General features: G+C 43.9%; 3 protein-coding genes, 2 long non-coding RNA genes and 1 pseudogene across 11 annotated transcripts; 4 read left to right on the plus strand and 2 right to left on the minus strand.

Moving 5' to 3' along the window:
• The first annotated feature begins 26908 nt into the window (after positions 1–26908).
• Positions 26909–34119, plus strand: seta (SET nuclear proto-oncogene a). Its single transcript, XM_035735755.2, has 8 exons — positions 26909–27231; positions 28355–28412; positions 30387–30529; positions 30620–30723; positions 30826–30939; positions 32218–32388; positions 33052–33180; positions 33277–34119. Exons 1-8 carry the CDS (start codon positions 27159–27161, stop codon positions 33298–33300), a joined length of 816 nt encoding a protein of 271 aa, XP_035591648.1. The 5' UTR covers positions 26909–27158; the 3' UTR covers positions 33301–34119.
• Positions 34120–40324: 6205 nt separating this feature from the next.
• Positions 40325–46787, plus strand: gle1 (GLE1 RNA export mediator). The gene is made up of 16 exons (XM_035735756.2): positions 40325–40679; positions 40949–41200; positions 41311–41469; positions 42630–42778; positions 42920–42980; positions 43074–43328; positions 43483–43708; positions 43835–43947; positions 44101–44170; positions 44307–44449; positions 44647–44837; positions 45020–45149; positions 45274–45378; positions 45478–45560; positions 45690–45753; positions 45895–46787. The coding sequence occupies exons 1-16, from the start codon at positions 40581–40583 to the stop codon at positions 45961–45963; spliced, it is 2169 nt and encodes a 722-aa protein (XP_035591649.1). The 5' UTR covers positions 40325–40580; the 3' UTR covers positions 45964–46787.
• On the minus strand, positions 46751–50770 carry LOC118357841 (prostaglandin E synthase 2-like; annotated as a pseudogene).
• Positions 50771–50824: 54 nt separating this feature from the next.
• LOC127911675 (uncharacterized) lies at positions 50825–51878 on the plus strand. The gene is made up of 2 exons (XR_008078861.1): positions 50825–50900; positions 51157–51878. It is a non-coding gene; the product is annotated as an uncharacterized LOC127911675 (long non-coding RNA).
• Positions 51879–73023: 21145 nt separating this feature from the next.
• On the plus strand, positions 73024–111344 carry LOC118358206 (ral guanine nucleotide dissociation stimulator-like). Of its 4 annotated transcripts, none has more exons than XM_035735761.2 (18): positions 73024–73488; positions 90132–90436; positions 90587–90661; positions 90799–90992; positions 91145–91269; positions 91386–91601; positions 91713–91816; positions 92066–92150; positions 93455–93532; positions 93691–93777; positions 93898–93930; positions 94158–94279; positions 94381–94476; positions 95470–95674; positions 95944–96018; positions 105737–105994; positions 106195–106309; positions 108953–111344. In XM_035735761.2, the coding sequence occupies exons 1-18, from the start codon at positions 73393–73395 to the stop codon at positions 109126–109128; spliced, it is 2445 nt and encodes an 814-aa protein (XP_035591654.1). In that variant the 5' UTR covers positions 73024–73392; the 3' UTR covers positions 109129–111344. The 4 variants fall into 4 exon arrangements, with proteins under 4 accessions (XP_035591654.1, XP_035591653.1, XP_035591652.1 ...); XM_035735760.2 differs by lacking the exon at positions 73024–73488 and adding an exon at positions 81504–81885; XM_035735758.2 differs by lacking the exon at positions 73024–73488 and adding an exon at positions 83032–83640.
• Positions 96760–101028, minus strand: LOC127911676 (uncharacterized). 4 transcript variants are annotated; one of them, XR_008078862.1, is made up of 3 exons: positions 100972–101028; positions 98952–99065; positions 96760–96818 (listed from the first exon to the last, which is right to left on the minus strand). It is a non-coding gene; the product is annotated as an uncharacterized LOC127911676 (long non-coding RNA). The 4 variants fall into 4 exon arrangements; XR_008078863.1 differs by lacking the exon at positions 96760–96818 and adding an exon at positions 96993–97051; XR_008078864.1 differs by lacking the exon at positions 96760–96818 and adding an exon at positions 97413–97471.
• Positions 111345–111559: the final 215 nt, after the last annotated feature.

The raw sequence follows: 111559 nt of genomic DNA on the forward strand, positions 1-111559 counted from the left end.
ACAAAGAACATTACATTTTAAATCTGAAGAAGACATAAAATGACGTCATCAGTTACACCCCCTCTCCCAGCCGTACAATGGCGCAGTATTCAGTCCTGGAGATAGTTTCACTCCCCTCATAAACTACATTCCAACCTGCCTAAAGGATATACTTCTCTCTGCTAATGGAATCCAACCAAAACATTCTTATCTGTTTGAAGTACTATCTTATCCCTGCTTCAAAACTTTCCCAGGAGACACAGACACAATTCATTTCTGCTTACATTTTCAGTAACAGTACAATTAAGAACCCATACTTTTCAGATCATAACAAATATAGTATTAGCATGAATGGTTCTAATCATTAAAGTATACATTTGATCATCTAAACTATATTTTCCTCTATCACCAAACAATCAACCAGTTGACTAAATTGGGGTCAGCCCTAGTTCATACTATTGGTTATCAACTGTACCGCAGGGATGGAACGTAAAGTTGCAGAAAATAGAAGTTGTGGTGGCAGCTGCAGAAAAGTATCTGGGTGTATGAGACTTGGCGTAAAGAGTTACAGGGTGTGTTGACGAGTGGAGTCCAGTAGGACCAGATAGGTTTAAATGGTGGAATAGGGTGGTGTTTTTGTTTAAATGGTGGAACAGGGTGGTGTTTTTGTTTATGGGTGTAGAGTTAGATGGCAGCGTATTTAAAACAACAAAAAATATGTATTTATTTTTTATTATTTTTACTTAACCCCTTTTTCCATGCAAAGTATTACGGGTTTATACCCCAGTCTAGTTGGTGTCAGTAAGGCAACATTTATTGGATGCCAACCGCCGTTAAACCTAATCGAAGACTAATAACTTTGCTAGCTAAAGTCAGTTAGCTAGTGTTCGACTTCATGATGTTTAAAAACGTGTTTCGATTTGGTTGGCTAATTAGGACCGTACATGTCATCCTAACATGGGTTATCACACTGATACTATTCTTACAGGACACTGGTAAATTACTCTTTGAGACGAAACAATTTCATTAGCCATTTAGCTAGCAAGCTAACTTTAGCTTGCCAGGCAAGACCGACTGGGAGACTCTGTCACATTATGGCAACAATACGAGCTAGTGATAGCTTGTAGGCTAGCCTTATAACGTTAGTTTAGTTAATCTGTTGGCGGCGCTGTGTGTTGTACTTGGTGGTGGTCCTGCCCCATCTATCTGATCTCCATCGCCTGAGAGTTCATGTCCCGCTACCAGATTCACTACAGAGGGAGCCACAATACAGTCTGACCGCTCTACAGACACCATGCCCATACCAGGCTATAGAATTAAGCCAGGGTCGTGGCGCCCCTTAGAACTTCCATTCTGCCGTCCTTCATCATTTAGATTTTTAGCCAAGTTGAAGTAGTGTAAAATAGAATTGTCTTATGTTTTGATATATTAAGTTCATGGTACTATGGACTTCTTTCATTTTTTTTGTTTAACAGTCATATTGAACAAATTATGTACTGTTTATGTTGAAATGCTTGATGAATTAGTACCTGCATTCTTTGATAAAACCTTTTACACTCAATTGGAAATAATTTATTTATATTTTTGCATTTGACATAAATGGCACCAAACACTAGTGATCACATGAATATGCATTCATTTTATCATTTACATTAATTGATGTGCTAATCCACAGACATTCATACGGTAATGCATAATTATTAGCAGCGACTATTGAACCGTTTTTGTCACGACTGTTTAAAGGAGAGGACCAAGGTGCAGCGTGGTGAGTGTACATTTTCTTTAATTAATCAAAATGACGCCGACAAACCAATAAACAATACCAAACAAACTGTGACGCTTAAGGCTATGTGCCTTCAAACAAAGTTAACTTCCCACAACCACAGGTGGGGAAAAAGGGTACCTAAGTATGGTTCCCAATCAGAGACAACGATAGACAGCTGTCTCTGAGAACCATACCCGGCCAAAACAAAGAAATAGAAAATCATAGAAACACAAAACAGAATGCCCACCCCAACTCACGCCCTGACCAAACCAAAATAGAGACATAAAAAGGATCTCTTAAGGTCAGGGCGTGACAGTTTTAGTAGCAAGATAAATATTGTACCATAATCAACTGTCAGCCTTTCACTTTTCAATCTTACTCATTGCATTATAAGTGCTCAAACCCACAGTGTTGGTTTATTCATTCATATGGCTATGTTATTTAATGGCTTCTCTCAAAATTCAAATGTTTACATAAAACTAAGTTCACAACAAGGGTGCCATGCACATTTTAGTCACACTAAAAATAAATTGGCTGGTACGTAGATATGTTAGTAGCACACCTTGCTGATAGAGAATGACTGGACCCAGGTACATTGGGAAGAAAAAGTATGTGAACCTTTAGAATTACCTGGATTTCTGCACAAATTGGTCATAACATTTGATCTGATCTTCATCGAAGTCACAACAATAGACAAGCACAGTCTGCTTAAACTAATAACTGTCACGCCCTGGCCTTAGTTATCTTTGTTTTCTATATTATTTTGGTTAGGTCAGGGTGTGACATGGGGGTTTTATGTGTTTTGTCTTGTCTAGGGGTTTGTATGTTTATGGGGCTGGATCCTGTCTAGGTAAATTGTATGTTTATGGTTGCCTAGATTGGTTCTCAATTAGAGGCAGCTGTCTATCGTTGTTTCTGATTGGAAACCATATTTAGGCAGCCATATTGTTTGGGTATTTTGTGGGTGATTGTTTCCTGTGTCAGTGTTTGTACCACACGGGACTGTTTTGTTGACAGTTCACTTTATTATTTTGTATCTGTGTTCATGTTGAGTTTTTCTTATTAAAAACCATGGACACCCACCACGCTGCGTATGAGGAAGTCTGCCGTGACAATAACACACAATTATCATTATATGTCTTTATTGAAGACTGTGTAAACATTCACAGTGCAGTTTGGGAAAAGTATGTGAACCCTTGGATTTAATAACAGGTTGACCCTCCTTTGGCAGCAGTAACCTCAACCAAATGCTTTCTGTTGTTGCGGATCAGACCTGCCCAGCGGGCAGGAGAAATTTTGGACCAGTCCGCTTGACAAAACTGTTTCAGTTCCACAATATTCTTGGGATGTCTGGTGTGAACCGCTCACTTGAGGTCATGCCACAGCATCTCAATTGGGTTGAGGTCAGGACTGACTGGGCCACTCCAGAAGGCGTATTTTCTTCTGTTTAACGCATTCTGTTGTTGATTTAGTTCTGTCTTTGTTGTCCTGCTGCATCACCTAACTTCTGTTGAGGTTCAATTGTCAGACAGATAGCCTTACATTCTCCTGCAAAATGTCTTGATAAACTTGGGAATTCATTTTCCCGTCTGATAGCAAGCTGTCCAGGCCCTGAGGCAGCAAAGCAGCCCCAAACCATGATGCTCCCTCCCTCCACCATAGTTTACAGTTGGCATGAGGTTTTGATGTTGGTGTGCTGTGCCTTTTCTCTCCACACATAGTGTTGTGTGTTCCTTCCAAACAACACAACTTTAGTTTCATCTGTCCACAGAATATTTAGCCAGTAATGCAGTGGAACATCGAGGTGCAGCAATGTTTTTCTGGACAGCAGAGGCTTCTTCAATGTTGTCTTCCCATGAACACCATTCTTGTTTAGTGTTTTACGTATTGTAGACTCATCAACAGAGATGTTAGCATCTTCCAGAGATTTCTGTAAGTATTTAGCTGACACTCTAGGATTCTTCTTAACCTCATTGAGCATTCTGCGCTGTGCTCTTGCAGTCATCTTTGCAGGACGGCCAGTCCTAGGGAGAGTAGCAACAGTGCTTAAATTTCTCCATTTATAGCCATTTGTCTTACAGTGGACTGACTTTTAGAGAATTTTCTAACCCTTTCCAGCTTTATGCAAGGCAACAATTCTTAATCTTAGGTCTTCTGAGCTCTCTTTTGGTCCAGGCATGGTTCACATCAGGCAATGCTTCTTGTGAATAGCAAACTCAAATTTTACGAGTGTTTTTTATGGGGCAGGGCAGCTCTAACCAAAATTTCCAATCTCGGTCTCATTGATTCGACTCCCGGTTAGTTGACTCCTGACTACAATTATCTTTTGGAGTCATTAGCCTAGGGGTTTACATACTTTTTCCAACCTACATTGTGAATGTTTAAATTATGTATTCAATATAGACATGAACAATGATAATTGTTTGTGTGTTATTAGTTTAAGCAGACTGTGTTTGTCTATCGTTGTGACTTAGATGAAGATCAGATCAAATTGTATGTAAAATGTATGCAGAAATCTGTCGGTTCCTCTCCTTGTTCGGGAGGCGCTCTGCGGTGGAGTCACCAGCCTTCTAGCCATCACCTTTCATTTTCCATTCGTTTTTTCTTGTTTTCCCACACACCTGGTTTACATTCTCTCATCAATCTACATGTATATTGTCCTCTGTTTTCCCCCATGTCTGTGTGTGTAATTGTACGTTACATTTATTGTGTGACGCGTCAGACTGTTTTTTTCCAGGTATTGTTTCAACCTGTGGTATTGTATTGTTGTTCATTATTTTTTGTGACCAGTGCGCTTTTCACTTTTGCCTTTGGCTGGAGTGTTGTGATGCTGTTGACCAGTTGCACACACAATCTGACAAAATCCAGCAAATTCCAAAGGGTTCACATACTTTTTCTTGCCACTGTATAAGAACAAGTTATTTTTCATCTAAAGATGCAATTTCTTTTTTGAAAAGGACGTATTGTAACAAGAATAAACAGCCTTTTTCATTTGCTCAGTCAAGGCAGTGGGCAAGGCCTCTCACAGTGCAGCATAGAAACAGCAGCGTGTATCTTTCTGATGGGGACAGAGTGGTCCCCATGACAATAGCAAAATAAGCATAGGCCACAAAGCATGCCAAATTCTGTCCCCATAGACCTCTCATTAAATTCCTTTATGTTTTGTAGATGGCAGCCATTTTCATTTGAGTGAAATCCATTCAAGTAGTGTTCATTTTTGGATGTCACTGGGTACTATAAACAATGAAACAGTCATAGAACCAGGATGTCAGACTCATTCATGGCACAACAATACCAGGGTTGCATTCATTTATCCTGCTTATTTGGGTTTGTTGATGTTGACTTTGATGACAATCTGCCTCATCTATGTACCATTGGGGTGTCATACATTCAGTCAAGGTTGTACTAGGGAACTGTTCATGCAACTGTTTCATGACCTAGATGCAACCCTCTGTCTCTGACTGCTTCATCCATGCAGAGCTGAGAAGTCAGTCTGTGAAAGCATCCTGCTGCTCAGGGGAGAGACTGCAGGACACGGGAGGAGGTGGCCAGGTCGGCTGGAGAGTCACTGTCAGAGTTACTGATGTCCACAGACTCCTTGATTTTTGGCAGAAACGGAGGTTTACATTTTTTTGCTAGCAGTGCATCCCAGTCTATAGTCTCTGAAGCAAGCTTCCAGAAAATTGGAACGGAAATGGCGCCACACCAAACTGGAAGTCTTCCGACTAGCTTGGAAGGACAGTACCGTGCAGTACCGAAGAGCCCTTACTGCTGCTCGATCATCCTATTTTTCTAACTTAATTAAGGAAAATAAGAACAATCTGAAATTCCTTTTTGATACTGTCGCAAAGCTAACTAAAAAGCAGCATTCCCCAAGAGAGGATGACTTTCACTTTAGAAGTGATAAATTCATGAACTTCTTTGAGGAAAAGATTATGATTATTAGAAAGCAAATTACGGACTCCTCTTTAAATCTGCGTATTCCTTCAAAGCTCAGTTGTCCTGAGTCTGCACAACTCTGCCAGGACCTAGGATCAAGAGAGACGCTCAAGTGTTTTAGTACTAAATCTCTTGACACAATGATGAAAATAATCATGGCCTCTAAACCTTCAAGCTGCATACTGGACCCTATTCCAACTAAACTACTGAAAGAGCTGCTTTCTGTGCTTGACCCTCATATGTTGAACATAATAGACGGCTCTCTATCCACCGGATGTGTACCAAACTCACTAAAAGTGGCAGTAATAAAGCCTCTCTTGAAAAAGCCAAACCTTGACCCAGAAAATATAAAAAACTATCGGCCTATATCGAATCTTCCATTCCTCTCAAAACTTTTAGAAAAGGCTGTTGCACAGCAACACACTGCCTTCCTGAAGACAAACAATGTATACGAAATGCTTCAGTCTGGTTTTTAGACCCCATCATAGCACTGAGACTGCACTTGTGAAGGTGGTAAATTACATTTTAATGGCATCGGACCGAGGCTCTGCATCTGTCCTCGTGCTCCTAGACCTTAGTGCTGCTTTGATACCATCGATCACCACATTCTTTTGGAGAGATTGGAAACCCAAATTGGTCTACACGGACAAGTTCTGGCCTGGTTTAGATCTTATCCGTCGGAAAGATATCAGTTTGTCTCTGTGAATGGTTTGTCCTCTGACAAATCAACTGTAAATTTCGGTGTTCCTCAAGGTTCCGTTTTAGGACCACTATTGTTTTCACTATATATTTTACCTCTTGGGGATGTTATTTGAAAAACATAATGTTAACTTTCACTGCTATGCGGATGACACACAGCTGTACATTTCAATGAAACATGGTGAAGCCCCAAAATTGCCCTTGCTAGAAGCATGTTTTTTCAGACATAAGGAAGTGGATGGCTGCAAACGTTCTACTTTTAAACTCGGACAAAACAGAGATGCTTGTTCTAGGTCCCAAGAAACAAAGAGATCTTCTGTTGAATCTGACAATTAATCTTAATGGTTGTACAGTCGTCTCAAATAAAACTGTGTAGGACCTCGGCGTTACTCTGGACCCTGATCTCTCTTTTGAAGAACATATCAAGACTTTCAATGACAGCTTTTTTCCATCTACGTAACATTGCAAAAATCAGAAACTTCCTGTCCAAAAAAAGATGCAGAAAAATTCATCCATGCTTTTGTCACTTCTAGGTTAGACTACTGCAATGCTCTACTTTCCGGCTACCCGGATAAAGCACTAAATAAACTTCAGTTAGTGCTAAATACGGCTGCTAGAATCCTGACTAGAACCAAACAAAAAATGTGATCGTATTACTCCAGTGCTAGCCTCTCTACACTGGCTTCCTGTCAAAGCAAGGGCTGATTTCAAGGTTTTACAAAGCATTACATGGGCTTGCTCCTACCTATCTCTCTGATTTGGTCCTGCCGTACATACCTATACGTACGCTACGGTCACAAGACGCAGGCCTCCTAATTGTCCCTATAATTTCTAAGCAAACAGCTGGAGGCAGGGCTTTCTCCTATAGAGCTCCATTTTTATGGAACGGCCTGCCTACCCATGTCAGAGACGCAAACTCGGTCTCAACCTTTAAGTCTTTACTGAAGACTCATCTCTTCAGTGGGTCATATGATTGAGTGCAGTCTGGCCCAGGAGTGGGAAGATGAACGGAAAGGCTCTGGAGCAACGAACCGCCCTTGCTATCTCTGCCTGGCCGGTTCCCCTCTTTCCACTGGGATTCTCTGCCTCTAACCCTATTACAGGGGCTGAGTCACTGGCTTGCTGGGGCTCTCATGCCATCCCTGGAAGGGGTGCGTCACCTGAGTGGGTTGAATCACTGATGTGGTCATCCTGTCTGGGTTGCCCCCCTTGGGTTGTGCCATGGCGGAGATCTTTGTGGGCTATACTCAGCCTTGTCTCAGGATGGTAAGTTGGTGGTTGAAGATATCCCTCTAGTGGTGTGGGGGCTGTGCTTTGGCAAAGTGGGTGGGGTTATATCCTTCCTGTTTGGTCCTGTCAGGGGGTGTCCTCGTATGAGGCCACAGTGTCTCCTGACCCCTCCTGTCTCAGCCTCCAGTATTTATGCAGCAGTAGTTTATGTGTCGGGGGGCTAGGGTCAGTTTGTTATATCTGGAGTACTTCTCCTGTCCTATTCGGTGTCCTGTGTGAATCTAAGTGTGCGTTCTCTCCTTCTCTCTTTCTTTCTCTCTCTCGGAGGACCTGAGCCCTAAGACCATGCCCCAGGACTACCTGACATGATGACTCCTTGCTGTCCCCAGTCCACCTGACCGTGCTGCTGCTCCAGTTTAAACTGTTCTGCCTTATTATTATTCGACCATGCTGGTCATTTATGAACAGTTGAACATCTTGGCCATGTTCTGTTATAATCTCCACCCGGCACAGCCAGAAGAGGACTGGCCACCCCACATAGCCTGGTTCCTCTCTAGGTTTCTAGGTTTACATTTTTTAGGTTTTGGCCTTTCTAGGGAGTTTTTCCTAGCCTGCATTGCTTGCTGTTTGGGGTTTTAGGCTGGGTTTCTGTACAGCACTTTGAGATATCAGCTGATGTACGAAGGGCTATATAAATGCATTTGATTTGATTTGATTTAGTCTGTTGGTCAAATAGATACAGTACATATGGGTTAAGTTACAAAATATAAGTTATTCTCCCACAAGCATCTCAAAGATACGCTTGATGCACCTGCACTACCGTTCAAAAGTTTGGGGTCAATTAGAAATGTTCTTGTTTTTGAAATAAAATATTTTTTTGTCCTTTAAAATAACATCAAATTGATCAGGAATACAATGTAGACATTATTAATGTTGTAAATGACTATTGTAGCTGGAAAGGGCAGATTATTAAATGGAATATCTACATAGGAGTACAGAGGCCCATTATCAGCAACCATCACTCCTGTGTTCCAATGGCACGTTGTGTTAGCTAATCTAAGTTTATAATTTTTAAAGGCAAATAGATCATTAGAAAACCCTTTTCCGATTATGTTAGCATAGCTGAAAACTGTTGGTCTGATTAAAGAAGCAATAAAAGTGGCTTTCTTTACACTAGTTGCGTATTTGGAGCATCAGCATTTGTGGGTTCTATTACAGGCTCAAAATGGCCAGAAACAAAGAACTTTCTTCTGAAACTCGTCAGTCTGTTCTTGTTCTGAGAAATGAAGGCTATTCCATGCGAGAAATTGCCAAGAAACTGAAGCTCTTGTACAACGCTGTGTACTACTCCCTTCACAGAACAGTGCAAACTGGCTCTAACCAGAATAGAAAGAGGAGTGGGAGGCCCCGGTGCACAACTGAGCAAGAGGACAAGTACATTAGCGTGTATAGTTTGAGAAACAGATGCCTCACAAGTCCTCAACTGGCAGCTTCATTAAATAGTACCCGTAAAACACCAGTCTCAACGTCAACAGTGAAGACGTAACTCCGGGATGCTCTGTCTGAGGTATGATAAACCATTTTGAACAGTAGTGTATATCTAAAAGCATTGATTGAAAATGACTTGAACTAAACTAGCTTGAAAAATTGCTCGCCCTTGACTTAATTTGCGTCCCCCTCTCCGGCTCCCAGTTTTTTGTCTGTATTCCTCTTAAGAGGCTGCATGTACAGACAGGGTGAGGGTTCAAATCAAACACTGGTATCTTCATAACAAAACTCTTTCTGAGCTGTTTCCAAATGTATACAAATATGAGAGAGAAAATGAATAGAAAAAGGGGGCTGGTTACCTTTTGAGTGATGGAGATGGAGTCTGGAGAGAGACATCCAGGACAATGAACATTAACTATGCTGTCAAGCACCTCCTCTTCATCTTCTCCTGGGAATGGAGACTGGCAAAAGATTGATAGAGGGAAGGCTTTATTCTGTTTTATGTCCAGTCATTGAAACTATATAACATTACATATTTGTGTATTTGTGATTATTTATCTGTGTATTTTGACGTTCACTATGGTGCATTAAGTTTGTTGGGACCTCTCCAGCGCATTGACAATAAACAATAAACCATCTTAAATCAATAAACAATTGGTTTAAGATTGACTGAGTGTCCCTATGTAAGAATTTCCACAAAACCTGTCATTCATTTGAATAACATTTCATCAAAGTCTTCTAAAGGACTCTATGCACAAGACTTTACCAAAATGACATTTGACTACCACAGTTTTCTGTTCAGTGGAGCTAGTAGAGGTGTTCACCACTTTTTCTGTCAGAGTAGGAATTTGTGGTGTTTTCTGTGCTGTTGAGATCCTGTTGGGGATTCATCTTCCCTGGTCAGTGCTAGACGTTTTAGATGACTGCTCTTCACTTACGTATATATATATATATAGTCAGGGAAATCATGCAGTGATAATGATACCACATATACTCCCATAACCAAATATTCTTAAAAACACATAACACACAATAACTGTTTTACAGTTGATGTTCTTAATGCACACGTTGTCTGTATTGTGTTTGCATGGGCAGCACTGTGCTTTCTCTCACCCTGGCAGTAAGGGGGTTAAGAGTGGCCTTATTGGTGGAAAGTGGCAGGTTGACTACAACATCAGAGGAAGTAGACAGACTCAAAGTGGTGAAGGAACTGCATTGAGGCAGGACACTCATCATCAGATGGCCCTATGTGGCAAAGTTCCTGTTCATCTGGGCAACACTTAGGAAGTTCTTCCCTGAGTGGAGGGAAAAGAACACTGAGTTCAATTCATCAATACAATATACTGTACCTATCATCAACAGTAACATGAGTAGGCCTATTCAATCTGTGACTAAAGAGTCAAGGCAGGTGACACAGAGTAACTTTCTCTTTTGAAAAAATGCACCTTTGATTGGGTTGGTGCTCAATCACAGGTTTGACTAAATTAATCTGCAAAGCCACCAGAAAATTAAGTAGTGTGTAACATATGGATATCTGATTGATAGGCCGCACTGTGGCTATGCCATCTCATATTCGGAACTATAAACAAATCACACCTCAGTGAACAGTGTACACTGGGGCTCCAGGCACAAACACAGAAAATGTTGTTGGTTGTCCAGGAACTCTTCCAGGCGCAGGTGCTTGACTGCACACGTCACCCTCCATTCTTACCAGAAGACCCCAATCCTCAGCTCCCAAGACTGTGGGGGTCCAAATATGAAATATATGTTTAATCTCCCAACTGAGAATTAATATGACCTTTTACCAATATAGACACATTCAGACTATGTACAACACATTCCATTGAGTTCCCATATGACCAGGTAGGGGAAGAACAATGGCTCCTCCTGGTGTTCTGTAAAAGAACTAGCTCAACTAGTCACCCTTTCCACTTCAATGAGAATATCAATTGCCCACTCTATTGACACTACTTGCCTGCTCCAGTTGGATGCTGAAGCTTTGTCTCCAGGCCTGCTTGTTCAGGGGTTTCCAGTGGGTGCAACCCACAACTCTGTTATCCAGTTTCAACACTGCACTCATCTCCACTGCCAGACACAAAGTCAGATATTACTGTCCTGTATTTTCTTGACTTCAATAACATGTAGAAGAGCTGGTTCTACAGGGACAGTACTTGGGATATTCAAACACGGCAACCACAGCTTCAACAAAGAAGTCACAAGCCCTCTGGGCACTTAATACCATACATACACAGTACACTCCCCGCAGGAGAGGAGGAGGTAGTGGATGTTCAATATAGCAATAAGGATGAGTAGGGCTAAGGTCCTTTATACAGGAACTTACAGAAGAGGTCTTCTGTGTGATCAGGTTGGCTGTCAACTTTGGAATCTGTTGGGCTATCCGGAGCAGATGATGCGCTGGTTATTTGGCCTCGTCCTGGCAAGGATTTCAGCAAGTCCTCACATCCCAGAAGCCTGACCTCAAATGTGCCTGTAAAATGTTACATTTATCAGGAGAACAGATCTTTAAAAAATATTATCATTCTGCTTTTACCTCAGATCCATAAACATACATAAAATATCTGTAAGGTTTGAAGACAGTGGTTACCTGTTAGGGAGGCCGGCTTAAGTAAGGATGAGGAGGTTGAGGAGGAAAGGGAGAAACAACTTTTCATTGTCCCGCGGGGGGAGGGGATCCTGTAGGGAGCTCCTCTTTGGTGACAGGCTCCTGGATGGCTTCCTGAGAGGACTCCCTCAGGCGGTACTCCAGAGAAAGACGCAAAAGAAGGAGTTTCTGAGGCAACTCTTACACACGGAATCGGGCCTCGTAGAGCTATACTGTATGCAATTCCTCAAACACACGTAGCATAGAAACAAAAACAAATGTTCCAATGTAAAGACCAAGAACCTGATCATGTTTTTCCAATTTTAAACACATTTTACGAAAGGGCCGTTAGTCCCTATGAATTGATATTAATTTTGTACTGTTTTCTAATAGAATAGTAAAACAAAAACAAAAAGTGTTTCTAGATATAACCAAGCTAGCCCACCTCAGCCACGGCCAGTGGGACGTGAGATGGCAGCTCCTCAAGCTCCTTCACCACATCCCTAGCCACCTTCACCACTTCTGTCTCTCTCTGGACATAGTGTTTTAACTCTGCCACATGAATGTCCAGGGGATTGACACCCACTAGGGCACATTTTCCTGGGTCAATGGTGCATGAAAAAACAAGCATAGATTTTTTAAGGTCATATCAGAAAACATACATTGTTAATCTCCAATCAACATTAAATAACCATATACTGAGGAACTGTCTCTCTCACCGTCTCTCTAATAAGAGTACAATCTCCATAACTTACTACTCAATCAGTGTAAAAATTCCAGAGCCATCATCCTCTAATTCATGGTCCTTCAAGCCGGATTGAGTTAACCACCAGAAGATATAGCTTGAACACATAAGAACGCACCTGACCCATCCATGCGGCCCCGTTCACAGAGAGAAAGACATCCCCCAGCTCACCTCGGAACATGAATAGAACTGAAGAACCGAGCATCTATGAGTGGGAGGTCTTGCGATTCAGCACAACTTGTAGTCCCTGTTGCGCCATCTATGCTCAGCAAGACGCATTCAGGACAACATAGGAGTCAACCAAGAGCTTGTGAAGTCCGCCGAGGAGTCATTCTACGTGGATAACTGCCTTTGAAGCATCCCCTCTGCCGATGAAGCAAGAAACATAGTGTTTTTTAATCCCATTTTCTCCCCACATTCGTGGTATCCAGTTGGTAGTAGTTACAGTCTTGTCTCATCGCTGCAACTCCTGTATGGACTCAGAAGAGGTGAAGGTCGAGAGCCATGCGTTCTCCGAAACACAACCCAACCTAGCCGCACTGCTTCTTGACACAATGCACATCCAACCCGGAAGCCAGCCGCACCAATGTGTCGGAGGAAACACCGTACACCTGGCGACATGGTCAGCGTGCACTGCATTCAGCCCGCAACAAGATCGCTAGTGCGCAATGAGACAAGGATATCCCTGCCGGCCAAACCCTCTGTAACCCGGACGACGCTGGGCCAATTGTGCGTCACCCCATGGGTCTCCCGGTCGCGGCCGGCTACGACAGAGCTTGTGGCACAGCTAGCACTGTGATGCAGTGCCTTAGACCACTGCGCCACCCGGGAGGCTTGCAAGAAACATTGTTAATGGACTGCGGCAGTGGCTCCATACTGGAGGCTTTGAGATACACCAGTGGGCTAGCAATGTACCAGCTGTCATCGAGCACCTACTGCCCGAGGCAAGATAGGAAAGAAGAGAACTGTGGCTTTCCCAAAGTTGCACGGATCTCCAGGAACCAACCCTGGGGCTAAGTTGGAACTGCCTCAGAGACTCCTTGGGATACAAGCACTGCACTGTGGAGAGCTCCAACCCTACAATGAGTCATATCTACAGCATGCTCACCTATCAATACGACCCACTAGGCCTTTCACAAGTTGAGCCAAGGTACTCATCCAGGACCTGTGGAAGGAAGGGATACGTTCGGACGACCCCATTCAACCTCAGAGCCTGCTGGACAGATGGCTTGTCTGGGAACAAGACATTCCTGACCTTGTCCAGGTGGAACTCTCCAGAACTTACGCACCACGATATGCTGACAATCCAAAGTCGACCAGAGACCTCCACATATTCTGTTATGCATCAGAGAGAGGATATGGCTCTGTGTTGCAGAGATTCAGAACGTTAAGGATGTAGCCAACTGGAGGTAGATGGATATCGCAAACAACCTGGCTGATGACGTCACTTGGGGCAAGATCTTGAAAGAGCTGGTCCAACCACATCAATGGTACCAAGGCCCTGAATTCCTCCAACAGATCAGTGGCCTTCAATGTCTGTTGCTTCCGACTGATGACAGAAAACTGAAAAAATCAGCCTTCTGCGGACATGTCTGTCAGTCCTAGTCCTCAGCTCCCAGATATCAGCAAGTGATACATGGAAAGACCTCATGAAGGCAACAACTAGATCCCTACACAGCACGACCAATCCACTCTCCAGTTCACCTAGCGAAGCAGCAGACTACATAGAGAATCTCCTCCTGAAGCAAGCTCAGATGGAATAGTTTCCTGAAGAGGTCAAGGCCAACATGTCAAACCCGTCTTCTAACAGTCATCTGGGTCCCTTGTCTCCTGAGTATGATAAGGATTCAGGACTCCTTAGAGTTGGCGGTAGACTATGAAGAGCAGAGCACCTGGAGATGGATGCTATGCACCCCATCATCTTGGATCTGCTGACCAAGCTACTCATTCAAGATTCCGACAAGACTCTCCTCCATCCCGGCCCAGAGAGGGTTCTGGCGGAACTGCATCATAGATACTGGATTATGTGGGGAAGGGAAGCCATCTGGGAGTTTCAGCACACCTGTTTGCAATGCCAAAGATAGCGTGTACCTGAAGTTCCACCTGAAGTTCCACTTAGTGTGTTGTGAATTTTGTTACGAATGTATTGTAATGTTTTTAAAATTGCATAACTGCCTTAATTTTGGCAAAACACAGGAAGAATAGCTGCTGTCCTGGCTAATTGGGATCCATAATAAATACAAATACAAATGGCAGACCTACCTTGCTGTCCCCAGTCCACCTGGCCGTGCTGCTGCTCCAGTTTCAACTGTTCTGCCTTATTATTATTCGACCATGCTGGTCATTGATGAACATTTTAACATCTTGGCCATGTTCTGTTATAATCTCCACCCGGCACAGCCAGAAGAGGACTGGCCACTCCACATATGCTCTCTCTAATTCTCTCTTTCTTTCACTCTCTCGGAGGACCTGAGCCCGAGGACCATGCCCCAGGACTACCTGACATGATGACTCCTTGCTGTCCCCAGTCCACCTGACCGTGCTGCTGCTCCAGTTTCAACTGTTCTGCATTATTATTATTATACGGCCATGCTGGTCATTTATGAACATTTTAACATCTTGGCCATGTTATGTTATAATCTCCACCCGGCACAGCCAGAAGAGGACTGGCCACCCAACATAGCCTGGTTCCTCTCTAGGTTTCTTCCTAGGTTTTGGCCTTTCTAGGGAGTTTTTCCTAGCCACCGTGCTTCTACACCTGCATTGCTTGCTGTTTGGGGTTTTAGGCTGGGTTTCTGTACAGCACTTTGAGATATCAGCTGATGTACGAAGGGCTATATAAATACATTTGATATGATTTTGATTTGATACCTCCTGCTTGTCTGCGACTGTACAAGCCACCCTTCTACTGTCCCTGAGTGGATTGTTTCGAAGCATTCAACATAAATATCGGATGACGCAATGAAAAGAGATGGGGCATCGTCTACAAAAGTGTTGAGCAGCCGCTGCACCCACCTGGACCTCCTGGAGAGCCTGGATGCCAAGGCCTACCTGATGTCTCTAAGATGCTTCATTGCACTTCGAGGCAAGCGTTTTGATTTTCTTTCGGACAATGGTATGAACTTCTTTGAAAGAGGCCGACAACTGCGTCAGGCCTTCAAAGTGATGGCCCCCCACCTGAAGGAACATCTCCGATGTCGCGGAACCAGATCCCGTCACACAGCCTCCTACAGCCTCCTACTCATGGGACACTATGATGCATCTCTTCCTCAGGTTTTGTATGACTCCAGTAACATCCTAGTGAAACGCCGCTGGAGATATAGCCAAGTCCTTGCCGATCACTTTTGGTCCCAGTTCATTCGCTATTACTTGCCAAGTCTACAGGAAAGACAGAAGTGGAGTAAGGACGGGAGGAAACTTACTGTGGATCAAGTGGTTCTCATCGTGAACACTCAGCTCCCTCGAGCTCTCTGGTCTGTCGGGAAGGTGACTCAAACTTACCCTGGAGCTGATGGACGTATTAGGACTGCTGCTATCCAGGCCAAGTGTTAGACTTACCTACGACCAGTGGCCCATCCAGGCCAAGTGTTAGACTTACCTACGACCAGTGGCCCGGCTGGTGCAGCTCCCAGCCATCCTCGATTACGATGCAGAAGAACCTGGTCACCTAAAACAGACTTTCTATCTGGTTACAATGTTGTAGCCTTTAAGAACTCAGTGATGATGTCAAAGCTATCATAAGCTGGCAGTGTTTAGTTCATTACCATGTGCAACTCGCCACCTACTGTTGTGAACACAAATCTCCGTTTTGGACATCATTTCCTTTCTGACCAATTTATTCATCACTGTGCGTGAATACAAAACTGTAAGTAAAGGTATATGTTTGAATGACAAAGTTGTCAATAACATTAGTTTAAGTATATTTGCGTCATTATTCCAGCATTATGTATCTCATTTTTATGCAAGCTATCTGGCATTGTTAGCTGGTTAGTCTGATGTTACTAGCTACTTGTATTTTAGTTTCAGTCATTGGGTTATTTTATCAGATGAGAGCTATAAATCTTGTTTGTTATTGCTAAATGAATGTGGCATGTCTTAGTATTGATGCCATTGTATTCATGTTTATTATTTTCAGACCACTTCCAGATGCATCATCCTCTAATTCAATGTGTGTGTGTGAACGAACTAAAGCTTTCTGTCCAAGATGGCATAGCAGTTGGACGTGTGTTTTTGTCTTGTCCCGTCCTGTCCCGTGTAAATATCGTCTTCTTCGTATATATTTCGTATGTATTTTAATCTCACTTTCCATCTACGGACTGAATATACTCTCCTGCAACCTACCTCACCCAATGTGGTATGGTTCTGCTATTTTTATAATTTTGAACAGGAACCCCCATCAGAAGCTAGCCAGCTAACTAGCTAGTAGTCAGTTAGCCACTGCTAGCGGTCCTCCCCGTTAACTCGAACATCAGCCAGCCTCAACCCGGTCAATTCCTGCCAGTCTGCACAGCGCGATATCAACCCAGAGCATATCGGGCTGCTTTTTCACTACCACATCTCCGGATTCCTACCGCAAGCTCTGAACCTTTACACCGGATCACAGCAGCTAGCTAGCAGCTAGTGGCTACTCCTGGCTAACGTCTCTGTCCCGAAGCAAGCATCAGTTAGCCTGGAGCTAGCCTGGAACTAGCCAAAGAGGTTCACCAGCCAATTCTTGGGCCACATTACGTCTTTTGCCAATTGGCCTGGACCCTTTACTGCCGACACGGAGCCCCGCCGATCCACCACGACTGGCCTGCCGACGTAACCGTCCGAGGTGGTTTCAACAGGCTCTTCCGTTGTGACGTCGCCGGATGTCCATCTGCTATTCCCGGCCCGCTAGCTGTCTGAATCGCCGTGTCTCCAGCTCGCCCATCGTAGCAGCGACTACGGAATTGGCTCCCTGACTCATCTAGTGCTACTCATTGGACGCCATGATCACTCGGCTACACATGCCTCTCCCTAATGTCAATATACCTTGTCTATTGCTGTTTTGGTTAGTGATTATTGTCTTATTTTACTGTAGAGCCACTAGCCCTGCCCAATGTGCCTTAGATACCCCTTTTGTTACACACCCCACACATGTGGTGACCTCACCTGGCTTAACTGGTGCCTCTAGAGACGAAAACTCTCTCATCGTCACTCACTGCCTAGGTTATCTCCACTGTACTCACATCCTACCCTACCCTTGTCTGTACATTATGCTTTGAATCTATTCTTCCGTGCCCAGAAATCTGCTCCTTTTACTCTCTGTTCAGTACGCACTAGACAACCAGTTCTTATAGCCTTTAGCCATACCCTTATCCTACTCCTCCTCTGTTCCTCTGGTGATGTAGAGGTTAACCCAGGCCCTGCAGCCCCCAGCACCTCTCTCAACCGTAAAAGCCTTGGTTTTATGCATGCTAACATTAGAAGCCGCTTCCCTAAGTTTGTTTTATTCACTGCTTTAGCACACTCCGCCAAACCTCAAATCATGGCTTACGAAGGTCATCAAAAATCCTGAAATTTCCATCCCTAACTATAACATCTTCTGACAAGATAGAACTGGTAAAGGGGGCGGAGTTGCAATCTACTGCAGAGATATTCTGCAGAGTTCTGTCATACTATCCAGGTCTGTGCCCAAACAATTCAAGCGTCTACTTTTAAAAATCCAGCTTTCCAGAAACAAGTCTCTCACTGTTGCCGCTTATTATAGACCCTCTTCAGCCTCCTGCCGTATGCTGGACACCATATGTGAATTGATTGCCTCCCATCTATCTTCAGAGTTTGTACTGTTAGGTAACCTAAAATGGGATATGCTTAACACCTCGGCGGTCCTACAATCTAAGCTAGATGCCCTCAATCTCACACAAATGATCAATGAACCTACCAGGTACAACCCTAAAACCGTAACCTCTTAGAAATCATCCTGACCAACTTGCCCTCTAAATACACCTCTGCTGTCTTCAACCAGGATCTCAGCGATCACTGCCTCATTGCCTCATTGCCTGCGTGCGTGATGGGTCCCCAGTCAAACGACCACCCCTCACTGTTAAATTCTCCCTAAAACACTTCAGCGAGCAGGATTTTCTAATCGACCTGGCCCGGGTATCCTGGAAGGATATTGACCTCATCCCGTTACTCTTTAAATGTGCTTTCCTCGCCATCTTAAATAAGCATGCTCCTTTCAAAAAATGTAGAACTAAGAACAGATATAGCCCTTGGTTCAACCCAGACTTGACTGCCCTTGACCAGCACAAAAACATCCTGTGGCGTTCTGCATTAGCATTGAATAGCCACCGCGATATGCAACTTTTCAGGGAAGTCAGGAACCAATATACTCAGTCAGTTAGGAAAGCTAAGGCTAGCTTTTTCAAACAGAAATTTGCATCCTGTAACACTAATTCTAAAATGTTCTGGGACACTAAAATCCATGGAGAATAAGAACACCTCCTCCCAGCTGCCCACTGCCCTGAGGCTAGGAAACTCTGTCGCCACCGATAGATCTACGATAACAAATCATTTCAATAAGCGTTTTTCTACGGCTGGCCATGCTTTCCACCTGGCTACCCCTATCCCAGCCAAATCAGCTGGGCTAGATAATCTGGACCCTTTCTTTCTAAAATTATCAGCTGAAATTGTTGCAACCCCTATTACTAGCCTGTTTGACCTCTCTTTTGTATCGTCTGAGATCCCAAAAGATTGGAAAGCTGCCGCGGTCATCCCCCTTTTCAAAGGGAGAGACAATCTAGACCCAAACTGTTATAGACCTATATCCATCATGCCCTGCCTTTGGAAGCCAAGTTAACAAACAGATCACTGACCATTTTAAATCCCACCGTACCTTCGCTACTATGCAATCTGGTTTCCGAGCTGGTCATGGGTGCACCTCAGCCACGCTTAAGGTCCTAAACGATATCATAACCACCATCGATAAAAGACAGTACTGTGCAGCCGTCTTCATCGACCTGGCTAAGGCTTTCGACTCTGTCAATCACAGCATTCTTATCTGCAGACTCAATAGCCTTGGTTTCTCAAATGACTGCCTTGCCTGGTTCACCAACTACTTCTCAGATAGAGTTCAGTATGTCAAACCGGTGGGCCTGTTGTCCAGAACTCTGGCAGTCTCTATGGGGGTTCCACAGGGTTCAATTCTCAGGCTGACTCTTTTCTCTGTATATACAGTGGGGAGAACAAGTATTTGATACACTGCCGATTTTGCAGGTTTTCCTACTTACAAAGCATGTAGAGGTCTGTCATTTTTTATCATAGGTACACTTTAACTGTGAGAGACGGAATCTAAAACAAAAATCCAGAAAATCACATTGTATGAGAGAGGATGGCTTTCACTTCAGCAGGAATGAATTCATGAACTTCTTTGAGGAAAAGATCATGATCATTAGAAAGCAAATTATGGACTCCTCTTTAAATCTGCGTATTCCTCCAAAGCTCAGTTGTCCTGAGTCTGCACAACTCTGCCAGGACCTAGGATCAAGGGAGACACTCAAGTGTTTTAGTACTTTTTCTCTTGACACAATGATGAAAATAATCATGGCCTCTAAACCTTCAAGCTGCATACTGGACCCTATTCCAACTAAACTACTGAAAGAGCTGCTTCCTGTGCTCGGCCCTCCTATGTTGAACATAATAAAAGGCTCTCTATCCATCAGATGTGTACCAAACTCACTAAAAGTGGCAGTAATTAAGCTTCTTGAAAAAGTCAAACCTTGACCCAGAAAAAAAATCTGCCTATATCAAATCTTCCATTCCTCTCTAAAATGTTAGAAAAAGCTGTTGCGCTGCAACTCACTGCCTTCCTGAAGACAAACAATGTATCTGAAATGCTTCAGTCTGGTTTTAGACCCCATCATAGCATTGAGACTGCACTTGTGAAGGTGGTAAATTACCTTTTAATGGCGTCAGACCGAGGCCCTGCATCTGTCCTCGTGCTCCTAGACCTTAGTGCTGCTTTTGATACCATCGATCACCACATTCTTTTGGAGAGATTGGAAACCCAAATTGGTCTACACGGACAAGTTCTGGCCTGGTTTAGATCTTATCTGTCGGAAAGATATCAATTTGTCTCTGTGAATGGTTTGTCCTCCGACAAATTAACTATAAATTTCGGTGTTCCTCAAGGTTCCGTTTTAGGATCACTATTGTTTTCAATATATATTTTACATCTTGGGGATGTCATTCGAAAACATGATGTTAACTTAATGTTAACTCACTGCTATGCGGATGACACACAGCTGTTCATTTCAATGAAACATGGTGAAGCCCCAAAATTGCCCTCGCTGGAAGCCTGTGTTTCAGACATAAGGAAGTGGATGGCTGCAAACTTTCTACTTTTAAACTCAGACAAAACAGAGATACTTGTTCTAGGTCCCAAGAAACAAAGAGATCTTCTGTTGAATCTGACAATGAATCTTGATGGTTGTACAGTCGTCTCAAATAAAACTGTGAAGGACCTCTGCGTTACTCTGGACCCTGATCTCTCTTTTGACGAACATATCAAGACTTTCAAGGACAGCTTTTTTCCATCTACATAACATTGCAAAAATCAGAAACTTTCTGTCCAACAATGATGCAGAAACATGTATCCATGCTTTTGTTACTTCTAGGTTAGACTATTGCAATGCTCTACTTTCCGTCTCCCCGGATAAAGCAGTTAATAAACTTCAGTTAGTGCTAAATACGGCTGCCTGACTAGAACCAAAAAATGTGATCATATTACTCCAGTGCTAGCCTCTCTACACTGGCTTCGTGTTAAGGCAAGGGCTGATTTCAAGGTTTTACTGCTGACCTACAAAGCATTACATGGGCTTGCTCCTACCTATCTTTCTGATTTGGTCCTGCCGTACATACCTACACGTACGCTACGGTCACAAGACACAGGCCTCTTAATTGTCCCTAGAATTTCTAAGAAAACAGTTGGAGGGTGGGCTTTCTCCTATAGAGCTCAATTTTTATGGAATGGCCTGCCTACCCATGTGAGAGACGCAGACTCGGTCTCAACCTTTAAGTCTTTACTGAAGACTCATCTCTTCAGTAGGTCATATGATTGAGTGCAGTCTGGCCCAGGAGTGTGAAGGTGAACGGAAAGGCTCTGGAGCAACGAACCGCCCTTGCTGTCTCTGCCTGGAAAGTTGGTGGTTGAAGATATCCCTCTAGTGGTGTGGGGGCTGTGCTTTGGCAAAGTGGGTGGGGTTATATCCTGCCTGTTTGGCCCTGTCCGGGGGTATCATCGGATGGGCCACAGTGTCTCCTGACCCCTCCTGTCTCAGCCTCCAGTATTTATGCAGCAGTAGTTTATGTGTCGGGGGCTCGGGTCAGTCTGTTATATCTGGAGTATTTCTCCTGTCTTATCCGGTGACCTGTGTGAATTTAAGTATGCTCTCTCTAATTCTCTCTCTCTTTCTTTCTCTCTTTCTTTCTTTCTCTCTCTCGGCGGACCTGAGCCCTAGGACCATGCCCCAGGACATCCTGGCATGATGACTCCTTACTGTCCCCAGTCCACCTGGCTGTGCTGCTGCTCCAGTATCAACTGTTCTGCCTGCGGCTATGGAACCCTGACCTGTTCACCTGACGTGCTACCTGTCCCAGAACTGCTGTTTTCAACTCTCTAGAGACAGCAGGAGCGGTAGAGATACTCTCAATGATCGGATAGTGGATCAATAGTAGTAGCATACCGTCCCTTTGTAGCAGGGTAGGGTTGAGAGGGAAAATGCTATACAGCAAGTAAATAACTATATATATTTAGAGAAGAAACTGTTAGCTCTGATCATGTAAAAAATAATTATGTAAATACATACAAAATGTTACAAAGATGTTGATATTTTTTTTATATGGACTATTTCAGTCATGGATCAAATCATTCTGCTGGTGTTTTCACTCTTATTCACAAGTTTAAAGGTGACATTCTTGAATCCACATCTTCAAAAGATGGCAGATGGGTCATAGTAACTGTTTAACTTGACAATGCTATTTTCATCATCTGTAATGTATACGGACATAACTCACTGCCACGTTCTGACCTTAGTTCTTTTGTTACGTCTTTGTTTTAGTATGGTCAGGGCGTGAGTTGGGTGGGTTGTCTATGTTCGTTTTTCTATGATTTGCTATTTCTGTGTTTGGCCTGGTATGGTTCTCAATCCGAGGCAGCTGTCAATCGTTGTCCCTGATTGAGAACCATATTTAGGTAGCCTGTTTTCTATTGTGTTTCATGGGTAATTGTTTTCTGCTTTCTGTTGTGTGGCTGCACCAGCCAGAACTGTTTTCGGTTGTTTCTTTTTGTTATTGCCGTGTTCATTTAATAAATATGGACACATACCACGCTGCACCTTGGTCCTCACCTTCTTCCACCAACAACGGCCGTGACACTCACATGCTCCTAATAAGACCCTTTTTACCCAATTTACCAGGAAAGTGCAGGATTTAAGCAACAAATACTTTTCTAAGGCTTCTAAGGCTTTTCTAATTATTTCAGGGGATTTTAATGAAACACCTGATACATCTGCTGATCGTTTTCCTCCTGGAATGAGTCAATACCCTCAACAGTAACATTATCATTAAATTATGCAAGGATCTCTGTGTTGAGGATGCCTGGCGTTATTTCAATCCAGATGCTAAGGGTTATACCTGGACCAACAAAACTATGTCACGTAAATGTAGAATAGATTTATTCCTAATTTCCCCTTTTTTGTTACAATTTGTTATAGATGTAGATCATCACTTTTCTGATAACTTTTCTGATCATCACTTGATTTCCCTGAATTTACAAGCTACTAAAAAATCAAAAGGTACTCGAGGATATTGGAAATTAAACAACACACTTCTTAAAGATACTGCTCTCATTGAAAACATCAAATCATTAGCTAAAGATATTTTTGCAAGAAAATACTTGGGTCATGGAAGTAGATGGGAATTTTTCAAATATAAAGTCAGAGTGTTAGCCATTAAACGTGCCAAAGAGCTGATGCAATTAAAGAACCTTAGAGAAAAGGAGATGATGAGCAAGCTTGACAGTTTTCTAAAGAAAGATAATCTGAAGAAGAGGAGTCGGTGTTCAGGTCTTTACAACTAGAATTAGAACAGACTTATACGGATCTGGCAAAGGGCGCCTTTGTAAGGTTAAGAGCAAAATGGATTGAAGAGGGGGAAAGAAACACTAGTTACTTTTTTGCACTTGAAAAGAGAAACTACAAAAGAAAATCTATAACTGCACTCAAAATTAACAATGTTTTATGCAAAGATCCCATTACAATATCATAATTTGTCAATTCCTTTTATGAAAACCTTTACAGCTCTCAATTTCAGGAAGACGGTTGTGAAAGCTACATTTGCCACATTCAGAATTATGTCCCTGTAATTGAGGATGATTTCCACTCAGTTTGCGATTCACCTGTGTCAATTGAAGAAATTAGAGAGGCTCTGAATTCAATGAAAAAAGGGAAATCACCTGGCCCTGATGGCCTGACAGTTGAAATCACCTGGCCCTGATGGCCTGACAGTTGAATTCTATAGACAGTTTTGGGAGTTGCTAGATGACCCGATGTTCAATATGTTTCAAGATTGCATTAAAAATGGGGAAATGGTCTCCACTATGAAACAGGGCCTTATTTCATTGCTTCCGAAGCCTGATAAAGACCCTTCTCTCATTGACAATTGGAGACCAATTACATTATTAAATGTTGATTACAAACGGATTGCTCTGGTTTATGCCAAAAGATTAAAGAAAGGAATAGATACCATTATAAATGAGACTAACAGGATTTATGAAGGGCCTTCACATAAGCTCTAACATTTGTTTAGTCTTGGACCTTAAAAATTATTCAGATGCAATTGACTCAGATGTGGTTGTCCCATTTCTGGACTTCTGTAAAGCCTTTGACACAATTGAACATTAATTTCTTTTTAGGTCTCTTAAACTTTTTGGATTTGGTGAAAATTTTATTAAAGTAATTTGCATGTTTTACAAATATATAAATAGTTCTTTGCTACTAAACCTTAATACTTCTAAAAGATTTAGTATCAACAGAAGTGTACAACAGGGATGCCCAATTTTGCCATTTTTATTCATTTTGGTTGTGGAACTTCTATCTCTAGATATTCTGAATAATGCAAATGTATATGTATGGCTTAACCATTTTTAACAAAGAAATCTAAATTTCCCAACTGGCTTATGATACTACTCTTTTCTTAAGAGACAAAGACCAGGTCTCACATGCCCTTAATGCTGTAACTGCATTTCCTATTGCATCGGGATTAATGCTGAATGTTTCTAAATGTGAAATCGTATGTTTATTTGACTCTGATGATAAAGAAATTGAAAATATTCCTGTAAAGGACTGTGTTAAATATTTAGGAATAAATCTGTCAAAAAAACACTTAGTCAGACAACATTTGAATTTCTCTCCTAAAATTAAGAGAACTAAAAATATATTTAATAATTGGCTACAAAGAGATCTTTCTATACTTGGCAGAGTACTTCTGTCCAACGCAGAAGGACTGTCTCATGTTGTGTACCCCTCATTATCGTTATATGTAAATCCAGATACTTGTAAAGAGATCAATAAAACCATTCTTGACTTCATCTGGAAAAATAAGTCTCACAAACTAAAAAATATGTCCTTTCTAACCAAAGAGCTGAAGGCGGTCTAGAAGTGTTGGATTTTGTTGACATAAATAACACTTTCAAGAGAAACTGGTTGAAAAAATGTTTGATCGATACTGATTCAATATGGTATTTAATTCCAAATAATGTGTTTGATAAATTGGGAGGTCTTAAATTTTTACTGAAATGTAATTATATTCCTGAAAGATTACCTGCTAAATTGGCTAGGTTTTACCAACAAGCTTTAATGGCCTGGAAAATATGTTTCCTGCACAATTTTTCCCCTCATAAAGTTATTTTGTGGAATAATTCAGACATAACTGTAAGGCATTGTTCTATCCCAGCTGGCATGAGAGGAATATCACTTTGTTCTTGATATTTTCGACAACAAGGGTAATATTCTCACATATGAACAATTTCTAACATTGAAAGAGTTTCCAATACCTTTCAGAGAGTTTATTTCTGTGATCAAAGCCATTCCCAGTGGTCTAACTACACTTATGAAAACTCATTTTAATTTTGGGCATGATCACAAAGTTTTTCCAGAACTCAGATTGGAAGGTGTGGGCTTACTTGAGAGATCTTGTTGTAATAAATATATAAAACAAATTCTTCATTCACAAAACCAACTTACACCGAGAGGAAAGTTTTTCTGGAACATGCTTATTCCTGACATTGTCTGGAAAAATGCATGGTGAAGACCTTACAAATACTGTATACAATGTTAAGGAAGTGCACTTCAAAATTTGACATAAGATATATCCATGTAATTCTATGATTTCCAAATGTGTGGCTATTGATGATATCCTCATTTTCTGTGAAAAAGAAGGTGAGAATCTTTCTCACTTGTTCTCTGAATGTAAATTTGTGTCAGAATTTTGGGAAAACCTTGCAAAGTACTTATTTACCATTATGAACACTGCCTATATTTTTGACATGAAAGATATAATATGTTACTATTGCAATGATAACAAAACCACTGAAATGATTGTTAATTTTTTTTATTCTTGTTGACAAATACTTTATACACAAACAAAAATTCCAAAATTCTATACCAAAATTACACAATTTTCTGATTGAATTTAATTATCTTATTAAAACATTAACCCTAGTGAATAACAACAAGAATATCATACTCATGAATCATTATAATAAGATATTTTCAGAGTGACTTAAATTGTTTATTTATTTGTATTATTTTATTGATATTTTGAGTATTGTTAATACCTGTGTTTGGTTTGCTAGACATGTTTGATGTATTATGATTTTTTTTTTTTATAATAAGGGAAAAATGTGGGGGGGGGAGATGTTGATATTTTTTTCAACAAAATCCCGCCTTTTTAAAAAGTTAGTGGGTGGATTCAATTATGCTTGAGCTGCTCTAGGTGTATGGCCCATGCCACGAACGGGCAACAAGGGTGAGGGAGGAGCTGCATTCTCAAATCGAACAGTAATCTGCGCCACTCGGTCATGTTGTCAACAAGGAGGTTTGTTGCATCGTCCAGAAACATCATGTATTTTACATTGCATATGTTTGCATTTTCAAACTAGTTTTCATTGTGAAAATAGATAAAAGCGTTATCAAAAGCAATCACCTTTGCATTTGAAAACAGAATCCTACTCCCTACGTCACTTTTGTTTTGAGCCGACCTCGCCTGGGCTTTGAACTAGATGCCTGGTTCCAAAACGAATGCAATCAACTTTCACCCGGTGTAAAATACGCCTGCCCTGTCCAGATTAATCGAATCCCCTTAGTATAATGCCAGCCCTGTGTGTGACCTCGCCTATCAGAAAGCAACACTAGAATCGAGCAAGTAGACTTGTCCTCGAGAGGCGGAGCCGGGTTGGTTCCATTTGCTGAGGCGCGTTCGTAATGAAAGGGAGCGCGTGAGTGGGCTTGCCTTGAGCTTCGTGGTGTCTGACTTACTCGTTTTTTATTGTGTAGAGGAGTGCTGCACACGTTGTAACGGCACACCGAAATCTTAGGTAGAAATAATAATCTCCTGTTCGGAGAGAACAGAAAAAAACGAATTCCGTGTTCTTTTCCGAAGTCTGTTATTCACAGCCTTCGAAAAACATGTCGGCATCGGCGGCAAAAGTGAGTAAAAAGGAGCTGAACTCAAACTATGACGGCGCGGACGAGACCTCCGGTAAGGAATGGCGGCCTCCAGTTAACCGCCATTTTCACTTTCTTTATTAGTTCTATTGAAATGTACAATTTGAATGCAAATGAGTTCACAACTAGTAATGTGTTGTCCTTGTGCTTTTCAATATGAATCTGCCCGGTTCTGGGTGCAGTCTGTATTGTCTGCCGTGAGTGCGTAGTTCTCGGTTCTACTACGTTAGACCGGTGATGGAGGCCATGTTAGCTAACTACGTTAGCAACATTTCATAGCTAGCTAACGTTACCTAGCTAATTGTTTAATCAATGAATATCCTGTAAAGTATTTTATTTTGCAAGTCTAGTCCTTGGTACTGTAAAAGCAACTGTACAACCATTGTTATAATAGACAGTGCATTTTTGATTGATAATTCATGTTTTCTATGTTGAATGAAACACCGTGGCCTTGTTACTTTGTTGTTGTTAATATCCGCCATAAAGCTAGCCAGCGAATGTGATATTTGAAACATGGCTAACTAGCTTAACTTATAGAGCCGTAGTTTTCGAGAAGTAGGCCATTGGAAGAATTATATGCGTTGATTCAACAATGCAGGGTTAGTTATAAACAAATAACTTGTGCATAGTTTCGATACAATGCAGCTAACGTTAGTTAGCTAGCTGTAAGTCAGTGTTGGGGAATCGAGGCACTGAGTGCAGTGTGCGGAGTCCCACATTCAAACCACGCGGCCCTCGCTGTAGCCAGCAGGAAGAACCGCGGTTTACAAGCTGCTCTGAAATTGCTAGTCGCAGAGGTGTTGCTAACACTACGCGCACACATTTCAGTCATGCATGGTAAAAATCATTTGTTGATTATGATTTATGTTTTCGCCCATTTTGCACCCCTTTATTCAGACTACAAATCGTTACCAGCTCACTCCTGCAACTCTTTTGCATCCATGGACCTGAGTGAAGCTTGGGAGTTCAGGGTCAATTTCAAAACAAGAACATTAGCTCGTAACTTTTTTGTTGTTGGCTATAGCTACATCTTTGATTATTGGCAGGTAAATGTGCAGGAACTTGGTAGTCACTATTTAATGTTGATGTATATCACCAATGCACTGCACCGAGAGTCACTACAATATTTTCTGACATTATTGCATTTCTCATTACAGAAAAAGAGCAACAGGAAGCTATTGAACACATTGATGAAGTTCAAAACGAAATTGACAGGTAAGCCATTCAAGTTAGTGTATATCTGTCAGTATTAAACAAATTCGTGTTTAACTGTGTGACAATGTGATGTTTTTTTCTGCTGTAAAAACCCTTGGGTGGGCAGCCTAAGCAAGTTTTTTTTCGAGTTCAGTTTATGTCCAAACTGTAATTTTTTTAGTGTATGTATATATTAGAGGTCGATCGATTTTATAATTTTTCAACGCAGATACCGATTATTGGAGGAATACCGATTATTGGAGGACCAAAAAAAGATGACACCGTAATAATGACAATTACAACAACAATGAATGAACAATGAACACTTATTTTAACTTAATATAATACGTCAATAAAATCTATTTAGCTTCCAATAAATAATGAAACATGTTCACTTTGGTTTAAGTAATGCAAAAACAGTGTTGGAGAAGAAAGTAGAAATTCAATATGTGCCATGAAAAAAGAAGACTAACCATTAAGTTCCTTGCTCAGAACATGAGAACATATGAAAGCTGGTGGTTCAATATTCCCAGTTAAGAAGTTTTAGGTTGTAGTTATAGGAATTATGACGCGTTGACCATTTCTCTCTACCACTTTGTATTTCATATACCTTTGACTATTGGATGTTTTTATAGGCACTTTAGTATTGCCGGCCTAATCTCAGGAGTTGATAGGCTTGAAGTCATATACAGCGCTGTGCATCAAGTATTGCTATGTGCTGCTGGCAAATGCAGTAAAGTGCTGTTTGACTGAATGCTTACGCGCCTGCTGCCGCCTACCACCGCTCAGTCAGACTGCTCTATAAAATATCAAATCACAGACTTAATTATAATAAACACACAGAAATACAAGCCGTAGGTCATTAATATGGTCAAATCCAGAAAACTATCATTTTGAAAACGAACAGTTTCATTAATTCAGTGAAATATGGACCCATTTCATATTTTATCGAATGGGTGGCAACCCAAAGTCTAAATATTGCTGCTACATTGCACAACCTTCAATGTTATGTCATAATTCTGGAAAATTAATTAGTCTTTTTTAGGAAGAAATTGTCACATATACCCTGAATATCCTTGCTCTGAATGCAAGAGAAGTGACACAATTTCCCTAGATAATATTGCCTGCTAACAGGAATTTCTTAACTTAATATGCAGGGTTTAAAAAAATATACTTCGGTCTATTGATTTTAAGAAAGGCATTGATGGTTATGGTTGGGTATATTTGTGCAAAGATTGCTTTTGTGAAATCATCCACCGTTTGGCAAAGTTGAAGTAGGCTGTGATTCGATGATACATGCACTGCATTGATTATATGCAACGCTGGACAAGCTAGTTAACTACACGTGGTTGATGATATTACTAGGTTAACTAGTGATTCTGTGAAGAATTTTTTTTTTTTTTACAAGATACGTTTAATACTAGCTAGCAGCCACAAGGTCCTTTTCATGCTGCACTCGCGTAACAAGTGGTCAGCCTGGATTGGATTGCAATGTAATTGGCCATGATCAGCGTCCAAAAAGGCAGATTACCGATTGTTATGAGAACTTGAAATCGGCCCTAATTAATCAGCCTTGCCGATTTTGAATAAACTCTTTCGGTATAAACTTAAATGACTGAAACCAAATATAAAGTATGTAGAAAAGAGAACGAACCTATAATTAATTTAACAGTATTGATTTTGTTACGTTTGAGCAAAAACATAAGCCATGGTAAAATGCATATAGACTTGCAGGAAATTCTTTAAAACAACTTCACTCAGCTACATGGCAGAACATGTACAATTCCGTTTACATTAGCTTTAAAACTTACACCATTTTCTCTCAGCTCCATGGCACAGTGTGTAACATACAGAGTAATTTAGTTAATTTCAGGAAATTGACGTAAAATGCTCTAAAAAATTACATGTATACATCACTTTCGGGACGTAAAACACCACCGTAGCCCCTTTTGATCGAGGAAAAACCCTGATATGCATGTACAATCTTCTTCACAGACTGAATGAGCAGGCGAGTGAGGAGATATTGAAGGTAGAACAGAAATACAACAAACTCCGTCAGCCATTCTTTCAGAAGAGGTCAGAACTGATCGCCAAAATCCCCAACTTCTGGGTCACAACATTCGTCAACCATCCGCAAGGTGAGTTTCTTTAGTAGGCTGACACAGGATTTTACCACTGGAACCTAGAATGCTCAGACGTTCTGACTGTTTAAATTTTTCGTCCTACAGTTTCTGCCCTTCTTGGTGAGGAAGATGAGGAGGCACTTCACTATCTGACCAGGGTGGAGGTTACAGAGTTTGAAGATATCAAGTCAGGCTACAGAATAGATTTTGTAAGTGAAGGTTACCATCATATTGCATTCATAGGATATTGCATTAATGGCAGCAATATGCCATTTGTTGGCTTAATTAAATGTATTTATTTTTTCTTCCAGTATTTTGATGAAAACCCATACTTTGAAAACAAAGTCCTTTCCAAAGAGTTCCACCTGAACGAGAGTGGAGACCCATCATCAAAGTCAACAGAAATAAAATGGAAATCAGGAAAGGTATTTCATATCACCTCTTTTCACATGCATGGAAAGATTAGAGATTCTCTAAAGGTGCAATATGCAGAAATCACTATATTTCCTGGTTGCTAAATAATTTCAGTTCTACACAAGCAATGTGTAGAGAATACTTGTACCATCTAAACCGATGAGAAATATATATTCAGTAACCCAACATTGCCTTTTCAGCGGGTATACATTTAGACTAGCTTTCAATGAGAATGACAGATTAATAGCTCACATTTCTATGTGAAATTGGTCTGGTTGCCCAAAAGGTTACATATTGCTGCTTTAAAAGTACAGCATTTGGCAGAAATAAGTAGGGCACTTACACCAATATGTTGACCAGACTTTTTTAATACCGCGTACCTGAAATATGGGGGGGGGGGAGATATCTCTGCAGTTGCATATAGCAACATTATTTTTGGATAATATACATTTTGTCATAAGTATTGATTTCAGGGGAAAGCTATATGTATAAGTCGACTGTGGGTAGCGTTAGCTGGCTGTACTTGTGCCAAAACTCTGGTATTTTTGCCTCCCGGGTGGCGCAGTGGTTTAAGGCACTGCATCGTAGTGCTAGTTGTGCCACCAGAGACTCTGGGTTCGAGCCCAGGCTGTGTCGCAGCCAAGCGTTGTCCGGTTTAGGGAGGGTTTGGCCGGTAGGGATATCGTTGTCTCATCGTGCACTAGTGACTCCTGTGGCGGCCGCACGCAGTGCACGCTGACCAGTTCGCCAGGTGTACGGTGTTTCCTCCAACACACTGGCTTCCGGGTTGGATACGCGCTGTGTTAAGAAGCAGTGCAGCTTGTTTGTGTTTTGGAGGACGCATGACTCTCGGCCTTCGTCTCTCCCGAGCCCGTACGGGAGTTGTAGCAATGAGACAAGACAGTAACTACTAACAATTGGGCAGAAAAAGGAAAACTTTTTTTTTTTTACTCTGGTACTTTTAATCATATAGCTAGCTTGTTCTCCATATTTTTAAATAGTGAACCAATATGTTTTTGTCACTTATTAGCCTGACTGATCAAAACTCACTTTCTCGTGCTCCCTCTTCAGCAGACATACAGTGAGCAATATGCTTGGAACATCAAACCGCAAATGAAGTCCCTTGAAATTCCCAGCCCCAACCTGAATGTTGTACCTAATTTTGGTTTTCATGTAGTGAAATGCTTGTGCTTCTACTTTCAACAATGCAGCAATATCTAACAAGTAATATCTAACAATTTCACAACAAATACCTAAGTTGGTTTGTTACCACTGTGACGTCTCTGAAGGACCTGACAAAGCGCTCCAGCCAGACGCAGAATAAAGCCGGCAAGAAGAGGCAGCATGAAGAGCCAGAGAGCTTCTTCACCTGGTTCACTGATCACTCAGATGCTGGGGCAGATGAGCTGGGAGAGGTCATCAAGGATGACATCTGGCCAAACCCCCTGCAGTACTACCTGGTAAGTCTCCAACAGTGGTGTACAAATACTTTAAAGTACTGCTTTACATAGTTTTTTTGTGGTATCTGTACTTTCCTTTACTAGTTATATTTTTGACAACTTATACTTCACTACATTCTTAAAGAAAATAATGTACTTTTTATTCCATACATTTTCCCTGACACCCAATGCTTAACAGGACAGAACATGGTCCAATTTACACACTTATCAAGAACATACCTGGTAATGTGTGAGGGTTGGACTGTGCCCCTGGCTATCTGTACATTTTAAAAACAACAAAATCGTGCTGTTTGCTTTAATATATAGAATTTGAAAAGATTCATACTTAAATATATTTTACTTAAGTAGATTTAAAACAAATACTTTTAGACTTTTACTCAAGTAGTATTTTACTGGGTGACTTTTACTAGTCATTTTTTTATGAAGGTATCTTTACTTTTACTCAAGTATGAAAGTTGCATACTTTTTCCAACACTGGTCTCCCAGGCCTAGCACACCCTGTTATCGATGTTCTCTTGATTTTGAATAGGATTTGTTACCAGCTCTTTGACTTATGTCCATTGTGCAACTTTATTATTCCTTCTTTGGATGTCATCCAGGAGATTAAGTCTTCTGTGTAGATGAAGAATGTATAGTTAAAATGTTGGCTAATTTGATTGGCAGGTTCCTGACATGGATGATGAGGAAGCAGAAGGTGAAGATGATGATGACGAGGAAGGTCTTGAGGACATTGATGAGGAGGGTGATGAAGATGATGGAGAGGAAGATGAGGATGACGGAGATGATGGGGAGGTATGTCCTAGATAATTGCTTAATTTGCTATATTGAATAGTGTGATTTGTTATTATGGTGTTGCTGATTTTTTTTTTCCTTCTTTATTTTGTTTAGGATGATGAAGGAGAAGATGACTAAAACTGAAAAATTACATCTACCAATACCCTTTCCTATTTTCACCCAATTTGGTTATCCACCCATATTTGGGAGCAAGATTTTGTATTTTTATTTTGTGCTTCGTCGTCTCATTCTGAAGCCTCACTCCTGTCTGTGCCATGTTAAGTTTCTTTCTCTCATCTAAAAACCAATGGCAAATTCCTGCCTTGAATTGTGTGTACCACCCCAATTCCCAAATTCATCGGAAGAAAAATAAAAACGTACAAAAAAATAGAATCAGCATGCCATCTTGAGTAGAATTAAATAGCAGTTTATATATATAATTTTCTTGCAGTTAAAGGTTGTGATAAATGAATAAAAGCCATGGTGCAGTGACCTAGCGCTAGCAGACCCCTCTATAGTTTTTATAATTTTGTTCAGTTGGCGAGTAGATCCCTGCAAATAATGCCACCCCCCCCTTATGTGGTTACAAGTTAACAGAAAATACCAGCTTATTCCCATCACTTGTAATGTTTGGGGTCAATGCTGGGGTAGGGTAAAGGGATATCTTGGGGTGCTGGGGTGGGTGGGCATTTTGACACATTACTATATCTTTTTTTTTTTATTGTTTTACAGACATCCATGAGATGTGAAAGTACATTTTTAATAAACAAAACAAAACTTTAAAAAAAATGCTTGTAAATTTGGGCCCCCCACTGCTTCATGGAAAACAACCTGTTATCTCATGGAATTTACATCTAATCACTGTTTTATTTTCCGCTGGGGGGGAAATAATCATCTGTTTTAAACATAAAGGTGTACAACTTGTTTTGTTACAATAAAACTTAATGTGTACACAAATGTGTGTGACTCTTCTAACCAACCATAGTATTCAATTGTAGTGATTTATCTAGACTAGAGCCAGCAAACTACATTGATAAATGTCTGGCGGTTATGGCTAAAATGGTGTACTTGTGGTACTGGACCAGTATATTAGTGTTACTGACAGTTTATTTTATATTTCAGAAGTGTATACAATCACAAGAAATACGACATGCTGTGTTGGTGCCACTTTTTATTATGAAAATGCAAAAGTTAATTGGTAGGGCCAGCTGAGCCAGGTATTCTTTTGTAACTTCGAATGCAGGCGTTGTCAACTTCTGAATGATTGGAGTCAGGAAGTGTTGATGGTACAAGGATTTAGCAATCGGTTTAGTTATCAAAGCCCCACATGTGTGCTCCGATTACTTAAATTGCTTTTTGGTTAGACTTTGGCCGTTACGAAACAAACAGCATAAGGTAGGTAGGTGTATGGCATTGGTGCCTTCAATTTAGAAAACCCTCACTTGGTTGCCAGACACGTTTGATGGATGAGACTAGACACATCAAAATCATGTACCGAAACCTATTTAGCTCTCAACCCACCAAGGTGCGTGTGACCGCTGTCCAGTATACCAGGTGAAATATCCGCCGAAAGTCATGTCTGTTAGTCCGGAGGTGGTTCGAACCGCTCGACGGCACTCTTAGTTTCCCTGTAACTATTATGTGAGGGCGCAAGTCGACAGTGAATAAAGTTGCCAATTATTGTCCACTGGACCTGCATAACAAGTTTATTTTTATTTAACCTTTAACTGGAACAAGTCACCGAATCCCTCCGTAACACAGGCTTTGACGAGTATTATCACACACAAATACAGTGAAACAAGTGTTTGCAGCCGACGTTCCGACGGTTGTCTCTGCTGGCCAATTTATGCAATGATACCCGTTACTCTTTCATATGTGTGCAGTCATGCAGATCAGGAACTAGCGAGTTCGGACGAAACGGTTAAGAAAATAAATGGTGCTTGCTTAGGACGTTTACAACCAATTCATATAAAATTCTAAATGTATCCCTCAAATTTGGTTCGTTTGAGCACCCTATGGCCTGGAAAACTACGTCGTGTTTACAAGGATGGTCGAATGAGTTGTCGCGGTCTACTGGCAGGAGATATTTTGCGGTAATTATACTTGTAGCAGAGGATTTCCCGTTGCTACTGGCAACGTGAATTAGAACGTGGGTCCAACGAATGTTCTCCAATCACCAGACCGATATCTTTAGAGATGACCGGATCCGATCCCATCCGTAGAGATTTAACAGGTAAACAAATCACTCACTTTTGCCAAACCAGTTTTTATTCATAATCCGGTTATGAATAAAGAAATTCTGTGAGATTTAGCTTGCTGGACATGCATGGAGTGATCATGCTCCCGGGTACAGCTCTTATCTCGGGTTGTCTTGTGACTTTCTAGCAGCTAGTTGCCCTACTAGTGCAAATTATGTTGTCGTGTGCTCCAACTCTAGATTAAGTTATTGGTTGAAAACGCGTGTACACTTGAAGAGAAGAGCTGCACTGAAAAGACGCCACAGGTTAGTAAACGTTTAGTCAATAGAGTTCTAAACAAACACTGATTCAACCTTTGAAATAAAGTGGGCCTATAACAGTTAAGCCATGACTGCCAATCAAAGAGGTGTACAACATCAAAGGGAATATTGGGCACCTCTGTGCCATGGTCCCCTGGGTGCTGGACCCAGGAAGAACCTCCACTGGGATGACACAAGTGGGAGGCCCTGCAAGTAAATTATTTGCTCCTCACAGATACATTTTCATCCAGTGCAATGGACATAGCTTACATTTCACATTTATTAACATACATTATTGCTCACTATTCCCAAAGATATATCACGCACGATATCATTAGATATACTACCAATATTGATTTTCATGGGGCCTTCATACTGTCTGGAGCAGTTGACTGACCTGTCTCATGAGGATGAACAAGAGCAGAGGATGCATGGCCAGCGTAACAAATATGGAAAAAGATTGGTAGACTCATGATGAATGATTGATCTCTGAAGAATGAGGTATGTCAGTTGATAATATATAGTGTGTACAATTCAATGTTTGCCCCTTACACAACAAACCCTGGAAGAGGCTATCCCACTATCACAACTTATTTTTTTTTATTTTTTTTATTTTACCTTTATTTTACTAGGCAAGTCAGTTAAGAACAAATTCTTATTTTCAATGACGGCCTAGGAACAGTGGGTTAACTGCCTGTTCAGGGGTAGAACGACAGATTTGTACCTTGTCAGCTCGGGGGTTTGAACTTGCAACGCTCTAACCACTAGGCTACCCTGCCGCCCCGAGCAAAGTTCTCACTTGCAATCAGCAATATCTAGTACCCTCTTGTTTGTTGCATAAATGTGTCGTATAAACAAAGAAACTGGGCGTGTGTGTGTGTTTCTGTCTGCTGGCGCACCAGTCTGAGTATCTGAGTGCATGCCAGCATGTCATCGACGAGCAGGAGGAGGATCTGCTGGATTCCACCAAAGACCTGGTCCTTGGAAAATGAGAGAACATCTTCCTCCAACACTCCCAAGGAAAGAGGGAGACTGGCCACAACAGGTGTGGAGTAATATCATGACATGAGCACATTTAGTCATCATGCATACGTTTACAAACATTCACAAGACAATGTAAAAATGTGTGAGGCAGTTTAGGACTAGCTTGGTTTTAATCTTTCCATTTCATAAAGGGCTGAGTCGGGGACTCTACATGGGGAAAGAGACATGCCACTGAGGAAGCTGGTAGAAGCAGAGATTGATGGGGTGGCAGTAGACACACAGTTGACAGCCCTGAATGAGGCTATGGGTGGCGTGAAAAAGGTGAGCTGCACTCTCTGAGAATTCTTCAGGGAGTGCCATGAACAAGAGGTACTCTCCCCAATACATGGACTTGCTTAGATTGACAAGGTGTCAGTGTCTTTGCAGGAAAATGGAAAATGACAATAAGAATTGTGGTCTTATATTTTGATTGGAAGAACAACAATGATTTAATATTGCAGATAGATTGTAGGTTCTATCATTTTAATTGTTTGCATAATTTCCAATCCCTTATTTGAAATGTTTTCCCTTTATACTTCCCCCCTTCTCTACCATCCCTACCCTAATTGGAGTAAACTAACTGACAACAATACTTTTACTGCTACTTACAGCTATTTCGGTCACATCTACGGTACATGTAGTTAAATCATTAAATATTCAGAATCTCCTCTCTCTTCAAGTGCTGGATTTTCACCCACAACAGCCAATCCACCATTCATTCAGATCTTAACTCCAACCCACCGATGTCCACAGATTAACCCATCTTTCCCTGTATAATGCCATTTTGCTATTTCCTTTTGCAATACATCCCTCCATTTTACTATGATGTCTTACTGGGGTTCCTGAACCTCCCTATTTGTAAAAATGTATACCGATATTGCCTTAAAAATACATGTTTTACCCAAGAGTATAATGATATTTTCCATAACAATGCAGTTTGCAGGTCAATCTGAACTCTGATATTATGACATAACAACCATTCCTGGACCTGACTCCATAAGCGAGCCACCGATGGACAGTACCAGAAAATATGTTCTATTGATTCTGTTTCCTCGTGCACAAGGCTGACTGTTCAATGCCCCATATATTGAGCATTCTTAAAACATTTTTTTTTAAATTAATTGATAGACAGAATCATTGAGGACATCAAAGCAGAGGCAAGGCCTACTGGAGAGACTGGCGGACAAAGAATCAGAAAAAGTAGTGTGTATCCATGACTGAATTTTCCTTTCACTCTGTGTGGTGCATATCCATTGTCATAGATGACATTTCAAATGTTGTTTCTGCTTTTCTGGCTCTCAGTATCTTGCTGCAAAACTCAACAACAAAGGAGATACAGCAGGAGGCACAAAGGAGATACAGCAGGAGGCACAAAGGAGATACAGCAGGAGATACAGGCCCTGCTGGACCAGCTGGAGGAGCTGAAGCAGCAGAGTGAAGAGAACAAAGAGAGTCTGAAGCAGGCAGACCAGACACAGATGCAGAGAGCAGAGCACAGTGACAATTCAACCAGACAGCTCTCTGCAATGCTGCTGGAGAAGGTCTGACACACACAGGTCCTCAGGCTACTCTCACGGGTTGACATGTGGTGTTTGGATGGAAACAAGGGGGTTGGGTGTGATCCTGTGAATTATATTATATGGGAGGAACACATGTAGATACATTACCAAGCGGCCCAAGTGTCACAATTAACAAGCGGCCCAAGTGTCACACTGCCCTATGTATTTGTGTGCCATCATTCAGGAGACTAAGGTGGCAGAGGCTCTTTTTTCAGCTGAGAGCTGGTGTTGCCGCCACTCCAAAGAGGTGACTGCAAAGAGGCAGCTTGAAGTGGAAATCACTGTTCTCAAGAAGTGTATCTCCTCCTACTGCTCCAGCAGGGCCTGCTGTATCTCCTTTGTGCCTCCTGCTGTATCTCCTTTGTTGTTGAGTTTTGCAGCAAGATGCTGAGAGCCAGTAATTGTGACTACCATGAGGCCTTCAAGACATGTTTGATGTGAATGATTCATAATGGTTTGTCTTTGGATTTTATTTTTAATTTTTATTTAAAAAATAAGTTGTCCAGAACCTTGAAATAAGTGTATTTTGCAGGCATTTCTTCCTTTCTGATTACTGCATTATGTGTTTTGTTGTCTGTCTGTGCAGCCAGGTGACCAAGATGGCTGCACAGATCCACACTGTGGTGGAGAAAGGCCGTGCTGAGACGGTTGGGCTCCTGATCCGGCCACACCGCTTCACCTCTGACAACTCCGTCAACAAACTAGAGAACCAGAGACAGAAGGTAAAACATGTTTCTCTTTCAGTCATCAAGTGTAATAAACTATAGAATATCAAACCTTGATAAGGACTGAAGATGACAAACCATTCTGTATCTTTGAATGTCAGGTTATTTGTGGATCTTCTTTTTGAGAACACCCTGTCTGCTGCAGAGTAGAACCTGACACAGCCCCAGTCTGAAGCGCAGCAGCTGAAGAGTTCAGTCAAGAAGCTAGAGAGACAGGTGGAAAACTATAAGAGCAAGGTACAGTTGATCAGCCTATCGGAGTGTCGGCTGTACTTCAATCAAGGTGTTATAATCCAGCTATAATGCTGCATGCTATCCAGTCTGTAGCTAAGATTTTGAATTGATATGTGACAATTGTGCTGCAGGTTCAGAGGGCCCGCTTAGAGTCAGAGGACTACTGCTTAAAGCTGGAGAGCTCAGAGACGAATCACAGCACCCAGAAACAGCTTGAGGAGTAGGTCCGGGAGTGCAGCATCCTCTCCAAGCAGCTGGAGCAGCCCCTCAAGGCCAGACAGAGACAGGTCTGTCTTACTACTGAACATCACTCAAATACCTGTGCAGTCTTTCAGTTTATGTTTCAGTGTCAATATTTAAATTTAGTGTTTTTTTAATGTTCTTTATTAAGTGTCAACTTGATAATTTTGGTTGGACTTCTTCAACTTTTATGTGGATCAGAGCCTACAGCGGGCTTTATTCAAAGAGGTTCAGCCAGGCCAGGGCTCTGGACCTGGAGAGTCAGTTGGGACTCAGTAGGACAGAGCTCAGTCAGTTACGCAGAAGCAAAGAGGATGTGAGTGAGACATTTTAACCCACAGACCTGGTTTTCTAGAGAGTTATCTATATGTGTTATACATTATACATCCAATATCTAGTAAAATATTTGTTACAACTTTGCAAACAATTGCAATGGACAGGAATACTATTTATACAAACTATAAAATCTAAACACCATAATAAGGAATGATACACAACTATGATAACTCTGTCAAACTGAACTGATATGGAAGTCCTTCTTTCTTTGCAGATGGAATGAATATTCTGGAATCAGTTGAGGAACCTGAAGGAGAGACTGGAACAATCTGACTCCACAAACCGCAGCCTGCAGGATTATGTTCAGTTTCTCAAAGCTTCATACAGTAATGTGTTTGGTGACTCTGTCCTATCAAGCTCTCGACACACACACTCACCAATCGGATTGAATATTCTTAGAATTATATTGTATGAGCTGTATGAGTTCTATTTTTTTATATTCAGTTGAAATGTACTGTACTGTTTAACAATAACAATAACAAATGCTTAAAATGAGAATGGACAGTCTGGTGTGTTTCACAAACAACAAACTCAGAAAATGAAGGAAAAAATCTAGATAGTTATCCAGCTTTTACACCCAGTATTTAGATGAGCATTGTTCACAACATGTTACGATTTTACCCATTATGAGGGCAAAGTAGCTTTGAGGATAAACAGCCTCGACTCGGAACCATAGATTTATCAGAGCCGGAAATGGACCACGTCGGAGTTTGACTTTCAGTGGCATTTATACCGCAATCAACAGCTAGCCTAATAATCACCTGTCTCTTAAAGTGTTTGTCGTGTGTTTATTTACACGCCAAAATGCCTGCTGAAAGTTTACGATGGGATACATTGGAGGCCTTGAAAAACTCACCAAAGGGAAGACTGAAATACAACCCAGACTGGCTCGAAAAGGGGGAGGTAATGAACGTTAGCATGCTAACTAACGGCTTCACATATATAACGTTAGCTCAAAGGTTCAAAGTTGTTTCGTATATGTTCTGCATTCGCTAACTGACAAAAACAAAGTTACAACATCACCAATATAATTATTAGCCTGCTACCTTGCTGGACCATGGTATGTCTACGATTTCAGTATTCTAGCCAACATTGGACACGTTTTAAATACGCATTTAATTTAATTAGATATATGATAACGTTACTGGTATGATCCTTTCTCGTCCCTGCAGGATATTTTGTCAGGTTGTAATGAAGCTCCTAGCTTGTCCCCACTCTCTGGGCTCATCTTGAAGAGGCTTAACATGAGCCCTCGAGCGCTTCAGAAGACCTGCTCATTGGGCTCTGCTTCCACTGACCCAAGCACAGGCCTGTCTGAGGAGGCCCCAGTCTCCTCAACCAGCCCCTTCCCTTCAGCCAATGCTCAGCCCACTCCCCTCTCTTCTCCACTACTGGTCCCCAGGTTGAAGAAAGTCACAGAGCAGGCAAGTCTCTTTCCCGCTTTGTTTATACCATTATGTAACTCCCTCTGCACACTATTTATTTTACATTCGTATGAACTCACCACATTTGTCTTCATATCGATCCACCGCAGATTGTTGGTGATGAGGACAGTGCCCCAGATGCCAGCAACAATCTCAGTCCAGTCACCAACCCCATTTCTTCTCCCACCATCTCACTGCTGTCTCCCAGGGCAACTCAAATGGAAGGATGTATACGCATTTGTGAGGAGAAACATCGTGCCAAAGCTAAGGTTGCAAAAGCTCCTTTTCTTTTTTTCTTAGTTATCTTGTTCATGCATCAACATGGCATAATATATTGAATGCATTAACAGCAATTACCGTAACCAAACCAACATTGTAGATTAGAATGGTAAATGTGATACTGGTGTGCCATCCCCGCGGCCTCCGCAATGTATTAGTCCACTCAGACAGGCGTGCATCAGACAGGTGACCCGTGTACCATAACAACAAAATATCTACAGTACAGTCAAAAGTTTAAATAAGTGCTTCACAGAGTTCAAGTAACAAACACTTCTCAAGATCAACTGTTCAGAGGAGACTGTGTGAAACAGGCCTTCATTGTCAAATTGCTGCGTAGAAACCACTACTGAAGGGAACCAATAAGAAGAAGAGACTTGCTTGGACCAAGAAACACAAGCAATATCCTTTGGTCTGATGAGTCCAAATTTGAGAATTCTGGTTCCAACTGCTGTGTCTTTGTGAGACGCAGAGTAGGTGAAGGGATAATCTCTGCATGTGTGGTTCCTATTGTGAAGCATGGAGGAGGTGTGGGAGTGCTTTTCTGGTGACACTGTCAGTGATTTTATTTAGAAATCAAGGCACACTTAACCAGCATGGTTACCACAGTATTCTGCAGCGATACGCCAACCCATCTGGTTTGCGCATAGTGGGACGATAATTTGTTTTTCAACAAGACAATGACCCAAAACACACCTCCAGGCCGTGTAAGGGCTATTTGACCAAGAAGGAGACTGATGGAGTGCTGTATCGGATGACCTGGCCTGCACAATCACCCGACCTCAACCCAATTGAGATGGTTTGGGATGAGTTGGAATGCAGAGTGAAGGAAAGGCAGCCAACAAACTACTTCAAGACTGTTGAAACATTCCAGGTGAAGCTGGTTCAGAGAATGCCAAGAGTGTGCAAAGGGTGGCTACTTTGAAGAGTTTCCACATGTTTAACACTGTTTTTGATTACTACATGATTCCATATGTGTTATTTCATTGTTTTGATGTCTTGACTATTATTATACAATGTAGAAAATAGTACAAATAAAGAAAAACCCTTGAATGAGTAGGTGCGTCCAAACTTTTGACTGGTGCTGTATATATTGCATTATGTTAAGCTAGCATTTCATACCTAATCTAGACTCTTGAATGTCCTGGTGCAGATGGAGCTGAGTCTGAGGCAGGAGCTGCAGGAGAAGCTGGTGGCCTCAGTTGCGAGTCGTGAGTCGGAGCAGCTCAAACGCTTTGAGGAGTTGATGGAGCTGAAGCAGAGACAGGAGTACCAGAGTATGAGGGACATGATGGAAAGAGAGTACGCACTGCTAGTTTTTATCTCTAAAGCATAATCGTCTCCTTTTCACCCACCAATATGTTGCTGTCCCTGTGACAGAATTGAAAATGTGTTAAATGTCAAGAATCTTCATTTGCTGCTTGTCTTTCTCTTGTTTAAAAGAACACAAGAAAGCATTGGGCGCCAAGAAAAATTGAAAGAAGAGCACAAGAACAGAATAAAGGTATTGAAAGTTTAAATATTGGAATGTCAGAAAGCAAAATGCAAAACAGTTGTATTTAGATACAGGTTGAAAAACCTCCTCTGCCCCTCTCAGATCCTGAACCTGCGCCTGCGGGAAGCGGAGCAACAGCGTTTGCGGGAGGCGGAATTTGAGAGGCAGAGACAGGTGGAGGGTAGGGAGAGACTGCGTGCTCTCAATGCAATCCAGGAAGAGATACTTCAACTCAATCAGCTCCTGGAGCCGGCCGCACCCACCCAGTCAGGCCCCTCCCCTGATCTCACATCCTATAGCACCCGTGCCAACCAGCTATGCTCCCAGGTGTCAGAGGTGGTGCGCATGACAGCGGAGGTCAGTGTGATTCTCTTTATCCCTCATCTATGATTGTCTTTGTCGAAGTAGACCCATGCTTTGGGGGAGTGGGGAATAATATCTATTGTTTTCATCCTGTGTATGACCTTTTTCTGTTCAATATGGGTAAGTCGTTGTGATTGTGATTGTGTAGGGGGAGTTCCCCAGTGTGGAGGACATGACGGTGGCAGAGCGGGCACTGCATGAGATGAGGTCACTCATCCGGGTGATGCAAGAGGCGGCTGCCCAGGCCCAGGAGAAGAGGAAGAAGCAGCAGGAGGAGGAAGAGGAACGCAGGAAGATGGCAATGCTGCAGGCCCAGCAGGAAGAGCAGAAGAAGAGTGCAGCTCTGTCAGCCAAAGAGAAGGCACGGAAAAAGGGTAAGGAGAGGGAGGATAAATGGATGGATGAAAGGATTGTCTTTGTTTGGTTACATAGGGTATGTACGAATGAGTGAAAGGTTAGGTAGTGAACAAGGGGTTTAAAAAGCACTCTTCTTTCCAAAGGCCTGCAGACCAAAGCTGAGCAGAGCACCCTGAAGTGGTACCAAGAGCTGCAGGACTCCGCTAACCAGTGTGCACAGTCTTTTGAAGGCTTGAACAACACTAAGGATATTCAGGTTGGTTGAAACTGCATGGGTGAGGAATGAATTGTGCCATTATAGGAAAATGCAGTTCCCATATTATGATACACCTTCACATTAAAAGCTAAATTACAAACAAATGGCAACATTACCCTTTTGTTCCTATTACCTTTTACATTTGTTTTTCAGACAAAGAAACTAAGAATGGAGCTCCAGAAGGCAGCCACAATCCCTGTCAGCCAGATCTCCAGTATCTCAGGTGCGTCTGGGTTATGGAGAGGGCTCGGAGGCTTATAATGACAATCATTTTATCTATGGGAAAGTGAAAGAAGGTGAACATTGCTATAATAATCGTGAGATTGAAATTGTCTGCGCGATGTTTGTCAAATACCCAGGTTCCAAGCTCAGGGAAATATTTGACAAGATTGACAAGCTGTTGTCTGGGAGATCAGTGGTATCCGGAGGGAAGTCTGTCTCCACCTCCCAGCATCCCAACGGCCTGGACTTTGTCAGCTACAAACTGGCCGAGAAGTTTGTGGTGAGTTCACATGACCTTGGCTTGAACTGCTGGAGACACAGCACTATTGGTCTGTATTATCTCTTTACAATTCTATACTTCTTCCTAATTGCCTAACTTTTCTGTTACGTTTTATACTCCCATAGTCATACAAATAAAAGACTGTAGTGTCTTTTCATAGAGCTCTTAAATGTTTCCTTGTCCATGTGTTTCTCTAGAAACAAGGAGAGGAGGAGGTGGCGTCCCACCACGAGGCAGCCTTCCCCATCGCTGTGGTGGCCTCTGGGGTGTGGGAGCTTCACCCCAAAGTCGGAGACTTCATCCTTGCCCACCTTCATAAGAAATGCCCCTACGCCGTGCCCCACTACCCACCTATGAAGGATGGCACATCTGTAGAGGAATATCAGAAGTCAGTGAGGCATCACACTGTTTTGCAATGCATCTGGAACGAACTGTAATGAAACAGAAATTGATGTAATTCCATGACTTTGGGTTGAAAACACCAATGCTGCATTTCAAGTGCGTTGCTTCCACAATCTAAGCAGATGAGGTTAGTTGCTCTGGCTGAAGTGTTGTTCTGTGTCCCACCAGAATCTTAGGCTACCGTGTGGAAGATGGAGGGGTGGAAGCTCAGGACAGCTTTTTGAAGAGGATGTCAGGAATGATCCGCCTCTATGCTGCTATGATACAGCTCAGATGGCCTTATGGCTCCAAGCAAGGGGTATCGACAATCCTACATTGTTTACATAACGAATGCTAATATCACTATGTCAAAGCACTTCACTGACCCCCCCCCCCAATTGTATACTGTTATTAGGCTGACCTTTTATTATCATTGTGTCCAGCCTGACCCACATGGGCTGAACAACGGCTGGCGCTGGCTGGCTCAGATGCTGAACATGGAGCCCCTGGCAGACGTCACGGCAACACTCCTTTTTGACTTCCTAGAGGTGATGAGTCATGTCTCTGACACCTGTCTCCAAAGACTGTCTCTGGACTAGACATTTTATGCAGGTCACTGACGTCCCCTGTTCTCGGTCTTCCCTTAGGTCTGTGGCAACGCCCTGATGAAGCAGTATCAGGTTCAGTTTTGGAAGCTCATTCTGCTCATCCAAGAGGAGTACTTGCCAAGGTACAATCGCCACTCTCAGCAGTTCAGTTTTACATCAGAACAAAATAGTCTGCTGTAACTTTGTGGTACACTCTACCTTGGCCGCTCTGTCAATGCTCAGACTTCATGTTGTCATTTGTCCTTTCTTAGGATTGAAGCTGTCACCAGCCAAGGCCAGGCGGGCTCAGTCACGAGGCTCAAGCAGTTCCTGGAGGTGAGTGTGCTGCAAGGCCAAGTATAGCACAGTATCATAGGCACCGTTGTTTAACTGACACTGATGCACTGTCTGTAAAACCTACTGAACTCTTAAAATTGGTCAAAAATGATCCTGTGTTTTCTTTTGTCTCCCTATCAGAGTTCATTAAGAAGCAGGCAGATCCCTCCCCCCAAAGGCCAGCTGAGCTCCCACTTCTGGAGATCCTGAGTGGGGGATGGAAGGATGGGGAAAGAAGGTTTTGGACATGATGCATCAGTTGGATTCAAGGCTGCATCACCCCAGTCTACAACTCATAGAATGCACTAGGTAGAGAAGCTCAGTCTTGATGTGGAAGTTATGTTTGAAATGATGCACTATATCCTGATCAATTTGCTTAATAGTATGTATACTTAGTATAGTTGGCTAAAACCAAATTATAACTGGCTTGTATCGTGACTGCAACATGAACCATTTTATCCAATCTTCGTGCTAATCCTACTACATAGTTATATCTGTTGTTTTTCTCCTTACCCTTGTTGAGAACATTATACTAATAGGGTAGTTATGTAGCTTCTTGCTGTACAGTTGAAGGCTTTTTCCCTGATTCAGTGTAATGTGATTAGTTTGCTTTACCAAATTCATATGGTATTACTTATTTTAAACTGAGGGATTTCTTTCCCTTTTTGTTTCTATTTGTATTTATTTTTTGTTGACTGCTTTTAGATCTGAGTACTCAATCATGACGTCCCCTATTCAAGTCATTTTGTCAGGGTGGTCATAATGGAATGGAATCCACCAACATGTTTATAATTTGTACATTGACATGTAATTAGCTGTTTTTATATAGTGTGAGGTTTGCATTTACTACTCTGTTAGTGCTGAGCTTGTACCAAACCGTTGAGGCTGCGTTCACAGGCAGCTCAATCACAGATCATAATTGGGTTGCCTGTCTAAATGCAGTCTTAGAGTGAAATTAATAATACAGGTGTAACTTGTAAAATAACAATGTATGGTGTTACGTAATTAAAACATACTTTTATTTAACCTTTTTACATGTATGCACATTAGACTGGTTAATACATAACAAGTTTGTCCAATGGTAGCTCCCAAATTATTAAACCCATTTCACTTTGCACACTTAACAGCCATCCTGCATAATTGAGAATACATTTTCTGCTCATGACTGGAACCCTCGAACAAGCAGTCAGGAAGTTAACATCCTGAAACAGGTAGCCATAAGATTTGAGTATACTTTCCAAAGCATTACAAGTGTATTTCATAACTTAGGGAAAATTTCATGGAGTCATCAAATGGCATGTTAGTTCGTTAAATTTAAACCTTTGAATGGAAAATAAAACTGGCAAAAAATGAAACCCAAAATGCTAAGACTGGAGGTAATGTAAATTTTGAAATTTGAAATTTAAATTTGGTTTTACCCATGTCATACATTGTTCAAATCTGCAGCTTTGACACTGGGGACACAAGGTGGACAGTAAAACAAGTATAAACAGCTAATTGCTGCCAGCTTTTTTTTAAAAAGCAAAAAATCATTGGGTGCATTTTCACAGACAATATATCAAGGTTGGGAGTAGATTTCTGTAAATTGCAGCAGGTGCAGAAGGTCCTTAGGACAAAATGTTATTGCATTTCTGCCTATCATGCAATCTTTACTTAACACAATCACTTTTCCCATCTCATGACATTACAGATTTAGTCTTAGGGCTGGAAGTGCTATTGAATTCAAGTCTCCTAGCATTGGTCAATGTTTAGAGCAGGATCAGTTGTGGTCTTCATGGCTTTCTGTAGCTTTCTCCATGCGTCTGTACCAGCTCTTCACCTTGGTGTTCTCCATCATGTCATTCCAGGCCTCAAGACCCTCCATCACTCTCAGGACCCCATACACTGCCTGCAGAGAGGAGAGTCAAGGACAATCAGCAAAACATACTTTGGCTATTGTAAACAAATAGTCTCATCAGGAAATCTGCATCTTAGACAAAGTAAATACAAGTTCTAGAATTCTAAGATAATGCTTCACATGACAGATGTGATGCTCTTACCAGGTCAGCCAGATTGGGCTGGTCTCCAACCATGAACAACTTCTTGCCAATGGCCGACACCCACTCATTGACTGCCTTGTACAGATCCTGTACAGATCCTGTCTGCAGGATAGAGGCATTCAATTTAAACAGAGCTCATCACTAAGCATTATTGGCTAGTTATATACAGTGGGGCAAAACAGTATTTAGTCAGCCACCAATTGTGCAAGTTCTCCCACATAAAAATATGAGGCCTGTAATTTTCATCATAGGTACACTTCAACTATGACAGACAAAATGAAAAGGAAAAAAAAAATCCAGAAAATCACATTGTAGGATTTTTTATGAATTTATTTGCAAATTATGGTGGACAATAAGTATTTGGTCACCTATAAACAAGCAAGATTTCTGGCTCTCAGACCTGTAACTTCTTCTTTAAGAGGCTCCTTTGTCCTCCACTCGTTACCTGTATTAATGGCACCTGTTTGAACTTGTTATCAGTATAAAAGACACCTGTCCACAACCTCAAACAGTCACACTCCAAACTCCACTATGGCCAAGACCAAAGCTGTCAAAGGACACCAGAAACAAAATTGTAGACCTGCACCAGGCTGGGAAGACTGAATCTGCAATAGGTAAGCAGCTTGGTTTGAAGAAATCAACTGTGGGAGCAATTATTAGGAAATGGAAGACATACAAGACCACTGATAATCTCCCTCGAACTGGGGCTCCATGCAAGATCTCACCCCTTGGGGTCAAAATGATCACAAGAACAGTGAGCAAGAATCACAGAACCACACGGTGGGACCTAGTGAATGACCTGCAGAGAGCTGGGACCAAATTAACAAAGCCTACCATCAGCAAGGGCATTGAAGATGAATCGTGGCTGGGTCTTTCAGCATGACAATGATCGCAAACACACTGCCCTGGCAACGAAGGAGTGGCTTCGTAAGAAGCATTTCAAGGTCCTGGAGTGGAGATGCCATAGAAAATCTTTGGAGGGAGTTGAAAGTCCATGTTGCCCAGCAACAGCCCCAAAACATCACTGCTCTAGAGGAGATCTACATGGAGGAATGGGCCAAAATACCAGCAACAGTATGTGTAAACCTTGTGAAGACTTACAGAAAATGTTTGACCTCTGTCATTGCCAACAAAGGGTATATAATAAAGTATTGAGAAACTTTTGTTATTGACCAAATACTTATTTTCCACCATAATTTGCAAATAAATTCATTAGAAATCCTACAATGTGGGCCTCCCAGGTGGCGCAGTGGTTAAGGGTGCGCTGCTGTACTGCAGCGCCAGCTGTGCCATCAGAGACTCTGGGTTCGCGCCCAGGCTCTGTCGTAACCGGCTGCGACCGGGAGGTCCGTGGGGTGACGCACAATTGGCCTAGCGTCGCCCAGGTTAGGGAGGGGTTGGCCGGTAGGGATGTCCTTGTCTCATTGCGCACCAGCGACTCCTGTGGCGGGCCGGGCGCAGTGCGCGCTAACCAAGGTTGCCAGGTGCACGGTGTTTCCTCCGACACATTGGTGCGGCTGGCTTCCGGGTTGGATGCGCGCTGTGTTAAATAAGCAGTGCGGCTTGGTTGGGTTGTGTATCGGAGGATGCAGGACTTTCAACCTTCGTCTCTCCCGAGCCCGTATGGGAGTTGTAGCGATGAGAAGCTAGTAGCTACTAAAAGCAATTGGATACCATGAAATTGGGGAGAAAACAGGGTTAAAAGAAAGATTTTTCTAATTTTGTCTGTCATAGTTGAAGTGTTAAATTACAGGCTTTTCTTTTTAAGTGGGAGAACTTGCACAATTGGAGGCTGACAAATTACTTTTTTGCCCCACTGTATCAGACAACCACACAAAATGTTTTGTCACCCACATACTTTTCAATCTTTTTGAGATGACAAACATGGCAGCTGCTCCAACATACTTCGCAAAGAAGTGCCAAACGGACAATATAGCCAAAGGATGCCAGGGCCTCTCCAGTGGACCGGTACACGTTGGGCGAGATCAGGTGAACCAGCCAATCATCTGCCCACTTACGCCATTTGATCTCCTCTCTGAAGATGGACAGTGAAGAGAAAGGGACATTTAAGCCTAGATGATGCTTGACAGAATCTATCAAGAATAGTGATGCACAGTAGGTCTTTAGAGAGGTTTGGACAAATGCATTAATTTTCATGAATAACATTGAGAATTGTCATTATGGGCAGCAGTAATTTGGCATCCAATGTGTTCACCTACTTGCTGGTCTTTCTCTGGGTACATCATCTGACCTTCAGCTTCATTCACCATTACTTGTTGTTGAACTCTCACCTCCTTCCCCTTCTCATTGACCACTTTCATCTCTGGGTAACAGCGCAGAATCTCTGAGATGGTTTTATCTCTGGAGGAAGAGAGAGAATTCAGAATGCTTAGTTATCATGATCAAGAAGGACCACTTTATGTAAAAGAATAAACAACTAGAACGCTTCTCAGGAGGTAGCTACTTACTTGCTCACCAACTGTCTTCAAAGCGCTGATTATTACTGAGGAATTGTTCAGTTGCTGATAGGTCAAGAGCACAGAAGGAGAGCGATCACATGACAAGTTTTCCATCATCCCATAGACACCTGTAACTAATACCAAGCCTAGCCATCAGATCTGACCCACTTGCTTACAGGTGCACTATGGTCGGACAGGCTTCCTGTGTAGATTAAGACACTGTAGAGCCGGTGCGAGAAATGTACTTCAAATTATCCCCACTGTTACACAGAAGACAGAGCAACTGCTAAAAAAACTAGAAGTCGTCCAATCTTCTCTTTGTAACAGTTAGGCTGATGGGACTATTCGGAGAACGCACTTCTTATCCCTGGAATGAGGTATGTTTTCCAAGCCAAATATATACAGGAAGCCTGTCTGACCCTAGTGCAGCTGTAAATAACCACATCATTGTTCACCATTAGGATTGGCATTTTTCTGTAAATTGACCACTTGATTTCCTTCCTCATGACAGGGTTGACCTCCACAATCTCATATGGAAGCCGATGGTAGTCCAGAAAAGCTCGCACTTTACTGCAGAACGGGCAGGTCTTGTACTGGTACAGGGTCAACTTCAGGCCACCATCAGAATAAGCCTGTGGAAGACGTACAGGTCAGAAACATTTTATGAACTGCAAAAATATTTTAAAAGGCCAAATGTGGTTGAACGTGGATGTAACATTAGGCAAACTACATGACAAAAGTACACCAGCCAGTAGTTCTGAATGTGGCGATGCGTTCCATCTGATTTATTAGGCAAACCACAGACAAGTTGCCATGCTTTGCTTCAGGTAGACTATATGGACATCAATGAAAATACATTTCATAGCTAATATTATTGCCTATTACCTTGGCATCTTCTTCTTCAGCAAGGTGATGTTGGACAGACAACTGTATTGTTTTCTACAAGCCAAGTCCCCCTCCAAGCAGAAACGCACATCCCAGGACACGGCCACCGCGCAGAGGGGTGAAGGGCAGTTTGGATCGGAATCCTGAACCGCCCGTTCCGTGTGCCCTGATTGATCTATGCAGCGAGACCCTTGGAACCAGAGAGGCAATATTCCCAGAATATTCCCAGCAAGACATGCTGCAGACTCCAAAATGTGCCAGCCGATCTTACCGACAGTTCTCGCGCAGGAAGCTGCCATCTTGCTTTTACATACATTCCCACAATGCAGTGCGTAGGGACTTGTTCAAGAACATATTATCGATTTACGAATTGGTGGGGTGTTTGGGTGTTCAAGAGCATCAATGTTTTAGAAGCTTAAGGTCGGACATACTGTAAAAAAACGTCTGTCTGCTACCGAAGAGCCGGACAGAAGGCAGAAAATAGATATTTGACATCGGTAGGCCAGTTATTTTTTTGCCAGTCTCAGTGCACAGCTGTAAATAATTTCCTAACATAAGATAAATGGACAGAATACATCTCTGCGTGATGCTGCTATGTACACCAAAGCAAAATGATAGGATCAGGCATTATATGACCCGTCATTTGTATTATTTATTTAACTTAACTTGTATGACTATTTTGGGGCGAGGGTTAAATTAACAATTTTAAATAAAGAAATCGCATGAAATTGTTCAAATCAGACCAATGCGCATTGCATGCTTCCCCATGGTTGCAGGAGGGCACAATGAAGATAGAGGATGAAGATAGAAATTAAATGCACGAATGCTGCAATTTACTGTGTAGTTTAGACTAATAGCTGAATAGACGTAACTGTTGTCCTACTACAGTAACTGTTGTCCTACTACAGTACATGTCATCTCAAGGTGGTGCTGGACTCACTGCACATTTCCACAAGGATAAACATACACGCTGATTTGATGCACGAGCATCACTGTGGATAATATCGTTATCAAAATGCTGGATGCTGGTGCAGAAGAAAAGATAATATATCCTGAACATGCACGAGAAGAGATGTTAAGGTCATGAATCTGAGAGGATGATAATGCTGGAAAAACAGGTATGCTAGTTACCTGGGAAACATTTAGTATGTGAGATGCACCTGTCCTGTCACTCTTTTGTAGTGTTGCATAGACCCACAGAATAAATAATACACCATCATGTTATTATATTATATTTTACTTTGGTAGATTATTTTAACCTGAAACCTCACTGGATGAACCCCTGACCTAAATGCATGTGAATAGTAATTTGTCAGCATGCCCATAACCCCCAATATGTTTATGACTTTCTTGGATGTGTGGATAATTCTCCCAATGGTCTACTACGCTGAAGCTGAAACATCATCCCCTCATCATCATTGAATGAGCAAACATCATTGGAACTGCATCTGTTAGTCAGTATCCTTGGATATGGTTTGAATGTGATACACACACACTCTCGGAACAGGAGGAGGTCAAAAGGGGGGTGAGTGTAACGGATGTGAAACGCTAGCTTAGTTAGCGGTGGTGCGCGCTAAATAGTGTTTCAATCAGTGACGTCACTTGCTCGGAGACATTGAAGTCGTAGTTTCCCTTGCTCTGCAAGGGCCGCGGCTTTTGTGGAGCGATGGGTAACGATGCTTCGTGGGTGACTGTTGTTGATGTGTGCAGAGGATTCCGGGTATGGGCGAGGGGACGGTCTAAAGGTATACTGTTACACATGCATGCACATACAAGCACACTTTTCTGCTTAAAAGATGAAGGGCATGGCGCTGAATATTTAAGTCTCTGTATGTTGTTTCTGGACATAAGAATGAACAATAAACACAGTGATATTCTTGGCAAGGAAGTGAAGCTTTCTAGGAAATATGCTTTTTGGATCAGGCCCACTGGCCTTCAGCATCAGAGGGAGGGGGACCTCCCATTGTTAAACACCAAAGTCAGCTCTTGGGCTATCAACAGAGCAAAGAAAGCCTACCCCGAAAACAACAAACTCGCTCAAACAGCCGTTGAAATGGACTTGTTCTATATCTTTTCCCCCCTGCCCTTTAATCATCAGAATAAGTTGCAATGTGAGATAACTTACAATATGATGCTTTTGTATGTAACCTTACCTTGCAGGTTGTCATTGTTCCAATGCTATAAAGCAGAGGGGGCTGGTGGGAGGAGCTCTGGGAGGACCGGCTCATTGTAATGGCTGGAATGGAATCTTTGGAATGGTACCAGACACACCAAACGCATGTCTGACTCTGGTCAGTTGATTCCATTCCAGCCATTACAATGAGCCGGTCCTCCCAGAGCTCCTCCCACCAGCCTACTATAGCCCCTCCCAACAGCCTTCTCTGGTATAAAGTCTATACCATTAATACTGTAGAAGCCATTTCAGCCTACTTTTGTGGTTGTTGTCCATTTGTGTATTCCACAAAATTTGTACACTAGAGGGCACTATGTGTTGGGTCATCGGTCACAGGTCACATATATATTGGTGCACAGGTGACCAGGAAGTAGGGATGAACAGGTATGGAGAGCATACAGTTCTCACTGTTGACACTATGGAACTAAGATTAGCCTACGTACCTGTAATACAACCTGGTCTCCGGGAAATTCGGCTGCAGAAACCAGGCGGGGTAATAACATCTGCCTATATGGAATTATTGTTATTTTATCTTTGCTGATAAATGGGCAAAAGACTGTTGCCAATTTCCACTGCTCCAGAGTCCAATGGTGGCAAGCTTTACACCACTCCAGTCGACGCTTGGCATTGCGCTTGGTGATCTTAGGCTTGTGTGCGGCTGCTCAGACATGGAAACCCATTTCATGGAGCACCCGACCAACAGTTATTATGCTGACTTTGCTTCCAGAGGCTGTTTGTCACTGGGTAGTGATTGATGCAACTGAGGACAGAAGATTTTTAAGCTTTACGGGCTTCAGCAATCGTCGGTCTCGTTCTCTGATCTAGTGTGGCCCACAACTTTGTGGCTGAGCTGTTGTTGCTCCTTGATCTTTCCACTTCACAATAACATCACTTACAGTTGACCGTGGCAGTTCTACTAGGGCAGACATTTGACAAACTAACTAGTTGGAAAGGTGGCATCCTATGACGGTGCCACGTTGAAAGTCACTGAGCTCTTCAGTAATGGGCCTGTCAGCAATGGTTGTGGCTGAAATAACTAATCAAAAATTTGATGTAATAAATGTATCACTAGCCACTTTAAACAATGCCACTTTATATAATGTTTAAATGCCCTACATCACTCATCTCATATGTATATACTGTACTCTCTACTATCTACTGCATCTTGCCTATGCCGTTTGGCCATCGCTCATCCATCATATATTCATATATACATATTCTTACTCATTCCTTTACACTTGTGTGTATAAGGTAGTTGTTGTGAAATTGTTTGATTACTTGTTAGACATTACTGCATGGTTGGAACTAGAAGCACAAGCATTTCACTACACTCGCATTAACATCTGCTAACCATGTGTATGTGACAAATACAATTTGATTTGATTTAACTGAATCCACTCATTTGAAGGGGTGTCCATATACTTTTGTATATATAGTGTATGTTTGGATACATACAGTATATATGCATATATGGGCATATACAATGCATTCGGAAAGTATTCAGACACCATTCCCTTTTTTCAAATTGTCTTACATTACAGCCTTATTCTAAAATAGTTTTTTTTAAATTCCCTCATCAATCAACGCACAATACCCCATAATGGCAAAGCGAAAACAGGTTTTTATAAATATTTGCAAATTTATAAAAAAATAAAAAAAACAGAAATACCTTATTTACAGTGGGGCAAAACAAGTATTTAGTCAGCCACCAATTGTGTAAGTTCTCCCACTTAAAAAGATGAGAGAGACCTGTAATTTTCATCATAAGTACACTTCAACTATGACAGATGAAACGAGAAAAAAAATCCAGAAAATCACATTGTAGGATTTTTAATGAATTTATCTGCAAATTCTGGTGGAAAATAAGTATTTGGTCAATAACAAAAGTTTCTCAATACTTTGTTATATACCCTTTGTTGGCAATGACAGAGGTCAAACGTTTTCTGTAAGTCTTCACAAGGTTTTCATACACTGTTTGCTGGTATTTTGGCCCATTCCTCCATGCAGATCTCCTCTAGAGCAGTGATGTTTTGGAGCTGTTGCTGGGCAACACGGACTTTCAACTCCCTCCAAAGATTTTCTATGGGGTTGAGAACTGGAGACTGGCTAGGCCACTCCAGGACCTTGAAATGCTTCTTACGAAGCCACTCCTTCGTTGCCCGGGCAGTGTGTTTGGGATCATTGTCATGCTGAAAGACCCAACCACGTTTCATCTTCAATGCCCTTGCTGATGGAAGGAGGTTTTCACTCAAAATCTCACGATACATGGCCCTATTCATTCTTTCCTTTACATGGATCAGTCGTCCTGGTCCCTTTGCAGAAAAACAGCCCCATTCACTAGGTCATTCACTAGGTCCCCCGTGTGGTTCTGGGATTTTTGCTCACCGTTCTTGTGATCATTTTGACCCCACAGGGTGAGATCTTGCATGGAGCCCCAGATTTGAGAACAATCTTCACTGTGTTCACCTCTCTTTCCCACGTTCCAACAAAGTGAGGGCTTGGCGGGTTTAACTGGAATGTTTTCCTCTGTTCGGCCAACTGTTCCTTCAGGTGGGGGGCCATCACTTTGAAGGCCTCTCGCAGTTGTCGGTCTCCTCCAACGAAGTTCGTACCATTGTCCGAAAGAAGCTTGAAAGGCTTGCCTCGACGTGCAATGAAGCGTCTTAGAGACATTAGGAAGGTATCGGCATCCAGGCTCTCCAGGAGGTCCAAGTAGGTGTAGCGGCTGCTCAATGCATATGTAGATGATGCCCCATCTCTTTTTGTTGCGCCGTCCAATATCTATTTTCAATGGTCTGAAAACAATTCACTCCGGTAGAGTAAAAGTATGGCTTGTACAGTTGCAGATGAGCAGAAGGTAAGTTCGCCATCTTTGGAACTTCAGGTTTGGCAATCAATCTTTGCCATTGTAAACAGGTGTTCTGAAACTTCCGGATGGCTTCCCTTCCCTGCAGAATCCAGTATCTATGACTCTGTTCTGCCAGAACCATCTCTGGGCCGGGATGGAGGAGAGTCTCGTCGAAAACTTGAATGAGTAGCTTGGTCAGCGGATGATTTGGATCCAAGACGATGGGGTGCATAAAATCCATGTCCAGGTGCTCTGCTCTTCGCAGTCTAAAGCCAACTCTAATGAGTCCCGAATCCTTATCATACTCAGGAGACAAGGGATCCAGACGACTGTTTGAAGGTATAGACCGGTTTGACATGATGGCCTGGACCGAGTGATGTGATCCGCTCTGTGGTTTGCGGTATCCACATACCTCCAGTTGGCTACATCCGTAAGGTTCTGAATCTCTGTAACTCGAGTTCCTACAAAGACCTTGTATCTACAAGATTCTGACTTGAGCCAATGAAGGACTGTGGTGGAATTGGACCATAGGATGACTCGTCCGATGGGCAGGGTGAGTTCTGCTTGGAGGACACTGGCCAGCTGAGCTCCAGTGAATGCAGAACTCAACTCCAAGCGTGGCATCATCAGCTGCTTCTTTGGCGCAATGCGAGACCTGGCCAGAACGAAGTAAATGTTTACCTGCTTCTGGTCATCCACAGTCCACATGTAGGCAACATAGCCATATGCTCTCTCTGACGCATCACCGAATATGTGCAGATCTCTGGTTGACTGTCAGCATACGGTGGTGTGTAAGTTCTGGGGAGTTCCATCTGGACAAGGTCAGGAATGTCTTGTTCCCAGACAAGCCATCTTTCCAGCAGCCTCTGAGGCTGAATGGGGTCATCCCAACCTATCCCTTCTTTCCACAGGTCCTGGACGAGTACATTGGCTTGGGTTGTGGAAGGCCTGATTTAGCCTAGTGGGTTGTATTGAAGGGTGAGGATGCTGTATATATTCCTCATTGTAGGTTTGGAGCGCTCCAGAGTGCTGTGCTTGTATCCCAAGGAGCCTCTGAGGCAGTTCCATCATAGCCACAGGGTTGATTCCTGGAGATCCGTGCTACTTTGTGAAAGCCACAGTTTGCTGCTTTTCTGGCCTCGGGTGGTAGGTGCTTGATGACAGTTGGTACATTGCTAGCCCACTGTTGTATCTCAAAGCCTCCTGTATGGAGCCACTGCCACAGTCCATTAGCAAGGTTTCTTGCTTCATCGGAAGAGGGGATGCTTTGAAGGCAGTTGTCTACGTAAAACTTCACAAGCTCTTCGTTAGCTCCTATGTTGTCCTGAACATGTTGCTGCAGAGCGTAGATGGCGCAACAGGGACTACAAGTCGTGCTGAATGGCAAGACCTGCCACTCATAGGTTCTTCAGTTCTATGCATGTTCTGCCAGATGAAGAGTAGCACCGGTTTGTCAACTGGTAACTGGATCTGAGGAAACATGCCTTTGATGTCACCACTTACAGCTACGGCATGTTGACGGAATCTGTGGAGGCCACCGAGCAGGGATGGTCCCAATGCTGGACCAAGGAACAGGTCATTGAGCGACTGTCCTTTATGCTGGAACGAACAGTTAAACACAATCCTATCCTTTCCATTGTGATGCATAATATTGTGGGGTATAAACCAGGACTCAGTAGATTGTTCAGCTACCTCGGGTGGCACCAGTGACACGTAACCTGCCCTCTGCAGCTTCTTGATCTTTTGGCAGTACACCTTGGGTCTTTGGCAAGTCTCCCCTCCATGCTAGGGAGGCTTGGCAGTACAACATGGAAAGTTGCATCATTGACTCGATGAAGCAAGGATGTAGCATAGAGCTGACGCCATCAACCTCTATTCTAGAGGTGGACGTCTGGAGAAGGGTCATGGCTTGCTGGTCTTGTTTCGAGCAAGTTGCCAGCTTCTCACTCACATAGGGAAGGGTATTGATCTGCCAAAGACACTCCACATTTCTGAAGTGCTCGGCAGAAGGCGAGACGGTAGTGGTGAACAGGCACTGTTCAGCTGGTGCTGTGTGGACAAAGCTAGTAGGGCCTTGCAGGGACCAGCCGAGTTCGGTGTGGATGGCAATGGCTTCAACAGGTGGGCCTGTACACACTGGCTGTATGGGTATCAGGAGGTGAGGCATGTCTGAACCTTTCAGCAGCAGAGGTTGAGCTTGGTCCACCGGTGACAAAGGCAGCTTACAGAAGTGGTCATATCGCTTTTGGAGAGCTGCTACTGGGCAGGATTGTTCGGAAAGGCCTAGGTTGTCTGCGGTGAATGCCTTACACATCTGATAGTACTCGAAAGGTTTGTGCAAGGGAGGACACATAAAAGGTCACTGAGGCACCTTGAAGTTGCACAACATCTTGTCGAACTGTCCTGAGGGTGAGGCTCTCAGGCTTGGAATATAGGTTTAGTTCTTGAACATCCTGTGGCAGGATGATGCTACGCTCTGAGCCATCGTCGAGCATGGCGTATGTCTCCAGGGCTCGGTCTCCATTGTGAAGTAAGACCATTAAAACCTTCAGCGTTACTTTAGCCGATCAGTTCGGTCTGTCCAGATACACCTTGGTTGTAGGGACACGCATTTCTGGTTTTCCTGTATGGTATCATGAAGGATTGTTAGGTGCTGCTCTTTACATGACTTGCAAGGTCTTCTGAGGGTGCAAGCATCAGCTTTGTGGGATCATCCTCACTTCCAACACCTTTTTCCATCCTTTATCCAGTTGAAGACCTGTCCTGTGTTCAGCTTTTGAATTCTTCACATAAGTTGAGAAAGTGTTCTTTATTGTCACAGTAGGGACAGTATGGCTTGGGGTTGAGCAGGCTCCTTTGGGGTTGGGATCTTCACTTGTGTTGAAAAGGATTGCGCCAGATTTCTTCTTCTGTCTCGTTAATGCATGTTGGTCTTTCTTGAATGGGTTAGGCATATCACATTGATACAGGGCTCTGGCTCTGCTTGATATGTGCTTAGCCTGGGACTTCTTCTGTAACCAGACTGCCAAGTCATGCAAGGTGAACGACTGGTCTGTGCCAGTCCTGAGGATGCTGCGTTCGAAGCAGTACTCAACGAATTCATCCCGGTAGCTCTGTGGCATCTTTCTCAAGAGCCGGTCAACATGGGATCCACATCTGAGGTCAAAGCCGTTCTGCCACTCAAGGGTGCTGAGCATGCCTACCAGTGAGTGGATAGAAAGGCAAAGGTGTCAAAGGATTCTGCACCTCCAAACTTGATGGCTGGGAAGTTTAGGATGGTGGCTAGCTCACACTGGACGAGTGGCGGGGCTGACTGTACTTGTCCTGCAGGGCTTGTAAGGCAGCAGTGTAAGGTCTCAGGTCATGCATGTAGGCCTTTGCGAGCTGGACTTGCACTCTGTAGTTTCAGGTGGGCCAGGAGCACTTGATACTTATACCGCTCGTTTAGGTGCCTGTGACTGCTCATCAGGTCATCTAGGGCCATCTTGAGGAGGGCAAAGTCACTCTCTCTATCGCTCTGAAAGTAGGGCAATGACAGCTTCGGCATGCCATATGATGAGGCAATCAGCTGATCCGTGCCAGGTAGCGGGTGCCATCTGTCCTGGGGCAGGATATGGTGCTGGATTGGGATAGGGCACACCTAAACCTGGATGCCTGGATGGAAGCCTGTCACTGCTGGAACTGGATAAGCTTTGTCCCGCAGATAAGTAGGGTTAACCTGGAACAAGGTATGGTGTAAATCCTGGTGCAGGATGTGGCGCAGCGGATGCTGGTCCAGGGTATGGAGCAGGTGCTGCAGGTGCTGTTCCTGGGTACGGAACCACGGGAGCTGGAGCTGGGTTCAGAGCCACGGGAGCTGGAGCTGGGTGCAGAGCCACAGGAGCTGGAGCTGGAGCTGGGTGCCGAACTACAGGAGCTGAAGCTGGGGGGTGAACCATTGGAGATGGAGCAAGGTGCGGGACCACGGGAGCTGGAGCAAGGTGCGGAATCACGGGAGCTGGAGCAGAGGGGGAGATCCATGGGAGCTGAAGCAGGGTGCGGAACCACGGGAGCTGGAGCAGAGGGGGAGAATCACGGGAGCTGGAGCTGCGTGCGTAACCACGGGAGCTGCTGATGAGTGCCTCGGGTAGGCAGGGAGAAGATGGTGTGAATCTTCATAGGCTCCGCCTCTTTCTCCTGGGTTGGCTGTGTCTGTGGGATAGATGCAAAGCTGTCACATGATTCATCAGACGGTGCTAGTGAGGGGCTCCTCTGCTCTGAATGAGTCATCTGGGTTCTGACTACAACAACACCTTAATCTCTTTCTTTAAATTTTTTAACTAGGTAGGCCAGTTGAGAACAAGTTCTCATTTACAACTGCGATCAGTACAAGATAAAGCAAAGCAGTGCAACAAAAACAACAACACAGAGTTACACATTAACAACCCATAAACAAACCTTTAATGTTTTAAGAAAGGATATGACAAGCTTGGCTAGCTCTAGCTCAGTGGTTCCCAAACTTTTAATAGGTCCGTACTCCTTCAAACATTCAACCTCCAGCTGCGTACCCCCTCTAGCACCAGGGTCAGCGCACTCTCAAATGTTGTCTTTTGCCATCATTGTAAGCCTGCCACACACAAACTATACGATACATTTATTCAACATAAGAATGAGTGTGAGTTTTTGTCACAACCCGGCTCTTGGGAAGTGACAAAGGGCTCTTATAGGACCAGGGCACAAATAATAATATAATAATAATCAATAAGTTAGCTTTTGATTTAGCCATCTTACATATGAGACATTATTTGTTTATCAGAAATGGTGAATAACTCACCACAGGTTAATGAGAAGGGTGTGCTTGAAAGGATGCACATAACTTGTGTTCCGGAGTTCTAAATTGAGCAGCTGCTGAAAAATGAGCTCCTGTATATATTGAGATTTAAATGGTTTTTTAGAGTGAAGTACATCGAAAAAATCAAGAGAAAACTGCAAGACTCAATAGAAGACAAAACAAGGAACAAACCAAAAAAGACAGGCTTTTGAAAAATTAACTATTTTTCATAAAATTGTACAGTTATCTTAGCTAGCTGAATTGCTAGCAGAATTGTTTACTTGTTGCTAAGCAGTTGCTAGGGACTCTCCTGGAAGAAGCTAGCTAGCTTACAAAGAATAACAACAAAAAATATCTAGTTAACAGAAGAAAGGAAGACAAAATAAGGACAAAAGAAGGACAGAAGAAAAAGGAAAAGAAAGAGGACAACAAAGTGAAACAGTCAGCACTTCTATTGCAACTTCGTATTTCGTCGTCCTAACATAGTCTACACTGCTATCTGCCCAGCAGCTAGCCAGCTAGCAAACGTCCACCGTCTACCGAATAGCAGCACTGTAGAAACTATTACACTCAACTGAACGACTTGATTAGTGTAGTGTTAGCTAGCTACATAGTTGTCTTTGCTGTCTTCGTATCCAAGATAATTGTGTAGTTTAGAGCGTGTAGTCTTAGAGTGATTATCTTAATTTACCGAGGTTAGCTAGCCAGCTATTTGTCGTCCTTAACATAGGAGACACTGCTAGCTAGCCAACAGCTAGCCAACGTCTACTGAATAGAACTTCCGCACTCAACAACCCGGTCGCATTCCGCTTCGCTCCACAGGTAGTATCACATTTTCATTTCATTTCATTACAGCACAACGGTTTGATTTGTTTGATCGTAGCTAGCTACATAGCTAGATACATAGCCGTCTGTGTATCAAAGATAATTGTGTAGTCTAGAGCGATTTTCTAGGTTAGCTAGCCAGCTATTGTCGTTCTTTTAACGCAACGTAACGTAATCAACACTGCTAGCTAGCCAGCTAGCCCCCGAATAGCAGCACTGTAGAAACTATTACACTCAACGGAACGACTTGATTAGTGTAGTGTCAACAACGCAGCCACTGCCAGCTAGTCTACAAAGTCAACAACGCAGCCACTGCCAGCTAGCCTACTTCAGCAGTACTGTATCATTTTAATCATTTTAGTCAATAAGATTCTTGCTACGTAAGCTTAACTTTCTGAACATTCGAGACGTGTAGTCCACTTGTCATTCCAATCTCCTTGCATTAGCGTAGCCTCTTCTGTAGCCTGTCAACTATGTGTCTGTCTATCCCTGTTATCTCCTCTCTGCTCAGACCATACAAACGCTCCACACCGCGTGGCCGCGGCCACCCTAATCTGGTGGTCCCAGCGCGCACGACCCACGTGGAGTTCCAGGTCTCCGGTAGCCTCTGGAACTGCCGATCTGCGGCCAACAAGGCAGAGTTCATCTCAGCCTATGCCTCCCTCCAGTCCCTCGACTTCTTGGCACTGACGGAAACATGGATCACCACAGATAACACTGCTACTCCTACTGCTCTCTCTTCGTCCGGCCACGTGTTCTCGCACACCCCGAGAGCTTCTGGTCAGCGGGGTGGTGGCACCGGGATCCTCATCTCTCCCAAGTGGTCATTCTCTCTTTCTCCCCTTACCCATCTGTCTATCGCCTCCTTTGAATTTCATGCTGTCACAGTTACCAGCCCTTTCAAGCTTAACATCCTTATCATTTATCGCCCTCCAGGTCCCCTTGAGAGTTCATCAATGAGCTTGATGTCTTGATAAGCTCCTTTCCTGAGGACGGCTCACCTCTCACAGTTCTGGGCGACTTTAACCTCCCCACGTCTACCTTTGACTCATTCCTCTCTGCCTCCTTCTTTCCACTCCTTTCCTCTTTTGACCTCACCCTCTCACCTTCCCCCTACTCACAAGGCAGGCAATACGCTCGACCTCATCTTTACTAGATGCTGTTCTTCCACTAACCTCATTGCAACTCCCCTCCAAGTCTCCGACCACTACCTTGTATCCTTTTCCCTCTCGCTCTCATCCAACACTTCCCACACTGCCCCTACTCGGATGGTATCGCGCCGTCCCAACCTTCGCTCTCTCTCCCCGCTACTCTCTCCTCTTCCATCCTATCATCTCTTCCCTCTGCTCAAACCTTCTCCAACCTATCTCCTGATTCTGCCTCCTCAACCCTCCTCTCCTCCCTTTCTGCATCCTTTGACTCTCTATGTCCCCTATCTTCCAGACCGGCTCGGTCCTCCCCTCCCGCTCCGTGGCTCGACGACTCATTGCGAGCTCACAGAACAGGGCTCCGGGCAGCCGAGCGGAAATGGAGGAAAACTCGCCTCCCTGCGGACCTGGCATCCTTTCGCTCCCTCCTCTCTACATTTTCCTCCTCTGTCTCTGCTGCTAAAGCCACTTTCTACCACTCTAAATTCCAAGCATCTGCCTCTAACCCTAGGAAGCTCTTATTATTATTATTATTATATTCTCCTCCCTCCTGAATCCTCCCCCCTCCTCCCTCTCTGCAGATGACTTCGTCAACCATTTTGAAAAGAAGGTCGACGACATCCGATCCTCGTTTGCTAAGTCAAACGACACCGCTGGTTCTGCTCACACTGCCCTACCCGGTGCTCTGACCTCTTTCTCCCCTCTCTCTCCAGATGAAATCTTGCGTCTTGTGACGGCCGGCCGCCCAACAACCTGCCCGCTCGACCCTATCCCCTCCTCTCTTCTCCAGACCATTTCCGGAGACCTTCTCCCTTACCTCACCTCGCTCATCAACTCATCCCTGACCGCTGGCTACGTCCCTTCCGTCTTCAAGAGAGCGAGAGTTGCACCCCTTCTGAAAAAACCTACACTCGATCCCTCCGATGTCAACAACTACAGACCAGTATCCCTTCTTCCTTTTCTCTCCAAAACTCTTGAACGTGCCGTCCTTGGCCAGCTCTCCCGCTATCTCTCTCAGGATGACCTTCTTGATCCAAATCAGTCAGGTTTCAAGACTAGTCATTCAACTGAGACTGCTCTTCTCTGTATCACGGAGGCGCTCCGCACCGCTAAAGCTAACTCTCTCTCCTCTGCTCTCATCCTTCTAGACCTATCGGCTGCCTTCGATACTGTGAACCATCAGATCCTCCTCTCCACCCTCTCCGAGTTGGGCATCTCCGGCGCGGCCCACGCTTGGATTGCGTCCTACCTGACAGGTCGCTCCTACCAGGTGGCGTGGCGAGAATCTGTCTCCTCACCACGCGCTCTCACCACTGGTGTCCCCCAGGGCTCTGTTCTAGGCCCTCTCCTATTCTCGCTATACACCAATTCACTTGGCTCTGTCATAACCTCACATGGTCTCTCCTATCATTGCTATGCAGACGACACACAATTAATCTTCTCCTTTCCTCCTTCTGATGACCAGGTGGTGAATCGCATCTCTGCATGTCTGGCAGACATATCAGTGTGGATGACGGATCACCACCTCAAGCTGAACCTCGGCAAGACGGAGCTGCTCTTCCTCCCGGGGAAGGACTGCCCGTTCCATGATCTCGCCATCACGGTTGACAACTCCATTGTGTCCTCCTCCCAGAGCGCTAAGAACCTTGGCGTGATCCTGGACAACACCCTGTCGTTCTCAACTAACATCAAGGCGGTGGCCCGTTCCTGTAGGTTCATGCTCTACAACATCCGCAGAGTACGACCCTGCCTCACACAGGAAGCGGCGCAGGTCCTAATCCAGGCACTTGTCATCTCCCGTCTGGATTACTGCAACTCGCTGTTGGCTGGGCTCCCTGCCTGTGCCATTAAACCCCTACAACTCATCCAGAACGCCGCAGCCCGTCTGGTGTTCAACCTTCCCAAGTTCTCTCACGTCACCCCGCTCCTCCGCTCTCTCCACTGGCTTCCAGTTGAAGCTCGCATCCGCTACAAGACCATGGTGCTTGCCTACGGAGCTGTGAGGGGAACGGCACCTCAGTACCTCCAGGCTCTGATCAGGCCCTACACCCAAACAAGGGCACTGCGTTCATCCACCTCTGGCCTGCTCGCCTCCCTACCACTGAGGAAGTACAGTTCCCGCTCAGCCCAGTCAAAACTGTTCGCTGCTCTGGCTCCCCAATGGTGGAACACACTCCCTCATGACGCCAGGACAGCGGAGTCAATCACCACCTTCCGGAGACACCTGAAACCCCACCTCTTTAAGGAATACCTAGGATAGGATAAAGTAATCCTTCTCACCCCCCTTAAAAGATTTAGATGCCCTATTGTAAAGTGGCTGTTCCACTGGATGTCATAAGGTGAATGCACCAATTTGTAAGTCGCTCTGGATAAGAGCGTCTGCTAAATGACTTAAATGTAATGTAAATGTAATAACTCTGCTATGTTGGGTTGTATTGGAGAGAGTCTCAGTATTAAATAATTTTCCACACAGTCTGTGCCTGTATTAGTTTTCATGCTAGTGAGGGCCGGGAATCCACTCTCACATACAGTTGAAGTCGGAAGTTTACATACACCTTAGTCAAATACATTTAAACTCAGTTTTTCACAATTCCTGACATTTAATCCTAGTAAACATTCCCTGTCTTAGGTCAGTTAGGATCACCAATTTATTTTAAGAACTTGAAATGTCCGAATAATAGTAGAGAGAATGATTTATTTAAGCTTTTCTTTATTTCATCACATTCCCAGTGGGTCAGAAGTTTACATACACTCAATTAGTATTTGGTAGCATTGCCTTTAAATTGTTTAAATTGGGTAAAAAAAAATTGGTAGCTTTCCACAAGCTTCCCACAATAAATTGAGTGAATTTTGTCCCATTCCTCCTGACAGAGCTTGTGTAACTGAGTCAGGTTTGATGTCCTTAAGCCATTTTGCCGCAACTTTGGAAGTACGTTTGGGGTCATTGTCCATTTGGAAGACCCATTTGCGGCTAAGCTTCAACTTCCTGACTGATGTCTTGAGATTTTGCTTCAATATATCCACATCATTTTCCTTCCACATGATGCCAACTATTTTGTGAAGTGCACCAGTCCCTCTACAGCAAAGCACCCCAACAACATGATGCTGCCACCCCCGTGCTTCACAGTTGGGATGGTGTTCTTCGGCTTGCAAACCTCCCCCTTTTTCCTCCTAACATAACAATGGTCATTATGGCCAAACAGTTCTATTAATGATTCATCAGACCAGAGGGCATTTCTCCAAAAAGTACGATCTTTGTCCCCATGTACAGTTGCAAACCGTACTATGGCATTTTTATGGCGGTTTTGGAGCAGTGGCTTCTTCCTTGCTGAGCGGCCTTTCAGGTTATGTCGATATAGGACTCGTTTTAGTGTGGATATAGATACTTTTGTACCTGTTTCCTCCAGCATCTTCATAAGGTTGTTGTTCTGGGATCGATTTACACTTTTCTCACCAAAGTACGTTTATCTCTAGGAGAAAATGCATCTAGTTCCTGAGCGGTATGACGGCTGCGTGGTCCCATGGTGTTTATACTTGTGTACTATTGTTTGTACAGATGAACGTGGTACTTTCAGGCATTTGGAAATTGCTCCCAAGGATGAACCAGACTTGTGGAGGTCTACAATTTATTTTCCTGAGGTCTTGGCTGATTTTCTTTTGATTTTCCCATATGATGTCAAGCAAAGAGATTTTCCCATTTAATTTTTTTTTTTTAAACCTTTATTTAACCAGGCAAGTCAGTTAAGAACACATTCGTATTTTCAATGACGGCCTGGGAACAGTGGGTTAACTGCCTGTTCAGGGGCAGAACGACAGATTTGTACCTTGTCAGCTCAGGGGTTTGAACTCGCAACCTTCCGGTTACTAGTCCAACGCTCTAACCACTAGGCTACCCTGCCACCCCATGATGTCAATTAGCCTATCAGAAGCCATGACATCATTTTCGGGAGTTTTCCAAGCTGTTTAAAGGCAAAGTCAACTTAGTGTATGAAAACTTCTGACCCACTGGAATTACAGTGAATACAGTGAATTATAAGGGAAATAATCTCTGTAAACAATTGTTGGGAAAATTACTTGTGTCATGCACAAAGTAGATGTCCTAACCGACTTTCCAAAACTATAGTTTGTTAATAAGAAATTTGTGGAGTGGTTAAAAAACAAGTTTTAATGACTCCAACCTAAGTGTATGTAAACTTCTGACTTCACCTGTAGGTACATGGTTGCAAAGGGCATCAGTGTCTTAACAGCTCGATTTTCCAAGGCAGGCTACTCTGGGTACAGCCCTATCCAAAAATCTGGCAGCGGCTTCTGATTAAATTAAATTTTCACAGAACCGTTTGTTGCAATTTTCTTGTTCAGATATCGGTAAGTGGACTGGTAAGTGGACTGGAGGCAGGGCATGAAAGGGATAATGAATCCAGTTGTTTGTGTCGTCCATTTTGGGAAAGTATCTGCGTAATTGCGCACCCAGCTCACTCAGGTGCTTCACTATATCACATTTCACATTGTCCCTAAGCTTGAGTTCATTTGCACACAAACAATCATAGAATGACAGAAATACCTGTGTGTTGTCCTTGTTAATGCAGACAGAGAAGAGCTCCAACTTCTTAATCATAGCCTCAATATTGTTCCTCACATTGAATATAGTTGCAGAGTCCCTGTAATCCTAGATTCAGATCATTCAGGTGAGAAAAAACATCACCCAGATAGGCCAGTCGTGTGAGAAACTTGTCGTCACGCAAGCGGTCAGACAAGTGAAAATGATGGTCAGTAAAGAAAACTTTAAGCTCGTCTCTCAATTAAAAACAACATGTCAATACTTTGCTCCTTGATAACCAGTGCACTTCTGTATGTTGTAAAAGCGTCACATGGTCGCTGCCCATATCATTGCATAATGCAGAACATACACAAGAGTTCAGGGGCCTTGCTTTAACAAAGTTAACCATTTCCATTGTAGTGTCCAAAACGTCTTTCAAGCTGTCAGGCATTCCCTTGGCAGCAAGAGCCTCTCGGTGGATGCTGCTGTGTACCCACCTGGCGTCGGGAGAAACTACTTGCATGCGCGTTACCACTCCACTATGTCTCTCTTTCATGGCTTTTGCGCCATCAGTACAGATATCAACACATCACCAAAGTCCATTTGATGTCACAAAGCTGCCCAGTACTTTACAAATATCCTCTCCTGTTGTCCTGGTTTCCAGTGGTTTGCAGAAGAGGATGTCTTCCTTAATTGACCCCCCCACCATAAACGTAACGGACATATACCAGGAGCTGTGCCAGGCCCGCCACATCAGTTGACTCATCCAGCTGTAACGCATAGAATTCATTGGCTTGTATGCAAAACAGTAATTGTTTCAAAACATCTCCTGCCATGTCACTGATGCATCGTGAAACAGTGTTGTTTGATGAAGGCCTTGTCTGTGTAGTTTTTCAGTCCTTTTCCCCCAGCATTGTCCCAGCCATATCTGTTGCAGCAGGAAGTATTAAGTCCTCTATAATAGTATCGGGCTTGTCTGTCCTAGCCACTCGGTAGCTCACCATATAAGACGCTTCTAGCCCCTTGTTATTAATGGTATCTGTTGCTTTTATACATGTCTTACTACTCGAAAGTCATCTTAATTCTAGCTCAAAACACTCTTGTGGCTTATTTTTCAAATTGGCATGTTTCGTTTCTAAATTTCTGCGCAAGAGTGAAGGTTTCCTGCGAGTGAGTAACGATTAATGTGATTGGATGTTAATTCTTTGACTAGATTACCTGTATTTGACATTGTGTTGTTATTTCGCTGAACACTAGATGGTTTCATTTGAATTTTGGCAGTGAAACGAGGCTACTGAGTTGAGAAAAAAACATCCCCGAATTGTATAGCCCTGTTGGAAAATCTAAATGGACTGTTTGAACATGGGAATCACATTTGTATTTGGTGTACCCCCGACGGCATTGCGTGTACCCCTGGCTCACCTTGTTCACCTTTCCTGCATGGTTTGGCTTCTGAGTGTGCTGTGCATCACCCTGTCCTGCCTTTGTAACATACAGGTCCACTTCCTGTAGACAAAGACAGTCTGGCTTCCTGTCCTGGCTGTGGCTCTGAAGCATAGCCTCAGAAAGTAGGGGTGCTGAGGGGGCTGCATTACCCCTTGATAAATAACAATAAAATATATTTATCCACCAAATTAGTGAACTAGGCCTTTATTACTCCTGAATGAGCAGAGAAGAAATGCTTGTCAGCAGAGCGAGGAGAAAAATACCCTCCCTTATGACAAACATTTTCCGGTTCCATGACTTGAATGGGATTTGTGCCACAAATGCTAAAACATATAATGTGGAAACAGTGCCAGCTACTGCCAGGGAAACTAAACCAAAGCGTGGATTGCTGTCCTACCTTGTCCATAGACTGATTAAAGGGTAAGGAAACCATTGTGTATTTTTTTTATTTGAGTGAACTATCCCTTTAAGCACATGGCATAATGAGTAGGATTCTGTGTTTTAACACGCAAAAGTGATTGCTTTTGATAAAAATGCTTTATCTGCCTTCCCAATAAAAACTAGTTTGAAAATTCAAACACACTGAGTAAGAACACTTTCCATGACATAGACTGACCAGGTTAATCCAGGTGAAAGCTATGATCCCTTATTGATGTCACTTGTTGAATCCACTTCAATTGGTGTAGATGAAGGGGAGGAGACAGGTTAAATAAGTATATTTAAGCCTTGAGACAATTGAGACCTGGATTGTGTATGTGTGCCATTCAGAGGGTGAATGGGCAAGACAAAACATTTAAGTACCTTTGACCGGGGTATGGTAGTAGGTGAAGGGGCACCAATTTGTGTCAAGAACTGCAATGCTGCAGGGTATTTCATGCTCAACTCTTTCCTGTGTGTGTCAAGAATGGTCCACCAACCAAAGGACATCCAGCCACTCTTGACACAGCTGTGGGAAGCATTGGAGTCAACATGGGCCAGCATCCCTGTGGAACACTTTCGACAACTTGTCGAGTCCATGCCCCAACGAATAGAGGCTGTTCTGAGGGCAGAAAGGGGGAGTGGGTGCACCTCAATATTAGGAAGGTGTTCCTAGTGTTTGGTATACTGTATCCAATGTATATTTTATGGAAAATATATGTTGTATATGTTTCTGGATGATGCACAATGCTGCCTTGATGACAGCATGACCGAGTGGCACAGGTTACTGTTCCATTTGTGAAGGGTGCTCCTCCCTCAGCGCTTTTGCCCGCTCATCGCTTTTGCCCGCTCATGTCACGATTCATAGGCCGGAGTTAATAGAACTCCCTCACTGAGGCAAGACTTGCATGAATTCAGCCATGGCATTGGCCACACGGTTTTGCTTCATGAGGGGAAAGCTTTGCCTTACAGTTTCCATGACAACTGCTCTTCTACAGTAGGCAGGCAATGTGGGTCTCTGCATCTGAAAACAGTTTTCAGTGTCTCAAACCTTATACTATTGAACATAGCACACATAATCTTTTCACTGCCCAACTATCTGTCTACCTATAGCCAATGTTAAATTGCACCACAATACTATCTGCGAATTACGACTTAGTTTGCATTTCAAATCTGTCTCTTGGGTCGTTCCACCTCAAAAAGACAGGGGGATTTCAGAGGATTTCGTCACCCACCATCTCAGATTGTTCTGAAATCATTTCTGTTGTTAGAAACAGATAAGATAAGCATTCCTGCAACATCATTTTGTTGAAAGACAATTTGAACAATTTGAGCAAATTGATTGCACCCAAATTTGCCATTTAAATTAATAGGATTCATATAATATTTAATAAATATAGTACGCAACAACCGATTTAGACCAAACCTCTTCTTAACAAGGATTAAGACGCGATGACACCAAGCCCACCCCAATGGCTAGTATAAAGTACCAGTTCTCTATGTCTGACAAGTAGTATGAAGCTGCAGATAGGAGTATTGTTTCCTCATACAATGTAATCTATTCAGTGAATGAGATTATGGTTATTTTCCCATGTTCAGAGAAATGCGTCATTGAAGTTGGTGGTTTATGTACCATCATACAACTTGATATTTCTAGGTTCTGACCACTAGAGGGTGCTGTTCCTGCTATTAGTGGAAAAAAGTGTGAAGAATCCCCCCCCCTTCCTCAATGTTAATTCAAGATTGAACCTTCAAAAGATTTATAAATGTAGAGTGAAGTGTTAAAGTCAGAACAATGTATTTGCCCAAATACATATCAAAGAAAAATCATCAACAGAGCTGAGGACTACTCATATCTCATTTTATTATTTCACTTTCTTTTCCTTTCGTGCACCTTCTATTGCAGTGATGTATCTACATCCCAAGTGATGTTGGCGACCAGTTGCAGGGGTCGTTGCATTAATGGTGCAGATGATGCTTGGTTTTGGTACATAAACATGTGTCCTTTATGTTTGGCCAAGAAAATGATCTCGCTGGATAACTTGGATGCATGAATTTCAACTTTACGTCCATGTTTTCATCATCCACAGCATCTGCAATTCCAATCCAGTACTCATCACAGCAGCAAGCTATAACACAAGAAATCTGACAGGAACCCGCAACTTCCATCACTTTGTTCCACTCTCCAAAAGCCTCATAGGTGCAAAGAGAGTTTCCAGTGACACATATTATGCCATTAAGTTTGATATGGTCCTTGGGAAATCCATACATGAGCATACAGTGATGGATGTGTGAGAATATTATTTTCTAATCAGACTGATACTGTATAATGGCTGTTGGGGTGAGCTTGGTGTGGGGTGTGGGGGGTCTGTGGGTAGGATAAAGTTTGGTACAACTCAGATGTTAGGTACTATATTTATTGAATATTATGTGAATCCTACAAATTAATAGGGCCAATTTGGGTGCAGTCAATTAGCTTAAGATCGAATTATATTTCAACCAAATAATGTTACAGGAAGGCTTCTCTTATCTGTTGCTAACTGCAGAAACCATTTCAGAACAATCTGAGATGGTGGGTGTCATGGCTTGCTGAAATGACATGGAATGACCCCCTTCTCACTTCTCTGAATGAGCATTGTACACTACATGTTGATGCTTTTGAAACGTATATTTCACAACCGTGAATCCCCCTGGTGAATGATGAAACAGGACGTTAGTCATATTCCAGAATTGTACATTGTACACAAAAGTACCAAGTGTGTATGTGCGGTCTTCAGGGGAGGAACAACGTTTTTTTTCTCCAATCTTGTAAGAAATTACTTTAGGCTTTAGCCATGTGAGGTAAAAGCCGTGTGACCTACATATCATGCCTAAGATTCATTTTAGCTCTGCTGTTAGTTTGAAACCCTAGGGAGCTACTCGAGATGGTAGCTGGGGCATCAACAGAAGCAGTACTTCATGCAGGAAGATGCATGGACTGTGTACACATTGTACCTCTAATGTATGTGGCCAAACAAACACTTCTAATGTTGCCTTGACCACCGCCCACATAGCGACATCCTTTCGCCCCAGAGCAATTTCTCTTGTTTCCCCGGGATGTGTTGTTTATTTAGCACCTCTGGTTACACATAACAATGTAGCTTGGCTTCCAGTGTTAACATTCATTCCACTGCAGCACAGTCAGGGAGAGAGGCAGAGGGAGATGAGCACACCTGCTGCATTTCACAGTTGTTGTTTTTTCTCTGCCTTCTGCATACAGTACTTATTATGCAGGCTGTGGTCAGTGTGAAAGGGTGTGTGAACAACGTTACAATGCTACTGAGGAAGAAAAAGCAGCCACTAATGTTGGATAAGCAGCTGAATGATGAGAGGTTCTACCTACATCTGCAGGATGAAATAGATAAAAGCAGAGAGGACAGCAGCTGACAGCACAGACATTCCCTTGTGAGAAACTCTCTGGGAGAATCGCATTTTCTCACTCCTCGCGTCCCCTCTTCTCGCCTCCTTCTCAAAACCTATTGGATGAGAAAGCCAAGGGTCCCGCCCCTCTGACCTTCTCCTCCAATGGGTTTTGAGAAGGAGATGGGGAGAGAATAGAGACGACGCGAGGAGTATACAATTTAGATTCTCCCAACGTGGCGCTGAAAGGAGAGTGAGAGCAGAGGGAGTGAGAGAGAGAGAAAGAGAGAGGAGGGAGGGAGAGAGAGAGAGAGGGGAGGGAGAGAGGGAGAGAGAGAGAGAGAGAGAGAGAGAGAGAGAGAGGAGGGAGGGAGAGAGAGAGAGAGACTAGAATAAGCAGGTGAGGGAGCCGAGGGGGTTTCTCTACCTCTCAGACAGGTTCCTTCAAGTCTTCAGTAGAGGCAGCGGCAGCAACAGTGGAAGTTGTGGTGGTGTTTCTGTTAACAGCAGCCCGGAGTTCCTGTTTGTTTGTGTGTGTGTGTGTGTGTGTGTGATTGATGCAGAGTGAGCGTTAAAGCGGGAGGGAGTGTAGCGATCTGTTGCTCCGGGAGCATCGGTCGTCTGTTCTCTGTCTCTGGGGGTGCTTTAGCAGCATGGAGACCAAGTCCCTCTTCAGCCTTCACAAAGCCTTGGCTCAGCCAGTCAAGATGTGTATGTTTGACTTCCCTGTCAACATACTGGACGACCTGGTAAGAAAGAGCTCATATGTTGTTATTTGATTCAGTCGCAGTCTTTTTGGCTGTGTGTGTGTATGTGAGAGAAATAGTTTATGGGTGAGAGAGAGGGTGGTGATTCAGAGGAGGATGTGTTTGTCTGTTACAGTATGCTACCACCAGGGTGGTGGTTCAGCTGTTCAGTGTGTCTGGCACACATCCAAGAGCAGAGTTAGGCAACCATTCCCCTGTGGTGTGCGTTTACTTTGATATGTTTTTCTTGTGCATGTTTAGTCATGCCCACTATTGAATGTGGATGTGTTTTTATTGTTTATTACATAGTTATAAATATGGTATTACTTGCTACTTGGTGGTTCATTTTTTTTGTCGATGTTGGAAATGATTTGGTTTTGTGTTGTTGTTATTCACTGAGTTTGGAAATAGACTGTGACATTGGTCTCTAGTTCCTTCTCACTGTGACAAGTCCATCTCTGTGTGTTTCATTGTGTCAGCTGTTTTCCTCTAGTCGTGCTCTTCTTACTCAAACCCTCTTACACTTGATTCTAGAGGAAGTTGCTTTTGTTGTTCCCTATGGTAGCCGCTGGTCTATGATTAATTTCCAATTACATGTTGAACAAATAAGTTGGGAAACAGAATCTTTGCACTAGAGGCATTTCGTAAAACGTTCTGTTCCTGCTGGCAGTCTTGGCCCAAACCCAATCAGAAATACCCTTCTTTTCCCTGCTATTAGATAGGGTGTCTCCTTAAGGTATTGTAAAGCTGCCTCAGAAGGGTTGCAATCTCAAATGGTCCTCATTAGCTGCAGGGCAGTTGTCAAAAAGTTTTTAAATGCTAAGACCTACGAGCTAGGAGTGCCTCAGAATGGGCCTGCAGCTCCTTGAAATAATGGTGAGCAATAAATCCATCCGTTCATAAGAGCAGACTCTTTCTGTCAGGTAGTTAGGAGGTCTGTGGTTCTCAGAAGTGATTTCACTCTGTTTGAATGGGACGTTTCATAGCCCTTTCCTGCAGTAAATTGCTAGAGTGGCTTCATGGGTCGAATATTATGAATATTTTAATTAATAAACGTTATTTTTAAAAACACACACAAAAAAGTATGTTGCCCAGCAACAGCCCCAAAGCATCACTGCTCTAGAGGAGATCTGCATGGAGGAATGGGCCAAAATACCAGCAACAGTGTGTGAAAACCTTGTGAAGACTTACAGAAAACGTTTGACCTCTGTCATTGCCAACAAAGGGTATATAACAAAGTATTGAGATAAACTTTTGTTATTGTCCAAATACTTATTTTCCACCATAATTTGCAAATAAATTCATTAAAAATCCTACAATTGTCACGCCTTGGTCATTGTATCTTGTGTTTTTGTTATATGTTTGGGTAGGCCAGGGTGTGACATGGGTTTATATGTTGTATTTCGTATTGGGGTTTGTATTAATTGGGAGTGTGTATTATTAGGGGTGTGTCTAGTTAGGCTTGGCTGCCTGAGGCGATTCCTAATTGGAGTCAGCTGATTCTCGTTGTCTCGGATTGGGAACCGTATTTAGGCAGCCTGAGTGCGCGTTGTATTTCGTGGGTGATTGTACCTGTCTTAGTGTTAGTCACCAGATAGGCTGTATGAGTTTCATTCGTTGGTTGTTTTCTTCTTCCGTTATTTCATGTACCGTATTAGCTTCATTAAAAGGCATGAGTAACCTACACGCTGCATTTCGGTCTGACTCTCTTCAAATGACAGACGAAGTTCATTACAGAATCACCCACCATTCACAGACCGAGCAGCGTGTGAACTGGCAGGATCGAAAGGAGGACGTTATGGACAACAGAAGCAAGGAATATACGACGTGGGAAGAAATCGACAGGTGGGCGGCCGACCCAGAGCGAGTGCAGGAGCCCGCCTGGGATTCCCTACAGCAGTGCGAAGAAGGCTACAGGGGAATCGATTCAAAGAAAAAGACACGCCGGAAAAAACGGAGAAGCGCTGGTTTAAACAGGCAGCGACAGCTGGAGCAGCAAAGGGAGAATGAATTATTTGGAGAATGGACATGGGAAGACGTGTTGGATGGTAAAGGTTGTTACACTTGGGAGGAGATATTGGCTGGAAGAGATCGCCTCCCATGGGAACAGGTGGAGGCACTAAGGAGAGCAGAGGCAGCGGGAGATAGGAGCCGAAGATACGAGGGAACACGGTTGGCAAGGAAACCGGAAAAGCAGCCCAAAAAAATTATTGGGGGGGAGCTAGAAGGGAGAATAGTTATGCCAGGTAGGAGACCTGTGCATACTCCCTGTGCTCACCGTTGGGCTAGAGAGACCGGGCAGGCACCGTGTTATGCTATGGAGCGCACAGTGTTTTCAGTGCGGGAGCATAGCCCGGTGCGGCACATACCAGCCCTTCCTATTGGCCGGGCTAGAGTGGGCATCGAGCCAGGTAAGCTTGGGCAGGCTCGGTGCTCAAGAGCTCCAGTGCGCCTGCACGGTCCGGTCTATCCAGAGCCACCTCTACACACCAGTCCTCCGGTAGCAACTCCCCGCATCAGGCTTCCTGTGCGTGTCCTCGCGCCAGTACCACCAGTTCCAGCACCACGCACCAGGCCTCCAGTGCGCCTCGCCTGTTCAGCGCAGCCAGTGCCTTTCTCCTCTCCGGCGCTGCCGGAGTCTCCTGTCTGTCCAGCGCTGCCAGTGCTCCCAGTCGGCCCAGCGTCACCAGTCTGCCAGGATCCGCCAGAAGTGCCAGTCTGCCCAGCGCCGCCAGTGCCGCCAGTCTGCCCAGCGCCGCCAGTGCCGCCAGTCTGCCCAGCGCCGCCAGTGCTCCCAGTCTGCCCAGCGCCGCCAGTGCTCCCAGTCTGCCCAGCGCCGCCAGTGCTCCCAGTCTGCCCAGCGCCGCCAGTACCGCCAGTCTGCCCAGCGCCGCCAGTGCCGCCAGTCCTCCCAGCGCCGCCAGACAACCAGTCTCTTCCAGATCTGCCAGACAACCAGTCTCTTCCAGATCTGCCAGACAACCAGTCTCTTCCAGATCTGCCAGACAACCAGTCTCTTCCAGATCTGCCAGACAACCAGTCTCTTCCAGATCTGCCCGACAACCAGTCTCTTCCAGATCTGCCCGACAACCAGTCTCTGCCAGATCTGCCCGTCAACCTAGATCTTCTAGATCGGCCAGACAACCAGGATTTACCGGAGCCTACTACCTGCCTGAGCTTCCTCTCAGTACTGAGCTTCCTTTCAGTACTAGGCTTCCTCTCTGTACTGAGCTCCCTCTCAGTACCGGGCTTCCTCTCAGTACTGGGCTGCTTCGGTCCCGGGCTGCTCCTCTGTCCCGGGCTGCCCCTCTGTCCCGGGCTGCCCCTCTGTCCCGGGCTGCCCCTCTGTCCCGAGCTGCCCCTCTGTCCCGAGCTGCCCCTCTGTCCCGAGCTGCCCCTCTGTCCCGAGCTGCCCCTCTGTCCCGAGCTGCCCCTCTGTCCCGAGCTGCCCCTCTGTCCCGAGCTGCCCCTTGGTCCCGAGCTGCCCCTCGGTCCCGAGCTGCCCCTCAGTTATGTGGGGATCAGGGTGAGGACTATTAGGCCATGGTCGGCGGAGAAGGTGGATTATCCTAGGACGCGAAGGGGAGGAACTAGGACATTTATGGAGTGGGGTCCACGTCCCGAGCCAGAACCGCCACCATGGACAGACGCCCACCCGGACCCTCCCTATGCTCTTGAGGTGCGTCCCGGAGTCCGCACCTTAGGGGGGTTCTGTCACGCCTTGGTCATTGTATCTTGTGTTTTTGTTATATGTTTGGGTAGGCCAGGGTGTGACATGGGTTTATATGTTGTATTTCGTATTGGGGTTTGTATTAATTGGGAGTGTGTATTATTAGGGGTGTGTCTAGTTAGGCTTGGCTGCCTGAGGCGATTCCTAATTGGAGTCAGCTGATTCTCGCTGTCTCGGATTGGGAACCGTATTTAGGCAGCCTGAGTGCGCGTTGTATTTCGTGGGTGATTGTACCTGTCTTAGTGTTAGTCACCAGATAGGCTGTATGAGTTTCATTCGTTGGTTGTTTTCTTCTTCCGTTATTTCATGTACCGTATTAGCTTCATTAAAAGGCATGAGTAACCTACACGCTGCATTTCGGTCTGACTCTCTTCAAATGACAGACGAAGTTCATTACAACAATGTGATTTTCTGGATTTTCTTTCTCTCATTTTGTCTGTCATAGTTGAAGTGTACCTATTATGAAAATTACAGGCCTCTCTCATCTTTTTAAGTGGGAGAACTTGCACAATTGATGGCTGACTAAATACTTTTTTGCCCCACTGTATATATATATGTTTAATGTAGTTCTGTCCTTGAGCTGTTCTCTACTAATGTTCTGTATTATGTCACGTTTCATGTTTTGTGTGGACCCCAGTGTCACGCCCTGATCTTAGTATTCTTTGTTTTCTTTATTATTTTGGTTAGGTCAGGGTGTGACATGGGTGATATGTGTGTTTTTGTCTCATTTAAGGTGTTTTCACTGTCTAGGGGTTTTGTAGATTTATGGGGTTGTTTCCATCTAGGTGTTTATGTAGGTCTATGGTTGCCTAGATTAGTCCTCAATTAGAGGCAGGTGTTTATCATTGTCTCTGATTGGAAACCATATTTAGGCAGCCATCTTCTTTGGGTATTTCGTGGGATATTGTCTATGTTATGTTGCACGTTAGCACATTGTTTATATAGCGGTCACGTTCATCTTATATCGTTTTGTTGTTTTTGTTTAAGTGTTCTTCGTGTTCTTCATTAAATAAAGAAGAATGTATTCTAACCACGCTGCGCTTTGGTCCACTCCATACGACGATCGTGACAGAATAACCCACCAACCAAGGACCAAGCGGCGTGGTAACAGGCAGCAGCAGCAGCGAACACAAGACTCCTGGACTTGGGAGGAGATATTAGATGGCAAGAGACCATGGGAACAGCCGGATGAATATCGCCGTCCCAAGGCAGAGCTGGAGGCGAAGAAGGCAGACAGGCGCTGGTATGAGGAGGCAGCGCGGCTGGAAGCCTGAGAGGCAGCCCCAAAAATGTATCGGGGGGGGTCACACAGGGAGTGTGGCGAAGCCAGGTAGGAGACCTGCGCCAATTTCCCGTGCTTACTGGAGAGAGAGAGGAACCGGATAGGCACCGTGTTATGCGGTGGAGCGCACTGTGTCCCCGGTGTGTGTGCATAGCCCGGTTCGGTACATTCCAGCTCCTCGTATTGGCCGGGCTAGAGTGGGCATCGAGCCAAGTGCCATGAAGCCGGCTCTACGCATATGGTCTCCAGTGCGTCTCCTTGGGCCACCCCTCAGTCCAGTGGGACCCTTTAGTAGGGTTGCCAGTCCTAGGTTGGTGGCGAGGGTCGCCGTTCTTAGGAGGCCACAAAGCGGACTAAGACTATGGTGGAGTGGGGTCCACGTCCAGCACCCGAGCCGCCACCGTGAAAGAGGCCCACCCGGACCCTCCGCTTTAGATTAGGTTTTGCGGCCGGAGTACCCCCCACAAAGGTGCGGACTCCGGACTGAGGGGTGGCTCCGGACTGAGGGGCAGCTCCGGATTGAGGGGCAGCTCCGGACCGAGGGGCAGCTCAGGACTGAAGGGCAGCTCAGGACTGAAGGGCCGCTCAGGACTGAAGGGCCGCTCAGGACTGAAGGGCAGCTCAGGACTGAAGGGTAGCTCCGGACTGAGAGGCAGCTCCGGACTGAGAGGCAGCTCCGGACTGAGGGGCAGCACCGGACTGAAGGGCAGCTCCGGGCTGGCTGACGGCTCTGGCAGCTCCTGGCTGCCTGACGGCTCTGGCAGCTCCTGGCTGGCTGACGGCTCTGGCAGCTCCTGGCTGGCTGACGGCTCTGGCAGCTCCTGGCTGACTGACGGCTCTGGCAGCTCCTGGCTGACTGACGGCTCAGGACAGACGGGAGACTCTAGCGGCTCAGGACAGACGGGAGACTCTAGCGGCTCAGGACAGACGGGAGACTCTAGCGGCACAGGACAGACGGGAGACTCTAGCGGCTCAGGACAGACGGGAGAGACGGCCGGAGTCCGCACCTTTGTGGTACGGTCGTCTTATATCGGTTTGTTGTTTTTGTTTAAGTGTTCTTCATTAAATAAAGAAAAATGTATTCTAACCACGTGTGTGAGGTGTATACTTTTGTTTCAAAGTAGATTTGTTTAAGACTACCAAGAAACGCTCTTTGACCCTGATTTAGGCCACTGCAGTAAAAGGTTTTAAGGAGCCAACTCTCTGTCTGTCAGTGGGATTTTCCTTGGTGACTTTTTTTGTTCAGGTTGTTCGGCTTCTAGATCACATAACGCCCCATAAAACTAGGCTCTTATGTAACCTTTATAAGAGATTGACAACAACGCATGTAACTTATGGTGAAATCATTCACATGTTTGTCTTGTTGTTGTATTCCACCATAAGGAAGCTGTGCTAGTGTTGGCTCTGCTTTTGGTTTGACTGCCTATGCTCACCATGTTTGCTTTCGGTTTACATTTGTCAGTCCATTGGCTGATTAACTGATGAAAATATAGAATGGCCATAATCTATTTTTGTTAGTCCTTATATACATTTTGCCTCACAATTTCAGCTGAATAGGGAACTCTGGGAATGTCAGGGTAACATGATGCCAGTGATTTCATTTTTATTTTCTGTTCAGAGAAATGCAGGGCCTTCAGATAGTATTCATACCACATTTCTTATTCCACATTTTGTTTCGTTACAATCTGAATAAAAAAATTGATTAAATATATATTTTTCTCTCTCACCCCTTTACACACACCATAATGACAAAGTGAAAACATGTTTTTAGAAATGTTGCAAATTTGACGGCCTCCCGAGTGGCGCGGTGGTCTAAGGCACTGCATCACAGTTCCTAGCTGTGCCACTAGAGATCCTGGTTAGAGTCCAGGCCCTGTCGCAGCTGGCTGCACCCGGGAGATCCAGGGGACGGCACACAATTGGCCCAGCATTGTCCGGTTAGGGGATGGTTTGGCTGGCAGGGATGTCCTTGTCCCATTGTGCTCCAGAAACTCCTGTGGCGGGCCGGGCGCATGCACGCTGACATGGTCGCCAGGTGTACAGTGTTTCCTCCGACACATTGGTGTAGCTGGCTTCTGGGTTAAGCGGGCATTGTGTCAAGAAGCAGTGTGGCTTGGTTGGGTTGTGTTTCGGAGGATGCATGGCTCTTGACCTTCTCCTCCTGAGTCTGTACGAGAGTTGCAGCGAAATGTTTTATCCTGAAAAGCTCCCCAGTCCTTACAAGCATACCCATAACATAATGCAGCCACCACTATGCTTGAAAATATTGAGAGTGGTACTCAGGGATGTGTTGTATTGGATTTGTCCCAAACATAACACTTGTATTCAGGACAAAAAGTTAATTGCTTTGGCACATTTTTTGCAGTATTGTCTTGTTGCAAACAGGATGCATGTTTTGGAATCTTTTTTATTCTGTACAGGCTTCTCTATTTTCCCTCTGTCAATTAGGTTAGTTTTGTGGAGTAACTACAATGTTGTTGATCCATTCTCAGTTTTCTCCTGTCACAGCCATTAAACTCTGTAACTGTTTTAAAGTCACCATTGGCCTCATGGTAAAATCCCTGAGCAGTTTCCTTCCTCTCCGGCAACTGAGTTAGGGTCTGTATCTTTGTAGTGGCTGGGTGTATTGATACACCATCCAAAGTGTAATTAATAACTTCACCATGCACAAAGGGATATTCAATGTCAATACCAATCTACCAATAGGTGCCCTTCTTTGGAGAGGCATTGGAAAACCTCTCTGGTCTTTATATGTGTGGGGTACAGAGATGAGGTAGTCATTCAAGACATTTCAGATATACATTTTTTATTCATTTGTAAAAAATTCTGAAAAAAATAATTCCACTTTCACATTATGAGGTAGTGTGTGTAGGCCAGTGACAACACATCTCAATGCAATTACTTTTAAATTCAGGCTGTAACACAACAAAATGTGGAAGAAGTCAAGGGGTGTGAATAAATTCTGAAGGCACTGTAAAAGTACCGTTTATAGTTGTAATTTGCAATTGGACAATGGGACAGTTTCTTCACTCTTACAAGCTATGAACAGGCTTTTTGGAATCCCTATCATTTTTTAGTAGAAGTTAATATTTTATTGTTCAGTTTCTTGCGTGTTGACACAACTGTTTAAGTAAACACCCACTGGAGTGGGCCTGAGGTGGTTACCCAATCTGTGACTGGGAAGGGGAGAGAAGGGACAGCCGTGCTTTTTGGTTCTCTGTCCCGGTCCGGTTTTATTCTCCAGTCTTATTCTTTGGTTCTGAGGGAAGCAGTGATGTGGTGGGCTCAGTGGACCTGTGGACTGCTGAGGGGTGGAGACTTCTGTAGGACTCAGTCTATGTGCCAGGCTGCCTTCATTACTGTGAAACGCAGAGAGGCAGACCGAAAGGTAGGTATCAACTCTGATACACTCAATATTATGCCGGAAGAAATGTGAGTTTCTTTGATAAATTATATATGCCTGAGCATGTGCGTGTGTGCATACAGTATGTGTGTGTTCCTCACATTTAGCAGTGGCATATTATCCAGTAGCTTGGCTTTGTTGTTTCTGTTCTAAGTGTGATATGATCATACTTCTGTATTTTGTTATAGGTTAGTTGTACAGTTAGTACATGAGCACTTACTGAGAGTAAACCATGTTGGGGTATCTGCCATAGCAGAACAACACTGTTTATTGATTCAAACAGGAAGCCTGACAAATATAAGAGGGTGGACTGTGGTTCAATCATAGGAGGGCAAAAGGTAGCCAGCTGGTTGCACCTCCATGCTGACAACTCTCCCTCTCCCTACCCCATCCCTTTCACTCTCTCTCTCTCTCCTCTCTCTTTCTGTATCTCCTCATCCCATACAGCTGTTCAGGGAGAGATTTGTGAATCTGAATCATAGCAGCACCAGTAATCTTTATCTTGTGCTGCTGAATGAGGGGACATGGGAGAACATGCGGGCTCAGGAATGTATTGGAGAAAACACCCCCTGTTGTTAAAGCAGATGTTTTCACAGTCACACCTGTTTTTCTCTTCTTTCTCACACTTAGAATAGTGTATGTTGTTGAATATTGTATTTTGCAATGTGTTGTAGTAATGTTTGGTTCTTAAGAGGTTGCAAGTGTGTTCCAATTCTGACCAGTAGAGGGAAGTGTCACTCAAGAGAAATACCATTAAAATTGTCTGTCCAGTCAATGTCGGAGATGACATGAGCACTCATCCACAGAACATACAATTATACCCCTAATGATACAATTCCTTTGACCTGCAAACGTATCAGCTTTTTTTTAGATAACCTGCTGTTTTTCAAAAAAGGAGAAAAGTATTGAATGTTACTTGTAGTTGTTGCCTCACCTCAAGATAATCGCTTAGGAGTCATTGCACAATTGTAAAAATACCCCAGCACTAATTGAAGTTGTACTGTTATACTCACCCATTCCCTGGGGGTACATAACGTCTAAAGGATTCACTTGCCTTCAAAATGCTTCACTGACTATGGTCCATCCATTAGATTTATTCTAAGGTTTTGGTGGTCAATATGATCTAGTTGTTTTCTATCCTTTTATATTTCTACCGAGGTATAATACCTCTGTTGTTGCGCGTTATGGATACATGCAGTGAATACATTTGAACCGGACGAATGTATCAATATACAATACATTCTTTGGAGACGGTTTCCACAGCGACATAATAGTAACAACGATTCCCCGAGGGACGGGTACCGTAAGAAAGGTGGAGCTATGAAGCACTTTCCGTAACTGAGTCATGCATTACCAAGTACAGTAGGTCGAGGCGCTTGCCTTTGGTACAGAAGCATACTCCGTCTATGTCCGTCTGTTTTTACTGTGTGGGTGGGTCCATGGTAAAAAATCATGTTATTGTAGCCTATCATACGAAGGAACTATGGATGTACGACCAAGATAGGTTGTCACAGCAGCGATTGACTGCCATAATCTTATGCTTTATCAATGGTCCACTTTATGGGGATGTACTCCGATGCGCAAAACATCAAATCAGGATTCCTCGATGAGATGTTTGATGCTGGAACATGGAAGGTGCGAAATATTTGGGATGGGGTAAAGCTGGAGGTTGGCGAGGACGAAAGCCCGGTGGTCCTTCACAGTTTTACCCATTTGGACCCTGACCTACCACTATTTGAGGTAAGCCAGTGAGCTGTGCGTAAAGGACTCTACATCAATACCGATTGAGTAATTATAGGCTCGTGGCCTAGAGCTAGTGTCCCTAAACTGAACATTTGGGATGTGGTAGTATCCTATTGATTTAGCGTCTTATCAAAATTTATAAAATGTAGGCCTACTGAAGTTCACAGTGATGTTTCACAGTTTTTATATGGTTGTTATCATGACATAAGTACTGAGTGTCCTGTACTACCCACATTTCAAAGGAAGATTCAAAAGAGTGGGCTATGTTCCTTCTAATTTAGGCTACTATCTGCTGATGCTCAATACTGGCCTTATAGGCAGATGGGGAACGTGTAAAGAAGTACATATACCTCAGCACATATTATACTATGGGTCTGTACGTTTAACAGTTGTTTTTCACTGAGAGGTTGCCGCAAATAAAGCATTGGGGATGACTAATCAATTTGGTTGGCCTTACATAATGCCTTCTTCGATCAGAGGAGATCAGATGAGGACGAGAGCGTAATTGATACAGTGACTTTGAATGTTGTTAGTTGTTACATCAGATCAAGAATTGGCAGGCAAAACATATGTAATTCTGGGAAAGTGCGTATACAAACCGTGTGTGTGTACTTACTGTATGTTACCAGTAACACCACCGTCTGGCATGCATGTTTCTAAATATGTTCAATATCCTTCTGAAGAATAAATGCTGCCTTAAGAGTTTCAACAAGCTTGTGAAACGAAAGGCTGGAACTCCAACGCTCCATTATTATTAAAGACAGTATGTTTCCTTCATTTGTCACAAGTGTAGAGGGCAATTCAGTCTCCACTCCTACATGTACTAACTCTCTCTCTCCTGTAATCTAATCCTCTCCAGTAACACAATTACCTAATGCTTAATCCCCCTCTTTCATTGGCCTAGGAGCTGCCTCTACAATCACAACCATTCTTCTCCTTCAGCTGAGTAGGCATGGTGAATGTACAGTATTGGAATTCAATAGTTCAGTTGTGTATAAATAAACTCAGTCCATTGAAATTCATTTGACACTTCAGCCAATGGCTGTTGATTGCTTTAGGGCCCCTATAGCCCCTGTAACCCATATGCAGTTATATATCCTTGAGCTGAAATGATGGTGTAGTGAGAGTCTGTAAATAACTCGGGTCTATCTCAGGAGTGCTGTGACACAGGCTTGGCATAAGATTGATACTGTTATGGTCACTCTGTCATCTGAAATATGACATTACTGATAGTGGTACAACCAAGGGTAGAGAGGAGGAGCCACTTTGTCTTGTGGATGATGTCCTCACCCTGTATATGTTTGTCCTTCCTTTGGCCCTTGTCCATTAGCCATGGTTCATAGTCATCTAGCCAATGTACTGTTATGATGATTAAGTACTGCACTTTATAGGTAATTGTTTATTTCGGGTTTTGAGTTTATTAGGTCAATCAAAGAGATTAAACTGGTGATACTGGCACAAATTCTCCTTGGTAAAAGATGGCGGACCGTCATTGAAAAGTGTTATTGTTAATCATGCAATAATAAAAATATGAGGGCTTAAGAATTTAAAGAGTATTTCCACATTATGTGGTAATGAACAAATTGGACATATCATTTGTCAAACAAATAAGTCAATAGCAAATCATACTCTCCCTCCGAATAGTTAATTACATACTTTGTTGCTGTTTTGTGTGTGTTTATGTATGTGTGTGTGTGTGTGTGTGTGTGTGTGTGTGTGTGTGTGTGTGTGTGTGTGTGTGTGTGTGTGTGTGTGTGTGTGTGTGTGTGTGTGTGTGTGTGTGTGTTTGTGGAAATGCTCTAAAAATGTCCTTTTTGTGAAGGAGACCATTGTTTGTTGGATCTCATCCTGAAGACTGCAGACTGCAGGCGGAAGTTTGACTGAGTACTGTAATGAGAAACTGTAGGTGGATTTGTAGCTCATTTGAATGGAGACGTAAAGGGAGAGAAAGGGAAAGGGAGAGGAAGGGAAAGGGAGAGGAAGGGAAAGGGAGAGGAAGGGAAAGGGAGAGGAAGAGGAAGGGAAAGAGAGAGGAAGGGAAAGGGAGAGGAAGGGAGAGGGAGAGGAAGGGAAAGTGAGAGGGAGAGGAAGGGAAAGGGAGAGGAAGGGAAAGTGAGAGGGAGAGGAAGGGAGAGGGAGAGGAAGGGAAAGGGAGAGGAAGGGAAAGGGAGAGGAAGGGAAAGGAAAAGGGAGAGGAAGGGAAAGGGAGAGGAAGGGAAAGGGAGAGGAAGGGAAAGGGAGAGGAAGAGGAAGGGAAAGAGAGAGGAAGGGAAAGGGAGAGGAAGGGAGAGGGAGAGGAAGGGAAAGTGAGAGGGAGAGGAAGGGAAAGGGAGAGGAAGGGAAAGTGAGAGGGAGAGGAAGGGAAAGGGAGAGGAAGGGAAAGGGAGAGGAAGGGAAAGGGAGAGGAAGGGAAAGGAAAAGGGAGAGGAAGGGAAAGGGAGAGAAAGGGAAAGGGAGAGAAAGGGAAAGGGAGAGAGGGAAAGGGAGAGAAAGGGAAAGGGAAAGGGAGAGAAAGGGAAAGGGAGAGGAAGGGAAAGGGAGAGAAAGGGAAATAGAAAGGGAGAGGAAGGGAAAGGGAAAGGAAGAGGAAGAGGGACAGCGAGTGAAAGAGAGGGAGAGTGGCACTGAGGTTCAGGAAGGTGAAATGAAAGAAACAGACAGTGTCTGGAATGTTTAGGCCTGCATCCTGGAAAATAACTTTATTCCAAGTTTTTGAAACTTAATACCAAGTAAGTAGTTGTCTTTGACTGACTTCCAAACATGAATTCCTACTTATGTCCCAACCCGTAAGCTACTAATGTTATAGCAAGGATGTAGGCCTTGTTCTTGTCGGACTATTCCAAATATAATTTTTGTGGATACAGCTCCTGATATGAATTCACATAAAACAAAGAACATTCTGAACATTCAACTCTCTTGTGCTCACAGGCCCTCTCTTAAAGAACAGCACTCAAAAGAAAATGAGTAAGACAAGCAGATAATGCACACTCGCATTTTACCCTTGCACACTAAGTTTTGTGTAAATCATAAACTGATGTCTACGGGACATTTTCTGCACAGTTTGTGTAATTTGTGTGTATATTTGTGTTTATAGTTGAGATTTTGCTCTAGAAAAAGTGATCCTAAGCTGTACATGATCTCATTGGCTTTCAACAGTCATTGTGTGTGAACGGAAGCTGCTGCCTGTGCTAGAGGGTCACTGTTGGACTGCACTATTGTTTGTGTTGTGTATTTGTTTACTTTATTTCGGAGTAGATCTATTTCTGGTGTGGGCTTTCTATGTGTCAGTTCCCTGAGAGGATGATTATGAAACCAGCTGTGGATTTGCCAACAATTTCCCAATAGCCAACACTATCAACAAACTACCGAAATACAATTATCAAAAGTAGATTGTTATAGCGATGCTATGTGCATTAGCTGTAATAGTGCCATGTGACAATGTGTATTCAGGCACATGTAAAGAACGGATTATCTGCAACTGTTGGCTGAAGGATGGAGGTCTCTGTTGGCACTAGCTCAGAGTCCAAAGATCAATGCTTTGTTTATGTTGTCATTGTGGCTACAGCCTCGCTACATGCTATTCATAAGGTTTCTAAATGACTGAAGCTAACACATCCAGATAGATTTTTTTAATAGATGGGATACATGGTACACACTGTAGGTGAGACCATGATATGACCACTCATTGTCAACTTGCATTGACAGAGGAAGTTCCCCATTGATGTTTTCATTCGGACACAGTCTTGCATAAAAAGCGAGCTTGCAAAACAGAACCCATAAAAATGTTGCAGTTGTCGTGGTTACAGTGAGGTTCCTGGCCTGTCAAGTCAAGACTAGTTTTCATTCTTTCATTTTTGATGGACTTTCCAGTTAGAATTCGCTTTCCGATAAACTGATGACTTGTTTAAAAGGAGACTCTTCCCCACGTGAGTTTCATTTCCTTTCTTCCCTATTAGAGATTCACACCACTGTCTAGTATCTAGTCATCATCATACCCTTGTGACAGCAGCACCTGTTTGTCATAATGAGGAAGTTTACTTCCAGAATGCATGGTGCCACTCTATTAGTGTGTGCTCAAGTACAACACTTGATCAAATCATCTCCAGATCCAACACTTAATTCAAAATTAACTCAAGTAGGCCTATCAACACTTGATAAAAAATCAGCACTAATCACATTATCATATGAATGAGTACTCACAGAATAATGAAAATCTGTCAATGAGATGGTGCATGACAAAGGTCTTCGTAGTTTATTTGAATCTGATGGTGAACAGATGTAGGATCTTAATTTGATCACCTTGTTGCAGCATAACTTTATGGCAATGCAGGACATTTAAAAGGTGTACTGCATTTGAGATTTAAAAATTTCCAATTTGAAATTTCAGGCTTGATTTTTCCTTACAAAACTGTATCAACCCCTACAAAAAATGTCCATTCATTATAATCCACATAATAATGAACATTTCCTGTTGCTGCAGGATTATTTTCATGCTGTAGCAAACTGGCCTCGGATTAAGATCCTACATCTATATATTGTATGTTTGTGATGGTGGCTCCTTTTGTGTTAGAACAACAGAAAGTGGAATTGAGACCCAAGGCACACACACGACTAGGGCTACCCATGACACCTCTTTCGCTGACTAAGCTATGAGTCAGGCAGAGAGGGAATATGACTGGTTAAGGCTAAATGGGGGAAACTGTTTTCACTTACGTATATGTCTGTTTCCTGACCCTACTTATGCCCTGTTCCTGTGGCTCTTTGGGAGTTTCCTCTGGTTTCCATGGTAACCCGGTCTCTGGAGAGTCCCCTGACTTTTCTGCAGTTGTAAATAGGTCCTGTGTGGCACAGCCATACCACAGGCAGCCACAGTTCATCACTGTATACACATACACAGACTACACAAATAGAGTTTTCCACACAAACCTAATCTTATTTTAACCCTTTAATCTACATTTACATTAGGATTATGGTTTCTTTCTCCTTTTCATTCTTTCATTATTCAAGACCTGGTGAATCTGAATAGCACTGATTTGAGGCCTTGCTCCATGAACCTAGAGAGGTTGCCATTATGTTAATTAAGAGCAGGGCTGTGTTCCATTGGGTATAGATTGATAGGCCAGCAGCATTTCTGTATGGCTCAGATGATAGGGGCTACTCTCACTGACAAGTCCAGTGCTGGTGTGCTCAGCCTCTGCCATACAAGGGAAAGGAGGATACCTAGTCAGTTGTACAACTGAATGCATTCAACTGAAATGTGTCTTCCGCATTTAACACAACCCCTCTGAATCAGAGAGGTATGGAGGGCTGTCTTAATCGACATCCACGTCATCGGCGCCTGGGGAACAGTGGGTTAAGTGCCTTGCTCAGGGGCAGAGCAACAGATTTATACCTTGTCATCACGGGGATTCGATCCAGCAAACTTCCGGTTACTGGCCCAACGCTCTAACCACTAGGCTACAAACATGTAAAAAAAAAGATTTGTAACAACATACAGTAAACACTTCTGTTCAAAAATAGGTTGCATCATTGATAGTATGAATATAGCACTTGAAATGGAAATGCAGCTGCTCCACTCCATAGAAACCAAGCAAAACAGAGCAGCTGTGTGATTGAAGGTGAGAGAGTACAGAGTAGGCTATGACTAACAGCAGATGTCCTGAGGGAGAAGCTGCTGTATACCCAGCTACTGAAAGGTTCTGATGAATAATGTGTGACAGATACACAAGTAAAGGTATGACTGATGTCTGTGGCATGCTAGATTACTGTACATACCAGTCCGCCATAGAGGTCGGAAGCCAAAATGTGATTAAACCGATGTTGCTTGGCTATCTGGGCCAAGTGCCTGGGATGCTCACTGTAAAGTCCTGTAATGTAAATGTATTCTGCTACATGTACTGGTTATGTCAGACTGTGTGCGTTTAAATGACCATTACTGTTTACAACATTCTGTGTTGGAGAGCTGGAGAGAAAAAAACAAATGGTGACAACAATCAACAACAGTGAACTGTTTTATGGCCTATTTCATTGGGCTTCTACACCTGCATTGCTGGCTGTTTGGGCTTTGAGGCTGGGTTTCTATACAGCACTTTGTGACATCAGCTGATGTAAGAAGGGAGTGGAGGCTGCTGAGGGGAGGACGGCTCATAATACTGGCAGGAATGGAGTTAAGTTGGTAGAGCATGGCGCTTGTAACGCCAGGGTAGTGGGTTCGATTCCCGGGACCACCCATACGTAGAATGTATGCACACATGACTGTAAGTCGCTTTGGATAAAAGCGTCTGCTAAATGGCATATATTATTATTATTATTATTACATCAAACTGGTGGTTTCTATGTGGTTGATGCCATTCCATTGACTCCATTCCAGCCAGTAGTATGAGCCGACCTCTCCTCGGCAGCCTCCACTGTGAGTGATAGAGCAAAGGCCCGATCTCAAACATTGCTTGTGTATTTCCAACATTTTGCTGTCTTTTTCCCCCCTGTAGAGCTCGACACAGGAGATCGGAGAGGAGGTGGAGGAGGGGGCAGTCTTCACCATCACCCTGAGGAAAGTGCAGCTGCACCAGTCGGCCAGTAAAGGGCAGCGATGGCTGGGCGTGGAGACAGACTCTGCTCTCAGCCTGTATGAGACATGTAAAGTACGCACCATTAAGGCTGGTACGCTGGAGAGGCTGGTGGAATACATGGTGTCTGCGTTCAGGGGCAAGGACTCCACCTACGTCACCATCTTCCTCTGCACCTACCGCTCCTTCGCCACCACCCAGCAGGTGCTGGGCCTCCTACTCAACAGGTACAGAGACTGTCGGCTATGAAGCTAAAACCACACCTGCAGGTGTACACACAAACACACACAAACACACACAAACACACACAAACTAACACAGTGTACGTGTCAGTCCCCTCTGTAGAATGTTGACAGATGTTGTCCTTCATGTCTTAGGTATGCCAAGTTTCAGAACCAGCCTGGTATAGACTTACACAGACACACTCAGGAGGACCACACAGAGATCAGACAGTAAGTGTCTGGGGAGACCAGCGTGTTCAAACAGTTTGATCATTCAGAATTCTAATGTACCACTGGTGCTCTCCCCTCTCTGTCATCTGCACGTCTCCTCATTCCCTGCCTCTTCCCATCCGGGTTGTGTCTTGCAGCAATGTGTCGTCCATCCTGGGGGCGTGGCTGGACCAGTACTCAGAGGACTTCTGGAGTCCTCCACAGTATAGCTGTCTACACCACCTGATGTCCTACCTGCACCAACACTTCCCTGGCTCCGACCTGGAGCGCCGTGCACTCAACCTGCTGGCCCTCTTCCACCGCAGGCATCGGTGTGAGCCGGACCTTAACGGTGAGAGCCAGGATCGGGTTAAACTGGTCTGTGTCTCAGAGATATCAGGGATGATGGGGATGCTGATGCTTATTAAGGGCCTGTGGTGAACTGGTAAAATAGACAATCATTTAGGCAGTCTGATTATTATCTCAGCTGTGTTTTCTTTACAGTGGAGCAGGTTGGCTGTCCGTTCGCCACGCAGGAAGAGAGTGTCTTTGAGGACGAGCTTCCTGCCCTGAACTTACTGTCCTTTGACCCCATCATGGTTGCTGAGCAGTTCACACTCATGGATGCGGTGAGACATTCCCCTCTTAATTTGAACTTGCTGCTCGAGTTCAAGTTACTTCAATTTCGTCTTCTTTGTGCTCACCCTTACCTTCTCTCTCCCTCCCCCCTGACATCACCCTGTAGGATCTGTTCAAGAAGGTGGTCCCCTACCACTGCCTGGGGGGCATCTGGTCCCAGCGGGATAAGAAGGGGAAGGAGCACCTGGCCCCCACCATTCGGGCCACTGTGGCCCAGTTCAACAGTGTCACCAACTGTGTCATCACCACCTGCCTCAGCAACCCCTGTCTGAAGCCCACCCAGCGGGCCAGACTGGTGGAGCGCTGGATAGAGGTGGCCAGGGTAAGGCATTAGACCCACTCTCTGGCCAAATCACTCAACAGTTAGTTTCATGTGTAGGTCATTGGTCATGTCTGTTTTTGTCACTCCATGGGTTCTTTCTGTTGTGTTTAGGAATGTCGGATCCTCAAGAACTTCTCATCTCTGAGAGCTATCCTCTCTGCTCTGCAGTGTAACTCTCTCCACCGACTCAAGAAGACCTGGGATGAGGTGTCCAGGTGAGACAGGGGATCAGCGACACAGGGATAACAGTGTACTATTAGATTATGAATTGAACCAGGGGGGTTTCATGGTCAAGTTCCCCAACCACCAAAGAAAACATCATTAGTGACATGGGTTTATGGTTGAGTTGATGGTAGAAGTTAAAATGTCATTTATAGTTTTTTTTGCAGTGGTGGTTTAGGTTTGTCTTTGCCACTGAGATATCAGGTTCCTCTTTTGACCTATTTGACTTATTCTGCCAACAGAGAGAATTTCCGCACCTTCCGTGAGCTGTCAGAAATCTTCTCGGATGACAACAACTACTCTCTAAGCCGAGAGCTGCTGGTCAAGGTGGGTCAATGATCAGAGGGAGAAGCGTGGATGACCCAAATGTTACACAGCACCTAGTAGATCTTTTAGGATAGGGACTGCATAAACAGCATGTGGTTGTGTCAAAAGTGGGGGTTGACAACTTAGTAGTTGACAGGAAATGTGGCTGGCTGACCCATTACTGCTTTATTGGCCCTCATCTCTGTCTGTACAGCTGGGTCTCCATAGCATCCTGAAAATGAATAGACAAACTAGCTAACACCTTGTCTCCTCTCAGTTGCTCGCTCATTTATCATTCATCATGAGTTGTACAACACTGTATAGAATCTTACCTTGTAGTGTTCCCTCTAAAGTGTATCAGATCCACCAGTGCAAGTATCAGTGTGTTTGTGTTTTTCGAGAGGACTTGATATGCCTAACTAACCGCATGCCTGCAGAAGAAGAGCGTGTCACCAGTAGTCGTTCATATTTTACTCTTTCAACACGAGGCTCAGTGCTTCTACCAGGACTAGAGGCAGGTCATATTCTCTTTGATGAAGATCACAGAGGATTAGAGAGCAGACAACATATTCAGTTATATCTGAATCCTCCAATAGAAACATATTTAGTCTGCTCACCTGAATACATTCCTACACAAAGAAATAGGACGTGCCCTCGTCGTTGTTATGCCTATTTAGCATAAGTTACTCTTTAACTGCCAGCATATTCTTTCACTGGTGAAATGGGGAAATTGCTTTGATGTCATACGAAGCAATTATGATTGGAAAAAGCAGAGTGTTTCTCCAACAGGTATTCCTATCCACATTCCTAGGCTATTAGGCGTGTAAATGAATTGGCCCTAAAATTGAAGCCTGGGGTGCTTGTTGACGTACTTGTACATTGGCTGTGAATTGACAGAGGAAACCTGTGCTTGCTCAGAGGGAATCCCCGCTGACGTCATAGGCAGTTGGCAAGTACAGATAAGAGCACCACCCTAATGAGGCATGAGCCTGTAAGGGATATCCCAAGGCGTTGTCCTGCTTACCTCTGCTCCCACTTACCACTACTACTCTATCTATCTTGGCCAGCCCAACCAGGCCTGTGTAGGATTGCAAGCTCTCATTACCTGGGGTGAAGAATCACTCTGGTTTGCACCATTCACAGAAACGTGAGAGTTAACTCGACAGTGCCCATACTGCCCCTCTCATATATTTGCGAATAATTAAGCACTGTCCGTCTACTCTTCTGAAATTGAATCATGGCCAATACCAGTTGTTTCCCATTTGGTTTTTGCACTGTTCTAGGCAGTTTTGTAAAACCAGATTCTCCTCCCTCTCTCTCTGCAGGAGGGCACCTCCAAATTTGCCACCCTGGAGATGAACCCTAAACGAGCACAGAGGAGACACCAGCAGCAGAGAGACTTGGTGAGTCGAGATGTTTTTTTTAACATGAAATACCAAAGTCAACCACTTTATGCTGTTATTGTGTTCATAGCGCCATCTAGTGGTTAGATGAGTGTTATTGCTCCTGTGGTCACTGCTCTCTCTGACAACTCCTCTCTCTGACTCTGTCTCTGTCCCAGGGGGTGATGCAGGGGACCATTCCTTACCTGGGCACCTTCCTCACTGACCTGGTCATGATGGACACGGCTATGAAAGACTTCACAGAGGTGAGAGTCTATCTCTATCTATCTCTGGATCCTGTAGCCTCTTCAGTCCACTTGTTAAGTCTCTGTTTATAGCAACATGAATAGTGCCCACATCTAATTTTTCTTTGTTCTCTATTCCAGAGTGGACTTATCAACTTTGAGAAGCGACGAAAGGTAAATTAAATTAATATGTACCTATGATAAATAGGTGTTGGTAAACAGGGAGACGCCCTGGTATTATGGTTGTGGCCCACCAGAGGTGACTGGCAGAGACTCACCTTCTCTCTCTCTCTCTCTCTCTCTCTCTCTCTCTCTCTCTCTCTCTCTCTCTCTCTCTCTCTCTCTCTCTCTTTCTCTCTGTCTCTCTGTCTCTGTGTCTGTGTCTGTGTCTGTGTGTGCAGGAGTTTGAGGTAATAGCTCAGATTAAGCTTCTGCAGTTGGCGTCCAACAACTACAGTTTCACCCAGGACAGCCTCTTCAGGGATTGGTTCTCAGTAGTGGAGAGACTCAGTGAGACAGAGAGGTGAGGAGAGGCCTAAGGATTTTTTAAATGAAATGTAAAATGAATAGAATCAAGTCTATATGGTCATACAGTGTTGTCATTTCCATTCCTTTTCTCCACAGCTACACTCTGTCCTGTGAAATTGAACCGCTGTCTGAGTCTGCCAGCAACACTCTCAGAGCCAAGAAGAACGGGGGCATCATGAAACGCTGGAGCGAGTAAGTCCCGTATAGTATAGACAACTTTTCACACTATCCCTAAATGTATTATACACTGAACAAAAATATGAACGCAACATGTAAAGTGTTGGTTCCATGTTTCATGAGCTGAAATAAAAGATTACAGAAATGTTCCATACATGGTAGTGAGCATTTCTCCTTTGCCAAGATAATCCATCCACCTGACAGGTGTGATATATCAAGAAGCAGATGAAACAACATGATCAGTACACAGGTGCTCCTTGTGCTGTACACAACAAAAGGCCACTCTAAAATGTGCAGTTTTGTCACACAACACAATGCAATTGGAATGCTGAATGCAGGAATGTCCACCACAGCTGTTGCCAGATAATTGAATGTTAATTTCTCTACCATAAGCCGCCTCCAATGTCGTTTTAGAGAATTTTGCAGTTTGTCCAACTGGCCTCACAATGTCCCAGTTCCTCCATGGCCTGCATACTCACCAGACATGTCACCAATTGAGCATGTGTGGGATGCTCTGGATCGACATGTACAACAGCGTGTTCCAGTTGCCGCCAAAAATCCAGCAACTTCACACAGCCATTGAAGAGAACTGAGACAACATTCCACAGGCCACAGGCCACAATCAACAGCCTAATCAACTCTCAACTCTAAGAGATGTCACACTGCATGAGGCAAATGGTGGTCACACCAGATACTGACTGGTTTTCTGATCCACGCCCCTACCTTTATTTTAAGGTATCGGTGACTAACAGATATTTTATTCCCAGCTGTGAAATCCAGAGATTAGGGCCTAATGAATTTATTTCAATTGACAGATTTGCATGAACTGTAACTCAGTAAAAATCTTTGAAATTGTTGCATGTCGTGTTTATATTTTTGTTCAGTGTAGTTGAAAATTAGTATTGACATTTTTAGCGTACATCCTTACCCGGTGTTTTCCATTTTGTACAGTCTGATCTTTTTAGAGGTCCGGTTCTTATACGTCTCTGTGTTTTCCTCCATCTCCAGTCGCCAGTTAACTGAGGCCAGCTGCAGCAGTGCAGGAAGCTCCCACTCCAAGTCGTTTGACCAGTCTCACTTCAGACTGTACCAGGGAGGGGGAGTTGATAGTGGGGACACCCTCAGCGTCACCTCAGCCGGCTCCAGCGGCTCTGACCTGGAGGATGTCAACTCCAGCTTCCTGTCGGACTCACCGGACGCCCAAGAGAGAAAGGTGAGGAGGCGGACCATGGTCACATATGGGGGGAGGAGAACACTCCCACCAGATGCAGAGGCATTTCATCATGCTGCACACATCCATCTTGATTTATTTTTCTGAGATACTGAAATTACAGCATCACTGCAGCAATTTCAGTCCTGACATTGTCATGTCTTTGAATGAATGTTCTATAATGATTAAGGGCCATGTGAATTGACACCGACCCATGTACTTACTTTACCGGGCAGACTTTTGGCTAACTGTGGCTGTGATTCCCTCTATAGAGCTCTACATCCTCAGTAAAACATTCAGCCTCTGCTTTGGGGAAAGAGTGGCAGACTCCTGATCCCAACTTCACGGTACTTCCACTCAGCAACCTTTTCTTTCTAATCCTCTCACTCTAACACGAGGGGGTGTCTTCTTTCTAACCCTTTCACTTTAACACGAGGGGGTTTCTTCTTTCTAACCCTCTCACTCTAACACGAGGGGGTTTCTTCCTTCTAACCCTCTCACTCTAACACTAGGGGGGTTTCTTCTTTCTAACCCTCTCACTCTAACATGAGGGGGTTTCTTCTTTCTAACCCTCTCACTCTAACACGAGGGGGTTTCTTCTTTCTAATCCTCTCACTCTAACATGAGGGGTTTCTTCTTTCTAACCCTCTCACTCTAACACTAGGGGGTTTCTTCTTTCTAACCCTCTCACTCTAACACTAGGGGGTTTCTTCTTTCTAACCCTCTCACTCTAACATGAGGGGGTTTCTTCTTTCTAACCCTCTCACTCTAACACTAGGGGTTTCTCTTTCTAACCCTCTCACTCTAACACGAGGGGTTTCTTCTTTCTAACCCTTTCTAACCCTTTCACTTTAACACGAGGGGTTTCTTCTTTCTAACCCTCTCACTCTAACACTAGGGGTTTCTTCTTTCTAACCCTTTCACTTTAACACGAGGGGGTTTCTTCTTTCTAACCCTCTCACTCTAACATGAGGGGGTTTCTTCTTTCTAACCCTTTCACTTTAACACGAGGGGGTTTCTTCTTTCTAACCCTCTCACTCTAACACTAAGGGGGTTTCTTCTTTCTAACCCTCTCACTCTAACATGAGGGGGTTTCTTCTTTCTAACCCTCTCACTCTAACACTAGGGGGGTTTCTTCTTTCTAACCCTCTCACTCTAACACGAGGGGGTTTCTTCTTTCTAACCCTTTCACTTTAACACGAGGGGGTTTCTTCTTTCTAACCCTCTCACTCTAACATGAGGGGGTTTCTTCTTTCTAACCCTTTCACTTTAACACGAGGGGGTTTCTTCTTTCTTTCTAACCCTCTCACTCTAACACTAGGGGGTTTCTTCTTTCTAACCCTCTCACTCTAACACTAGGGGGGTTTCTTCTTTCTAACCCTCTCACTCTAACATTAGGGGGGTTTCTTCTTTCTAACCCTCTCACTCTAACACGAGGGGGTTTCTTCTTTCTAACCCTCTCACTCTAACATGAGGGGGTTTCTTCGTTCTAACCCTCTCACTCTAACACGAGGGGGTGTCTTCATTCTAACCCTTTCACTTTAACACGAGGGGGTTTCTTCTTTCTAACCCTCTCACTCTAACACGAGGGGGTTTCTTCCTTCTAACCCTCTCACTCTAACACTAGGGGGGTTTCTTCTTTCTAACCCTCTCACTCTAACATGAGGGGGTTTCTTCTTTCTAACCCTCTCACTCTAACACGAGGGGTTTCTTCTTTCTAAACCTCTCACTCTAACACGAGGGGGTTTCTTCTTTCTAACCCTCTCACTCTAACACTAGGGGGGTTTCTTCTTTCTAACCCTCTCACTCTAACATGAGGGGGTTTCTTCTTTCTAACCCTCTCACTCTATCACAAGGGGTTTCTTCTTTCTAACCCTCTCACTCTAACACTAGGGGTTTCTTCTTTCTAACCCTCTCACTCTAACACTAGGGGTTTCTTCTTTCTAACCCTCTCACTCTAACACTAGGGGGTTTCTTCTTTCTAACCCTCTCACTCTAACATTAGGGGTTTCTTCTTTCTAACCCTCTCACTCTAACACGAGGGGGTTTCTTCTTTCTAACCCTCTCACTCTAACACTAGGGGTTTCTTCTTTATAACACTCTCACACGAGGGGGTTTCTTCTTTCTAACCATCTCACTCTAACACTAGGGGTTTCTTCTTTCTAACCCTCTCACTCTAACTAACCCTCTGAGGGGGTTTCTTCTTTCTAAACCTCTCACTCTAACACGAGGGGGTTTCTTCTTTCTAAACCTCTCACTCTAACACTAGGGGGTTTCTTCTTTCTAACCATCTCACTCTAACACTAGGGGTTTCTTCTTTCTAACCCTCTCACTCTAACACGAGGGGGTTTCTTCTTTCTAAACCTCTCACTCTAACATTAGGGGGTTTCTTCTTTCTAACCCTCTCACTCTAACACGAGGGGTTTCTTCTTTCTAACCCTCTCACTCTAACACTAGGGGTTTCTTCTTTATAACCCTCTCACTCTAACACGAGGGGTTTCTTCTTTCTAACCCTCTCACTCTAACACTAGGGGTTTCTTCTTTCTAACCCTTTCACTTTAACACTAACAGGGGGTTTCTTCTTTCTAACCCTCTCACTCTAACACGAGGGGGTTTCTTCTTTCTAACCCTCTCACTCTAACACTAGGGGGGTTTCTTCTTTCTAACCCTCTCACTCTAACATGAGGGGTTTCTTCTTTCTAACCCTTTCTAACCTTCTCTCACTCTAACACGAGGGGGTTTCTTCTTTCTAAACCTCTCACTCTAACACGAGGGGGTTTCTTCTTTCTAACCCTCTCACTCTAACACTAGGGGGTTTCTTCTTTCTAACCCTCTCACTCTAACATGAGGGGTTTCTTCTTTCTAACCCTCTCACTCTAACACAAGGGGGTTTCTTCTTTCTAACCCTCTCACTCTAACATTAGGGGGTTTCTTCTTTCTAACCCTCTCACTCTAACACAAGGGGGTTTCTTCTTTCTAAACCTCTCACTCTAACACGAGGGGGTTTCTTCTTTCTAACCCTCTCACTCTAACATTAGGGGGGTTTCTTCTTTCTAACCCTCTCACTCTAACACGAGGGGGTTTCTTCTTTCTAACTCTCTCACTCTAACACTAGGGGGGTTTCTTCTTTATAACACTCTCACACGAGGGGTTTCTTCTTTCTAACCATCTCACTCTAACACTAGGGGTTTCTTCTTTCTAACCCTCTCACTCTAACACGAGGGGGTTTCTTCTTTCTAAACCTCTCACTCTAACACGAGGGGGTTTCTTCTTTCTAAACCTCTCACTCTAACACTAGGGGGTTTCTTCTTTCTAACCATCTCACTCTAACACTAGGGGGTTTCTTCTTTCTAACCCTCTCACTCTAACACGAGGGGGTTTCTTCTTTCTAAACCTCTCACTCTAACACTAGGGGGTTTCTTCTTTCTAACCCTCTCACTTTAACACGAGGGGGTTTCTTCTTTCTAAACCTCTCACTCTAACACGAGGGGGTTTCTTCTTTCTAACCCTCTCACTCTAACACTAGGGGGGTTTCTTCTTTCTAACCCTCTCACTCTAACATGAGGGGGTTTCTTCTTTCTAACCCTCTCACTCTAACACGAGGGGGTTTCTTCTTTCTAACCCTCTCACTCTAACACTAGGGGGTTTCTTCTTTCTAACCCTCTCACTCTAACACTAGGGGGGTTTCTTCTTTCTAACCCTCTCACTCTAACACTAGGGGGGTTTCTTCTTTCTAACCCTCTCACTCTAACACTAGGGGGGTTTCTTCTTTCTAACCCTCTCACTCTAACATTAGGGGAGTTTCTTCTTTCTAACCCTCTCACTCTAACACGAGGGGGTTTCTTCTTTCTAACCCTCTCACTCTAACACTAGGGGGTTTCTTCTTTCTAAACCTCTCACTCTAACATGAGGGGTTTCTTCTTTCTAACCATCTCACTCTAACACTAGGGGTTTCTTCTTTCTAACCCTCTCACTCTAACACGAGGGGTTTCTTCTTTCTAAACCTCTCACTCTAACACGAGGGGTTTCTTCTTTCTAACCCTCTCACTCTAACACGAGGGGTTTCTTCTTTCTAACCCTCTCACTCTAACATTAGGGGTTTCTTCTTTCTAACCCTCTCACTCTAACACTAGGGGTTTCTTCTTTCTAACCCTTTCACTCTAACACTAGGGGGTTTCTTCTTTCTAACCCTCTAACACACTCTAACACTAGGGGTTTCTTCTTTCTAGCCCTCTCACTCTAACATTAGGGGTGTTTCTTCTTTCTAACCCTCTCACTCTAACATTAGGGGGTTTCTTCTTTCTAACCCTCTCACTCTAACACTAGGGGTTTCTTCTTTCTAACCCTCTCACTCTAACACTAGGGGTTTCTTCTTTCTAACCCTCTCACTCTAACATTAGGGGAGTTTCTTCTTTCTAACCCTCTCACTCTAACACGAGGGGGTTTCTTCTTTCTAACCCTCTCACTCTAACACTAGGGGGTTTCTTCTTTCTAACCCTCTCACTCTAACACGAGGGGGTTTCTTCTTTCTAACCCTCTCACTCTAACACGAGGGGGTTTCTTCTTTCTAAACCTCTCACTCTAACACTAGGGGTTTCTTCTTTCTAAACCCTCTCACTCTAACACTAGGGGTTTCTTCTTTCTAACCCATCTCACTCTAACACTAGGGGGTTTCTTCTTTCTAACCCTCTCACTCTAACACTCTAACACGAGGGGTTTCTTCTTTCTAAACCTCTCACTCTAACACTAGGGGTTTCTTCTTTCTAACCCTCTCACTTTAACACGAGGGGTTTCTTCTTTCTAAACCTCTCACTCTAACACGAGGGGTTTCTTCTTTCTAACCCTCTCACTCTAACACTAGGGGTTTCTTCTTTCTAACCCTCTCACTCTTTCTAACATGAGGGGTTTCTTCTTTCTAACCCTCTCACTCTAACACGAGGGGTTTCTTCTTTCTAACCCTCTCACTCTAACACTAGGGGTTTCTTCTTTCTAACCCTCTCACTCTAACACTAGGGGGTTTCTTCTTTCTAACCCTCTCACTCTAACACTAGGGGTTTCTTCTTTCTAACCCTCTCACTCTAACATTAGGGGGTTTCTTCTTTCTAACCCTCTCACTCTAACACGAGGGGTTTCTTCTTTCTAACCCTCTCACTCTAACACTAGGGGGTTTCTTCTTTCTAAACCTCTCACTCTACTCTAACATGAGGGGTTTCTTCTTTCTAACCATCTCACTCTAACACTAGGGGTTTCTTCTTTCTAACCCTCTCACTCTAACACGAGGGGGTTTCTTCTTTCTAAACCTCTCACTCTAACACGAGGGGGTTTCTTCTTTCTAAACCTCTCACTCTAACACGAGGGGTTTCTTCTTTCTAACCCTCTCACTCTAACATTAGGGGGTTTCTTCTTTCTAACCCTCTCACTCTAACACTAGGGGGTTTCTTCTTTCTAACCCTTTCACTCTAACACTAGGGGGTTTCTTCTTTCTAACCCTCTCACTCTAACACTAGGGGGTTTCTTCTTTCTAGCCCTCTCACTCTAACATTAGGGGTGTTTCTTCTTTCTAACCCTCTCACTCTAACATTAGGGGGTTTCTTCTTTCTAACCCTCTCACTCTAACACTAGGGGGGTTTCTTCTTTCTAACCCTCTCACTCTAACACTAGGGGGGTTTCTTCTTTCTAGCCCTCTCACTCTAACATTAGGGGTGTTTCTTCTTTCTAACCCTCTCACTCTAACATGAGGGGTTTCTTCTTTCTAACCCTCTCACTCTAACATGAGGGGGTTTCTTCTTTCTAACCCTCTCACTCTAACACGAGGGGGTTTCTTCTTTCTAACCATCTCACTCTAACACTAGGGGGGTTTCTTCTTTCTAAACCTCTCACTCTAACATGAGGGGGTTTCTTCTTTCTAACCATCTCACTCTAACACTAGGGGGGTTTCTTCTTTCTAACCCTCTCACTCTAACATGAGGGTTTTTTTTCTTTCTAACCCTCTCACTCTAACATGAGGGGGTTTCTTCTTTCTAAACCTCTCACTCTAACACGAGGGGGTTTTTCTTCTCTTCTAACCTAGGGGTTTCTTCTTTCTCTAACCGAGGGGGTTTCTCTAACACTAGGGGGTTTCTTCTTTCTAACCCTCTCACTCTAACACGAGGGGGTTTCTTCTTTCTAACCATCTCACTCTAACACTAGGGGTTTCTTCTTTCTAAACCTCTCACTCTAACACGAGGGGTTTCTTCTTTCTAGGGGTTTCTTCTTTCTAACCATCTCACTCTAACACTAGGGGTTTCTTCTTTCTAACCCTCTCACTCTAACATGAGGGTTTTTTTTTCTTTCTAACCCTCTCACTCTAACATGAGGGGGTTTCTTCTTCTAAACCTCTCACTAACACGAGGGGGTTTCTTCTTTCTAACCATCTCACTCTAACACTAGGGGTTTCTTCTTTCTAACCCTCTCACTCTAACATGAGGGGGTTTCTTCTTTCTAACCCTCTCACTCTAACATGAGGGGTTTCTTCTTTCTAACCCTCTCACTCTAACACGAGGGGTTTCTTCTTTCTAACCATCTCACTCTAACACTAGGGGGTTTCTTCTTTCTAACCCTTTCACTCTAACACGAGGGGTTTCTTCTTTCTAACCATCTCACTCTAACACTAGGGGGTTTCTTCTTTCTAACCCTCTCACTCTAACATAGGGGTTTTTTCTTTCTAAACCTCTCACTCTAACACTAGGGGGTTTCTTCTTTCTAACCCTTTCACTCTAACACTAGGGGGTTTCTTCTTTTTCTAACCCTCTCACTCTAACACTAGGGGTTTCTTCTTTCTAGCCCTCTCACTCTAACATTAGGGGTGTTTCTTCTTTCTAACCCTCTCACTCTAACATTAGGGGGTTTCTTCTTTCTAACCTCTCACTCTAACACTAGGGGTTTCTTCTTTCTAACCCTCTCACTCTAACATGAGGGTTTTTTTTCTTTCTAACCCTCTCACTCTAACATGAGGGGGTTTCTTCTTTCTAAACCTCTCACTCTAACACGAGGGGGTTTCTTCTTTCTAACCATCTCACTCTAACACTAGGGGGGTTTCTTCTTTCTAACCCTCTCACTCTAACATGAGGGGGTTTCTTCTTTCTAACCCTCTCACTCTAACATGAGGGGGTTTCTTCTTTCTAACCCTCTCACTCTAACACGAGGGGTTTCTTCTTTCTAACCCTCTCACTCTAACACTAGGGGGGTTTCTTCTTTCTAACCCTTTCACTCTAACACGAGGGGGTTTCTTCTTTCTAACCATCTCACTCTAACACTAGGGGGGTTTCTTCTTTCTAACCCTCTCACTCTAACATGAGGGGTTTTTTCTTTCTAAACCTCTCACTCTAACACTAGGGGGGTTTCTTCTTTCTAACCCTTTCACTCTAACACTAGGGGGGTTTCTTCTTTCTAACCCTCTCACTCTAACACTAGGGGGGTTTCTTCTTTCTAGCCCTCTCACTCTAACATTAGGGGTGTTTCTTCTTTCTAACCCTCTCACTCTAACATTAGGGGGGTTTCTTCTTTCTAACCCTCTCACTCTAACACTAGGGGGGTTTCTTCTTTCTAACCCTCTCACTCTAACACTAGGGGGGTTTCTTCTTTCTAGCCCTCTCACTCTAACATTAGGGGTGTTTCTTCTTTCTAACCCTTTCACTCTAACACTAGGGGGGTTTCTTCTTTCTAACCCTCTCACTCTAACACTAGGGGGGTTTCTTCTTTCTAACACTCTCACACGAGGGGGTTTCTTCTTTCTAACCCTCTCACTCTAACATTACGGGGGTTTCTTCTTTCTAACCCTCTCACTCGAACACTAGGGGGGTTTCTTCTTTCTAACCCTCTCACACGAGGGGGTTTCTTCTTTCTAACCCTCTCACTCTAACACTAGGGGTTTCTTCTTTCTAACCCTCTCACTCTAACACGAGGGGGTTTCTTCTTTCTAAACCTCTCACTCTAACACTAGGGGGTTTCTTCTTTCTAACCCTCTCACTCTAACACGAGGGGGTTTCTTCTTTCTAACCCTCTCACTCTAACACTAGGGGTTTCTTCTTTCTAACCCTCTCACTCTAACACGAGGGGGTTTCTTCTTTCTAACCCTCTCACTCTAACACTAGGGGGTTTCTTCTTTCTAACCCTCTCACACGAGGGGGTTTCTTCTTTCTAACCCTTTCACTCTAACACGAGGGGGTTTCTTCTTTCTAACCATCTCACTCTAACACTAGGGGGGTTTCTTCTTTCTAACCCTCTCACTCTAACATGAGGGGTTTTTTCTTTCTAAACCTCTCACTCTAACACTAGGGGGGTTTCTTCTTTCTAACCCTTTCACTCTAACACTAGGGGGGTTTCTTCTTTCTAACCCTCTCACTCTAACACTAGGGGGGTTTCTTCTTTCTAGCCCTCTCACTCTAACATTAGGGGTGTTTCTTCTTTCTAACCCTCTCACTCTAACATTAGGGGGGTTTCTTCTTTCTAACCCTCTCACTCTAACACTAGGGGGGTTTCTTCTTTCTAACCCTCTCACTCTAACACTAGGGGGGTTTCTTCTTTCTAGCCCTCTCACTCTAACATTAGGGGTGTTTCTTCTTTCTAACCCTTTCACTCTAACACTAGGGGGGTTTCTTCTTTCTAACCCTCTCACTCGAACACTAGGGGGGTTTCTTCTTTCTAACCCTCTCACACGAGGGGGTTTCTTCTTTCTAACCCTCTCACTCTAACACTAGGGGGTTTCTTCTTTCTAACCCTCTCACTCTAACACGAGGGGGTTTCTTCTTTCTAAACCTCTCACTCTAACACTAGGGGGTTTCTTCTTTCTAAACCTCTCACTCTAACACTAGGGGGTTTCTTCTTTCTAACCCTCTCACTCTAACACGAGGGGGTTTCTTCTTTCTAAACCTCTCACTCTAACACTAGGGGGGTTTCTTCTTTCTAACCCTCTCACTCTAACACGAGGGGGTTTCTTCTTTCTAACCCTCTCACTCTAACACTAGGGGGTTTCTTCTTTCTAACCCTCTCACTCTAACACTAGGGGGGTTTCTTCTTTCTAACCCTCTCACTCTAACACGAGGGGGTTTCTTCTTTCTAAACCTCTCACTCTAACACGAGGGGGTTTCTTCTTTCTAACCCTTTCACTCTAACATTCGGGGGGTTTCTTCTTTCTAACACGAGGGGGTTTCTTCTTTCTAACCCTCTCACTCTAACACGAGGGGGTTTCTTCTTTCTAACCCTCTCACTCTAACACTAGGGGGTTTCTTCTTTCTAACCCTCTCACTCTAACACGAGGGGGTTTCTTCTTTCTAAACCTCTCACTCTAACACTAGGGGGGTTTCTTCTTTCTAACCCTCTCACTCTAACACTAGGGGGGTTTCTTTTTTCTAACCCTCTCACTCTAACACTAGGGGGGTTTCTTCTTTCTAACCCTCTCACTCTAACACTAGGGGGGTTTCTTCTTTCTAACCCTCTCACTCTAACACTAGGGGGGTTTCTTTTTTCTAACCCTCTCACTCTAACACTAGGGGGGTTTCTTCTTTCTAACCCTCTCACTCTAACACGAGGGGGTTTCTTCTTTCTAAACCTCTCACTCTAACACGAGGGGGTTTCTTCTTTCTAACCCTTTCACTCTAACATTCGGGGGGTTTCTTCTTTCTAACACGAGGGGGTTTCTTCTTTCTAACCCTCTCACTCTAACACGAGGGGGTTTCTTCTTTCTAACCCTCTCACTCTAACACTAGGGGGGTTTCTTTTTTCTAACCCTCTCACTCTAACACGAGGGGGTTTCTTCTTTCTAACCCTCTCACTCTAACACGAGGGGGTTTCTTCTTTCTAACCTTCTCACTCTAACACGAGGGGGTTTCTTCTTTTCTAACCTCCTCATTACCGTCTCATCACAGACATTACTTCTCAGCTTCTCACCCTCATTATCTTTATACTTACGACTCATACTTTCACACTTCACATTTTATTTGTTTATTGCAGCATGCCACTCTGCAACAGAATCTTGTTCTGTGGACTGTAAATGGTTGTAATCAATCTCTCTCTCTTTTTCTCTAGTTTTGGGAGTCCACCTCCCTGTCATCTCTAGACACCTCAGGGATGGGTTCCGGTTCAGGCTCCAGCAGTGCTTCGTCCTCCTCGGTGTCCTCCTCCACTCCTCTCCCAGGCGCCTCCCACTCCCACAAGCGCTCAGTCTCAGCCGTATCCTGCTACTCCACCCTTTCCCTGCCCCGCTACAACCAGCAGGCGGATGACTGCTGCATCATCAGAGTCAGCCTGGAGGTGGACAACGGCAACATGTACAAGAGCATCCTGGTAAGACCAAGGAGGAGGAGCAGGAGAGAGTTATTTGATATTGATAGATTCATTTCTTGTGAAATGTTTTCCTTGTGGAAAATGTTAATTGTTTGCAGAGGGCGGTTGATTCAATTAACAATGTCTGAGCCAGAGAAGAGATTTCAGGCACATCAGTTTTATATGTCAACTAAAAATGTGTTCTTTATCTCCTGGTGCAGGTGACCAGTCAGGACAAGACGCCAGCAGTCATCAGGAAAGCCATGGTGAAACACAACCTGGAGCGAGAGAAAGCTGAGGACTATGAGCTGATGCAGAAAATCTCTGAAGAAAAAGGTAATATGATAATTTACCAAAGATATGTTAAAGGCCCAAAAACATGATTTCCTGTGCTTTATATTTCCACAATATGAGGTTGGAATAATACTGTGAAATTATGAAAATGATAATAATGCCCATTTAGTGTAAGAGCTGGTTGGAGTTTTGGCCTGCCTGGTGACATCACCAGGGGGTAAATTAGTGAATGGACCAATAAAAAAGAGTTCCAAACTGCTCTGCCAATAACAGCTGGTTTACTGTTTTCCCCTCCCCACTCAGACCAAGCAGGTACAAGCATTTTGCTACACCCTGCAATAACATCTGCTAAACACGTGTATGTGACCAATAAAATTAGATTTGAACCCTCCCAGACAGTCCAAGCAAAATTCTTCCTTGAGAAATGTCTCTTTGCTAATAAGCTATTTTTGTTTCTCTTTGACCATTTTAATTGAAAACTAGGCAACCGATTTAGATCGCGATCTAGCTAGCAATGGCAATTATGTTAGCATATTTCTTACAGAGACTACCGTTCTAAAACATGTTCTTGGGTTTAAAATAATCAATACTGAAACTTTGAGATGAAGTTTGTGAGTGAATGTTAAAGCAATGTTCAACACCGGTTTGAAAAAACACTGAAGATTCATTGTCGTTGATCATGTGATGATGTTACTTTGAAAATAGTGCCACAGATAGAACAATGAGACAGATATTTCACTGGATGTATAAATGTGGTAGTGAGAGGAACCCCGGTGGCCGGCAGTGCGATGGTAGTGAGAGGAACCCCAGTGGCCGGCAGTGTGATGGTAGTGAGAGGAATCCCAGTGGCCGGCAGTGCGATGGTAGTGAGAGGAACCCCAGTGGCCGGCAGTGTGATGGTAGTGAGAGGAATCACAGTGGCCGGCAGTGTGATGGTAGTGAGAGGAATCACAGTGGCCGGCAGTGTGATGGTAGTGAGAGGAATCACAGTGGCCGGCAGTGTGATGGTAGTGAGAGGAATCACAGTGGCCGGCAGTGTGATGGTAGTGAGAGGAATCCCAGTGGCCGGCAGTGTGATGGTAGTGAGAGGAATCCCAGTGGCCGGCAGTGTGATGGTAGTGAGAGGAATCCCAGTGGCCGGCAGTGTGATGGTAGTGAGAGGAATCCCAGTGGCCAGCAGTGCGATGGTAGTGAGAGGAATCCCAGTGGCCAGCAGTGCGATGGTAGTGAGAGGAATCCCAGTGGCCGGCAGTGTGATGGTAGTGAGAGGAATCCCAGTGGCCGGCAGTGTGATGGTAGTGAGAGGAATCCCAGTGGCCGGCAGTGTGATGGTAGTGAGGAGTGGCCGGGAGGAATCCCAGTCACAGTGCGATGGTAGTGGAATCCCAGTGGCCGGCAGTGCGATGGTAGTGAGAGGAATCCCAGTGGCCGGCAGTGTGATGGAATCCCAGTAGTGCGATGGTAGTGAGAGGAATCCCAGTGGCCGGCAGTGTGATGGTAGTGAGAGGAAGTCCCAGTGGAATCCCAGGCAGTGTGATGGTAGTGAGAGGAACCCCAGTCCCAGTGGAATCCCAGTGGCCGGCAGTGCAGTGCAGTGGCCGGCAGTGGTAGTGAGAGGAATCCCAGTGGCCGGCAGTGCGATGGTAGTGAGAGGAACCCCAGTGGCCGGCAGTGCGATGGTAGTGAGAGGAATCCCAGTGGCCAGCAGTGCGATGGTAGTGAGAGGAATCCCAGTGGCCAGCAGTGCGATGGTAGTGAGAGGAATCCCAGTGGCCAGCAGTGCGATGGTAGTGAGAGGAATCCCAGTGGCCGGCAGTGCGATGGTAGTGAGAGGAATCCCAGTGGCCGGCAGTGCGATGGTAGTGAGAGGAACCCCAGTGGCCGGCAGTGCGATGGTAGTGAGAGGAACCCCAGTGGCCGGCAGTGAGATGGTAGTGAGAGGAACCCCAGTGGCCGGCAGTGCGATGGTAGTGAGAGGAACCCCAGTGGCCGGCAGTGCGATGGTAGTGAGAGGAACCCCAGTGGCCGGCAGTGTGATGGTAGTGAGAGGAACCCCAGTGGCCGGCAGTGTGATGGTAGTGAGAGGAACCCCAGTGGCCGGCAGTGTGATGGTAGTGAGAGGAACCCCAGTGGCCGGCAGTGTGATGGTAGTGAGAGGAACCCCGGTGGCCGGCAGTGTGATGGTAGTGAGAGGAACCCCAGTGGCCAGCAGTGGGAGAAGATGGAACGAGATGGATTTTGGACGACATTCTGCAAATTTTCTCATTGATTAAACATTTAATCTCAATGCAGTTTTCAATTCCCAAAACAAAAATACGTAACGAACAGAGTGGACTAAGTTTTGTAGACTTTACCCTTTGCCAAAGTTTTTAAAAATTGCATTGTTTAGGAGTGCAAATGCGAAATGAGTTATTGCACACGCGCACTTCAAAGTAAGCGTTCCCTAACGGAAATATGCAAATGATATTTCAGATAAAAATGGCTGCATTGGACCTTTCGTTGTCACCCATATAATACTTTTCATTATCAATCAAACAGATTGTCATTAATAGTATATCAATTTGTTGTTCTTACCACCGACACTTATCTCCATCCAATTTGTATAGTATCCTAATTTATTAATTACTTACCTGGAAAACAAATGTTTTTACTAACAATATATACGCCTCTCCTCTCACCCTATAGAGCTGCGGATCCCAGACAATGCCAACGTTTTCTATGCCATGAACTCTACCGCCAACTATAACTTCGTGCTGAAGAAACGTACCTCATTCAAGACAGGCCGGGCCAAGAGTGTAGCCAGCTCTACGCTGCCCCGCATGAAGCAGAAGGGCCTGAAAATTGCCAAAGGGATCTTCTGAGGGCGAGTGCCCCAGCTCTCTGTCAGTCTTCTGGATTAAGGCCCTCTAAATCCACCTACACTAAAGTATCTGAGAACTACACTAGAGACGGAGCCTAGTGAAAAACAAGAACTGTCTGCATGTATCGTAAGCAGGCAGCAAAGCAGGAGAAGCAATTACCGGTATCAACACAATTGTGTCCAGACCAGGACTCTCCAGACAAGCCTGAAGAGACTGGTGTCTTCTTGGCTCAGGCCTTGATTATTGGGAGCTTAACAATGTGCTGTCCCTAACCCTCCGTGCCTGAGTTTGTGTCAATGGTGTTTACAGATATTTGGAATATCTGGTCATGTTAAATACTCTCTCTGACTCTGTGATGATAAGAGGGGTGTTAGTAAATATAGTAAAACAGGAGCACAAGGAACGTACAGAAAACTAAAGTGGCCTGGTGTGATTAGATAGAGAGGTGCTCCTTTGTAAGTTTGAAGAGTTTACTGCAGATGCTGCCATATTGAATATAGGTTCAAGTCTGTGCCCATTTCAGAGCATGAAATGTGAATAGTGTACTCTCTATTAAGAGCAGCCAAGAGACACATCTTGTTATATTCAATTATAACCACTACAAGGAAGAAGGATGTAGCAATGGAGCTCAATATGCTCAAAAAACATTAGAAAGATTACAGAGAGTTAGGTGTAAAATAAGAGAAAAACGTGATAGAGATACACTATTATGGTATTTAAGAAATACCCAACTTCACAGCATAATATCAGCATTACTTTGCAATGGACCTTTATGTTTGACGATGTTCCCATTACAGTTAGGCTATTGCTTTAGTTGTTTTTGCCACCATTTCCTTTGCTATGGGGCTGCTGCTAAATATACATTTTCTAAAGGTCAATAATTCACCTTCATTTATTTTTGGGGGGTGAGGACAGGCATGACTTTGGGACTTTCATGCGACTGCATGGTATTGAGTATCACTGAGTGATTCAGGGGCTCAGAGGACAGCATTTCATACCACCCTGTCCCTACTGGACTATCTCTGTATGGAAAACAACGGTTTACATCCCAGTACTGACAGTGGGATAGTGGTATCATGTATAATCTGTAACTGCCTGATGATTCCCCTTATGGCTGCCCAACCATGCAAGAGGAGTTAACAATCCTTGCCTCAAAAGAAAGCAGTGCATCAAACCCCAAACAAGCTTCTTCTTACTTACAAGCAGACAAGAGTGAGATGAATGACACCAACTCTGAAATTATTACAAGCATGATAGTGGTCTTTTCATGTCATGGAATAGACGACCATAAAGTTGTCATTTCACTGACATTACATGCCTTTATTGCTCAGTGCTGTATGCTGGTCCCAACCCCTTCAGTTGCTTTTTAAATGTGTGTCCTTTCCTTGATGACCATGGTAGGACCATAGAGATGAGTAATAGCAGCATGGTAGAGACTCCCCCGTGATGTTAAGAGTTCTTTTTGGGGGGACATAAATAGCATAATGATTGGTTATCTCTTCTGGGCTCTGTCACTGAGGGTATTCAATTAACGCTCCGGACTTCCCCGGGTGAACTGGGTTAGCTTTAATTGCATTCGTTTTGTAACCGGGTTGCCTCCTAGGAGTGAGCCATGTACCCCGTTTTGGCCGATGGCGAAGTTGGCTCTAAACAAAAGTGACGTAGGTTAAGCACATGGTTTAATGACTAGGATTCTGTGTTTTCACATGCAGAAGTGATTGCTTTTGATTTTTAAAAAAAGGCTTTAACTCCCTTCCCAATGAAAACTAATTAGAAGATTCAAACATATTTTATGGAAAAAGAAATGTATGTTTCTGAACGATTCATGATGCTGCCTTGTTGACAACATGACCGAGTGGCACAAATTACAATTCGATTTGAGCAGGGTACTCCTCCCTCACCGCTTTGGCCCATTCACGTCATGGGCCATAGCCTGGTGCACTTAATCAAACTCCCTCACTGTGATTTGCTCCCTTACACTGTGATTGGGTCTTTGCCGATTGCTCCGATTGGCTCTCTTCTATGCAGAGCACTGTGAACACACATTCTCTCTCTGTCTCTCTCTCCATTACGACACAATTAAATGGGGAAAACTCAACCCTGACGGAGAATAGATAGAGGTCCATGTGGTGGTAGAAAATATTTCAGGCCATGGAGAAAGGTGGCTGGTTTACCCCTTCCTATATGTACCAAAGAGATGAGTAGAGTGGGTGAGGGAGGGAGGGAGGGAGGGAGGGAGGGAGGACGAGGGGTCTGTTACTCTCAAAATACAATGTTTGTTTCATTTCTCTATCACTTGCTTTTTCTAGGGGAGATTGCCATTTCTGAGTGTTATGTTCTGAACACTACAACAACATTCTAAGAACCTCAGATACACTGTTCAAGCCTAGGTGGCAGTGTGATTATTACCGGTTACCCTTGGAGAAACTGC

The sequence above is a fragment of the Oncorhynchus keta genome, chromosome 25 (genome assembly GCF_023373465.1).
Source record: "Oncorhynchus keta strain PuntledgeMale-10-30-2019 chromosome 25, Oket_V2, whole genome shotgun sequence".
In the NCBI taxonomy this organism is placed as follows: domain Eukaryota; kingdom Metazoa; phylum Chordata; class Actinopteri; order Salmoniformes; family Salmonidae; genus Oncorhynchus; species Oncorhynchus keta.

Bases quoted from the DNA above. Each gene is read 5' to 3' on its own strand.
- seta (XM_035735755.2), top strand. From the start codon at position 27,159: ATGTCGGCATCGGCGGCAAAAGTGAGTAAAAAGGAGCTGAACTCAAAC. The intron at 30,530-30,619 runs GTGAGTTTCTTT...TTCGTCCTACAG, and splicing joins ATTCGTCAACCATCCGCAAG to TTTCTGCCCTTCTTGGTGAG. The intron at 32,389-33,051 runs GTAAGTCTCCAA...TTTGATTGGCAG, and splicing joins ACCCCCTGCAGTACTACCTG to GTTCCTGACATGGATGATGA.
- gle1 (XM_035735756.2), top strand. From the start codon at position 40,581: ATGCCTGCTGAAAGTTTACGATGGGATACATTGGAGGCCTTGAAAAAC. The intron at 42,981-43,073 runs GTATTGAAAGTT...TGCCCCTCTCAG, and splicing joins AGCACAAGAACAGAATAAAG to ATCCTGAACCTGCGCCTGCG. The intron at 44,450-44,646 runs GTGAGTTCACAT...GTGTTTCTCTAG, and splicing joins AACTGGCCGAGAAGTTTGTG to AAACAAGGAGAGGAGGAGGT.
- LOC118358206 (XM_035735758.2), top strand. From the start codon at position 83,449: ATGGTCCACTTTATGGGGATGTACTCCGATGCGCAAAACATCAAATCA. The intron at 83,641-90,131 runs GTAAGCCAGTGA...TCCCCCCTGTAG, and splicing joins CTGACCTACCACTATTTGAG to AGCTCGACACAGGAGATCGG. The intron at 95,675-95,943 runs GTGAGGAGGCGG...TTCCCTCTATAG, and splicing joins CGGACGCCCAAGAGAGAAAG to AGCTCTACATCCTCAGTAAA.